Here is a 144179-nt window from a genome sequence, read left to right on the forward strand (position 1 = left end):
TATATGCCAAAAGGGTATCCTGGTCAGTACGCACGGGTGTTAGAAAGCACAATTGACTTTGCTTACCAATACAAGGACATTCACCAATTTTAAAATGAATGTATGGAAATGACCACCAGAGAAGTCCACCTACTATCTCATACACATGGCCATACTTCAGATGTTGTACAGACCCATAATACAGTTCTCACAGCATAACCACAATCATAATTGCCAACCTGGCATCCTAGGTAGAATCCTGTTAGGCTGGCAACATAGTGAGTTGCCTGGCCTGCCTCTATTAAAAAGTGGTTTTACTGCAATTTGTGTAAAACCTTAAAGGGGTTGTCCGACTTCAGCAAGTAACATTTATTATGTAGAGAAAGTTAATACAAGGCACTTACTAATGTATTGTGATTGTCCATTTTGCTCACATTATACACTTCTTTTTCCATGGTTACGACCACCCTGCAATCCAGCAGCAGTGGCTGTGCTTGCGCACTTGTAATGGTTGAGACTCCATGTTGTGCCTTGTACAGCCATTTTATGTTATAAGCCTTAAACCTGTAGAATCTATGATATAAACTTTGAATTTCTGTGTGTAAGATTACTGTGACTTCAAGGTCGCTCCTAGCCCCTCCAACTTTGTCCCTTTGAGGAATTCGTACAATTATTAGCAGGACGAGTCCGTGACGAACACCCACGTTTCAGGCGTATAGCCAAGAAATGCTTATTTCAGATTGTGATTTAATGATTTATGATGTAAATGCTTGTCTCCCACTTTGGAAATGATCCAGAAAAACGGTATATAATCTCTGCTTACTTTCAATAAAGTTGGAACACTTGATACACAGCATTGCGCCTGTTATCAATTTCTCTGAGTACTCATAACTTCTAATTTGGAGTCCACCGCCCATCCGGCATTGCGGTTTTTGCCCCGACAGAAACTTGCCGCCCAATACGTGGGTCATGACTAAGTCCTTCCTGCTGAGACCCTGGACCTAGACGTGCCACACCGGGACAAGCAGACGAAAATCAGCGCTGAGGTAAGACCTTTTTCTTACAAGTAGTCTGTACTTCCCTGTCTGGCATTTGTCTTGTTCGAGGGTCTAGCAGACTATAAGGTAACTTTACAGTCGTACCTAGTTTATGTTTAAGAATCTGCGACCCTGGTAAAGGGCTATCAGACGAACACATGAGTGGTGGATAGATTCAAACTAGGATTTTAGCTGGGAATTGCTTGGGATTGTTCTAGGAGTAACTGTCTACGTATTTGTCATTGTTTATTGTGTGTGTAGAATCTGGCAGAAAGCTAGGGGAAGGGTCCAGAAGCTTAGAGAGGCTTTGGCTTTAAAGTAGCACAGAAGTACACCTGAGGATAGGGTGGGGAAGCTTTTGTGGAGAAAATAGACATCTAGGTTCCCCCTAGTAAGCACAGATTCAGGAATAGACAATGTGTAACCAGAACAACATTCCCAAAGCTTATGAGACCGCTAAACAACTGGTAGAAAAGAGAGGTGGCAAAGATGGGTTAAAGAAAGTTGACAAAGTGTTGGAAAAAGCAGGTATGAAGCATGGAAACCTCGATTTAGAGGTTTGGGAAAGGTTAAAGCACACCCACAATGGGTGGATTAAGGATCATGCATGTGAAGATGTAGTTAGCATCTGGATTAAGGTAGCGAGAGATAGAAACTGAAGATTGGAAGCCACAAGTTTTCAGGGGAAAGTTGTACTACAAACCCCCTGAAGAGAAAACTGAAAAGGTTAAATCTGGAGGTCCACCACCAAATAATCCTCCAAGGGCACATGCCTCTCCCACGGCACATGCACAGGGACTGGAGGGATAAGTATGCAGAACCTGCGGGAATCAGAATCTAGATTGGACTGAAACCTGCAGAGCACGTGGTGCCCCTAGATAATGTACTGGATTATATCCAATACTATTGAGAAGAGGGATGATACCACAGGTGCCTCAGGTGCCTGCCGCCGCCGATGGAGCTGGTGGTGGAGATGGCTAAGATGGCCAACAAGCAGCAAAACCTCCTCAGGCTCCCCATTACCTCCAACAACACCTCATACAGTATGTTCCATGGAGTCCTAAGGACCAACTGGGACTATTGTTGAGGATACCCGACTCACTGACGTGACCCATGCCCACATCCAGAATGTTACAACAGATACAGGCCACTTAAAGAGCAACATGGGCAAACTTAAATGACCTGGTAGCCCTGAAGTTAGGGGAAGCACAGTATAACCCGGTTAGGAAATGCCTAGAGGGCAAGAGAGTGAAAAATGGGAGAAGACAGAACAGTCAGGGACAGAGTACTGCAGGACTTTTGACAGATGGGCCAGGACAAAGGAAGATGAGAGTTCACGGAGCCTGAAGGACGGAGTGCAAGAGGCTAAAGAAGATGTAATCTCCTTTGAGTCAAGACTAAGAACTGTCTGGACTGAAATGGGGTGGGATGCCGCGGGGCAGATGGGAGAAAAACGTCTCACGTCTGCCTTCATGGAAGAATTGAGACCAGCTTTACAGGCTAAATTCAAAGCCTGTAAACCTGAATGGAGGGTGACACCACTACCTCAACTTGTTGCTGCTACCAAGAGTCTGGAATTGGACATGTCTAGCTCCAAACCTGCCAAAGTAAACATGGTCCAAAGCCAACAGAGACCATGGTCAGGCCCGCAGGGACAAGGAAGGCAGGGGAGAAATGACTTTAAACGTTACAACTGTGAAAAGCCAGGACACATTAGGAGAAACTTCGGTGCCCCTCCCCAGAAACAGGAATATCTCCTATAATTTGTTGGGCACTGATATGTTGCAAGCCCTAGAGACACATATACATTTCAATAAGGACGGTACCATACGGGTAGATATAGGAGCCTCGGATGAGGTTCTGTGTCAAGTCATGGCTTTGTACCTAGAGCCCGAGACAGGATGCCAGCTACATTACAAGGATTGTGAGGAGTTACAGGTAGTCCCGAACAAGTTGTGGGCATCCTCAAAGTTGGACGTTGGGAAACTTAATGTTACCCCTTTCATAGTTCATCTCAAACCAGGTTTCCAACCACCCCTTGTTAAGCAGTACCCCTTGAGCCATGCCCAGGAGCAGTCAGTAGCCTTACAGGTGAAGCAATATGAGAGAATGGGGGTCTTCGTAAGGACCAGTTCACCAGCGAACACACCCCTGTTCCCAGTTAAGAAGAAGCCAGTAAAAGGACAACCAGTAACATATGGGATGGTTCATGATCTTAGGGAGGTCAATAAGGTCACGATGCTGCAGAATCCCATTGTGCCAAACCCGCACACTTTGTTGTCCCAGGTGCCACCAACTGCCACACATTTCACTGTGATAGACCTAACAAATGCATTTTTTTTTTCAGTGTTCCCCTACATGTTGATTGTCAATATTTGTTTGCGTTTACATTTAAAGGTAATCAATATGCCTGGACAGTTTTACCCCAGGGAGCACAGAATTCGCCTACTATGTATACGCAAGCCCTTCAGTCAGTTTTATCTGGTTGGTCAATCCCCGATGATGTTTTATTACTTCAATATGTTCATGATCTACTCCTATGTGCAGAAAACCGGAAAAGCTGTAGGGAAGCCACGCTGTCATTGTTGATATTTCTTGCAGAAAGTGGTTGCAAAGCCCCCCGAGACAAACTGCAATACTGCCAGTCAAGGGTGACATTTCTGGAACATTGTATCTCAGAGGGTGCAAGGCACCTTACTGAGGAGAGAAAACAAGCGGTGAAAGACATAAAACTCCCTCAGAGGCCAAAACCCCTCAGGATGTTTTGGGGTCTGGTCTCGTACTGCAGACACTGGATAAGACATGCATACATGCTTATGCAGCCTTTGTACCATTGCCTGTCATCAGAACCTTTATGTCTGACGAAGCATGCAATTGAGTCCTTTTTCACTCTGAAACTGGCAATATTGTCTGCTCCGGGATTAGGAATCCCAGACTATGATCAACCGTTTAGTCTGTTTTGTTCAGAACTCCAGGGACACAGCACAGCAGTATTAACCCAGAAACATGGAGATAGGCAGAGACCAGTAGCATACTTCCAGACTAGATCCTGTGTCCCGAGGAGCTCCTTCATGTGTAAGAGCTGTGGCGGCTGCCCAGCTCATGGTGGAAAAAGCATCTGAGATAGTCCTTGACCACCTAAGGGTCCATTCACACGTCCGTGTGTGTCCGCAATTGCGGACAAGAATAGGGCATGTTCTATTTTTTGGGGGAACGGAAATGTGGATCATAGAAGTGAACAGAATTGCGGATGTGTGAATGGAGCCTAAGGATGAGGATTCTTGTACTGCTAACCCTGGCCCTGAACATTCACGCTCTGTATGCTGTATGGTAACCTGAAAAGTGACTGGGACAATTCCCTTATTAGGCATCATCAGTTCATGCTAAGGAATATGACAAATGCGGACAATTACAAGAACTGTTGGATCTGCACTCACGGTCCTGTGAGTTCAAAGACTATGCCTTATCTGGGCCATTCCAGTACCATGGTCAAAATTGACTAACATGAACTGCAAAGACTTCTTATCGATCAGGAGGCCAGGAGATGATAGCCTTAACTTCAATTCTACAGCAGTCCCCTCCCTATTGCAGGGTGGGTTGAGGCCCCCTGGTGGCAAGCCAATATCACTGCCCAGGAAAATAAGACTTTTCGAGTATGGGACTTTGATGGGCAAAAGTGGTACAGAAAGAGAGTGTTGAGGTTTCATTTGGGAAACTTTGACTTTCCAGTGTTAGTCTCCTTTGCCCTAGCTAAAGGATATGAACAATGTCCCCATGATAACAGGAGTACAGAGGACCCTTCATAATACATCATGGGAACATAATAATAAGTTTAAACATGCCATAAAGGATAATGAAGATTGTAAGAACAACACTGGGGCTGTAATCATCGCCGAGACCAATGATAGTTACTCTTGTGGTTTGGGAGGATAGATAGGTAGTGTCACAACCAGACAGCTGAGAAGCTCTGACAGAAGCCTTTCAGAACCTCCTCCTTGAGTTTTCTTTGTTCTGGTTTTCAGTTCCTCATCTCGTTAGCCTCTCTCAGCTGTCATGTAGTTGGACTGATTGCATCCCTTTAAATTCCTCCCCATAATGCATTAGTGTGCGGCTTATACTACTTCCTGGACTGTGTGTGCATGCTGATCCTGTTTTCCAGTCTTCTACAAGTTAGTGCTGTATATTTATTTGTGATTTTCTGTTTGCTGGATCCCAGGTGACCCTGACTCCCTCCGTGTCTAGTGTAGGGAGCCGGTGGTCGTGTCCCCTCACTATTATAGGGTGTTCAGGTGTTATACAGTCGAGGTACGAGGATATGCGATCATCTACCATTTGGATTTTCGCATAGGCTGAGCAGTAAGGGTGAGTGCCAGGTCTTATGCAGGGGTCTCCCTTTTGTTCCTTAGTTTTGGATCCAGTGAGTCATATATTCATTTTGCACTGTCTTGTTTCCTGTACACCTTCCGTGACAGGTAGCAGCAATAACAAAGGTCAAATATGGTGTTTGAACAATGAAAGTGTAGCAGTCACTGCGGCTGACTATATTCTCCTCTATCATTTAACTTATAACCATACTCTTCCTGGTAATCTTTATTTTGCCTTCGGAGTGGCAGCATATAAGTGGATTCCACCTGGAGCTTCTGGAACCTGTACTCTTGTCCGGCTGACTCCAGCCACATTTATTATGTCACATAAATGCTGTGCCTAAACATACATTATATAGAAGAGCTGCAGACAACAATCCCAGACCTAATGGAAAACCTCATGTAGTGGAGATGAGTATTTCAAACAAGATTTTTAGTGTTCTCTTTATTTGCCCAATGTTAATGCAGATGTGGAATAAGTTAGTGGTAGCCACTGACTACCTAGATAACCCAATATGGGATGTGTTAGGCCTTGTAATCTAAACTAATGATGTACAATCTCAGTTAATCATAGTTACTAACCAGCATACTCTAGTTCTGGATTATCTCACTGCCCGGGAGGGAGGGAGGACTGTGTCAAGTGATAGGATCAACCTGCTGTCATTACATAGATCCACAGGGTAACCTACAAATAAGGGCAGGTATTGGAAAAATGAAAGAGATGAGAGATGAGTGGCTGAATGAGCATAGTGCGGATAAAGATTCTTGGTGGTCAGATACTTCTTCTTTCTTGAACCCAGCGAGCTGGTTTAAAAATGTCGGTGGGTGGCTCATGGGCATAATGCTGGGAATAATACAGATTTTGTTGACTATTGCACTCATCTACATTGTAGTTAAGCTCGCATTGATGTGCTTAAACAGAGTGTGTAACAAGAACAGAAGTAGAAAAGACTGAGACATGTTGAGATGATTTCTCACACATATACAGATATGCAGAATCTGGGAAAACCAGCAGCAATGGGAATGTCCAGCTGAAGTATGTGTATCTGTCACCCGCGATGAGTGAATATCTCAAAATGGGGGAATGGTGAGGATCGAGACTCAATGTTGTGCCTTGTACAGCCATTTTATGTTATAAGCCTTAAACCTTTGTTTGTAAAATCTATGATATAAATAGTGAATTTCTCCTGTGTAAGATTACTATGACTTCAAGGTCACTCATGGCCCCTCCAACTTTGTCCCTTTGAGGAATTTGTACAAATATTAGCAGGGCGAGTCTGGGACGAACACCCACATTTAAGATACAGGCGTATAGCCAAGAAATGCTAATTTCAGATTGTGATTTAATGAGTTATGATGTAAATGCTTAATTATGTCTCTCACTTTAGAAATGATCCAGAGTACTCTGGTTTTTACCCCAACACACTATAGAAAAAAGCACTGGCCTCTCTGGTGGCCAGGACCATAGAAAGCACATAGACCAGCACTTTTTGGATTTCAGGGTGGTTATAACCATGGAAATGATCACTGTATAAAGTGACGAAAAAATTTGTGTAGCCAGCAAAGGAAACAATATTGACAATTATAATACATTAATAATTGGCTTATATTAACTTTCTCTACATGATATATGGCGTTTGCTGAAGTGTGACTTTTAGTCTCAAATATCATTTATTTTAGGTAGGAAAAATTACAGTACAAAGGTACATTACAGAATAATACTGCATCATAGATCATTATCCATATGTATTATCAGAGTAAATCAAATAATAATAAAATAAAAAAAAGGGAGAAATAAACAATTCGGATCAATCAGTATCAGAGGTAAGTAGGTACAATGAGGTGTCATACAATTGTAAATAGAAGCATTACAGTGTGAAGGTATATCTGAGGTCCACAGAAAAAGTGGATGACAACCATGGGTCCCAGACCTTTTCAAAGACAGCGACCGTATCTGTCCTGATTGCAATGAGTCTTTCACAGAGGAGCAGTTTGTTGACCCTGTCTATAACTGCTTGTTTGCTAAGTAGAGGTGTGCGCCACTTAAAAGCGACATGGATTCTTGCTGCTAATAAAATGAGTTGTGATAGCTTGAAATTAGCCATGGATAATCCGGAAGGCCTGTCGCCCAATAAACACTGAGAAATCGTAGCCAGATATCTACAATTAAGGGTGGTAGCGATCAGTACGCAGATCTGATCCCAAAAGCGCCTCACCACTGGGCAGGTCCACCAAATGTGTAGCATCGTGCCGTCCGCATCACATCCCCTAAAACATTTCTGGGATACCTCTGGATACATAAGGTGTAACCTGGCTGGAACCATGTATGTTCTATGCAAGATTTTAATTGAGGTTTCAGCTAAGGTAACTTGCCAGGAGCCCTTTGTAAGTGTTTGTGAGCGCTGGAACCACGTGGAGACAGAGGATTCCATTCCCATGTCGCTTTCCCACGCCAGCATGTAAGGAAGTTTCATCCTCCCCGGGTAGGCATCAAGGTATCCATAAATTCTGGACAAAAGACCTTGTTTATACAGAGAGTAAGCAGCCATTCTCTCAAAAGGGGTAAAGTCTATGTTCTGGGTTGACCCTACCAGGGACCTCAAGAAGGAGAAAATTCTATTAACATTAAAATGTTCTCCACTAGATGGAGAGTGCTTTTCCAAAAAATCGCTTTTAGATTCTAGGGTGCCCCTACAGAGGAATTTATGCAATGTGGTAAGGTTGTTGCTGAACCACCAATGAAATGGCATGGGACGTAAACCCGGACGAAACATCGGGTTGCCAAAAATCGGGGTCAGCGGGGACGGAGTGGACTGCAATTTATATTTGAACCTTACTGATCTCCAAAGTATCAACGAATAATGAGATAGGAGGGATGCGGCGCGGACGGACGACGGCAAAGATGATGCCGTCCATATCAAGGCTGTCCATGTATATGGTGCCAGATTAGACATTTCTAGGGGAACCCATAATGGCTGTTTTTTCTTGTCCAGATGTGTTAGGAAGAGTTGAGCCAATCTAGCTGCTCTATAGTATTTCAGGAAGTCTGGCACAGACACCCCCCCCCTGGGATTTATGTTTGCACATTGTAGATTTAGAGATGCGAGGTCTTTTGTTAGCCCAAACAAACTTCATGACATCCCTCTGCAGAGACTTTAGGTCGGCTGAGGGGACTGGGACGGGCAGCGTTCTAAACAGGTACAGTAGCCTTGGAAGTACTACCATTTTAATTATATGGATCCTACCAACCCATGATACCGGTAAGGAGGCCCAAGACTTCAAATCCTGTCTAATTCTTTTGTACATTGGGGGAAAGTTAAATTTGTAAACCAAATCGGTTTTGGTCGGCAATGATGTCCCTAAATATGAAATATATTGCGTCATAAGCTGGAAAGGGAAGTTACCTACTAGCTGGTCTTTCAGCTGGGGAGGGACATTGCAGGTGAGGAATTCAGACTTGTTATGGTTAATTTTAAGGCCTGAGGCTTCTGAGAAGGACTTCAATAGACGCAGCAGATTAGGGATGGACACTGTGGGATTTGTAATGGATAGTAACAAATCATCGGCAAATAGGCTCAGTTTGTATTCCGTCCCACCTATAGTCACTCCGCTTATGTCAGGGTTGCTTCTAATATGAATGGCCAGGGGCTCCATTGCTAGAGCAAAGAGGGCCGGAGATAAGGGGCAGCCCTGTCGCGTACCTCTGTAAATCTTTATAGGGGAAGGACTAGAGGCGGGAATTTTAAGGTTCGCTTCAGGACTAGAATACAATGAGCCTATCGCCTTAAGGAAGGGACCACTGATTCCCATCATGGACAGAACTCTGTTTAAATAATCCCAGGTGACCGAGTCGAACGCCTTTTCTATTTCTAAAGCCAATAATACTAGGGGTAATTTACGCTGGTTAGCTTCTTGCACTAGATTCAATACTTTTCTAATATTGTCTGGGGCTTCCCTCCCAGGGATGAACCCCACCTGGTCCTTATGTATTAAATCGGGTAGAATGGCGTTCAACCGTCGGGCTAATATAGAAGTGAAGATTTTGTTATCTAAATTAAGGAGTGAAATTGGCCTATAGTTCGAGGGGTTCAGAGGGTCTTTGTTGGGCTTGGGAATGACTGTAATGTTGGCCTGTAGGAATTCAGTTGGAGGGACGCGTCCTTGCAGAAGGAGGTTGCAATACTTTGCAATGTGGGTGGAAAGCAGTGGGGCAAATTTCTTGTAGTATAGGGCTGAAAACCCATCTGGGCCAGGGGCTTTACCCAATTTGAGATCTTTTATAATTACCTCAACCTCCTCCTCAGATACCGGTCTACCCAGCGACGAGGAAATCTCAGTCGTCACTCGGGGGACAGGGACCGAGGAGAGAAAGCTATGTAGGTGGGATTCTGGGGGGGGGGGGGGGTTAGGAGCTGAATAAAGCTTTTGGTAAAAGCAATGAAATGCCTGATGGATCATGTCAGGGTTAGAAGTTAGTTGTCCTGTGGCCGTGCGCAATTGAAATACCTGATTTAACCTCTGTTTGGCCTTAAGCTGTGAGGCCAGCATTTTATCAGGCTTGTTGGCATAGCGATAATAATACGAGGCTGTCCAGCGTAGGGCCCTTTCTGTGTTATTTGAGAGAATGGTATTTAACTGTAATTTAGTATCTTTCACCGCTTTTAGCAAATACAAGGAAGGGGAACGTTGGTGAGCCCTAACCAATCTCTCCAGTTTAGCTTCTAAAGATCTCTGGGCCTTAGTTCGTTTGCGTTTCATACGTGAAGCTACTTGGATAAGTTTCCCCCTCATAAATGCCTTATGGGCTAGCCATACATTCAACGGGTCGGAGTCGTCCGTGGTGTTGTCCCTGAAAAATTCGCGGATGTTCCCCTGTAACTGGTCTACCAAGCCCGGTCTGGACAACAGAGACTCACTCAGTCTCCAGTGAAAAGGCCTGGCTGTCTGGCCTGGGCAGTCTATCTCGACCAGTACCATGTCGTGATCCGACCAGGAGGAAGGGATATGCCTTGAATAGGACAAAAATGGGAGAAGACACACAGAGGACAGGATCATATCAATGCGGGTATATACATGATGTATGGGCGAGTAATAAGTGTAGCTCCTTTGTGATCCGTTGTGTTCCCTCCACGTATCTGCTACGTTCATGGTCTCAAGGACCTTGCGGATTCTGATGTCATGTATATGCGGGCGTGGTTGGGCAGGAGGGGAAGATCGATCCAATACAGGGTTAACAGTAAAGTTAAAGTCCCCGCACCAAATCACCTTGTGAAATGTAAATGCGTCAATGATGGAACCCATCTCACTAAAAAATGAAATGGGGTCCTCATTTGGTGCATACACATTCACCAAGCAAAGCGTTTCCTCCTGATATGTACCTAGCAAAATGACAACTCTTCCGTTGGGATCCAGGATTGATTGTGTGACTGTCATTGGGAAGGAGTTTCTTAGTAGCGTTATCACACCCCTACTCATAGACTGAAACGTAGATGAATAGAACCTGGTATACTGCGGGTGAAAATATTTCGGGTGGGACCCTGGAGTGTAATGAGATTCCTGGAGGCAGAGAACGTCTGGTTTGTGCTTCAGATAGACTGAGAATGCTGCCTTCCGTTTCCTAGGGGAGTTTAGACCCCTTACATTATGTGACATGACTTTAAACATGATCCGTGATAACTAAGGGAATCTTATGTATGCTAAAGATGGCGACGTTCTCTGGCTCAGTTACCCCATTAGCCAACTCTACACTTGTTGTCAGACACTCATTAGTACCGCGTAACACTGGATCCAAAAAAGAAAAATGAAACAAAAAAACAAGAAAAGTTATAACTTTTGCTTGAAAAGCAACGATTAACATTGGCTGACTCGGGTCAGCTAACTGACAGGTTGGATGAGGGGGGATTTCGACCAGTAATGGCGCGAAACCCTGTCTCCATCAACCCTCTTAGGTGAGGCAACATGAAAGTCCACTAGGCTACTTCCCTGCTGCAGGACTCCAGATCAAGGTGAGAAGTAGACATAGTCGAAGAATCCTTGGTACAAGGTGAGTCGACACGGGAATGGATATTAGCGTCTAAGAGAACAAAGTACAGCAGAACAGGAGCGGGAGTGATCCTCAGAAACATAAGAACAATAAGTTCAAATCTGTAGAATATCGGGTCACCTTAGTCAGCATAGTTCAGGTCTTCGGCGACCGACTCACGGAACCCGATGACGGGGCCACTGTGGTCCAGACTCTAGCTGGTCTTTGAGGCTTGGGGGCCGGGTCCGGTCCGTCTCTTTGGTCGTGAGGTATGCCCGCTTTTTGTAAGACCTCCAGGCCTTCCGATAGTGAGCGAACCACATGGGTCCGTGAGTTGAGCTGGAAGGACAGCGCGAAGGGGAAGCCCCATCTGTATTTAACTTGAGCCCTCTGTAATGCTTGAGTGACTGGCCGCAGTTCGCGGCGGCGGCGGAGGGTAGACGGCGCCAAGTCTGCATAAAGATGCACCGATGGCGGGAGGCCTGGTAGTTCAGAGATGTTTCTGGCTGCCGCCAAAATCAGATCCCTGGTTTCAGGGTGGTGAAATTTCAATATAACATCTCTGGGTAGATCACTAGTGCGCGGTTTGCCCAAGGCCCTGTGGACTCTGTCCATTTTCAGGCGGCTTTGATCCTCTTGTGGGAGAAGGGCGCTGTCATGGTGGCAGGCAGATCAGTGTACGTCTCCGGCAGACCTCTCACCCGTAGGTTACCTCTGCGGGACCTGTTTTCGAGATCCTCGATCTTGGATTCGAGTGCCTCTAGTTGCGCTGTATGCGCATCAATGTCCGCTCTATCTGTCCCCAGACGTCTGCAATATCGTCGGTCCGGGACTCTAAGTCAGAGACCCGTTGCCCCAGGTCCTGGATTTGTCGGGTGAATTCTGCCACTGCTTGCGAAAGCTCTGTGCGGAACAGCGACGCTATGTTGGTAAAGAGCTCCATCTGCCCTGGTTGCTGTTCCCGGGGCTCCAACATGGAACCACTAGCTGTGGAGGAGGCGGGGCTTGGTGGCGCCGGAGAGGGATCCGCCATTGTTGATCGCCCGGCACTTCTAAAGAGTTCGGGCAAAGTCTGTGAAGGGGTCGGCGTGTTCTCCGTTCTCGCCTTTCCTCTGTGACGGGACATCTTCGTGAGACTTGTCACGTAATCTGGAGGCTTGTGGAGCCGGTATAGCGGCGCTTAATGAGGGATTTCTGTAGCCCGCGGCACGGAGCTCAGAGAAGCATGTCCTTTTCCTCCGGCTTCGCGCATGCGCCCCCCCCTGAAGTGTGACTTTTAAGGGGTTTCCCCATCACAGACAATGGGGGGATCTTGCTAGGATATGCCCCCATTGTCTGATAGGTGCGGGTCCCACTGGGAACGGAGGTCCAAAAGTTGTGGAGGGCGCAGCCACCTTCCATTCATTTCTATGGGGCCGCTGAAAATAGTCGGCTATTTCCATCAGCCCCTTAGAATTATATATTTTTTTAAACTCGTTTTATTGAGAATAGCAACTAAAATTGGTACATTTATACATATGTCAGTATCTTGAATCATACATATTATCATACATACACCGTCATGAATTTCTACAATACAAGCCCCTTAGAAATTAATGGGAGTGGTGGCTGGTCATGCGCTGTGTGCTCCCATTCAGTACTATGGGGAGAGCGCTTGGTGGTGTGTGGTCGGACCCAGCGAAACCCGGGGTCCTCCTGCCACCACCTTCCACGCTTCGTTCTCGGTGTAGGTGCGGGTCCCAGCGGTGGGACCTGCACCTATCAAACAATGGGGGCATATCCTAGCGATATGACCCCTTTGTCTCAGATAGTAATAACCCTTTAACTATTTTTTTCGTTATTTGCACAAAACCACATTAAAAAAAGTTTTCATCAAAGTGTGGGAAAACGCAACAAGTTCCCTGCCTGTTTGTCAAGCTGACCATCTGTGCCAGTGTTGATCGCTGCAGTGCTGTTCTCCTCTATTTCCCCAATACTTCCATGGTTAGATAGTAAGCACTGGACAAATAGACAAACACAGTGCTGCGGCAATCAGAACTGACATAGATATACTGAGTATGCTTACTATCTACTATCTGCCAGTCGCTCAATAATTAAGAAGGAGCAGAAAGAGGAAAATGGCATAGTAGTCATCAGCGCTGAGAGCATGATAGATAGGCAGGGAACTTATTAAACAAGCTTCTTGTAATATATTGAATATACAGTACGTATACAGAGGCAGGGAGACCAGAGGTAGGCTAAGAAGCCTGTATGTTACACATAGCTACCTTCAGCATTCAGTACTAGAACGCTGAAGATGGATTCTTCTTTTTTATGGACAGTTTTCTATGAAAAGTACAACTATTTCCCTAATAAAGTGCATTACAGAAACATTTCACGCAGTGGCGTACATAGAGAAGTAAGGGCCCCAAGGATCAAACCAGGCCCCCCACATAGGACAGAAGGGTTTCCATCTGAACCCCTATAAATGATCCTTGGGCCATTTCTTCCACTGCCTCATTTGTTCCTTAAGAGGGTAGAGTACTGACCAAGTTTTCATCCCCAGTAAAAGGGGGGATGATTCCAACTGGGCCCCCTCTTGCCTTGGGCCCCATAGCAGTCGCATAGTCTGCCGCTATGGTAGTTACGCCCCTGACTTCACGTGACTGTCCCTATACAATAAAAAAACTTGAAAAGATAGGGTGGCCCTCTCCTTCTTGATAGACAGGTCCAGGGAAGATGACTATGCAGAAACCTGGTCCTGTCAATCAGGAAGGAGAGGGATGGGCTGGTAGAGGAGCAAGAGTGCACAGAGTGGCTTTGGCCCGCCCACGGTGCACTTAACTGTTCATTTGCATATACATTAAAAGTACTTTTTCTTCAGAATGAAGCAGATCACTAAATAAAAGGTATGATTACATTTAGCTGAGCTAGCCCTGGTTTTAGGGCAGGTTTACCTGTTGCTTTGGTGCTGCTTTAAAAAAAAAAAAAAAAAACGCATCAAAAACACGTTGCAGGAAAACGCAGGGCCGCCATCAGGGGGATAAAGCCGATACCCCAGTAAGGGGCCCGGACCCCAGGGGAACCCGACCGGTCCTAAGCAATATATTTTTTTTTTTGTGTCAGTGTGTTAACTTTAAAATCAGTGCTCATCTCTTTACTATCGTACACTGACTCCGGTAACAGGCAGTGTGGGCGGCAGTCTCTCACTGACGTTGCGCGCCTGCTCCTCCCACTAGGCGGCACAGGCGCGTGACGTCAGTGAGTGAGCGCTGCCGCCCGTACTGCCTGTTACTGGAGGGAGCTGAATGTAAGGTAGACTAGCGTCTAGTTTTCTGCCAGTATTGATAGGTGCATCATTTATGTGGTTTTTGCCACTGTCCGGTTGTTGTATAATTCAGCCCTACAGTAAGTCCTGGGGTATCTGAGTAACACGAACCACAGTTAGGACTTAGATTAGAAAGGAGACCGCTATAAGCGAAGTCCAGTTCTGCAATGTTGTGCACAACAAGTGTCATTACAGATTAGAGGCAATGGGCTTGGTAAGCATATCGTCTCTATTCATGGCAAAAGACTCAATCGCGCAACTAGAGCATCTGATGTTGCATCCAAACCCCACTAGTAAAGAGATGAGCGCTGATTTAAAGTTACTGTCTGCAGCCTGCAGGATACCGATTACAGTTTATAAATGTATACTACTGTGAGCGGCGGGGAGGGGGATCTATGGATACCGGCACTGTTATAGGGAGGGGGATCCGTGGATGACACTGTTATGGGAGGGGGGGGGGGGGTCTGTGGATGACACTTATGGGGGGATCTGTGGATGACTCTGTTATGGAGGTGGATCTGTGGATGACACATAGCATAAGATGCTATATACGGTATGTGTCATCCACAGCTCCCCCTCCCCATAACAGTGACATCCACAGATCCCCCATAACAGTGCCATTCACAGATCCCCTCTATAACAGTGCCATCCACAGATCCCCTCCATAAGTGTCATCCACAGACCCCCCATAAGTGTCATCCACAGATCTCCCCCATAATAGTGTCATCCACAGATCCCCCCATAATAGTGTCATCCACAGATCCCCTATAATAGTCATCCACAGATCCCCCCATAATAGTGTCATCCACAGATCCCGCATAATAGTGTCATCCACAGATCTCCCCCATAAGTGTCATCCACAGATCTCCCCCATAAGTGTCATCCACAGATCTCCCCCATAATAGTTTCATCCACAGATCCCCCATAATAGTGTCATCCACAGATCCCCCCCATAACAGTGACTGGAGCAGACCTGCCGATAAACACACCTAGGCCACCACCAGTCAAGGTAACTAATAATGTAATGTCAATAATGTAATGTAGTGTAGGGGGTCATGTAATGTTTTGAGGCCAAAATGGCACAGATGACCACCAAGAATATCTAAAATTAGCTGGTCAAGTAAAATGTTGCATGAAACAATCATTAAATAGGTGGCCGACAAAAATGGGCGGGTTAAAGGGTGTGGTCAATGGGCTGAGTCAAGGGTGGCCGCAAAATTAGCTTTCGCCTGAGGGGGGAGGGGGTTTGGGGGCCCAGGCCTTGAGCTGTGTAAGGGGCCCCAAAATTTATGATGGCAGCCCTGAGAAAACGCATCAAAAATGCATCTAATTTCACCATGATTATGTTTTTTTACTGGTGAAAAAAACAGTAAAAACTGCACCCAAAAAAAATGCAGTTGCAGTAAAAACTCATGCTTTTCCTTAGGGTACAGTAACATGGTTAGTTTTCCTGATGCAGCTCTGGAAGCCAAAATCAGGAGTGGATGATAAAAGTAGAGAAAGTATAAAGGACGGATATGAATTCTCTTTTTTTAACTCACTTCTTACAAAACTGCAGCAGAAAACCTGAACATGGGGCCGTACCCTTATGCGTTTTTCATTTTTTAAAAGAAACTCAAAAGCAACACGTAATCCTGGCCTAACGCTGAATTTCTTGGTGACAGACTCCCTTGAGTCCGTATGGAAAGTTGAACCTAAAAATGTTAAAAAGCTGATATTCAAAGGTATCCTATTTACTTAAAAAGAAAAAAAAATTTTTTAAAGGGGTTGTCTCATCATAGATAATGGGGGCATATTGCTAGGATATGCCCCCATTGTCTAATAGGTGCGGATCCCACCGCTGGAACCAGCACCTATATCGAGAATGGAGCCTTGCAAGGTGGTGGGTGGCTGGAGGACTCCGGTCTGGCCACCACCAAGACGGCTCCCCATAGAAGTGAATGGCAGCTTACCGCGCATGCACGGCCCCCGCTCCTATTCATTTCTATGGGGCCAACGGAAATAGCCGAGCCAGCGCTCGGCTATTTTCGCCTGCCCCATAGAAAATGAATAGAGGGCGGCTGCGCATGCACAGTGTGCCCTCCTTAACTTGCGGGACATATCCTATAAGACAGTGATGGCTAACCTTGGCACTCCAGCTGTGGTAAAACTACAACTCCCAAGATGCCCCCCTTCCTTGGCTGCTCTCAGAACTCTGTAGAAATAAATGGAGCATGCTGGGAGTCGTAGTTTCACCACAGCTGGAGTGCCAAGGTTAGCCACCACTGCTATAAGACAATGGGGGCATATCCTAGCGATATGCCCCCATTGTCTGAGATGAGACAATCCCTTTAAATCTGATTAAAATTGTGCTTAAATTCTCACCTTCTTGTCTTCTTGTCGTTTTCACACACAAGGTCAATGTGTTCTACAAGACCTTCTTGATGCCCGCATTCTGTAAATGATTCTGGGAGATAAAAAGACTTTTGTGGTCATGAAGGATATGCTCATCATTATCATTTCCCATGCGTAAGTGAATACAATATGAACTACAGCTCTGAACAGATGATTACGGGATGATCTGGCATCTGTGTTTTTTCGTAGAAGGTAGCTGTGCCCAAGGGACGCAGTTGTATCAGATGTATAATACCTTTGGGGGCGCTGCTTTCTTCATAACAAGGTGTTCTCACGTTGATGCCTCATAATTACCATGTTTATATCGTTACAAAAAAAGCATGGTAATATCTTTCACTATGACATGTGCAGTGCCCCAGTCCAGGGGATATCTGCAAATGGTTTGCAATGTAAAGTTATGTACTGTTATCTGTACGCCCAGCATGACCTGGTATGGTTGGAAGGGACAGGGTTAACGTTCTTCCCCCTCTTGGCAGGAGTGGGCTGGTCCAACTTCCTGGTTAGAGGAGGAGTTCTAGTGTAGTGAGTGAAGAGGGAGGAAGAAAGTCCTTGTGCTCCTTCTCTTTGGGCCTCAGGATACAAAGACTAACAGATCTATGTGAAAGTTACTGCTTCTGCTACAGCAAGAAAGAGAGAAAGAACGTAGAATCTGCATGGCCAAGCATAAGAGTCAGCAAGGTAACCTGTGACTACCAGACCTTGCTGCTTGTGAGGGATTACAGTTAAGACACCCATTACACTTTACCACGTCCTGGCCAGACGTGCCTCTAAAAAAACCTGTGACCCGCAGTGGACACTACAGCCATGATTGCCAGATTACAGTTGCTAGCCAGAGATTCTAGAGAGAGAGATACTTTAGCAAATTAGCGTACCCGGGACAACACAAATTTGCCGGGACTGTCTGTGAAAATTAGGGACAGCCCTTGAAAATTTGGTACTGTTGGCAACTGTGCTATAGGCAATAAGTCTTCTAGTATTCTAGCCAGTGGCCTAGGGCAGAGGTGGCACTTACAACCAGGTCCAAGGTGCTGCAGAAGAGGACAGGAGCACTTTCTGCAGGCACTGTGGTTGCATTGTCTAGTGGGCGCAACTCCGCTATAATTTGCACTTGGTGGCGCTAGATGTGGCTTCAGATAGGGTGGTCCGAAACAACCATGCAATGTGAAAACAGTGTTTCGGTGCACCCCCATGCAAAATCTGCAAGCAACAGAAGGGGATGCAGCGTCAGACAGAGAAGTCCAATGGCCAAGGAAGCTGTGCATTGCCCAAAGCAGTTTTCATGTGGACTCTGCATAGATTTTTCCAGCAGTGTGTCAAAATCTCGTCCACTTTGTTGGTACCACTGTAAATTTTCCACCCCCAAAAACCAGGACATGACACTCGTCTTCCCTCGTGTGAACGTACCCTAAATGCGTCAAGTAATCATTATTATTAGGAAGGTGATCTGGATTGTGTGAGTTCGTCTGCAGGTGCAGTTGTAGAAGCCGAGCAGTAAATGAGATCTCTCATCTTGGGGACTCAGACGGAACGAAAAACTCGTTTAGGGTAGAAATCTGAGAACCAGTGAGGCTGGGTTGTTGCTAGGTGCATGAAGATCTCGCAGGATATGCATCCGGCAGACGAGGGATTTAAGGCGAACAGGTGATTTAAAGAGCAAGTCACAAAAACTGGAATTTCAAGTCACTTCTTGAAGTGTGGAACCTACAATTACTAATCACTCCAGGGATCTTGGAAGACGGTTGTGTCGCCTTCCTAAAAGCAAACATAGTGAAAGTCTGTTACTTACAGCAAGTAATCACCCCTTCCGATGGAAGCAGGAGATAGGCAGAAAATCCACATCAAATCTGCAGCAAAAACTGCACAAAAAATATACCAAAACCACAATAAGTAGTGTAGATGTTTTTTGGGCTCTTTTGGTGCAGATTTCCTGTGGATTTTCGGCACACCACCCACGCGTGGTTTAAAACGCCAGTGACCCCCATTAGTATTTATTCACATATTGTGGTCATTTTGTGTTTTTTGATGCATTTTTCCTGTCAAAACCATTACATCAGTAAAATAAATAAATAAAATAATAAATACATTTTTTGAAACATTGTGGCAAATAAAGAAATGCAAGGACTGCATGGTCTTCCATCTATACAGTTGCTAGTCCGTGAGATTTTGGTGGTTCCTACTAGTGGTTATCTTGAATTAGCGCACACATACTAATCAGGCCTCTTGCACGCGAACGCTGTGTGCCCCTGGCCGTATTGCGTCCCGCATACGGCGGGTCCGCAATACACGGGCACCGGCCCGTGTGCACTCCGCATCACGGATGTGGACCAATTCACTTGAATGGGTCCTCAATCACTGAGATGCGGAACGGAAGCACGGATCGGAACCCCACGGAAGCACTTGTTCTATTATTATTTTTTGCGGTGCGGATGGATCACGGACCTATTCAAGTTGAATGGTTCTCGATCCGTCCTGGCTGCTGCACGGACGTTGCCTATGCATTGGGGACCGCAAATTGGGGAACGGATGCACAACGTTCGTGTGCAAGAGGCCTGAATCTGAGCATTGAGATTTGGGCAGCGCGGATGGGGCGTTCCGGACTGGCTCCAGTGTGTGTAATCTGGTGTTTGCAGTACGGCCTCACCCAGAGACTATTCCATGTCAGCTAAATCAACATTGTGACTGTAAAGTTCTTAAGGACACATCATCTTAATAACGCTTACATAGGAGTAAATGACCAGCCATGTGGAATGGGTGGCGTCTAAGCAAGTGACTACCCATTCATTACAGACTTACCTGAGTCATCACACCTAGTCTGCGGAGATGCTGGTCTTTACGATAGGAATATAGGAGGACCATGTAATGTCTACAAGTTCAGCTTCTCAACCATGGACTAACAGATAGGGATACACCGCTCTACAGGCTGGTGGGGGCCTCCTTGGCTATGGCTTCTTGCTTACCTTAAAGGGGTATTCCTAATCCAGCCTGCTTACTTGTGAAGCATGAATATGGAGTCTCTGATCATTTGGAATCTGATAAAATGAAACTGACCTTTGATAGATTGTATATTTGTCTTAGGGCTCATGCACACGTCCGTTGCCGTATTGCGTGACCGCATACAGCGGATCCGCGATACATGGGCACCGGTGCACTGGTAATTGTATCTCAAAAGATCATTGTTTCCGAGTGGCAGATCTTGCTGCCGGGAAACAATGAGAGAGTATAGGGAAGAGCAATGGCATGGAAGGAACATAGGGAGAATAAGCTGTTGGTCCTTACGTTATAGGAAAGAATATAGGGAGAATAAGGAACATGAGAAACATTATTCTGTATGCAGGTAAAATTGGATAGGTGTTATATAAGAAGGGTTAATAAGGTTACCTGAATGTAAGTTATAGGTAAGATAATGTTGAAAGGGTTAAGAAGAGAAGGGGGAGGGGGTGTTTAAACAGATAAGGATGGATAATTATCTTAATATAGCCTAACCAATGCTATTACAAGACGTTTGAGCAGTGATTATTTGGTTAATTGAGGTCATTGTTACAAAGTATCTCTTTCCTGTTGTTTTAGTAAACAGAGGTGCGTCTTATAGGTAGGAAAATACGGTTACGTGTGACCCCCACCCTAATGGCATTTTTTCTATAAGTCTCTCCATAGGATGTCATTAAATTACTCTAAAAATTTGCCAAAAAAGGTCCTTTTTGCTATTGCTTATAATAAATATTAAAGGGGATCTGCACTTTGTTTAAACTGATGATCTATCCTCTGGATAGATCATCAGCATCTGACCGGCGGGAGTCCTACACCCGGGACCCTCGCCGATCAGCTGTTTACCGGCCTTCTCGCTGTTTACCGCAGGCCCAGTGACGTAACGACTTGTCATCAACTGGCCTGTGCGGGGCTAAGCTCTATTCAAGGGAACAGAGCTTAGCCGCGCCCGGGCCAGTGATACTAGTCGTGACGTCACTGGGCCTGCGGTAAACAGCGAGAAGGCCGCGGCGCTGCTGGAGCGCCGCTGCCTTCTCAAACAGCTGATCGGCGGGGGTCCTGGGTGTCGGACCCCCGCCGGTCAGATGCTGATGATCTATCCAGAGGACACATCATCAGTTTAAACAAACTGCGGAACGCCTTTAATAGTACTACAAAAAAAAAAATATCAAAACACATGCCATTTTTTTTCATGCATTTTAAAAATGCCAAAAAAAAAAGTGTGTGTAAGAAGGATCATTTACACCCACAGCGTAGTTTTATGCCTGATGGTATAATATTTTATGGAATTGCATTATAAGCATTTCCCTAATGTAATGCAATCATTTCAATAGCTTCCCTTACAAGTGGGAGTCATTCCAATAATATACCCACAAGGCTGCCAAGAGATCAAAGTCCCCTCCGCTTCCCTGCAGGCAGTGTCAGCAGTCTCCGGCAGGCAGCAAACCATCCTCTATCAGGAGGGCATTGACAAACGCTGGCCGTAAGACACCGAATGTCGCGAATGCAACGCAATAATGTGGAACCTGAATCACATCCACCCCTGCAGTGTTATATCAGATCACTCCTGACTGTGAAAGGAACATTTCTGCTGAAAGCATCAGGCTTGAGAAATCTCGATTATGCAATCCCCGACTGTAATAATTAAAGTGACAGCCCTCTCCTGAACGGATCTCACAAGCGGAAAGCCAAAACGCCTGTGTGAAAGTAGCCTAACAGGTCAGCCAGTTTCATAGGAACAAATCTGCTGCCCTTTAAGACATACATAATGTATAGACTAGATGATAGGCTAGACAACATCCCATCGATACATTGTAACTAGTGTTGAGTGAAGTTCTGCGTCTAAAGTTCGGGTTTTCGAATAATCCCGTTATGGATTCCGCTACCACGGACCATAAACAAATTTAGAATCCATAACGGGCTTCTTCGATAACCCGAACCCGAACTTTAGACGCCGAACTTAAAAAACAAGTTCACTCAATACTTATTGTAACTAACAAAATTGTAATACAGGAAAGTGCAAAAAAAAAAACGGTGTCTACAAGTCTTTCTGAACATTTACATACTGGATGTACATTAAAAAAGACATCAGTACGTTTGACATGTGGTCAGTCATCCATAGATTTCATCAATGTAACACAACATAAACTACACCCTGCTCATTCGTAACTCTTATTTCCTTCCCTGTACATTATTTTGCTATTTTTCTCTCCTTCTGATTATAGTGTAATTGGCAGTTACCATGACAACTCCTTTTATCGTGTTATGAGTGAATGTCGTTGCCGTTCTGCCAATTAAATGAAGATTTTCATTTTTATTTTCTTTGCATATACAATTAATAGCACATAAAATGTCAGTTCAGATGTTTGTGGGAGAGGGTGTTACGAAAAACTACTCAACAAAAGCACAAAAAGGCAGACAAATAATATGCTATGCACAAACGTATCATTTCTACAGAGGTTACTAGTAGCGTGCGCGCTGCGCAGCGATGTATGAATTACAGCGCAGCATAGAAAATTTATAGTCAAGCTGTAAATCGTCACAATTATAAGAGGTCTGCTTTCTGGACAGTGCTATGATCAGGACAACATCTATCAATACGTCCTATAAACTTCATAGAGTGGGGCCTCCCACAATTGTAGTCAGGAAACAAGCCCAGGTCAGGGCAGCAGTGAGCAAGCAATCCAGTAAACAGTCCAAAGGTCAGGAGTCTCCTCTGAAGTAATCACTGGAGTGAGGCAGGAATGACATGCATTTTTTTTCATAAAGGGTATGGACAACTTTAGGAGCAAATTTTTTCCATTAGTGTTTTTAGTTGGTCTTTATGGAATGTTTTCAACAGCTTTCACTTTCAGCGCATCCGCAAACTATTGTTTCCCCTTCATAGTGAATCCACCAGGGAGCTGCTTAGATCACTGTGTAGCAGTGGCATACCATCATTGGAGGCAAACCGTGCAACTTGTATGGTGCCCTGGCTGACCCAGGTCTATAACCTTTACAACGGCAGATTTTAGGGAACAAGTATTTTTTGTACTAGTGCACATTGTAAAGGGGGTATTTTTGCACTGGCACACATTATAAGGGGGTATTTTTTGCACTGACGCACATTACAAGGGGTATTTTTTGTACTGGCATGCATTATAAGAGGGTATTTTTGTACTGGCACACATTATAAGGAGGATTATTATAAGGACAATGCGAAACATGATTACTAGTATGGGCACTGTGGGGGCATTAGTACTTCTGGGACAAAACGCGGGCGTTATTGGGACACTGTTAATACCAAATGCACCCTAAGAGATAATTGTTTCTATTGATGAGACTTTGGGGAGCACTATTATTGTGGGGGGCGCCCTGGCACAGTATCCGCTTAGAACAATTTTTTCTGGGGGACATTATGTTTACACTATTAGTGTCAGGGACACTATCTCGGGGGCGCAGTTATTTTTTAGGGCACTGTGTGCCAATAACTATTAAAGGGGGCACTATCTCCGTGGTATTAGTATTTTGAGGGGGCCTGTTTCTGTAGTATAGTATTGGGTAGCACAGCTGGCACATTATTGGGAGTGGCAGGATAGGGTGATCAGAATATGGGGAGGAGGATGGAAAAATAGGAAACTAAGACGTCTGTCTGTCAAACTCTGCAGAGACAAGAGATGGCTGAAAGAAATCATCATGGCGGTCTTGTCCGAATAGAGAACATGAGGAAAGAGAACGTCTGCATCAGAGGAGATGTCGTTGGATGTAAAAGGTATGTGGTGCTGTATTACCCTGTATGTTTTGTAGCGCTGCATATCATGTTTTCCAAGTATGTCTTTAATAGTAGATCTGGAGGGAAGGGATTAGCATGAAAATTTCAATTTTGCCAAAAAGCACTGAGGATAAGAGGGCGAAGCTGAACTCTTGCACCAGGGCCCATGAGCCTTTAGCTACGCCTATGTTAATAGACTAGGTCTTACGGTGACGTGGACATTGTTCACTTCTACATTGTACTGAATGCACTGAAAAAATGGAAAATGTTCCTGGTAAATATGGGGGTAAATGGCTGGTCTTGAATTGGTTAAATAGCACTACAGTTTTTGGTGTTTTTTTTTTGGGCACCTTAACAGCTGGTGTGTCTGCGACAAATAAGTGTACTAGTTTTCGTGACGCTGGTTGCAGTGAAGCAACAAGGGCACAGGGCCCCTTTTTAGTAATACTGTAGATGGTACCCAGGTGTAGGAATGCCAGTGGTATAGGCAGTGGCGTATCTATCACGAGGCAAACAAAGCATTTGCCTAGGGCGGCACTTGCCAATGGGGCGGCAAAATGCCTTGTTTGCCCCTTGTCCCATATGTCTTATATGCCGGTATACTCAGAAGATCCGATGGTATATTCTAACCCCCAGGCGTTCCCATGGTGACGGTTTAGAATATACCATCGGATCTGAGTTTTCACGATCTAAGTGAGATCGTGAAAACTCAAATCCGATTGTATATTCTAACCCCCAGGCGTTCCCATGGTGACAGGGACGCTTGCCTGGGGGTTAGAATACACAGGGCCACGCCGCTCACAGGAGAACATTTATAAACTAATCAGTAACTTTAATCATTGGTGATCTCTTTACTGGATACCTTACTCTGTCTTAGCTCCGGTAACAGCAGGCAGTGCGGGCGGGCGGCGCTCACTCACTGACGTCACGCGCCTGCTCCTCCCACTAGGCGGCGCAGGCGCGTGACGTCAGTGAGTGAGCGCCGCCCACCCGCACTGCCTGCTGTTACCGGAGCTAAGACAGAGTAAGATATACAGTAAAGAGATCACCAATGATTAAAGTTAAAGTTACTGATTAGTTTATAAATGTATAAATGTACTCCTGTGAGCGTGGGGGGGGGGGGGGAATGTGTGGATGTCAGTGTTTAGGGGGGATCTGTGGATGTCACTGTTTAGGGGAGGGAGATCTGTGGATGGCACTGTTATGGGGAGGGGGATCTGTGGATGGCACTATTTAGGGGAGGGGGATCTGTGTATGGCACTGTTTAGGGGAGGGGGATCTGTGGATGGCACTGTTTAGGGGAGGGGATCTTTGGATGGCACTGTTTAGGGGAGGGGGACCTGTGGATGGCACTGTTTAGGGGAGGGGGATCTGTGGATGGCACTGTTTAGGGGAGGGGGATCTGTGGATGGCACTGTTTAGGGGAGGGGGATTTGTGGATGGCACTGTTTAGGGGAGGGGATCTGTGGATGGCACATAGGAAGGGGTGGGGTTTAGAGAGAAAGTGGTTTGGCCTTGACAGAAAGGGGTGGGTCAATTTATATTAGGGGGGTGCCCGAGTTTAGTCTCGCCTAGGGCAGCACAAAACCAAGATACACCACTGGGTATAGGGTGGCCTATAATTTTACCTTAATGTTGGTGCACGTGTCACAGTGCTCCTACCTGGATACGCTGTCCAAAGTCCGAAGCAGAGCAAGGGGATGAAGAAATAAATCCAGACCTTGTGATGAAGTTGATAACAGCTTTACTTGAATACACGTTTCTCCTAACAGACTCAGGCTTTGTCTTGGTTCCAGCAGGCTTTGGCATTAACTGTGGCAGGCAAACTCCTCTCTGCTACGTCTGTTGCTCTCTGGCTCTGCTGTGCTGACAGGATAACTTAGCTTTAGCTGAAGTCTGCAACTTCTTTCTGTAGTCTGACTCTGAATTATGCTATACCAGGGAGTCTCTCTCTCCTGGCACCTGAGGCTCCAGCTTCTGCCTCCATGTCCAGCTGAGCTGAAGGTGCTCCAGCTGGCCTGGGCAAGGCACGTCCAACAGAGACGTGCACCTGCTGCAAACCCTTCCCCTGTCTAGGAAAGACCTAAACTGGAACTAACTCATCCCCACCCTTCCTGCAGCAAGTGGGACATGCCCACCACACCATGTGGGGGTGTTAGAATGGTAGAGAAGGTTCCACTCTATGTACCTGTAGCTCTGCCATGTATGCTGCCACCTGCTGTTGAACCAGACATATTACACTTAAACATAACAGTTGCAAAATAGAGAATGCAAATAGCGAAGAACCTGCAATAAATACGTATGATGACATGAGGTTAAACAGCTGGATGCAGAAGTGGTAATGCACCTCTGGAGCGTTACATGTCCATCTTGTCTGAAGCTACATAGAGGTGGTCCTGACACCATGCTAGGAGCACGCCATTTGTGCAGCTGCGTTTACCTATTACTCTGGGTCCTCATTGAATGGACCCCCACTGTTCTGTTAATAAGGGGGGGGGGGGAGATATTTTAGTGACTATTTGACAGGAACAAGTCCTGTGGATGCCACACAAATTGCTGACACATGTCTTATGCAATGGACATTGTTCAAACCAGTTACTCTTAATTCTTCCTTCGGGTGAACAGCCTGTCGGATCGTCGGATCTGTCCTGCCGCTAGTGACCGTGTGCCCCCGGACTGCCGCTCCATCCCCATTGACTAATAATAGGGGCGGAGTTCCGGCGGAGGCACGGCAGCGCATGTCGAGAGGCTGCCGGAATAAAACTACGCACGTCCGACATTTATTTTCTTTCATGATGGCCACTCATTTTTCTTTACTTAGCTGCTTTTTTCTTGCCATAATACAAATTCTAACAGTCTATTCAGTAGGACTATCAGCTGTGTATCCACCTGACTTCTCTACAACGCAACTGATGGTCCCAACCCCATTTATAAGGCAAGAAATCCCACTTATTAAACCTGACAGGGCACACCTGTGAAGTGAAAACCATTTCAGGTGACTAGCTCTTAAAGCTCATCAAGAGAATGCCAAGAGTGTGCAAAGCAGCAATCAAAGCAAAAGGTGGCTACTTTGAAGAACCTAGAATATGACATATTTTTAGTTGTTTCACACTTTTGTGTTATGTATATAATTCCACGTGTTAATTCATAGTTTTGATGCCTTCAGTGTGAATCTACAATTTTCATAGTCTTTTGGTCTGTACTGTATATATATATAACAGTATAATATATGGGTGTATGGGTGTATTTTTGTTATTGTTTTGTTTTTTTGGGGATAAAAGTACAAGTATAATTTTATAGTTTTAGTAATTGCAAAATATGTAAAGAAAAATTACAAATTTAACATAACTTCCTGATGGACAGCACTGACTATAATGGGATCTGGCTTTCACTCGAAAACCCAACATTTTACCAAGAAGACACATGTTGAGCTATTCCGTCCCATATTTTTGACTGAATCCTCCAATACAGATGTGGGCGAAAACTAATATGAAGTATTGTGCGTGTAATCATCCCCCCTCATTCACAGTATACATGCCCTCTGATGGTCTTGTAGATGGATGGCAACAACATCACTAAGGCAGGTGATGTAATCTGCAGTTCTTTACTGAATAACTGTATGATCCAACAAATAACGTGACGCAACCAGAAAACAACTTAGAAACATAGAATGTGTCGGCAGATAAGATCCATTTGGCCCATCTAGTCTGCCCAATATACTGAATACTATGGATAGCCCCTGGCCCTATCTTATATGAAGGATGGCCTTATGCCTATCCCATGCATGCTTAAACACCTTCACTGTATTTCCAGCTACCACTTCTGCAGGAAGGCTATTCCATGCATCCACTACTCTCTCAGTAAAGTAATACTTCCTGATATTACTTTTAAACCTTTGCCCCTCTAATTTAAAACTATGTCCTCTTGTAGCAGTTTTTCTTCTTTTAAATATTCTCTCCTCTTTTACCTTGTTGATTCCCTTTATGTATTTAAAAGTTTCTATCATATCCCCTCTGTCTCGTCTTTCTTCCAAGCTATACATGTTAGGGTCCTTTAATCTTTCCTGGTAAGTTTTATCCTGCAATCCATGTACCAGTTTAGTAGCTCTTCTCTGAACTCTCTCCAAAGTATCAATATCCTTCTGGAGATATGGTCTCCAGTACTGAGCACAATACTCCAAATGAGGTCTCACTATTGCTCTGTAGAGCGGCATGAGCACCTCCCTCTTCCTACTGGTAATTCCTCTCCCTATACACCCAAGCATTCTGCTAGCATTCCCTGCTGCTCTATGACATTGTCTGCCTACCTTTAAGTCTTCTGAAATAACGACCCCTACAGGTTAGGACTGTATCACTGATTTTATATTCTGCTCTTGGGTTTTTACACCCCAGGTGCATTATCTTGCATGTCTCTTAAACTTCTATGTGTGAACAGTCTCCAGAAATGATATTCAGTTGTCTGGACAAGCACAGCAATGCAAAGTAGTCAATATTATTTTTATAGGATATAGTTCTAAGGCCTCTTTCACACTTGCGTTGCCCGGATCCGGCGTGCACTCCACTTGCCGAAATTACACGCCGGATCCGGAAAAACGCAAGTGTACTGAAAGCATTTGAAGACAAATCCGTCTTCAAAATGCTTTCAGTGTTACTATGGCAGCCAGGACGCTATTAAAGTCCTGGTTGCCATAGTAGTAGTGGGGAGCGGGGGAGCAGTATACTTACCGTCCGTGCGGCTCCCGGGGCGCTCCAGAATGACGTCAGAGCGCCCCATGCGCATGGATGACGTGCCATGCGATCACGTGATCAATGCGCTTGGGGCGCCCTGACGTCACTCTGAAGCGCCCCGGGAGCCGCACGGACTGTAAGTATGCTGCTCCCCCGCTCCCCACTACACTTTACCATGGCTGCCAGGACTTTAGCGTCCCGGCAGCCATGGTAACCATTCAGAAAAAGCTAAACGTCGGATCCGGCAATGCGCCGAAACGACGTTTAGTTTAAGGCCGGATCCGGATCAATGCCTTTCAATGGGCATTAATTCCTGATCCGGCCTTGCGAGAAGTCTTCAGGATCTTTGGCCGGAGCAAAAAGCGCAGCATGCTGCGGTATTTTCTCCGGCCAAAAAACGTTCCGTTCCGGAACTGAAGACATCCTGATGCATCCTGAACGGATTTCACTCCATTCAGAATGCATTAGGATAAAACTGATCAGGATTCTTCCGGCATAGAGCCCCGACGACGGAACTCTATGCCGGAAGACAATAACGCAGGTGTGAAAGAGCCCTAAGGTCCTTACACCAGGTGCCCTCTTAAATACTTGGACCTACTTTGAGTTTTAACTCAGTGTTTGTACTCACATCACGCTGCTTCCCTCTTGCAGTCCACTTGTCTGTTTTGGGACTGGTACACGGCTTGTTGCCTGGCTCTGTAATGTAACCTCAGCTTGCAGTTTTCTGCTTGTTCTTCCTCTCTGGTTTAAGCAGGACACACTTGGTGGCTAGCTTTCCCCACCTAGGTCTGAAGGCACATCTGTTTCTGTTACTTCTCTGTCCTGTGTGCACACCAGACTCTCTGCTTACTGCAATGTAGGAACTGTTCAGGCTCACAAACCTTCCCCAGGTGTCTCCTAATCCTTGGTTCCAGCGCCAAGATCCAGACATTTATCAGGAGATTATACTTAACAAACAGACATCAGTAGAGTCTCCATGTCCATGTTACCCCAGTCCACCTGTCCATACTGGATCTTTTGCGTAAACCCTGCGGAGCGCTACCCGTTACATACTGCAGTAATGGCGACTATAACTAAAGAGGAATAGCTAGTAGATTACTTAGAGAAGGACAAAGTTTTCGTCAGAATAGACATTTTCGCTCACCGACTTTACCGTAAACTTCACCTTCAATTAGTTTCACAAAACAGACCAGTATGAGAAACCAGGCCAAACTGGGCTCCTGCAAAGGACCGCACGCTTCAGGGGCAGCAGTGGAATAGGTGGAGGGGATGGGATTGTATCTTGCTTTGTGGTTCTTTGCTTTTCTGTAAGAGCTCATTCATTACACTGTTCACACATGAGGCCAAGGCAGGAATTATGGCTACATTTTATTTTAAAAATGACTGAAAAACATCAGTTGCATAAAAAAAAAAAAAATGGCAACAAACTTAAAATATGATCAAATCACTGGTGACAATAACGCCTCATGTTAAGCCATGTCCCCAAAATGTGGGCGTTTTTTTTATTTGGAAAGGAGGCAATTCCCATGTGAAAATTTTTTGTACCATGAGATTCCAAAAATGTTGATGGCACTGTATTACACTGCAGACTTTCTGGACAAAAAATAAAGTGCATAAAAAACGTACATGAGGGTCCATTCACATGTCCGCAATTTTGCGGAACAGGTGCGGACCCATTCATTTCAATGGGGCCACAAAAGATGCAGAGAGCATTGTGTCCGTGTTTTGCGGATCTGCAATTTGCGGACCGCAAAACACTTGCGGACATGTGAATGGACGCTAAAACACATTTTGTGTATATACAGTCAGGTCCATAAATATTGGGACATGGACACAATTCTAACATTTTTGGCTCTATAAACCACCTCAATGGAGTTGAAATAAAACAAACAAGATGTGCTTTACCTGCAGACTGTCAGCTTTAATTTGAGGGTATTTACATCCAAATCAGGTGAACGGTGTAGAAATTACAACAGTTTGCATATGTGCCTCCCACTTGTTAAGGAACCAAAAGTAATGGGACAATTGGCTTCTCAGCTGTTCCATGGCCAGGTGTGTGTTATTCCCTCATTATCCCAACTACAATGAGCAGATAAAAGGGCCAGAGTTCTGTGCTATTTGCATTTGGAATCTGTTGCTGTCAACTCTCAAGATGAGATCCAAAAAGCTGTCACTATCAGTGAAGCAAGCCATCATTAGGCTGAAAAGACAAAACAAAGCCATCAGAGAGATAGCAAAAACATTAGGCATGGCCAAAACAACTGTTTGGAACATTCTTAAAGAGAAGGAACGCCCCGGTGAACTCAGCAACACCAAAAGATGCGGAAGACCACGGAAAACAACTGTGGTGGATGACCGAAGAATTCTTTCCCTGGTAAAGAAAACACCCTTCACAACAGTTGGCCAGATCAAGAACACTCTCCAGGAGGTAGGTGCATGTGTGTCAAAGTCAACAATCAAGAGAAGACTTCACCAGAGTGAATAGAGGGTTCACCACAAGATGTAAACCATTGGTGAGCCTCAAAAACAGGAAGGCCAGATTAGAGTTTGCCAAACGACATCTAAAAAAGCCTTAACAGTTCTGGAACAACATCCTATGGACAGATGAGATCAAGATCAACTTGTACCAGAGTGATGGGAAGAGAAGAGTATGGAGAAGGAAAGGAACTGCTCATGATCCTAAGCAAACCACCTCATCAGTGAAGCATGGTGGTGGTAGTGTCATGGCGTGGGCATGTATGGCTGCCAATGGAAAAGGTTCTCTTGTATTTATTGATGATGTGACTGCTGACAAAAGCAGCAGGATGAATTCTGAAGTGTTTCGGGAAATATTATCTGCTCATATTCAGCCAAATGCTTCAGAACTCATTGGACGGCGGTTCACAGTGCAGATGGACAATGACCCAAAGCATACTGCAAAAGCAACCAAAGTGAAAGAAGTGGAATGTTATGCAATGGCCAAGTCAATCACCTGACCTGAATCCGATTGAGCATGCATTTCACTTGCTGAAGACAAAACTGAAGGGAAAATGCCCCAAGAACAAGCAGGAACTGAAGACAGTTGCAGTAGAGGCCTGGAAGAGCATCACCAGGGATGAAACCCGGCGTCTGGTGATGTCTATGCGTTCCACACTTCAGGCTGTAATTGACTGCAAAGGATTTGCAACCAAGTATTAAAAAGTGAAAGTTGGATTTATGATTAATATTCTGTCCCATTACTTTTGGTTCCTTAACAAGTGGGAGGCACATATGCAAACTGTTGTAATTTCTACACCGTTCACCTGATTTGGATGTAAATACCCTCAAATTAAAGCTGACAGTCTGCAGGTAAAGCACATCTTGTTCGTTTCATTTCAAATCCATTGTGGTGGTGTATAGAGCCAAAAATGTTAGAATTGTGTGTCGATGTCCCAATATTTATGGACCTGACTGTACCCTTAGGCTTCCTTCACAGACACTTTTTGGGGGGACTTTTAAAAAAATGTAATGTATTTCATACTTTTTTAAATCCAGCATCTGTGTTCTGTCAGTAGTTTTTCACGGACCATTGGTAGGAGACGCGTATGACGTCTGTGTTGCATCCATTTTTTTTTTTTTTCCAGAACCCATTGTAACAATACCTATTGGCTGCAAAACAGACAAGAATAGGACGTGTTGTATCTTTTTTGTGGGCCTGAGGAACAGACATGCGGATGCGGACAGAATGGGTCCGCATCCGATCTGCAAAAAAATGCAATAATACGGTTGCGTGAATGGGGCCTGAATGGAGGTGTCCTAAGAGACTGACAATTGTGCTCCCCATGCTGTAGCTTCATACTCTCGCTCTGTATTATTTGGAGCGAGGTGTTCTGGCTGTTCATTGGTTTTGGAAGGTATTTTTTCCAGTCTATTTACCCCCATAGTTGTATATCTGCTCTATAGGCGTATACTTTCCACATAAGTACATAAATATATATTGAAACTGATTTGGACAACAAGCAGGTAGGCGTGAGACATTCCAAGGACGCTTCTAGAAACCCTGAAGGGAGCAATGGTCTGTGAGGGGCTTATAAAAAAAATTGAAAAAAATGAAAAAAATCTATAAAAGAGAACATTCTAGGACAGTCTGCCTTTAAGGGGCGTGGCTTTGTCGTGGAACACCATAGGAGGGGTGTGTTGATGGGCGGAGTCTACCACGTCACCCTTGCCTGAGCGCTGTTTCCCAGCGTGCTTTGCGCTCGCTGCAGTTAGGCCACGTCCCCGGGCCACGTAGCTCGGCTCTCGCCATTTTAACGGATTGAAGTCAGCGGCTGCAGCGGCACAGCTCGTCTCCGCGGTCCCCGGGTCACCTCTCGCCCTCTCTTCTCCCCCGTCCCGGTCACCGGAGCTCCCTTGTCCCGCTTCTTCTGCAGCACAATGAACATCTTCAGGTTAACCGGGGACTTGTCCCATTTGGCAGCCATCATCATCCTGCTTCTGAAGATTTGGAAGACCCGGTCCTGTGCCGGTAAGTGATGCCAGGAGTTGGTGCTGGTGCCAGGCTGTGTGCCCCATCAGTGCCTTTGCAGCCCTGCCCCAGGCTGGAGGTGCAGACTAGGACTGTGCCAGGGCTGCAGGGTTTGGGGAGCACCTTTTTTGCTTTTATGCTTATTTTTATTTTATTGCAACTCGTTCCTTTTAACCTCCTTATTTGCTTTCCAGAAGTCAGGCTGCAGTCTTAGTATCTGTGTGCACAGTGCCCAGGGCAGTGCCAGCTGTGCCCTCCTCTACAGGGAAAGTTTATGAAGGGACAGTCTGTATTCTGCAACCTGGGCATAGCCAATCGCTGAGTCTGTGCATAGGCCAAGGGTACAGGGTGGCTTGTGCTCTGAGATGCCTGGTGCCAGCTGTGCCCTCCTCTACAGGGACAGTTTATGAAGAGATGGTCTGCAACCTTGGCATAGACAGTCACTGAGTCTGGGTGCCGTTTTTATGGAGTGACATCCCCTGGTGTGCTCTATGATGTCAGTGCCAGGGGTGCTCTCCTCTACAGGGAAAGTTTATGAAGGGACAGTCTGTAATATGCAACCTGGGCATAGCCAATCGCTCACTGAGTCTGGTTGCAGCTTTTATTATTTCTACCATATATATCGATTGGCACAACGGTAAGTTTGGAATGGCGGTGCGTGTATCCTAGGGCCAGCGTCCCGTGGAAATGGCAAGAAAGGAGGATCGGCCGAAAGCTTTTATTATAAGCATAAGCCAGGGTGACTTGTGCTGTTATGCCCAGTGCCAGTGGGTTGTGCTTTGTGGTGCCAGCTGTGCCCTCCTCTACATGGAAAGTTTATGAAGGGATAGTCATTAATCTGCAACCTGGGCGTAACCGATCACCGAGTCTGGGTGCAGCTTTTATAATAGGAGATGGTGAATTATGCCCGTTGCAAGCAGGTTGTGCTCTATGATGCCCAGCGCCAGCCTCTGCAGGAAAAGCTCATGAAAGGATAGTCAGTGACCTGGGCATAGCAGATCAGAGTCTGTGTGCAGCTTTTATTATAGGCCAAGGTTACAGGGTGACTTGCGCACTTTGATGCCCGGTGCCAACAGGTTTTGCTCTATTACGCTCAGTGCCAGCGGGTTGCACCACTCGATGCACTTTTCATCCCAATTTAATTATTTTTAGGTTAAAATAAATGTGTGATAGTTTCACAAGGTTTACTACTGTCGGCTTCTATTAGCTTGGCACCACTTGCCGTGGCTTTTGGCGACTGCAGTGGGTTCTGTGGCTGTAGGGTGCTGTGTAGCCCTAACGCCCATTCCTTTTACGGGGTAACCCTTAACTGCGGTTGAACCCCCTCATCGTGAAGACGTCTTCGCTTCCGGACGCCTTCACATGCACAGATCTGATAAGAACGTCAGATTCTTCATCTTGGGAATCCTAGCCCGGGGCTATTCCCAGTCCTGTAGGCACAGGAGATGCCCTTCAGCCCCTGGCGACAAAGTTGCAAATAAATTGGTGGGGGGGAAACCCTGAGCAGGATGAGAGTGGTTGTCTTTCTGTTCCTCGGTGCATGTGCTGGAAGGCAATGAATCAGTGCCTGCTGTAAATGATGGGCTGCCGCTCGGAGTGTGTGTGTGTGGATCTGACGTGGCAGCCGGCTTGTGAGGCGTGGTGAGAGCAGAAGCCGAGAGGTCCCGTTATTACATGTCAGCTCTTAACCCCTTCCCCCCCCCCCCCTGCAGCCCATTTTAATAGTAGAGGGAGTCCCATTACTGCCCAGGACTTGGAATCTTTCCAGATCAGGGCGAGATACAGAGCGACAATGTTAGTTTTGAGCCGTAGGGCAGACGGATGAGGATGCGGCCACATCATCGCCTCGGTTATTGGCTCCCGGATTGCCTACCTGCTGCAGTGTCAGACAGCGCCGGGTTACAGTTATCCAGTGCAACCACTGCTTTATGTGGCCATGGGATACGGACTGCCGCGGTTTATTGTACCAAAAAATATACCGTATATTTGTACAGTGTTAGCCAGTAAATAGAAGATAAAAATGTATGTAAATTCAATAGTAAGTGGAGATTTGGGGAAATTAAGTACCGTATAGAGGTGACTGAACATGCTGTAAATTGTTCCCCCTTCCTGGAAGTGGCTTTGCACGTGTTTTTTATTTGTTTTTTTATTTTTATACTTTTTGCAGGCTCAGGATTTCTTCTGCCTTGCAAGAATCCTTAAAGGGGTTTTCCAGCACATGTTCTTTATAAATCCTCCCCTCACCCCGTCAGACCTCTGAAGGGACGCGCACTTACCTGCTTAGTTTCGGCTTTGTGGGTCTACCTCTGTCTTCATTGTGCCCAGGTCACTTTGTGAATAGTTTTGGCATGAATGGGGGTCCTGTGGGCTGCCGCCAATGACTGGCCTCTGCGGTGAAGTATAACCAAGCGTTATATCATGTGCTTCTTGGCGACACGTCACTGCTGGGGCCAGTGATTTGCTGCAGCAGCGCACGTGACCTTGTCCGTGCCAGGAGTTCACCTGAATGGTCCAGAACACAGTGAAGATAGCAGTGGACAAGTGAGCAGGTAAGTACGCTTTCCTTCACAGGTCTGGCATGGCGGTAGTAGTATTTAAGAAAAACCCAAATTCGCCTTATTGGACAACCACCCTTTATAGGAGAATTTTCCCATTTTAGTAAAAATGTGAAATAAGTTACCAGTGAAAATGAGTCGTGACTTCTCCTCTTCTGACACATTTTTTTTTTTTTGTTATATCTGTTCCTGGGAAAGCTGGGTTGGCGACTAGTATTGCTGATGTTATAACTTCAAGCTGGTTCTCTCAACCTTAGGTCCCATTCATACCTCCATGTCCGTTTGATGTCTTTGCCCCCCTCTCGTCATCTGCTTTCAGAAATGGTGCCTGTGTTCCGTCTTTGGTTTTAACTGACCCATTGACTTCTATGGGCATTTTTAGTGTCAGACCACGGTAGTGCATGTCCCTGTATTTCTACTGACTCGTGGTCACAGGTTTGTCCATGGAGAACAAGTCCTTATTGTGTGACAAATTGTTCCTCACCCCCCTGTACCTGGGTAATTGGGAAGATTTCCCATTTAGCACCGAGAAACTGGAAGTTAGGAATGAATTGCTAAAAGTCTAGCTGGGTGTTACCAGTTGGGGGGGGGGGGGGGTGTCCTTGCACAGTCCGACACTGGCGGCATTGATTGATTAGATCGTGTTAGGCTGTGTAGGGACCCCCCTCAACTGGTGACATCCATCTGGACCTTCACTGCAACCTGCTAGTAATTCATTCATAACTTCTAGCAGGAATAATAAAGGAATGGCACATCATAGTCTGATGGTTCAGAATATTTTTTTTTTTACAATGGGAATTCAGGTTACTAAAACTGATGTCAGCAGAGGTGACAGGTCCTCTTTAAAGGGGCTGTCCGGGTTCATAGTATTGACGGACAATTCTTAGGATAGGTCACCAGCAGCAGTCCAACTCCCGTCACCCTTGCCAAGCAGCTATTTGATGGGGACCCAGCAAGTTTTCGGATGCTTTACACTGCCCATGGTCTACTTAGTAGTGGCTGTGTAGGGTGTCACAGCTTTGTTCCGGTCACACGTGTTAAAGGGGTTGTCCCTGGATGTAAAAATTAGGCTTAGCAGGGAATATGGTACAGTATTAAAAAAAAATATAATAATAATCCTGTTTTGTCCTGCTGGATTTTTTTTTTTTTACTCTGCCACAGCATTGAAGCACCCGTACACCCCATGTGACTGCTGCAGCCAGTCAGTGGCCTCAGTGGTGATGTGTCTATTGAAAGATGGCCGTACGTACTTGCCCACTATTAAGATGAATAAGCCACATGGGAAGTGCTGAGTGCCAGATTCCCTTGTGCACGTTTTGTATTTGCTCTGCATTGTATACCTACTGTCTGGCAGGGCAGCTTGCCACACTGCTGTTTTTTGTTGGCAGCAGTGACGCTACATATTTACAGAGAATCTGCAAGGTAATTGTACTCGTGTACTGCCAAAATAGGCTTTTGTATATCGGGGGGACGGGACACCTGCTGCGGAAGAAGCGGGTGACTTGCGGTTATTTTCCGCACACAATCTCGAGCACAATATCCCGGTCCCTAGTTTCAGTGGGACCGCAGAAGTTGGTATTGTAGTAAGGCCGGCCTCCTGCTCTCTCTTGACATACAGGAAATGCTGATTTTTTTTTTTTTTTTTTTTTTTCCTGGCCTGGGCGGAGCTAAACTCTGTTCATGTGAATGGAGCTTAGCCCCGCCCAGTGATACTAGTTGTGACGTCACTGGGCCTGCGGTAAACTGCGAGAAGGCTACTGCCAGCGCCACTGCCTTTTCAAACAGCTGGGTGTCCAGAGGATAGATCATCAGTTTAAAAGAACTGCAGAACCCCTTTAAGCTATATTATTGACTGTTTAAGCTGCACAGCTAGATGCATTTCTCTCAGAAGCAGTGGGTTTCTCCCTTCTGACAGTACTGTATGCAGTGGCCGCTACTTCCCTTACTTCACTAAAAATAGCCAAGCAAGCATGCGAATGGAGAGCAAGATGTGCACGCAGATGAGCACCCTTCTTGGGATAGGAGCGAGTCCTATGGGTGGGACCTGCGGCTATTGGACAACTATATTCGATTGATATGCTATAAATGTCCAGATGGGTAAAATAGACCTTTTTGTGTCTCTGCTGTAACATAGACAACACAGGATTGATGGGTTATGGGTTTCCACTTTTGGTGGACCCTAAGGTTCTTGTGGCAGGATCCTAATACAGAGTCAGAACCTGAGGATGCTCTGGGGGACCTGCCTGATGCTCACATCACCGTCTCGTGGCAGTATTGAAGCCAAACTTTTATTACTTTGAGCCAGTAGTTTTTTTTTTTTATGGACCTTTTTTAATGAAGGTGTCTTGTCATTTGCAGGTATTTCTGGGAAGAGTCAGCTCCTCTTTGCTTTGGTGTTCACTACGCGATACCTGGATCTTTTTTACATCATTCATTTCATTGTACAACACTTCTATGAAGGTAAGATGATGCCCTCAAAGAGGTCTCTGCTACAAGGTGCTGCAGCCGGTCGTTTGTTTACCTCGGTGGCCTCCAACCTGGTGATCTTTGGCTGTTGCAAAACTAGAACTCCCGGCTTGACTTCAGTTGCAGGTAGTCTAGATATACCGAGAGTGGTAGTCTGTGACCAGAGAGCACTGGTTTACCCTCAAACTTGTCCATGCCAGGTGCACTTGGCACTTCTACTCTTGTGGCATTTTGTGAGCTTTCAGTGTGCCCCTTAATGACCGCAGCTGTAGGGCAGCAACACCTGGCACAGTAGAAGTGGTGGCAACTGGCATTATATATATTTTTATTTAACTAGTACTGACATAGTGCAGCACTTTACAAACCTCATCATTTACTGCCTTCCAATGGAGCTCACAATCTAAGGCCTCATGCACACGACCGTTCAGGTTTTTTTGCGGTCCGCAAACCGCGGATCCGCAAAAAAACGGAAGCCGCTCGTGCGCCTTCCGCAATTTGCGGAACGGGCGGCCCATTGTAGAAATGCCTATTCTTGTCCAAAAAAACGGACAAGAATAGGACATGTAATATTTTTTTTGCCAGGCTACGTAACTGAGCAACGAATGCGGACAGCACACAGAGTGCTGTCTGCATCTTTTGCGGCAACAGTCGTGTGCATGAGGCCTAAGATCCCTATCAGTATGTCTTTGGAGCGTAGGAGGAAATCTGTGGACATGGTGGGGGAGAACATGCAAACTCCATGCATGCTGTCCATGGTCAGATTTGGATCTTGGACTCCGGCGCTGCAAGACACCAGTGCTAACCATAGGTATCCAGAAAAATAAAAAAAATGGAGACAGCACGTCCAAAGGGTGCAAAAAGTGGAATTTATTCCAGATGCAATAAATTTAATTATTCCAGATGCAATGAACAAATTCCACTTTTTGCACCCTTTGGACGTGCTGTCTCCATTTTCTTTTTCTGGATACCTACGAGTTGCTTTACTAGGGGCTTTTTACCACCCCTCCTGGAGACGAGCACCCGAAACATTATTACTAAGGAGTGCTGTCCACCCGTATTTTCACCAGTGCTAACCACTGAGCCACCTGCTGCTAGACCATGCTTATGGTTGTAGCCTTGGGCTACTGTACTCTACATCCCAGCATAGTGAATAGGGGCGTATTTCAACCCGCACGTCGCCATGACCTGACAGTTGCACGAAGTCCAGCAGATTTGGGCTTCTTATGATTGCCCGGTCGTAACGCAACCCCTTGTACTTTTTCGAGATGAAATGCTGCTTTGCTACACTGAGCTTTGGATGCGTGACTTGTCTTGGTCAAAGTCACCGTGTAGCCCTGGCCTAAGGGCAGCCATACACGTTCGTTCAGACGACATCTATTTCGCACAACTCCCCTGTACACAAGTGTACATATTCAATGGGGAGAACAGAGAAAGTCACTGTCTGACAGTTTTATCTCCCGGGAGAACAAAAGGATTAGGCGATGATATCCACTTCACCCGCTCCTCATCTCCACCGACATCATCAGTCGGGCACACATCAGACTAACTGATTCGGCCGACAATACACTGTGTATGGGGCCTTTACTGTAGAAGTGTTGTATCACGCCAGGGGATGACTTGCATAGATGGTAGCAGTGAAAGTTAGGACGGCACTTTGGCTGTTTGCTGTGGGGTTTTCCAGCTTAAGATAGAAATTTGTATATCGTACACGGTTCTCTAAGGTTTTGTCAGCTTCTGTATGATCGTTTGCTTTTTTGTTGTTGATGTTCTTTAAAATTTTCCCTACTGCACCACACCTCCCAGACTTGTAATGGTGTAGATGTGATCCCGGCATCAGACTTCAGTCTCGCCTAGACTCGCCGCTTGTGACAAATGTTGCAGCCATTACTCATTCCCTGCTCTCAATAGCTTTTCAATAAGCGCTTATGATATAAAGCCGGCTGAATGACAATAAAGGAGCGCACATTCACTTCAGGTTTTTCCTTAACCCCTTCCTGACCAGCAACTTAATAGTACGGCACTGCGGGAAGTGACTTCCCAACCAGCACTGTAGTATAAGGCGCGCTGATCAGGCGGACGCAAGAGCTGCGTCTGCCCGATCAGCTGCAGCAGCTGTTCCCATTAGCCAAACCCCTGCTGTATGCGCCGGCGTCGGTGAAAACACTGATGCCGGCGCATTGACCCTCACTATGCCGCGGTCATCGCATGTGCGGGCTGTATGCCATCGGGTCCCCGCGCTGCTGTGACGGGAACCCGATGGCAGGGAAGGCAGCCGGATGCCTTCCACAGGCATCTGAGCTGCCTTCCATGTAAGCCTGTGAGATCCAGCCCCCTGGATCTCACCGGCAAGAAGGCTGTAAGTGTATTACTCAGTGTAATACACTTACAGCCAGTGCATTAAAATACAGTATAATAAGTATTGTAATGCATTGTACAGGGGATCAGGCTCCCAAAAGTTGTGGGGGAAAAAAGTTACAATAAAGTTGTGCATAATAAAAAAATATATATATATGTGTGTGTGTATGTATTTATTGCCACGTATGTATCGACCGGCTCTATAAAAATATCACATGATCCACCCTGTCAGGTGAATGCAGTAAAAAAAACAAAAAAAAAAAGTGCTAAAACCTTCCCTCACACTGAATACAGAATGCATAGTACAATAGGGCTGGAGGGGTTACATATTTTTGTTTTATATTTGTTTTCGCAGCTGGCATCTCTTCTGTCTTGTTCTGTGAGGAATAGGACCTTTTGATGACGTCACTGCGCTCATCACATAGTCCGTCACATGATCCTTCACATGGTAAAGGATCATGTGGCGGACCATGTGATGAGCGCAGTGATGTCATCAAAGGTCCTATTCCTCACAGAACAAGACAGAAGAGATGCTGGCTGCGCGAACAAGTGGATTAAGGAGAGTTAAATATATCTTTTTTTTTTTTTTTTTTTTTTTAACCCCTCCAGCCCTATTGTACTAAGCATTCTGTAATTAGAAACCATGTTATAAGGGGAAATAATACAATCTACAAACGCATTGCACCCACGCGGTAAAAACTGAACAACGGAACGCAATCGCAGTCAAAACTGACTGCAATTGCGTACCTACTCGCACGGTTTGCCGCAACGCATCCGGACCTTATCCAGACACGCTCGTGTGAAAGAGGCCTAAGTCTTCTGATGTCCTAAAAAAATAAAATGACATTTACAAAATAAAGCAGACATATGGGAAATGATGACTGGTAACTATTTTATGAGGCATTGCTTTCTGTCTTAAAAGTTGAGAAATTCAAATTTAGAAAATTGTGAATTTTTAAAAATTTGGGGTAAATTTGGGATTTTTTATTTATTATATTTTTTTTTATATAAAGGAAAATTATATTGACTCAAAATTTGTACTTCACGACACTGCTAAAATGTGTCACGAGAAAACAATCTCAGAATGGCCTGGATAAGTAAAAGCGTTCCAAAGTTATTACCACATAAAGTGACACTGGTCAGATTTGCAAAAAAGGGCTTGTTTTTCCGGGCACAAACGAGCAGTGTATAATGTGATGGAAAAATGAATCCAGCCAACAAAGGAGACAATATGGCTAATAATATATTAGTAAGTGCCTTGTATTAACTTTCTCTACATGATAAATGCCACTTGCTGAAGTGACACAACCCTTGTCGTGGAGCGGACGATGACGGCCAAGTACTGTGCTCGTCTATCTCCATCAGTCCCATAGTAAATCGAGCTCTATTACATCTGGGTGACCACTGGTTCGATCCAGTGGGCTCTGATCCCGGTCATTTAACCCTGTTTTAGAAATACCAGTTGTTATTCTCCGGTCTTTTTCATGGATGTTCACCTTTTTGTGTACCATTTTACAGTTCAAAAAATCTTGCAGTTTTGCAAATACTTTGATTTACACAGTGATCCTCAATAACAGCCTGAATTATAGTCTAGAGCTGCATTCATAGTTCTGCTGGTTGCTACTGGGAACCTTTAAAGGAAACCTGTCACCATGATTTTGCGCATAGAGCTGGGGACATGGGCTGCTAGATGGCCGCTAGCACATCTGCAATACCCAGTCCCCATAGCTCTCTGCGCTTTTATTGTGTTAAAAAAAACGTTTTGATTGATATGCAAATGACCTGATATGAGTCCTGTATCCGGAGATGAGTCAAGCGGAAAGGAGCCCAGCACCGCCCCGCGTCCTCCGAATCTCCTCCTTGCTGGCTGACGTCACAGAGCTGGAGCGCCGAAATCTCGCGTTGAGCGAGCTAGCGCATGCGCAGTGTCGGCATCATGTTCATTCCCTGTGCTGGCATCAGCACAGGGAACGAACTACGCGTGCGCTAGCTCGAGCATCGCGAGATTTCAGCGCTCCAGCTCTGTGACGTCAGCCAGCAAGGAGGAGATTCGGAGGACGCGGGGCGGTTCTTTGTGCTGCCCTACATTCTTGGAGACTTTGTTACCTCCCTATCAGATTATTGGGCCTCTGGGACGTTAAAGCTGTCGGTGATTGATGGCAGTGGATTTAAATGCTATAATCATGTGGCGGATTATAGGGGCATTCAGGTGACTGTTTCCGTTTTGCGGTCCGTACTTTTCGCAAACCCCATTGATGAAAATGCCTATTCTTGTTCAATAATTTTCTGCCCGGCCGCATGGCTTTTAGCGCCTCATGCAAATGAATGGGTCCACGTGTGATCCGCAAAAAAATGTGGATTGGACACAGACTGAATTATGGTTGTGGGAATGTACCCTAGAAAAAAAAGCTAGAACCAGCCCTATATCTCATATGGGTACAGAGCTTCCCTCATTCATTGCTCTATCTAGATGCTCTTCAGGCTGGAAGCTCAGGGGGCGTGTCCTTTCTGGTAGTGCGCTCTCTCTAGCACAGCTCAGGGGCGTGTCCTTTCTGGTAGTGCGTGCTCTCTGGCACAGTTCAGGGGCGTGTCCTTTCTGGTAGTGCGTGCTCTCTGGCACAGCTCAGTCCTTTATATTCTAGCACAGCTCTCTCCCAGTAATGGTCCCAGCTTCTAAAATTTAGGTATGGCTGGTAACCGTAGGAGGATAGAACTGAGCATCTGCGGCCACCTCAGTAGGTGAATGGAACGTGCCCATTACTATACAGATTAAAGAGGACCTGTCCCCCACATCTCTATTTTAGTAACTACTTACATGGGGAATGCAATAACAATTCTGGAGCATCTATTCTTATGGCTCTATGTTGTGACATTCCTGTATTATTCCTGCTAGAAGTTTACAAATTGCCAGTAGTCTGTAGGTAAGGTACTGCTGGGTGTTACTAGTAGCTGCCCGATCAGTGCTGCTAATGTCGGATTGTGCAGGGATCCCCCCACACCCCCCGGTCTGGTAACGCCCATCTGTAGCTTTACTGTAAGTTGCTGAAAATTCATTCATAACTTTTAGCAGGAATAATAAAGGACTGGCACAACATAGAGCCATAAGACTAGATGCTCCAGAATTGTTGTTACATGGGGAATGCAATTAGTTACTAAACCAGACATGTCTGGAGAGGGGAGAGGTCCTCTTTAAACACCGGGAGGCGCCATTATAATGAAGTAAAGAGAATATCTTGCAACTGGAGCATCTTTTTAACAGCAAGTAAATTACAAAAGTAACTCATTTTTCATGTTGTATTCTATTAAATGACTTCGGTATTGATGGCCTGTTCTCGGGATAGGTCATCAATATCAGATCGCTGGGGTCTGATTACTGGTACCCCCACCGATCAGCTGTTGAAGAGGCTGTGGAGCTTCAGTGCAGCACCTAAAACACAGCGCCATATGTTTTTATACTGGCTGTGCTTGGTATTGCACCCAGGTCGATTCACTTAAAGGGGGTTTTCTCATCATTCAATGGGGGCATATCCTATAGAAGTGCCCCCATTGTCTGTGATGAGACAACCCCTTTAAGGAAGAGGTTGCTGCCCGCATGAGGTGCCCCACGGACCCCCACCGATCCGATATTTCTTATGGACAGGCCATCCATATTGAACATAAGTTAATGACTGCCTCCTAATTATTGGCTGTCCCTTGGTAAATGTAGTAGAACTACGCCATCAAATCCTCCAGTCATCTATATTCGGCTCAGGAGAGCTGCAGATCTCGGTCTTCCGAGTGTATTCTACAGGCAGCAGGGGTATTATATAGAGGTCTGATGTAACTCTGCATTGTATATTGTCTTATGTCGTATTTTGCTCTCTTTCAGCTCATCTATATTGCCTGCGCGTATGCAACAGTCTATCTGGTATACATGAAATTCAAGGCTACATATGACGGGAACCACGACACCTTCCGAGTGGAGTTCCTTGTTGTTCCCGTTGGTGGATTGTCGGTCCTTGTGAATCACGATTTCTCGCCGCTGGAGGTACTGTCCGTTTTTACTTTTGCAGTCATATCTTAATTTAAACAGGGTGAAAAATCCACGAGCGCCAAACTAGCAACGGCCCGATCATCAACCAGTGTGTAGTAGAATGGTCCAGTGAGTGAAGTGTATGGTTTTGTACCATCACTATAGGTTTACGGTTGTTTTCGCTGCATTCGCCAAAATTAATCCTAACCTCCTGTGATGGGTAAAGGATTCTTGTATCTTTTTGAAAATGCTTTATATCACAATGATCTGTTCTTTTGCAGTTACTCGTTCTAATAATAACTTTTGTAGTCTCTTCAAAATCCTGCTTTTTTTGCTTGAAATCTGCGAGTGCTTCGGTGCATGCTCTGTCCAGACACTGAACCAGCAGGGAGTGACATGTAAAATATAGAGCGGAGATATGAAAAATGCTGAAAAGAAACTCCAAGATACTGGAAGAGCAGCACTTTGGTAAATGGACAGTAGCACTTGCAGGATATTTTTTTATACTATACTCCCCCGACATATTACTAACTCCCTGCTCTTGGTACATCTTTGTTACCATTGTTAATTTATCTGTCCCTATGACACTGGCTGACCTGTTACATGTGCACTTGGCAGCTGAAGGAATCTGTGTTGGTCCCGTGTTCATATGTGCCCGCATTACTGAGAAACAATGTTTTATTATATGCAAATGAGCCTCTAGGAGCAACGGGGGCGTTACCATTACACCAAGAGGGTGCACTGCGCCATTGTTAACCAATGTTAATTAACGTCTAATACAGATACAGGAGGCGGGTGCGGCAGCAGAATCACATAGCCGACACCCAACCTCTATGACAGGGCGCTGCTATCTGCGACAGTTAACCCCCTCAGGTGCAGCACCCAGCTCCCTGTCACAGAGGTCGAGTGCAGGCTATTTGATTCTGCCACCGCACCTGCCTCCTGTATCTATATTAGATGTTAATTTTCATGGGTGGTGCAGTGCGCCCGCCCCTCTCTCCGCATTGGCAGCAGTGGCACGGGGGAGGGAGAGACTGACTCCTTCTCCCCTGTGCTGCTGAGGGAACATGGTGCACTCTGATAAAAGGCAAATCCCGGTGCCGAACCGATACTGGGACAAAAGTATGGATATTTCGATACCTGCAACAACCCTAAAGCTAAGTGAATTGCTGTATTTAAAGGGCCTTTTCCCACTGAAGCAATGGTTGGCATATTGCTGCATTGGAGGGCCAAATACTGGTACCCCTGTCAATTCCTAGAATGAAATGGCCCAGTACTGATTTAAAGGGGTCCTCTGTAAACAGAAAAAATAAACACCTATGGCAGCATAAGTAAGTCCTAAATGCCTTTAATTGGCAGTGAGTGTTCCTTTTATCTTGGGGTGGTGGATACTCACTGTTAATTATAACGGCCGTCGTCCTGGGGCAAAAATATGTTTTCAAAATATAAACAGGACAGGGTGGGGCAGTATAATATACAGTGCTCCATGGTTCCTGGTTTTGACCAGCAGCCTGCAGGCATTTTGGCGGCATGGACCGCAGTTGCATCGCCACTGACTGTCTAAACCGGAGAAATGTTTTATTCTCTGACCTGTTAGAAAGCGGATAACCCCCTTTAATAAACACTAATGATGAAAATTATGATCAGCATATTAAGTCTGTCCTTTAACTGCGCTGTGTTGTCTTGCAGATCCTGTGGACCTTCTCCATATATCTGGAGTCCGTGGCCATTTTGCCTCAGCTCTTCATGATCAGCAAGACGGGTGAAGCGGAGACAATCACGACTCATTACCTGTTCTTCTTGGGCTTGTACCGTGCCTTGTACCTCTTCAACTGGATCTGGCGCTACTCCTTTGAAGGCTTCTTTGACCTGATTGCCATAGTGGCCGGTGTGGTGCAAACCATCCTGTACTGCGACTTCTTCTACTTGTATGTTACAAAAGGTGAGAACAGTTCTCTTGAAAACCGGTCTGCTTCTGTTTTTAGCTACGGACAGCGCATCTGCCATCCAGAGTCTATTAATGGGGGGGGGGGGGTGTAAAGTTTTCTATGGCAGTGCATGCCAGCTCATGGCACTTTTTTTTACGATTTTAAAGGCGTTGTCTGAGATCATGATATTCATGACCTATGCTCAGGATAGCATAGGTGGGTGTCCGGCGCCCAGCACCCCCACGATCTGCTGTTTGAAGAAGCTGCGGTGAGTGCTATAGCCTCTTCCTAGGCACAGCTCATTTCCATTCAAGTGAATGGGCCTGGATTGCAATACCAAGCACAGCCGTCATGCAGTGGACTGCACTGTGCCTGGTTAGCGGTGAGGAGGATGGAGTGCCACTGTCTCTTCAAACCGCTGATTGGCTGGGGTGCCGAAAGTCAGGCCCCTACTGATCAGATATTGATGACTTATCCTGAGGATAGACCATTATCAAAATTTCAGAGGACCGCTTTAACACTATGCAGGCTCTGTAGCAGCTGCACTTGGCCTGCCCACCCTTTTGTTGCTAATAGCCAGTGTCTTGCGATAAAGGCTTGTTTAAAAGAGGGGAGGAAGGGTGTTACAAAAGCAGTGCTCCAAACATTCAGCTCCGCCCCCTGGTGCTCCAAGGTGCTAATAATATAAAACCCCACATAAATAATATATAAGCCCTAAAAAAAAAACTTGTCATAATAGGCCCCATTGAAGATGGTCATTGGTTCATCAGAGGACAAGAGGCAATATCAGATGAGATAGAGATACTGGCAACCAAGATGTTGTGGGGGCAATAAGAAGTCCAAAAACACCTCTATTTATACCTGGAATAATAGATGTGTTTGAAAATGGTGCTTCCGCTCTTAGGGGCGTAATTTTCTGGAAAGGGATATGGCTCCACCTTATTTCCGGTATTATGGAACGCGTTCCAAGGATATAAAATGTTGCCACTCAAGGAAATGCGTTAGTTAGATTTGGTTTTAAGTTAATATATTGCGCTAACATTATGACTATACAACAGCCTACCAGATTGGGGTGGAAGTATAGGTGAGCTATAGTTCCGGAGTGAGCGTTAATCGTCCGACTTTCGGCAAATGAAACGCGCCATCCGGACGCATAGGTGGAACGCAAGCTTACAGGCCAGATACTGGTATTGTGCCTCATGCGTTCCACATGCCTGCACCAACGACAATGAAATATATGATATACAGTACAGACCAAAAGTTTGGACACACCTTCTCATTCAAAGAGTTTTTCTTTATTTTCATGACTATGAAAATTGTAGATTCACACTGAAGGCATCAAAACTATGAATTAACACATGTGGAATTATATACATAGCAAAAAAGTGTGAAACAACTGAAAATGTCATATTCCAGGTTCTTCAAAGTAGCCACCTTTTGCTTTGATTACTGCTTTGCACACTCTTGGCATTCTCTTGATGAGCTTCAAGAGGTAGTCACCTGAAATGGTTTTCACTTCACAGGTGTGCCCTGTCAGGTTTAATAAGTGGGATTTCTTGCCTTATAAATGGGGTTGGGACCATCAGTTGCGTTGTGGAGAAGTCAGGTGGATACACAGCTGATAGTCCTACAGAATAGACTGTTAGAATTTGTATTATGGCAAGAAAAAAGCAGCTAAGTAAAGAAAAACTAGTGGCCATCATTACTTTAAGAATTGAAGGTCAGTCAGTGCAAAAAATTGGGAAAACTTTGAAAGTGTCCCGAAGTGCAGTCACAACAACCATCAAGCGCTACAAAGAAACTGGCTCACATTCGGACCGCCCCAGGAAAGGAAGACCAAGAGTCACCTCTGCTGCGGAGGATAAGTTCATCCGAGTCACCAGCCTCAGAAATCGCAGGTTAACAGCAGCTCAGATTAGAGACCAGGTCAATGCCACACAGAGTTCTAGCAGCAGATACATCTCTTGAACAACTGTTAAGAGGAGACTGTGTGAATCAGGCCTTCATGGTAGAATATCTGCTAGGAAACCACTGCTAAGGACAGGCAACAAACAGAAGAGACTTGTTTGGGCTAAAGAACACAAGGAATGGACATTAGACCAGTGGAAATCTGTGCTTTGGTCTGATGAGTCCAAATTTGAGATCTTTAGTTCCAACCACCGTGTCTTTGTGCGACGCAGAAAAGGTGAACGGATGGACTCCTCATGCCTGGTTCCCACCGTGAAGCATGGAGGAGGAGGTGTGATGGTGTGGGGGTGCTTTGCTGGTGACACTGTTGGGGATTTATTCAAAATTGAAGGCATACTGAACCAGCATGGCTACCACAGCATCTTGCAGCGGCATGCTATTCCATCCGGTTTGCGTTTAGTTGGACCATCATTTATTTTTCAACAGGACAATGACCCCAAACACACCTCCAGGCTGTGTAAGGGCTATTTGACCATGAAGGAGAGTGATGGGGTGCTGCGCCAGATGACCTGGCCTCCACAGTCACCGGACCTGAACCCAATCGAGATGGTTTGGGGTGAGCTGGACCGCAGAGTGAAGGCAAAAGGGCCAACAAGTGCTAAGCATCTCTGGGAACTCCTTCAAGACTGTTGGAAGACCATTTCAGGTGACTACCTCTTGAAGCTCATCAAGAGAATGCCATGAGTGTGCAAAGCAGTAATCAAAGCAAAAGGTGGCTACTTGGAAGAACCTAGAATATGACGTATTTTCCGTTGTTTCACACTTTTTTGTTATGTATATAATTCCACATGTGTTAATTCATAGTTTTGATGCCTTCAGTGTGAATCTACAATTTTCATAGTCATGAAAATAAAGAAAAGTCTTTGAATGAGAAGGTGTGTCCAAACTTTTGGTCTGTACGGTAGATGGGGAGAGAGGAACATAAATTGAATGCGCACCTATGTTAGAAAAGGTTGGCCATAATGAAAATAATATCTGAAGTGAGGAAAAAGGGGGGTGATGAACCCAGGAAAAGGAATAATTATACCATTAACCGCGGGTCCCCCTATAATTAGAAGTGTACACATACGACCATTCTTGGTCAAATAAAGAAACTCATATAACGTGCAGACAAAAGGAAGGTATCTTTTTAATCGGCATGTGCAGCCACCGCTCCCATTCACTTGGCTATTTTCGGGAGGGCAGCGGTGCGCCCTCCGGGACTTTGCTGGCTGTGTTTACGAGATGGGTGCGGGTCTAAGAGGTGGGACCAGCACCGATCAGACAATGGGGGCATATCCTAGCTATATTCCCCCCATTGTCTCAGATGGGAATACCCCTGTAATCCTCTTTCTATATTGCTTTCTGCCTTGTTGATGTGTTGCTTACATATTCTTTTTGTCCCTTTCTCCCCTGTGCAGTACTAAAAGGAAAGAAGTTGAGTTTGCCAGCATAAGATCCGGACCGGCTGCTGTCCTCCACCCGTCTGGACAGAACAATCCTTACTATGAGCAAAGGTGTAAGATGCCTGAAGCAGAGTCAGACACACTACTTTTTTATATGCAGAACTGCCCTATTTGCTGCCGGAGAGGCCCCCGGGACAGATCGCGATGCCAGCCCCTCCAACAGCAAAGCGGTTTCATTGACGACTCTCGGATACCAGCTGATTTGTTTTATGCATCTTGCCTTCCTTGTTTTTTATTCTGATGTATAAAGATTTTTTTTTTTTTTTACATAAAACATATACTAGATCCAGAGCGCAGTTTCCATTCAATAGTTATAAAAAATGAACAATTATATATTTTTTTTGCGCAGTTTACAACTAGGTTTAAGTGTAAATTTTTCTCCCCAGTTGCTGCCTCTTTCTAGAGAGCCAATGATTTGTAATTTTTTTTTTCTCTATGCTTTTGAATTTTTAAACCAACGCCAACATTTTCCAGTCATTCCACTATAATTTATTTTCTGTTGGGGAGGAATTTTTTTTTTTTTTTTTTTAAATGATTTGTTCTTTCAAGGAATTTTGATGTCTTGTGTAAGCCGTCTTCATGAAAGGGTTCTCAGAATAAAGCGTATGGATCACAGTGTGTTGATTCAGCATATTGCAGGGTACTTGGCAGCAAATGGGTTTAGTTCCCATTCAAAGGGGGGGGGGGGGGGAAGAGCCACAAATTCATATTTTATACTTGTCACTAAGTGTATACGTAGACTTCTTTGGATCGAGGATACTGAAAGATTTGCTAAAGAGAAGTGCCATTGGGAAAAATCCCTTGTACTTTTTTTATATATAAAAAAAGAATTTTGACACGTCCGCTTTTTAATTTTTCGTGTGACTGTCCCTAGAAAATGAGTAATAGGACATTGGTGCTGGCGTACAGCGGCTTCATTGGTGCAGGCACTGAGCTCTGAACCTGTCACGGATATACACAGGTCTGATTTTCAAGTCATTATCATACTCTCTCTAGAAAGCCAGTGGCTTATTTGTGACCCCAGCTATTGGAACTACAACTCTCAGCATCCTTACAGGTGTCAGTGGGCGTGGCCTGTGATTACTGTGGCCATTCCTGATGTCTCGCTGTTTTTTCTGGAATCTAACCATGCAGTAAATTGTGTTAAAAAGGAAACTGATATGACATATCAATGGTTTGAAGTAAAAGTATATATGTTCAACATGGAGTTTCTCTGATTTCCTCACTTCTGTTTAGTGCACACTTTTGCAGAACACAATGCATTTTGCCACCTTCCAAATCTAAACAGCATTTAGGTTTAGGCCTCATGCACACAACCGTATGTATTTTGCGGTCTGCAAAAAAATACGGATGACATCTGTGTGCATTCCATATTATACGGAACAGATGGCCCCTAATAGAACTGCATTATACTTAGAACATGTCCTATTATTGTTATTTAATTTTTTTGTGGAACTTAAATACGGAAATCCCGGGTGTTGGACCTCCACCGATCAGATACTGATGACCTATCCAGAGTACAGATCACCAGTATCTGAAGTCTTGGAACCCTCTTTTAGGTTCAATGATGAACCTCATAACATAAAATTATAAGGTCAGAACATTTCTGCTAGAGAGCTGCAAAGCCTCACTGTACTTGGATGTATATTTTATTTCGATGGAAGCTGTATAAATTTGTATGCTGTGAGCTCCCCCAAGTGGTGGCTGTAGGCGGCCAGGATTATGTCATTCAAACGGAATGTGTTATCAGAAAATTACCTTTTCTTGAAATTTCTAAGTCCTTTTTTTTTTTTTTTTTGTGACCTCTTTCCATCTCAATATCTATATTTAAAAAAAAAAAAAAAAAAAATCCTTCCGTTTTTGCACTAGTCCTAAACCTAATGGGTTGTGACTTCCTGTTCTGTAGAGATCACTTTTTATCAGTCAGACAAATGAAGAAAAAATGGATCCTGTGCATCCATAATGCACATCGGTATGTGTTTGAGCCATATTGAATTACTCGGGTTGCGCAACCGACCCGCAAAAAAAGATGCAGACCAAAACTATTTTCATGTGCATCAGGCCTCAGGGAAAGATATAACCCAGCACCCAGGCAGTTCATGTGCCTAGAAAGGTCACTAAGGGCCTATTCACGTCCGTGTTCTCCAAGGTACAGCACATGAATCCTATTTTTCGGCAGACTGTTGGTCCATGGAGAAACCCTAAGGGACATTAAAACCTTAGATTGCAAACGGATTCTTAGGAAACTACGTTTTTTGTTTTTTAAGTTGCTGGGGTTTTTTTTTTTACAGACAAAACGATCAAAACTTTCTGAGCTCGGAGGTTGCCAAAGGACTGGGCAAATTAATATTTGGCATGTCTTACCCCTCTTTCCTCCCACAGCTGCCATCGGGGCAGTAGAGAGTTCCCCATAGGCAAGATTGTCTGTAAATTCTGACGACTTTGAGCAGACCTTGTACTTTAGATAAAAGGGGCTTTCTGGGATTAGGATGTTGATGGCCATAAGTATCAGATTGGTGAGTGTCTGACACTAGACACCCCCTGATGGTCAGCTGCTTGAAGGGGCTGCGGAGCTCGTGTGATTGCTGCAGCCTCCTCATTGTTTACATGGCTCAGTTTACCTATTAGGGCTGGTCCCGAATATTGGAACATCATCCCATTCACTTGAACTGGACGAAGCTTTGATGCACTGCTGCTACAAAGTAGACCGATGCAAACAACGATGAGGCCACAGATGTTCATAGCCAACCGTCAGCCCCCTGCCTTACCAAAAGGCCAATATCAGTGCCTGTAGAAATTGCTCCTCTCAGGAAGATTTCTATAGAGAAGCTAGTACATTACGGTCCAGGTTTCATGTAAGGGATTATCCTGCTTCCGTATTACATAACGCTTTTTATTACGTGGACTGCAACGGACTCCTAGCCCCCGAACAGAAACCTGTGTCATATCCTCTGATCAGATTGATTGCCACATTACATAAAATATTGGCCAATATTGAGAATGGACACAGACCTTTCTGCCGGTTCTGCACTACCCCAGTATAACATATCGTAGGGGTAGGAGCCTAAAAGATAGGCTCGTTCATAGTCCTAGTACTCCTCCCAAACCAAAGGGCACCTGGTTAGACAGAAGACCCCCGGGCACTGTAAGGTGTGGGGGGTGTACAGCGTGTAGGCATATCCTTACCACAATAATAGCTGTTCCATCGGTTAATAATTCCAGTTTCACCATCTGCTAATTGCAAAACACTAGGAGTCATTTATCTGAATGTTCTTGTCCTTTGGACTGTGCAGGAAAAAAGCATTGGTGTTCTAATATCCTGAACCCAGAGAACACGAAGAAGTGGCAGGTCAGGAAGCGGATTTTTCTATAATACCCTCCACATACGCTTGTTTTCTGCCTGGTATGTATTCCGCAGCCGTTTACACTGCTGAGAGAAGAATAAGATGTAAGATCTCATATACTAATACACCGTATATAATAAACCATAAGATACCCACCAATTTACCATATATAACATACCATAAGATACCCACCAATATACTAATACACCGTATATAATAAACCATAAGATCCCAACCAATATACTAATACACTGTATATAATATACCATAAGATCCCAACCAATATACTAATACACTGTATATAATATACCATAAGATCCCAACCAATATACTAATACACTGTATATAATATACCATAAGATACCCACCAATATACTAATACACCGTATATAATATACCATAAGATACCCACCAATATACTAATACACCGTATATAATATACCATAAGATACCCACCAATATACTAATACACCGTATATAATAAACCATAAGATACCCACCAATATACTAATACACTGTATATAATATACCATAAGATCCCAACCAATATACTAATACACCGTATATAATAAACCATAAGATCCCAACCAATATACTAATACACTGTATATAATATACCATAAGATCCCAACCAATATACTAATACACCGTATATAATATACCGTAAGATACCAACCAATATACTAATACACCGTATATAATATACCATAAGATCCCAACCAATATACTAATACACCGTATATAATAAACCATAAGATCCCAACCAATATACTAATACACTGTATATAATATACCATAAGATCCCAACCAATATACTAATACACCGTATATAATATACCGTAAGATACCAACCAATATACTAATACACCGTATATAACATACCATAAGATCCCAACCAATCTATTAATACGACGACCACTGATGGATTGCAGGGTGGTCGTAACCATGGAAACGAGCAGTGTATAATGTGATGGAAAAATTAATCCAGCTACCAAAAGAAGCAATATGGACAATCACAATACATTAGTAAGGCCCCTTTCACACGAGCGAGTATTCCGCGAGGGTGCAATGCGTGATGCGAACGCATTGTGCCCGCACGGAATCCGGACCCATTAATTTCAATGGATCTGTGTACATGAGCGTTGTTTTTCACACATCACTTGTGCTTTGCGTGGAAATCACAGCATGTTCTATATTCAGTGATTTTTTTTTTTTAACGCAACTCTGGCCCCATAGAAGTGAATGGGGCTACGTGAAAATCGTATCCGCAAGCAAGTGCGGAAACAACGCGCTTTTCACTGTTGGTTGCTAAGAGAGGTTTGTAAACATTCAGTTTTTTTATCACGCGCGTGAAAAACGCATTAAATTGCATTGCACCCACGCGGGAAAAACTGATCGCAGACAAAACTGAATGAAGTTGCTTGTGAAATCGCGCATTTTTCACTGAACGCATCCGGACCTATTCCGCTCACGCTCGTCTGCAAGGGGCCCTAGTGTCTTGTATTCACTTTCTCTACATGATAAACGCCATTTGCTGAAGTGAGACAGCCCCTATAATACACTTATGTATGCCGTGAATAAATGAGCTTTAATTAGTGTTAATTAGACACAGCACCTCATTCCAAAATCTGTATTCATGAATATTCATTGCCAACATTTTTTGCTCACGTGCAGAACACCATTACTGGCATTCTGTCACCGCGCGGCGCTCGGCTCTGCTGTGTCCAGGAGGTCAGACGTTGCTCTGCTGGTTCAAAATCACAATTGATTTGAATAGAAATGGAGGGCGGCTGAGGAATACAGAATGTACAGTAAGGTCGTGTTCACACATAGCGGGAAGAATCTGAACAGAAATCATCGGATGCTCATTCTTATTTGGGAAAATATGGGTTTGGTCCTATGTAATGCATAGGGTTAAAATTGTGATAAATCCACAATACTGAAAAAAAGGCACTATACGTGGGATTCCCCTTAGCACCCCAACAATCAGCTGTTCCTGAGTACTGTGGCCTTCTCACAGCTTACCAAGCACAGCGCCATACATTGTATAGTGGTTGTGCATGGTATTGCAGCTCATGCTAATTCACTTCAATGGGACTGAGCTGCTCCTAGGCCATGTGACAGGAAGGTGACATCACTGGCCTAGGGTAAGCCGCGAGGGGCCCCGGCACTGTAGCAGCTGATCAGCAGGGGTGCAGGTAGTCAGACTCCCACCGATCCTGATAGATCATTAGTATGAGACACTTGGATAACCCCTTTGAAGGGTTATACCCATCTAATACGCTGGTGGCATATCTCTAGGACAGGGATCAGCAACCTCCGCCACTCCAGCTGTTCAGAAACTACAACTCCCAGAATGCTTCATTCACTTCCATGGGAGATACAAGAACAGCCAAGCATGTTTTCATGTTGGGAGTTGTAGTTTCACAGCAGCTGGTGCGCCGAAAGTTGCTGATCCAAGAATGCCAGATAGGTGAGCGCACTGAACATGCCTGGCATTTACTTCTATGGGAGTTCTGAAAAGAGGATGGCTGCGCTTGCGCAGGGTCTTCTTCACTTTGGGGGCTTGTTCTGGAGATAGGAGCAGGTCCCAGAGGTGGGACCCGCACCTATCTGACACTGGTGGTGTATCCTAGCTATATGCCACCCATGTCTGAGAAAAGAATACCATTTTAAAGTATCTGAGCGGAGGGGGACCAACTGCTGGGGACTCCACCGATTCTGATAAAGGGGGTCCTGTTCCTCCTTATGGATGGGGTGGCCGGTTGGTCTTGCGCGCTGTCGCTTCTGCGCTGTCCTCCACTGTCTCCGGCAATCCTATGGAGAGTGAATGGAGCAGAAGTGTCCAAGCTCAACCTGCTGATCCATTCATGTGGGGGAATGGGACCCTATTGGGATCGGTGGGGGTCCCAGCAGTGGGATCAGATACCTATCCTCTAGAAAGAAGATAAGTCATAAACGTGTTACATCCCCTTTAAATTCATAAAGTTTATTAAAGGGGTTCCGCAGGCGTACGGTTAGTCCGATCTGATACATCTGTGCCAGTCGCATTACCTTGAGATCAATGTATGATGTGTATGGGGGCAGTCCCTGGTGTGCCGCAGGGTACGGCCTCATGGGCGGACTGAGAACTTAAAATGGCTTAAATTAGGGCTTAAAGGCATATCCCGGTTATAACAAGTTACCCCTATCCTTACCTCTGGGAGCCCCAGCAGAACCGAATACCACAGTGCAGCACAATATACTGCCCCAGCAGAACCGAATACCACAGTGCAGCACAATATGCTGCCCCAGCAGAACCAGATACTACAGTGCAGCACAATATACTGCCCCAGCAGAACCAAATACCACAGAGCAGCACAATATACTGCCTCAGCAGAACCAAATACCACAATGCAGCACAATATACTGCCCCAGCAGAACCAGATACCACAGTGCGGCACAATATACTGCCCCAGCAGAACCAAATACCACAGAGCAGCACAATATACTGCCCCAGCAGAACCAGATACCACAGTGCGGCACAATATACTGCCTCAGCAGAACCAAATACCACAGAGCAGCACAATATACTGCCCCAGCAGAACCAGATACCACAGTGCGGCACAATATACTGCCCCAACAGAACCGAATACAACAGTGTAGCACAATATACTGCCCCAGCAGAACCAAATACCACAGTGCAGCACAATATACCGCCCCAGAAGAACCAGATACCACAGTGCAGCACAATATACTGCCCCAGCAGAACCAAATACCACAGTGCAGCACAATATACTGCCCCAGCAGAACCAAATACCACAGTGCAGCACAATATACCGCCCCAGCAGAACCAAATACCACAGTGCAGCACAATATACCGCCCCAGCAGAGCCAGATACCACAGTGCAGCACAATATACTGCCCCAGCAGAACCAAATACCACAGTGCAGCACAATATACTGCCCCAGCAGAACCAAATACCACAGTGCAGCACAATATACCGCCCCAGCAGAACCAAATACCACAGTGCAGCACAATATACCGCCCCAGCAGAACCAAATACCACAGTGCAGCACAATATACCGCCACCACAGTATTCAATTGTATCACTGTCCTGTGGCCGCTGACCAGGTGTATAAAGTACCTGATGCTCCTACATCGGATCGTTATATACCAGACTAGTAGCTGCGAGGACGGCATCGGACCAGCGGGAAATTTCCCTGTAGGGTCTATGGCCAGTCCAGCCTTGATGTCAGACATTTTTTTTGTGTCTGATGGGTGTATCGAACTCCACATCGCACGCAACTCACAGTCGAATTGCGTCGTAGAAAAATCGCGTGACTGCTATGAAAAATCGTATGTGACTTCATGTCGTAGCATAATTACCCAAGGCAGCACATGGCAACCTAGGAATACCGTCACCATAGTGAACTATCATATAGATAGTATTGGGAACCCCCTTTTTATGAAAATGTGTGGGGGATGAGCTGGATAAATAGGGCACTGACTATTCAATGACTGAATACAGATGTACTGTATATAATATATGACATAAGTTCACAATCTGAAAAATGAAGCAACACAACCGGTTAATAAAAAAATAAATAAAAAAAATTCCACAGCGGTGACAGGACGGTCACGTGACATGGCTGCGCGCTTCTCGGCGGTCGGCTGCTTTGGGCTCCGCTGTTTCCGGTCGGAGGGCATTGAGCGCTGCGCACTCGCGGACGGGGCTATGTGAGACGGGCGGCGGGCTGTCGCTGTACGTCACCCGGTGGCGGACTAGGAGCCGTCAGGATGCCGGGCCTGCAGATGTTCGGCCGGCGCTGGGCCATCGCCAGTGATGACCTGGTGTTCCCCGGAGCCTTCGAGCTGCTGGTGAGGTGTATCTGGTGAGTGATCTGCGGCTGTCACCGGGGGAGACCCCCTCGGCGTGCTGGGACTTGTAGTGGCTGTGGTCACGTGACTGATGGGAAACATCACGTGACTTACTGATGTTTTTGACACATTGCTCTCAAGTAACATTTGGGGCCCCCACCTAATAGGGGTTTCTGGCTGATCTTCTCCTCCATTGAAGTGTATAGGAGATCAGGATGCAGCCGGATTACAGAGCACTGCAGAGGGGTCGCACAGGATGGGCTTGGACGCCCCCGTTCTCAGGAGCAGTAAGACCCCCCCATATTTAAAGAGCATCTCTCAGCAGGATCCTTATTAAACCAGCCATATGTCTGGTAGGGTTGACCCTGCTGATTAAAAGCATACCTTCCTTCCCCCAATCCGTTACTGGATTTAGGAGCAGTAAGGGTTTATAAAGTAATATGCAAATTAGGGCTTAAAGGGGTATCCCGGTTATAACAAGTTACCCCTATCCTTACCTCTGGGACCCCCACCGATCACGAGATAGCTGATCGCTATGTCCGGCGCTTCCATAGAAATGAATGGCGCAGCAGCCCACTTTTCTGAGATCTACAGGGTAGATTGGGGGTACAAGCACAGGGACCCCCACAGATATGATTGTTATCCCATATCCTGTGGACTAACCTCTGTCACCCCAGCTTTTCCCCTCTGCACCCCTTGACACCCCCATCTCCACTTGGGTGAGAGGGCCAGACATCCAGGTGAAGGGGTTAGTGTCAAGGGAAGCGGAGCGGAGGAGCCAGGACCCACCCTCGGTGCACTTAAGCTCTAATTTGCATATTTTTAAAAACGCGTATTTGTCCTAAACAGTGCAACAGATTAGAAGAAGAAAGGCATGTTTTTTTATTCAGCAGGGTTGGCCCTACCAGGCTTTATGGCTGGTTTAATAGGGTTGATCATGATGACAGATGCTCTCTTAAAGGGGTTTTCCCATTGCAGACAATGTGTGCATATCTCTAGGATATGTCCCCATTGTCTGATAGGTGTGGGTCCCACCTCTGGGACCCGCATCTACAACAAGAACGGAGATGGTAGAGTTGTGGCTGGAGGACCCTGGTTTTCCCGGGGTCCGGCCACCACCAAGCGCTGCTCCCATACAAGTGAATGGGAGCGCACCGCTCATGTGCGGCCCCCGCTCCTATTCATTTCTATGGGGTCGACGGAAATAGCCGAGCCAGCGCTCAGCTATTTTCAGAGGCCCCATAGAAAATAATGGACGGCGGCTGCGCATGCGCAGTGCGCCCTCCACTACTTTTCCTGCTCTGTTCTCCGGGTAGGTGTGAGTCCCACTCCTAGTGATAAGCCCCCATTGTCTGTGATGGCAAAACCCCTTTAAGGTAATTTGTTGGAATACCCCTTTAAATAGCTCCTAAACTACATTTAAGGGAAAATAATAGCATTCTTATTACAGAATGCTTAGTAAAATGTCCATTGAGGGGTTAAAAATAATAAACAAATTTAACTTAACCAATCCACTTGATCGCGTAGCGTATCTCCTCTTCTTTCTACTTTCTTCAGGACCTGGCTAAAGGACCTTTGATGACATCACTGCGCTCATCACATGGCCCATCACCATGGTGATGGACCATGTGATGAGCACAGTGATGTCATTAAAGGTCCTTTACCTAGGTCCTGAAGAAAGTAGAAAGAAAAGGAAATCCGCTACGCGATCAAGTGGATGGGGTGAGTTAAATTTGTTTATTATTTTTAACCCCTCAATGGACATTTTACTAAGCATTCTTTAATAAGAATGCTATTATTTTCCCTTATAACCATGTTATAAGGAAAAATAATAAAATCTACACAACACCGATCCCAAACCCGAACTTCTGTGAAGAAGTCTGAGTTCGGGTCTGGGTACCAAACATGCCGCTTTTTCTCACGCACGTGCAAAACACATTAGAACGCTTTGCACTCGCGCAGAAAAATGCAAATTTTCCCGCAACGCCCTTGTGAAAGAGGCCTTAGAGGTCTGGAATGTATTGGATAACACTGACATAATCCCGTCAGTGTTAGGCCTCATTTACACATATGTGGATTTTTGTAGTTTTGCAACAGCTGGAGGGCTGCAGGTTGGGCATCCCTGCTCTAAAGGCATTCCGTTATACATTCTGTCATAGAATTGCGTTATGGTCCGCGGTAACTCAATTCTGCTTTTACCAGTAAACGCATCGCAAACGAATTTCAAAATATGAAATTCGCTCATCTCTAGTTACAACATTCAGGTTTTCATGAAATGTACTTCTCATTTTTTGATTACACAATGACTATTACAAAATGTAAAAGTCAGCAAAAAAGAGCGGCTATCCTGTCACCGGCAGACGCCTGCACCCAAAAGACTTCATTTTATTTTTCAGGTTTTGACCACACTAAACTGCTGGCAGCACTCGGTAGGGGCTGAAGAAAGCAGTACAGACATACCTTCTGTAAAGCTTTTACAAATCAGGGGCAGTAAGAATATGAAGTTTTATTCTGCCAGATTTTGCTCCTGCAAGTGCCCTGGAGGCAGAGCTTCAATGTGTTATAAGGGAAAATAATAAAGATCGGGTCCCCATCCCGATCGTCTCCTAGCAACCATGCATGAAAATAGCACCGCATCCGCACTTGCTTGCAGATGCTTGCGAATTTCACGCAGCCCCATTCACTTCTATATAGAACATGCTGCGATTTTCATGCAACGCACAAGTGATGCATGAAAATCACCGCTCATGTGCACAGCCCCATTGGAGTGAATGGTTCCGGATTCAGTTCGGGTGCAATGCGTTCACCTCATGCATTGCACCAGCGTGGCATTCTCGCCCGTGTGAAAAAGGCCTAAGGGTTACATAGCGTCATAAATCAATATAATGCTGTGCGACCCCAGCAGTGCTGGGAGGTCAGGACGGGAGCTGCTGCGCTAAGTCGGGAGCGTGACGCCCGCTTGTGTGAAACCAGCCTTTGACTATCTCTGAGCATCTTACTGTCACTTTATCTGCCAGCTTTGTCTATACCTTATTTTTATTAACAGCTCATAAACACTTATTTAAAAGGGTTTTACGAGATTTTAATACTTATTACCTATCCTCAGGATAGATCATCAGTATCTGATAGGTGAGGGTCCGACACCCGGGACCCCCGCCGATCAGCAGTTTGAGATGGCACCGACACTCCCGTGAGCGCCGTGGCCTTCTCACAGCTCACCAAGCACAGCGCCGTACATTGTATAGCGGTTTTGCTTGGCATAACACTCAGCCTCGGGGGGGGGGGACCCCCACTGATCAGATACTGATGACCTATTAAGAGGAAAGGTCATCAGTATTAAAAACTCGTTTAACCCCTTTAAGCCATAGTCTTATCGCTAGGATAAGTTATGAGGTCAGGAGCTCAGAGATAAGGAGACGTCAGCAGTATAAGCACAGAGTCTGGTACTAGAGAATCTCAAAACTATACAGAGATTTTTTATTTTTATAGAGAACAATTGAAAAAATGATTTTTAGCTAAAAAAAAAAAAAAGTACAATTAAATAATGATGATAAATTAACCCCTAAGGTGTCCATGGCCTTTAAGTTCAGTATGCCTATAGCAAAAATAGCAGATTTGCAACATGTACAGATGGATCAGTCATTCACGTACGTCTGTATGTTCTCTTCTTTTCCAGGTGGATTGGGATGTTGGCCCTCTACTTCGTCCATAAAGGGCACTTTGATTGCCCCGGGGGACCCCTCCTGCAGAGCTACTTCATTGTACTGATTGCCATGCTGGGTGCCATTATCTGCTCAGTGTCAGCAATCGTCTATGTCAGTATGCAAGGTGGGAACAGCTCCTTATAACCTCGTCCTACGTTTGTGAGCAGTTTATACTCTATGAACTACCCCAAGTGTGAACAGAGCCATACATTTCACCTCCTGCTTTCTCTCCCTGACTTTCTATCTATGTACAACATGTTAGGCTACTTTCACACTGGCGTTTTGGCTTTCCGTTTGTGAGATCCGTATTGGGGCTCTCACAGGCGGTCCAAAACGGATCAGTTTGCATTCTAATGCATTCTGAATGGAAAAGGATCCGCTCAGAATGCATCAGTTTGTCTCCGTTCCCTTTTGGTGTCCGTCTGACGAAACTGAGCCAAACGTATCCGTCCTGGCACACAATGTAAGTCAATGGGGACGGATCCGTTTTCTCTGGCGCAATCTGGCACAATAGAAAACTGATCCGTCCTCCATTGACTTTCAATGGTGTGAAGACGGATCCATTATGGCCGTGTTAAAGCTAATACAAACGGTTTCGTTCAGAACGGATGCAGACGGTTGTATTATCTAAATGGATCCGTCCATGACTGATCCGCACAAAACGCGAGTGTGAAAGTAGCCTAATCTGCATGGGCATGAACGGTCGCACTAACAATTGGTCTTCCCCCATGCAGTTTGCATAGGCCCCTGTGAGGGGCACTGATTCATGTGTTAGGCCTCATTCGCCCTTCAGTGATTCATGGACATTAGAGAACACGGACAGCACACGTAACCATTCATTTTAATGTTTTCACACATCAGTGTTTTAGCACGGAAGCTTGCCGTATTTGTGTCCGTGTCCACGGGTCCATCACGCCCATTATAGTCTAGGGGTCGTCATCCGTGTTTCATGGGGAGGAGATGCTCTGAAAGAGAATTTTAAAGCTGTGCAGTGTCCGTGGAACACGGATGACACACGGAGAGCAGACATACGGATTAATCGCTGACCATCTTATCACGGATTTCATCACAGACACAGATGTGTGAATCAGGCCTTACGGTTCTTCACGCGCACTTTTGTATATGACCTTTTTGAGCCATATTAGCACCTGACAGTTTTTTTTATTTTTTTATGGCATTTCTTTTTGCATGCCTGGCATTTTTTTGTACTACTATGTGTGATGTCACTTTCTCTGTAAACCTGTATGGGTTTACAGAGAATGTGATGTATGTTTAAAAAAAAAATACACAAAAAAAACACGTAAAAACGCCAAAACAAGTTGCACATGTTTTTTTTTAAGCTGCAAAATACCCAATTGAGGTCTATAAGAGAAAAATGCCAGGCAATGAGGGCAAACCGCCAGACCCGGAGCATGCTGCAATTCGAAAAAAGTTGTACCTCCAAAGGTGAAAAAACTCCACTACACTAAAACGCCTGCTAGTATGTCCTATAGACTTCCATGTCACATCTGGAGCTGGCGTTTTTTTTTTTTTTTTTAAATAACAGTGGTAAAGATGATGCACCAAACAATGCAGAATGCTACAAAACCGCCCCTATTCATTACGCCCCCGGTAAAGATACCCATAGACCCCCAACCGCTAATGGCTGAAAGCTTGTTCTGCTGGCGGTTATTCTTCCCGACTCCCCCGGACACGTGCATTTATGTGGACAGCAAGCCACCGCAGACACCTATGGTGGTGATTTATCTACCTTTGGGAATTAAAGGATTGGGCGTTATAATTCAACATGTCTAATCCGTTAGAGGACGGGGAGATTTGGATCGCCCGCATACACGTAAGCTGGTCGGCCACTCCTGCAGAAATCGGCGGGTTCGGCTGAATTTACTCTTGTGTGTATTGGGACTTCTGCATCTGTGGCCACAGTCTGATGGCTCCTGAAATCATCCATCTTTCTAGGCAGTCTGTAATTTTCTGCAAGTTCTGTCTCGTCTGCGGATCAGCTTTTCGCTGCTTTGGTTGATGCAGATGATGACACGTATGTATGAGGAGCTTCAGGCCGAATACTGATGGAATATCTAGCATGCCGATACTTGTGTCATTCTGCTGAAGGCTTTCACAACAACCAAGGAATGATTGTGGTATTGTCACATTGTAAAACCGTAGTATGGCGGTATCAGACACGCAGTACGTTTTGGCCAAATGTTGTTTACATTACAGTAGAGTGGATAAGCAGCGGCCAGACGCCTCTGATGCCGCTAATCTAGGGAAGAAACAATGTAATTGGAAAGGTTGGTTCCTTGTGTAGAAAGTGGAGTAATGTCTCAAGAGAGAGGCGTTACTTAAAGGGGTTGTCTGAGCTTTTTAATATTGATGACCTATCCTCAGGATAGGTCATCAATATCAGATCGGCGGGGGTCCGACACCCGATCAGCTGTATGAGGAGAGGGCGCGCGCAGTCTTTTCTCTCTTCCTGCTGCTGTCTATAACAAAGACCATAGACGGCAGCAGCGGGCAGGAAGAGAAAAAAAGAGACGGCACGTGCCCACTGTGCGCGCCCTCTCCTCATACAGCTGATCGGGTGTCGGACCCCCGCTGATCTGATATTGATGACCTATCCTGAGGATAGGTCATCCATATTAAAAAGCCCGGACAACCTCTTTATTGAAGTATTCCCACAAATTTTTTTATTCTCTGACCTATTAGAAAGGTCATTTTCTTACCAGTGACTGTATATGTGCGTTATAACCTCCCTTCTGATCCTCAGCTGTGTCATGTGACCAACACTCTGATCTCCAACCGACACAGCATCTTATGTATGGACAGAAAGACCATTTCTTTATGTATTCCTATGGGAGCCTCAATGTCAGTCTCATAGGAATGCATAGAGAAGTAACTGGCTTCCTGCCCTGTGTCAGTTGGAGATCAGAGAGTTGGTCACATGACACAGCTTAGGATCAGAACGGAGGGGATAACTAACGTATACAGTCACCGGTAAGAAGATTACCCTCACTACAGTTTATATTATGTACCCTTCTAATGGTCCAGGGAAGAAAGGTTTTTGTCGGAGTGCTTCTTTAAAGACACACTAAATTGATCAAACCTTGTGCGGCATTTAATAAATTTGCCACAAATCACGGCAACATAGACTCCTGCAAAATTGATAATTGTCCCCCTATACGTCTGACGTCTCCAGTGGACTTCAGCCTCTGCCTTTACAGCGGCAGAGAAATGACAGCTCCCAGCGTGTCCTGACAGCTGCAAGCATGCTGGGGGTTGTAGTTGGAGAGCACTGGGAGAGGTACAAACTGAAGAAGACTCGACACATTGAGGTGTTAGTTGTGTTTATATTATATTTGTATTTCTTAATCTTTTTCCTTTTGTTTTGCAGGTACAATCGCCAACCCGGGGCCCAGGAAGTGCATGCCCAAACTGGTGTACATCCGCCTGGCCCTCTATCTGCCAGAATTCGCATGGGCCATTATGGGGGCAATCTGGGTGTCGGATAATGGGGTTCACTGTGAGAAAACAGTGGTGAATGTCATTCTGCTTACTGTTATCGCTAGGTAAGAGCCTGACCCTGATCTTTCGAGAATATCTTTGGTTTTATGGCCTGTTGACCTGTTTAAAGCTGGATTCACATATAGTCGTTTTTGTGGTTTAGTAGCGCATATATATATATATATATATATATAAATCTTTTTTTTTTAACATGCGTTTTTTTGACGATATTAGCTAAAAGTCTGTGGGAATTTGACCTTTTTTTTTTTTTTTTTGGATACTATTTTGTGTTCAAAGCATTTTTATTTTTTTAAACACAGCGTGTTGGAGCCATTTTTCCGTACCCTTGTCTATAGCAGAAAAACTCAATTAACATGTGTTAAGAAAACATTTCTACAAAAAAAAAAGCACACATTTCTATCACAGTTTTTTAAGCCCAAGCAAGTGTGGAAACTCTAAAGGAGTATTCCCACCTCCAAACATGTTTGGCCTATCCACAGGAGGTGGGAATACCCCTTTTATTGGAGTTTTGATGCCAAAGGACTGGGGATGTGATAGCACCAATTAAATGCCCCCCAAACTTGCATCATGATAGAAATTGTTGCATGTAAAGTATGCCAACTGAGCAATTTTTTGAATTGCAAATTTAATTTGCAATGTCGCCAGTCACGTAATCCTTCGTAACCAATCATCCCCCAGGGTTGCCCTGTTTTGGAGACGTATTACTTTTAGACCTTTGACAACAAAAAAATTCGGGGTGCCCCTCTTTGGGTGGTTTGGCTCACATGCAGGTGCCATCATGTATAGATCTGTTTTAATATTAAAGGGGTTGTCGGGTTCAGACATATCCCTGTTTTTTACCCAGACAGCTCCTCTGACATAAGCATCGTAGCATATATGCTCCGATGCTATCCGTTGCCCTGCACTGAATCGCGCAGGACAAAGGCTTTTTTTTGGGGGATATCCAGTGACATACTGGGCTCTCCATGGGTAAAGCTAAACAGAGGCTTCTGCCTAGCAGTAAGCCCAGTGATGTCACTGGCACTAATGGGAGGGCTTTAGTGCTGCCCTAGCCTTTAAAACGGCTAGGAAAAAACAAATGCGTCCCACGGCGCAAATTACCATCGACCAGTCGCCAGGCTCAGGAAAAAAAATCTTTTATTGCAGCGATACAACGCGTTTTGGGGAATCACTCCCCTTCATCAGGTACAAAGAAGCTGCCCCTCCCCTCCCCGCCCACCAACCAATCAGAGCTGAGGCAATGCAAGCACTAGCAGCTCTAAGTCACTGACACAAGTACACGGAGTCTAAGAAAGAATTGAATGAGTCTCAGGTTAAAAGAATCTAAAGATCCGACTTAGTTAGTGACTCATTCGATTCTTTGAGTTAAAAGAACCGTGAGTCAGACTCTAGAATTCTCAGCAGCGCAGTGGAGAAGGAGTCTCTCCCTCCCCCCTGTGCTGCTTCCGCCCCCAATAAGGAGAGAGACGGGAGGAGGAGGGGGAGGCGGGTGCTGGAATCAAATAGCCGGCACCCAACCTCTATGACAGGGAGCTGCGATCAGCTGCAGTTGAGTTAACCCTTCAGGTGTGGTACCTGAGGGGTTAACTGCCGCTGATCGCAGCTCCCTGTCATAGAGGTCGGGTGCCAGCTATTTGATTCCGGCACCCGCCTCCTGTATTTGTATAAGAAACATTGGTGGCACAGTGCGCACCCCCCCCCCCCCCCCCCCCCCCAGTATAAGAAACATTGGTGGTTCAGAAGTGCCAATGAGGGTTAAAAAAATAATAAAAAAATTAACTCACCTCCTCCAGTTGATCGCATAGCTGCCAGTCTCTGTCTCTGCCTGTTCTTTCTTCAGGACCTGTGGTGACGTCACTGAGCTCATCACATGGTCCATTACCATGGTGATGGATCATGTGATGTGTCATGTGATGAGCACAGTGATGTCACCACAGGTCCTTTGACAGGTCCTGAAGAAAGAACAGGAGCCGATCAATTGGAGGAGGTGAGTTTAATTTTATTTTTTATATTTTAACCCTCATTAGCACTGCCCACTGCGCCACCAATGTTTATTATATTGGAGGGGGGCGCACTGCGCCGCCAATGTTTATTATATTGGGGGGGGGCGCACTGCGCCACCAATGTTTATTATATTGGGGGGGGGGGGGCGCACTGCGCCACCAATGTTTATTATATTGGGGGGGGGGGGGCGCACTGCGCCACCAATGTTTATTATATTGGGGGGGGGGCGCACTGCGCCACCAATGTTTATTATATTGGGGGGGGGGGCGCACTGCACCACCAATGTTTATTATATTGGGGGGGGCGCACTGCGCCACCAATGTTTATTATATTGGGGGGGGCAGTGCGCCACCAATGTTTATTATATTGGGGGGGGGCGCACTGCGCCACCAATGTTTATTATATTGGGGGGGGGCGCACTGCGCCACCAATGTTTATTATATTGGGGGGGGCGCACTGCGCCACCAATGTTTATTATATTTGGGGGGGGGCGCACTGCGCCACCAATGTTTATTATATTGGGGGGGGGGCGCACTGCGCCACCAATGTTTATTATACTGGGGTGTTGGGGGGGCACTGCGCCAGCAATGTTTATTATATTGACCTTCTACTAAGCATTCTGTATTAAAGAATGCTGTTATTTTCCCTTATAACCATGTTATAAGGGAAAATAATACAGTGAATAGACTTTCATCCTAGCAACCGTGCGTGAAACTCGCACCTCATCCGCACTTGCTTGCAATTTTTACGCAGGCCCATTAACTTCTATGGGGCCTGCATTGCGTGAAAAACGCACAATATAGAGCATGCTGCGATTTTCACGCAACGCACAAGTGATGTGTGAAAATCACCGCTCATGTGCACAGCCCCATAGAAGTGAATGGGTCCGGATTTAGTGCGGGTGCATTCCGGTATTTTGAATGCAGGATCCGGCGCTAATACATTCCTATGGGGAAAAATGCTGGATCCGGCATTCAGGCAAATCTTCAGTTTTTTTTCGCCGGATATAAAACCGTAGCATGCTGCGGTTTTATCTTTTGCCTGATCCGTCAAAATGACTGAACTGAAGACATCCTGATGCATCCTGAACGGATTGCTCTCCCTTCAGAATGCTTGGGGATATGCCTGATCAGTTCTTTTCTGGTATAGAGCCCCTAGGACAGAACGCTATGGCGGAAAAGAAAAACGCTAGTGTGAAAGTACCCTAAAATATTAAGTTTAAATCCCCCCCAATTTTACATATAAAATATATATAAACAATAAATAAATAAACATATTACACAGCGCTGTCCAAACTATTAAATTATTAAAAAAGATATCTCCTATGCAGTGAGCATTCGCCATTTTTTTGTCACCTTGTCACCCCAAAAACTAGGATAGGACTGTTCTATTATGGGCCAAATGTTTCATAAAATGCAAAATGCACGCAGCTTTTTTTTTTTTTTTTTTTTTCGCGGTATTGAGTATCACAATACTTTTTTATGGTGACGAAAGCGAATCAAAATTTTGGTATCAAAACAACCCTACGCCGATCTGATCGGCGTAGCGTTGTCACGATAACAAAATTTTTATTCGGTTTCGATTTGGCGACTAAAAATTTGATTTGGCTCCTAATTTTTTTCAGTTCAGGAGCCAATGGCTACTAGGTATTTTTTTTTGTCTGGAGCACTGAATGGGGGTATGTCCGGGTTCGGCTCTGAACCCGGACAACCCCTTTAAAGGGAAAGTAATATATAATATATCTTTGTGTGACTTGTCAGTTCGAGGCCTGGGCTAGCCTGTGATCTGTAAGTGATATGTAACATACATAATCAAGATGTTGATGCTATCCAGTAGTCAACCAGCAGAACTGCACGGCAATAAGACAGGGTTTGTAAGGCAAGTGCAGTATGGAAAATAAACAACAAACCACAGTAGAGACCAGGTGTGGTGAAAACACCTGAGTCAAAATGCCGTGCAGATGATAGAAGAGCAGAGACTCGCCTAGAAAGAACCGTGTGCTATGTCAACCAGGATGGCGCTACCCCAACGCGCGTTTTGGCGTGCCTTCGTCTGAGGAAGGGGCTTGATCCCCGAAACGCGTCCGGTTTGGTTCATGACAGCAAAGGACTTTTCAATGGAATCCTGAGGTGCCATTATCAAAAGACACCGCACCCCTCGGACCCCCAGTGAAAGATTTCCAGTGCGGCTACAAGCATACGGTCCGGACTCTAGGACCCAACGCACTCGCCAGTCTTCCAATAGCTGCGTGCATCACGCGGGACGCCGCGTCTAAGACCTGAGTCCAAGTGGCTGGAGCAGGATCACGGGGACGCAGGAGGGGTAATGTACTCTGCCCCATGGGGCTTATACATTTATATTCGATCTGCACGCCACATCGGGTGAATATATGCAGTCATAGACTTGACCTAAACGGCGTGCTGATATTGCAGCCCTATGCGGATTCGATCTGCACGCTACATCGGGCGTATATATGCGGTCATAGACCTGACCTAAAGTGTTTGCTGACATTGCAGCCCTATACGGATTTTGTCCAATATTAGATTGTGTGGACATTTGATTGTGCGGCCATTTTTTCAGCACTATGTTATTTTTTCAGCAGTATGTCATTTGATATATGTGTATGTTTTTAGATTTATGTGTGTAGGGTTTTAGCTTTTTAGGTCACCATTTTAAGTAATAAATTGGGATTACTGATATCCTGCCTTGGATGTTCTCTGGTATTTGAGTGCTCTCCAGTTACTGTATTTCTTTGCATTTTTTTTTAACCGGATTTGGGTGAATCCGTGGAGTGAGCACCGGGTCCTTGGGAAGAAGGAGGGTGAGCCGCTGTATACGATTATATTTGGAGTTTGCATATGTGCCTCCCACTTGTTAAGGAACCAAAAGTAATGGGACAGAATAATAATCATAAATCACCCTTTCACTTTTTAATACTTGGTTGCAAATCCTTTGCAGTCAATTACAGCCTGAAGTCTGGAACGCATAGACATCACCAGACGCTGGGTTTCATCCCTGATGATGCTCTGCCAGGCCTCTACTGCAACTGTCTTCAGTTCCTGCTTGTTCTTGGGGCATTTTCCCTTCAGTTTTGTCTTCAGCAAGTGAAATGCAGCTCAATCGGATTCAGGTCAGGTGATTGACTTGGCCATTGCATAACATTCCACTTCTTTTCCTTAAAAAACTCTTTGGTTGCTTTTGCAGTATGCTTTGGGTCATTGTCCATCTGCACTGTGAAGTTCCGCCAATGAGTTCTGAAGCATTTGGTTGAATATGAGCAGATAATATTGCCCAAAACACTTCAGAATTCATCCTGCTGCTTTTGTCAGCAGTCACATCATCAATAAATACAAGAGAACCAGTTCCATTGGCAGCCATACATGCCCACGCCATGACACTACCACCACCATGTTGATCTTGGTCTCATCTGTCCATAGGATGTTCCAGAACTTTGAAGGCTTTTTTAGATGTTGTTTGGCAAACTCTAATCTGGCCTTCCTGTTTTTGAGGCTCACCAATGGTTTACATCTTGTGGTAAACCCTCTGTATTCACACTGGTGAAGTCTTCTCTTGATTGTTAACTTTGACACACAGACACCTACCTCCTGGAGAGTGTTCTTGATCTGGCCAACTGTTGTGAAGGGTGTTTTCTTCACCAGGGAAAGAATTCTTCGGTCATCCACCGCAGTTGTTTTCCGTGGTCTTCTGGGTCTTTTGGTGTTGCTAAGCTCACCGATGCGTTCCTTCTTTTTAAGAATGTTCCAAACAGTTGTTTTGGCCACGCCTAATGTTTTTGCTATCTCTCTGATGGGTTTGTTTTCTCAGCCTAATGATGGCTTGCTTCACTGATAGTGACAGCTCTTTGGATCCCACCTTGAGAGTTGACAGCAACAGATTCCAAATGCAGATAGCAGACTGGAAATGAACTCTGGACCTTTTATCGGCTCATTGCAATTGGGATAATGAGGGAATAACACACACCTGGCCATGGAACAGCTAAGAAGCCAATTGTCCCATTACTTTTGGTTCCTTAACAAGTGGGAGGCACATATGCAAACTGTTGTAATTCCTACACCGTTCACCTGATTTGGATGTAAATACCATCAAATTAAAGCTGACAGTCTGCAGGTAAAGCACATCTTTGTTTGTTTAATTTCAAATCCATTGTGGTGGTGTAAAGAGCAAAAAATTTTAGAATTGTGTCGATGTCCCAATATTTATATACGGTCGTGTGCAAGAGCCCTTTGAAGCACCTTTGGCAGTGATTGCAGCCTTCTTTGGCAGTAATTGCAGCCTCCAGTTTTCTTGGGGATGATGCCACAAGGTTTCAACACCTGGATTTGGAGATTTTCTAACATTTTTCTCTGCAGATCCTCTCAAGCGCTTTCAGGTTGGTTGGGAACCATTGGTGGACAGCCATTTTAAAGTCTACTTGGGTTCAAGTTATTGCTCTGTCTGGGCCACTCAAGGCCTTTCAAACTTGGCCCTAAGCCAGTCCTGTGTTGTCCTGGCTGTGCGCTTAGGGTCATTGTCATCGTGGAAGTTGAACCTTCGGCCTAGTGTAAGCTCCAGGGCACTCTGGATAAGGTTTTCATTAAGAATATTTCCGTTACTGTACTTTGCTCCATTCAGCTTTCCCTCAACTCTGACCAGTCTCCGTGTCCCAGCCGCTGAAAAATATCCCCACAGCATGATGCTGCCACCACCATGTTTTACTCTAGGGATGGTATTGAGCAGGTACTGAGTGGTGCCTGGTTTCTAGGGATCGACCGATATAGATTTTTTAGGGCCGATACCGATACCGATAATTTGTGAACTTTCAGGCCGATAGCCGATAATTTATACCGATATTCTGGGAATTTTCATTTTTGAAAAAAAAATTAAAATTCCCACAAATCTGCTGAAAATTAATGTTTATTGTTAATGTGTATTTTTTTTTTTTGTAAATCTTTCTTTTTCATTTATATTTTGGTGTTTTTATTATAACTTTTTTTTTTTTTTTAACTAACTTTTAGCCCCCTTAGGGACTAGAACCCTTGTCCTATTCACCCTGATAGATCTCCATCAGGGTGAATAGGAGCTCACACTGTCCCTGCTGCTGTGTGCTCTGTGCACACAGCAGCATGGAGCTTATCATGGCAGCCAGGGCTTCAATAGCGTCCTGGCTGCCATGGTAACCGATCGGAGCCCCAGCATTACACTGTTGGGGCTCTGATCGGAGGAGCAAGGGAGAGGGGATCCTGTGGAGGGGCGCACTGCGACTGGGGTGGGGGCCCTATGCGCCACCACTGCTTAATACTGGGGGGGAGGGGGGCGCACTGCGCCACCAATGCTTAATACTGGGGGGCTTGGGGGGGCGCACTGCGCCACCAATGAAGCTTAATTTCATATACAGGAGGCGGGAGCTGCAGGATCACATTGCCGGCTCCCGACCTCTATGAGCAGTAGCTGTGATCCGCGGCACCTGAGGAGTTAACTACCGCAGATCGCAGCTACAGCTCATAGAGGTCGGGAGCCGGCTATGTGATCCTGCAGCTCCCGCCTCCTGTATATGAATGAATGATAGATTAATCTTCATTGGTGGAGCAGTGGCCATAGCTCCTCCCCTCCTCCTGTCCCCTGTCCTCTCATTGGCGGCAGCGGCAGCAGCAGCACAGGGGGAGGAGACACTGCTCCTTCTCCCCTGTGCTGCTAAGGGGAACACGGAGAGCGCTGTCAGCAGCGCGATCTGTGTTCCCATACACTATCGGAATATCGGCAAAATAGATGCCGATACCGATAGTGTTCAAAATCATGAATATCGGCCGATAATATCGGTAAATCCGATAATCGGTCGATCCCTACTGGTTTCCTCCAGACATGATGCTTAGAATTGAGGACAAAAAAAATCTTGGTTTCATCAGACCAAAGAATATTGTTTTTCACAGCCTTTAGGTGCTTTTTTTGCAAACTCCAGGTGATCCTTTAAAGAGTCTTTTACTGAGGAGAGGCTTCTTTCTGTCCCCTCTGCCATAAAGCCCAGATTGGTGGAGTGCTGCAGTAATGGTTGACCTTCTGGAGGTTTCTCCGATCTGCACAAAGTCTTTGGAGGTCAGCCAGAGTGGCCATTGAGTTCTTCATCATCTCTCTTTTACCAAGAACCTTCTCACCCAGAGTCCTGGTTGTTCCAAACGTTGTCCATAAGAATTATGGAGGCCACTGTGCTCTTGGGAACCAGTGCAGCAGAATTTTTTTTGTCCCCTTCTCCAGATCTGTCCCTCCACACAATTCCATCTCTGTGCTCTTCAGGCAGTTCTATCTTCTTGGTTATTGCTCTAATATGTATTGTCAGCTGTGAGACCTTAGGGCTCTTTCACACTTGCCTTGTTCTTTTCTGGCATAGAGTTCCGTCGCCGGGGCTCTATGCCAGAAGAATCCTGATCAGGATTATCCCCATGCATTCTGAATGGAGAGAAATCCGTTAAGGATGCATCAGGATGTCTTCAGTTCCGGACCGGAACGTTTTTTGGACTGAGAAAATACCACAGCATGCTGCGCTTTTTGCACTGGCCAAAAATCCTGAACACTTGCCGCAAGGCCGGATCCGGAATTAATGCCCATTGAAAGGCATTAATCCGGATCCGGTCTTAAGCTAAACGTCGTTTCGGCGCATTACCGGATCCGACGTTTAGCTTTTTCTGAATGGTTACCATGGCTAAAGTCCTGTTTGCCATGGTATAGTGTAGTGGGGAGCGGGGGAGCAGTATACTTACCGTCCGTGCGGCTCCCGGGGCGCTTCAGAGTAACGTCAGGGCGCCCCACGCGCATTGAATGACGTGATCGCTTGGCACGTCATCCATGCGCATGGGGCGCTCTGACGTCATTCTGGAGCGCCCCGGGAGCCGCACGGACGGTAAGTATACTGCTCCCCCGCTCCCCGCTCCTACTATGGCAACCAGGACTTTAATAGCGTCCTGGCTGCCATAGTAACACTGAACGCATTTTGAAGACGGATCCGTCTTCAAATTCTTTCAGTTCACTTGCGGTGTTACGGATCCGGCGGGCACTTCCGGCAAATGGAGTACACGCTGGATCCGGACAACGCAAGTGTGAAAGAGGCCTTATATAGACGGGGCTGTGTCTTTCCAAATCCTGTCCAATCAACTTAATTTACCACAAGTGACTCCAATCAAGGTGTAGAAACATCTCCTAAGATGTTTAACCCTGGGTTCACACCTGAGCGTTTCTGAGACACGCGTTTTACGCGCGTATTTGTCGCGCGTTTTTATGCCCGTTTTTTGCAATAGTAAACGCGTGTTTGACTGCAGTGTTGTCCAATGAGTCTATGGCCAAAACGCGTGACAAATGCCCCAAAAAAAGCTCAAGAACTTGTTTATGCGTCGGGCGTTTTACAGCGCGTTCAAACGCGCTGTAAAACGCTCAAGTGTGAACCAGGGCCATAGGGAAGCATTGGTTTCCACGTGTTGAGCTTTTTACAGTGCGTTTGAACGCGCTGTAAAACGCTCCCGACGCATAAACAAGTTCTTGAGCTTTTTTTGGGGCATTTGTCACGCGTTTTGGCCATAGACTCATTGGACAACACTGCAGTCAAACACGCGTTTACTATTGCAAAAAACGGGCATAAAAACGCGCTTTAAAACGCTCAGGTGTGAACTTGGGGTAAGAGAAATGAGGCCCCCAGAGCTAAATGTCAAGTGTCATAGCAAAGGGTCTAAATACTTATGTACATCCCAAATTTTTGTTTTTCCTTTTTAATAAACTTCTAGAATTCTGTTTTCACTTTCTCATTATTGGGTATTGAGTGAAGATTGATGGAGAAAACTTATTTTTTTGTTTATTTTAGCAGAAGGCTGCAAAATAACAAAATTTTAAAAATGTGTAACTAAAAACTTTCCGGATGCATTGTATGTGCATTCTTATATGAGGTTATTTTCTGAATATTTTTGTTTGAGGAGTAGTGGGAATGCCTAATATGTGTACCTGAAGCTGGTTGTCACCTGCTGTCCCTCCATGTATTCCAGTTGGATCATCATGCTGTTCACCACTATAGCCGTCTTCATCGTGTTTGATCCACTGGGACGCAAGAAAGCTTTATATTATGTGAGAGATGAAGATCACAACCTGCAGAGCAGCCAGTCCGAGCAGCTGATGTACAACCTGAAGAAGACGGCTACTAGGGTGTGGGAGACCCGCATCCGCCTGTTCTGCTGCTGCATAGGCAATGACAATGACAACAGGGTGGCTTTCTCCAGCATCGCACAGCTATTCAGCAGCTACTTTGCCGTAAGCCATTCTCTGCAAATATGGTTGTTGTACCGTCACGCAATGCTTTCTGGTGTAACTCAAGGCTAGTACACGATGACGAAAGCCAAGTATATGCAAATTTAAGAAATATATTACATTTAAATAGGTATTCCTGTCACATAGAGTAATAGTATGTCACTAGGATGTGCCATCACTTTATGATGGGTGAGGGTTCTGACCTCTGGGACTGTCACCGGACCAGAAAATGAAGTATTGACCAGCACGGCGGGTGTCCAGGAGCACTGCGGTCCAGGGAAATGCTAAAGGGGCCGCAATGCTTTGGCCTTTTTATTCTCGGGGTCAGTGGGGGTCCCACACGTCAAATCCCTACTGATCATAAAGCGGTGGTGTATTCTGGCAATATGCCATCACTTTGAGATGAAAATACCCTTGTTAAGTAGCAATCTTGTAACATTGGCATGCCCCTTTAAGATTGGATATTCTGTGGTTCTTGCCTTTACTTCTAGCTGCCAACCATGCTGGGGTGTTTAAAGGGGTTGTCTGTACTTTAGTGAAATCTCGCTTAGGTCACAAAAAAAAGAAATGGTCTGTACTCTCCCTTCAGTCCATCTCATGCGCCAGTCGTCCTGCAGTGATGACCTCAAGTACATCATTCACTGCTGCCAACCACTTGGCCTCAGCAGTCACTTGTTGGACATGTAAGCTTACTACAGGACCAGTATGGACCACCAGAGTGGGGGTGAAAATTAATCTTCAAATCTCTACTGACTCTAATGTGGTGTCTCCATGGCTAAATGTTTAAAGGTTTTGTCCCACGATAAATAATCTACATTTTTCACACCAGCACCTGGATCTGAATATTTGTAATTGCATGGAATAAAAAATGTAGTGTAGCCACTCGGCTATTCACTAAAATCTATCCGTATAGCGCCACCTGGTGTTTGCCCCTTTTTCTAAATCCTCTGTCCAGCTCACTGAGGTTGAAAGGGAAGCAAATGAGCTCTTAACAACCTCTCCCTCTGATGCCACCAGATGTAAGGCAGCTGTCCTATAAGTCAATATTCAGCCCTTTAAATAGGACTTGACAGATGACTTGGATATTAAATAAGCCAGCATCTCATCTGCAGACAGCTGTTTCAGGGTGACTGTCCCTCATCGGTGCAGAGCAGAGAGTACTGGCTTAACTGGGTGAGAAGCCTAGGGCAGGATTTGGGGGTACTATCTCTCCTTAGTCGGCGTGAGGAGACTTAGGCCTTGGGGCATGACTCAGATATTAACGAAGTCTCATCACGCCAACTAAGGAGAGGTAGTATCCCCCAAATACTGCCCTAGGCTTCTCACCTAGTTAAGCCAGTACTCTCTGCTCTGCACCGATGAGGGACAGTCACCCCGAAACAGCTGTCTGCAGATGAGATGCTGGCTTATTTAATATCCGAGTCATGCCCCAAGGCCTATTTAAATGGTTGAACATTGACTTATAGGAAAGCTGCCTTACATCTGGTGGTGTTAGAGGCAGAGCTTGTTAGGAGCTCATTTGTATATCTTCTTTCCAGAATTCCAGTGGAGCATGTATGGCCTATAAGACTCCTCACACCGATTTAAGGTGCTTTCTCCCCAAGGAGAGAGAGCACCCCCAAATGCTCACTGAGGTTGACACGCGTGCTTGGTTCCATTCTTCAGCTGCAACAGACCGGACATGCCCCCTGAACTCCCAGCTTGAAATAAATCTAGCACCAACAATTGCACCAATGACTGCACATGCACCAACAATTGCACCATGGATCTCTGGGTCCATGTGAGGTACACGGCTGGTTCTAGCTTTGTTAGAAATAGATTGCCATGGACTATATGATGTCTGATTTTCATAGTTTTACATTACTTTAACCACTTTTAAAGGAACACCCTGACCTGAACCATGTCATGCACTGCCGCCCTCTGCCCCCGCTCTACGTGTAACACAGGTTTACCCAGAGTGTTCCTTTAGTCTATGTGTTGAGAACTCCAGAACTTGGTCTTCAGCTCTACTTTGGTCTGGTCTTCTTGTTTCAGGACACAGACCTGGTTCCCAGTGATATAGCGGCAGGACTGACTCTCCTTCATCAGGAACAGGACAAAGTGGAACTCAGCCGGGATCCGGATGAAGTGTTGTCCCACTCGCCATCCCCACAATCTGAGGTAGTCCTGGTCATGGTTAATGAGTTATCCGCCTGGGACAATTCCTTTTAGAAGGACACCCCCTTCGGAAGATTAGCTGTTCTCCCCATAACGCTACCTTCTCTTTTTGTTTTAGAGAGATAATCTGGATGTGGAGTTGGCGAAGGCGGCTCACTACATACAGTTTGCAGCCGCTGCCTACGGGTGGCCCCTCTATGTGTACAGCAACCCCTTCACCGGACTTTGCAAATTGTGCGGAGAATGGTGAGCGTCTTGTGTCATCTATGTTGCTTTGCTTTTAGGATGATGAGAGTCATTCTTTGTGTATTTTGACGTGAACCATTCACATCTAATCAGAAATGAGGCAGCATAATATGGGGCGGGGGGTTATTTCATTTTCAATTATTTCATCCATTACACACATGTAACTGGACTGTGTAAATGCTGCCAGGACTCCTCGAAAAAGCTGAGGAGTCCTGCTTCCCCACTTACCTTTCGTGATTAACAGCTTGTCCATCTGCAACATGGTGGGCCTTCCAACCCCACAATAAGACTACATAGATCTGATCCGTTTTCTTTTCTAGTTGCCAGAACCGGAGGGCCCAGAGTGATATCGTGGGCGGTGATCACCTCAATTGCCATTTTGGCTCTATTCTGCAAACAACAGGACTACAGTATCGGGACTTCATCCACATCTCCTTTCATAACCGGGTGAGGCACTGACCATCATGCCCCCGCAGCGAGTAATATGTATTTCCACGGCTTCTCTAATCAGTTCTCATTTTGTGTTGTAGATCTATGAAATCCCATTTTTTGTTGCCCTCGATCACAAAACAGAAGCCATCTTGGTAGCTGTAAGAGGAACACTGTCCCTTGAGGTAACTGATGATTGAGGAACATTTTTTTTTGTTGGATACGTGGGTATAGGTTATCTATACCTATCTGGATATTCTGGATCCTTTGGCTCTGAGTCTTAAAGGGGTTTCCAGGAATTTACAAGCAATGGCTTATCCTCAGGAGAGGCCATCCCTTTCTGATTTGCAGGGGTCCAGCACCCAGTATCCCCACAATCGGCTGTTCAGGCGCCAGAAGAACAAGGCTGTGTAGCCAACGGTGCTGGTTACTGCAGCATTGCCCCTAGCATCCAGCTATGTCCACTGAACGGGATGTAGCGGGGCAGTTCTATCGCCAATTTCCTGTACCAGATCTCCTGCAGAACAGCTGATCGGTGGGGGTGCGGGGTGCTGCCAATCAGATAGTGATGGCTTGTCTTGAGTATAGGCCATCACTGGTAAAATCTTGAACAACCCCTTTAAGTGCATGTATTTGCCTCTCTAGTTTTCTATTGTGTTACCTTATGCTATTATGTTTTTTCTCTATAGTGTAGATGTTTTAAAAAAATAAATAAAAAAAATCACCATAGGCTGATCTCTTTCACACTTGTGGGGTTTTTTTCCGGCATAAAGTTCCGTCACAGGGGCTCTATACCGGAAAAGGACTGATCTGTTTTATCCCCATGCATTCTGAATGGAGAGTAATCCGTTCAGGATGCATCAGGATGTCTTCATTTCAGTCGTTTTGACTGATCAGGACGGAGATAATACCGCAGCATGCTACGGTTTTATCTCCGGCCAAAAAAACTGAAGACTTGCCCTAGGAATGTATTAGTGCCGGATCCGGCATTCAAAATACCGGAATGCCGGATCCGTCCTTCCGGTCTGCGCATGTGCAGCCCGCTTTAAAATGTGAAAAAAAAATTGAAAAAAGGATCCGTTTGTCCGTATGACAAACGGACAGACGGATCCGTTCTTGCAATGGATTTTTAAGACGGATCAGGATCCTGATCAGTCTTAAAATACAATCAGGTGGCATACGTTTTGCCGGATTCCTCTGCCGCAAGTGTGAAAGTAGCCTTAGGAGGTTGTTCACATTGTACAATCACAGATCATCCGCACAGAAAGTAAGGCTACTTTCACACTTGCGGCAGGACGGATCTGACAGGCTGTTCACCATGTCGGATCCGTCCTGCGGCTATTTCGCCAATGCCGCCGGACCGCCGCTCCGTCCCCATTGACTATAATGGGGACGGGGGCGGAGCTCCGGCGCAGCACGGCGAAAGGCCGTCGGACTAAAATTACTGCATGTCAGGCTTTTTAGTCCGGCGGCTTTCGCCGTGCTGCGCCGGAGCTCCGCCCCCGTCCCCATTATAGTCAATGGGGATGGAGCGGCAGCACGGCGAAATAGCCGCAGGACGGATCCGACATGGTGAACAGCCTGTCGGATCCGTCCTGCCGCAAGTGTGAAAGTACCCTAAAATGATCACATGGTGCTCTTTGCTGGGACCCCAGAATCCCCCCCCCCCCCCCAAGACTCGCAAAGCACCATCATGAATTGTGGATTACATGATACTCATTGATATCAACGGGCAGCGGCTTATGTGTGGCCGTGCCTAGTACTGCAGCCCCCCACTCGCTACACTACTGATTAGCGTGGATCCCAGAGATCAGACCCTCAGCAGTGAAGCGATTACTATATCTAGTTAGTGGAATATGGAAGCCCCCCATTACTATTTTTTACTGACCCCGACTTCTGCTCTTTGTAGGATGTTCTGACCGACCTGTCAGCGGACTGCGAGAATCTGCACACCGATTGCGTGGAAGGAGATAGCTTTTCACATAAGGTGAAGAACCCATTCATTCATTGTTGATCCATAACCTACTAGAAAAGGCTTGGGCTCTATGGCTGGACTTGCACTGCCCGGTTTTATGGCCCAAACTGATGATGGAGCAATGATCAAGCCGTATGGTCCTCTTCCTAGAATCACTCGGGTGCCTTCTGTCCCTTGTGTGTGTAGATTTACAGATGTGCTGGAAAATCTCCACAATGGTGGCAATTCTTCCTAGAAACATATATTTTGAGCCATGAAGTACAGTAGCGCTGTATTATGTGATTTTACGTAGGGTATTTGGTAAACCTCCCACATTAATTCACATCGCACAATGTATATCGTTTAATCAAAAGTTTTACCCTTCGAAGTCAAGGAAGCTCAGATCGAGGGCGCTGTTTGCAGGTTCACCTTTGCCTCTTGGTGACACGTTTAGGCTTTGAATGACGTTTATGGAAGATCATCTGTAAAATTCATATTTTTTTTAGGGCATAAGTCAGGCTGCTAGTTACATCTACAGAAGGCTTATAAATGATGGCATATTGAATCAAGCATTCACAGTTGCACCGGTAAGTCATTGTCTATAGACGTAACTTAATTTTTATTTTTTTATTTTTATCTGTGACGCTGCATTATACTTTCTGACTATTTTTCATTTTGTTTTCTTGCCAGGAATACAAGCTTGTCATTGTAGGACATAGCTTGGGGGCTGGAGCAGCTGCTGTGTTGGCAGTGCAACTTCGAAGTTCTTTTCCTACTCTGAAGTGCTATGCATTTTCACCACCAGGGGGCCTTTTCAGGTGAGAAAGCCAGGGAACCTGTCCTCAGGATTGAGGCCTCCAAACTGCCACCAACCTCATCTCCAGGAGGATGACGGCTTCAAGATAATGTATAGTTTGAGTGATCTGGCATGAGTCCAGAAAAGAAGTTCGAATGCTCTGTTCCATGGGGAAGGAACCCCACGAGCCACCTTCAGCAGCACTCCGCCAAGCCCAGTGCACCTAGCTCCACTGTGTATGTGTCGAATGTGCAGGAGGTGGCGTGTCATAGCGTACCCAACCTGCAGGATGTCGGTCAAGCCTCCAACCTGCAGGACTCTTCCAAATGGCATCTCCCACGCCATGACTCTTTATAGGCATTGAAATACAGCATTCATACTTCTTTTCCTGATTGATGACACATTGTTCAAAAATATACCAGACCATCACTGTGAAGATGTCACCGTCCTGGATAATAAGTGGTGGGCAGTTTGGGAGCCTAATGCCTGGTGACAAGTTCCCATTTACGGTAAATTCATGACCCCATTGCAACTTGTCAATTCGCAGAACCAGACACATGGATGTGGACAGCACATAGATGACATCCGTGTGCTGTCTGCATCTGTATGTCCATTCTGCAAACTGAAGTCAATGGGTCCTCAAAAAAAAAAAAAAAAAGTGAATGGCACAAGGACAGTATCGGTTTGCGGACCACAAAATACCTATGGTTGTTTGCATGAGGCCTTATGTTGGTGTGGAAGAAAGGTGTCACAAGGTCATAGGGGCACATTTATTAAGACTGGCGTTTTAGATGCCGATCTTAATAAAGGCCCTGTGCTGGTGGTGGATCTGCCAAAGTTATGAAGAGACGCCGGCCTCTCCATGACTTCGGCGCATCCAGCACCAGTTCTAAATGTAAGAAAGCTTCCCTACTGTCTTAAAGGGATTCTGTCACCTCGTTTTAGGTTATAGAGATGCGGACATGCACGGCTAGATCGCCGCTAGCATGTCCGCAATATACCGGTCCTATAGGGCTGTGTCCTTTTTTATTTTGTTTAAAAAATGATTTTAGAGATATGTAAATGAGCCTTGTGAGGTGCCCAAGGGGCTATACTAACCTTCCTGGTGCCCAGCCACCCCTCCTGTGAAGGAGCCCAGCATCGCCTGTGTCCTCTGAATCTCCTCCTTTCTTCACAGTTAGATTGCTGTAATCTCGCGATGCGCAGATTACGGCAATCTAACTGTGAAGAAAGGAGGAGATTCGGAGGACGCAGGCGGTGCTGGGCTCCTTCACAGACGGGCACGGCTGGGCACCAGGAAGGTTCGTACAGCCCCTTGGGCACCTTACAAGGCTCATTTACATATCTCTAAAATCATTTTTTACATACAATAAAAGCACACAACCCTATAGGACCGGTATATTGCGGACATGCTAGCGGCGATCTAGCCGTGCATGTCCTTATCTCTATAACCTAAAACGAGGTGACAGAATCCCTTTTAAATTTAGACCATTTTCTACGTCTAAAACAAGCATAGAAAATGGTGAATGAGACGGGCCTGCCGACTCGTCCTCTTCCTTACCCACGTCACACCCACAATTTTAGACCTGGCATGAGTGAGGTGAAGTCGCAGACTAACCGTTGTGCCGCCATCTGTGCCTGTAATACACCTAATTCAGGCATATTTCTGTATAGTAAATGACCCCCATCATTTTTATTTTTGTTAAAGAACTCTTATTGCGGCTTCTAAATCAGACCACAGTGGGGTCAGGATTTTATTTTGATATTTTGGGCCTATAGCAATGATGGGCACCTCTGCTGTGGCCCTTGACTACTGAGTGCCGCACATTACGTGCAGTGTCCCTTGTATAGCCATTGCTCTTGCTTGAGCGATCACTCCCCATTGTAGTACATAGGCAAAAAAGAAACAGTTGAATGCAAACCTGCAGAACGTTGGGGGCATTCCTTTTGAGGGTCTTTCTACAACTTCCTCAAGTCACAGGCACAGCACGTCGTACAGCAATTGATACCTGCCCTCATAACCACATCCCACCACCCAGAATTGGGCCAGCCACATAAACTGTGCTGCCTATTGCCCCATATTTAGACCCCCTTCTCTCGTATAATATATTTGCCTACCCCAGGCTGCAGTCTTCTTTCCCCAGCTCTCATGTCCTTCCTTATACTGCCACCTGCTGGCCAAAATTATTTACATCCTGTCTTAAACAATGTAAATATTTTAAAGGAATGTGTCTTCAGTCAATTAACTATTGTTTAAATGAACTTTTTTTTTTTTTTTTTTTTTTTTTTTTTTTCATATCGCTATATTTAAATGAAAATCCTGCAGTGTTTTCACACTGGCCACTAGGCCAAGACTTCCGGTTCTTTGAGAGCAGCCACGCAGTCCATAAATGCAGTGGACAGGAGGAGGCCCCATTGACTTCTATGGGAGAGTTTTCTGGGCATGCTCTGTGACGTGTGCAGAGGACAGGAGGGAGTAGAAAAGCTGTGATATCACCTATTGTGAATGGTGTTATCTATACAGAGGTGTTACTTGTCATTGTAATTCAGCCGGTGGCCATAATGGTAATGGCTACTAAAAAGTTACCTGTACAGAACAGGAAATCATGACAGATCATTAGAATTAGTGATCAGGGGGGGAATAGCCGGCGAGCGATGTAAGTAGAGTCGCTGTGAAGAGCTCCCGCCTCCATAATCCTGAAGACAACCTGTTAAAGATCCTGTCAGCCCGCAGAGAGCCCTGAAAGACGACAGAAAGGTCTACTATAGCCACAGAAGCTATATGGGGGAGTCTGGAGATGGCCAAGGGACGCAGCAAGCAGGGAGAAGGAAACGGTGAGCCTGATATCCAAGATGGCGCCGTAGCGGGAGTGCAGGGGGCCGACGGGGAGGAGCAATTTGCCCGCAATCCATCTGCTCCAGAACAGTCTGCAGCAATATCAGACCCAGAAGAGCCGGGCAGAGATGATAACCCAACTGATGAAAGTGAGGGAGAGGAAGAAAATCCTGCAACAGCCAACCGTATAAATGGCGAGATGGAGGCGCTAGAAGGTGCTGATGACGAAATGTCTGTAAAATCTCCCACTATATCAGATGTCTTTACTGCAGTCAAGCAATGCAATGCGGCTTTACTTATTTTAAACACCAAGCTGGGGGGAATAAAAGAAGATGTCTCCGTTATCAGGCATGATTTACAGAAAGTGGCGGAACGTGGAAGAGTAAGCAGTCTGGAAGATAATCACCCGCCATTACAAGCCTCAGCGCAGAAGCATGCTCAAGAGAGAACAGCCTTATTTTCCAAAACTGACGATCACGAAAATAGGCTGAGACGCAAATATATATACGCTTGGTTGGAGTTCCTGAAAAAGTAGAGGGTAACAATCCAGATGTATACTTAGAAACATGGCTCAGTCAAACCTTTGGGACTGAAATATATTATCTAAGGCTACTTTCACACTAGCGTTCGATCGGATCCGTTCTGAACGGATCCGATCGTAATAATGCAGACGGAGGCTCCGTTCAGAACGGATCCGTCTGCATTATATTAGCAAAAAAAAGCTAAGTGTGAAAATAGCCTCGGACGGATCCGTCCAGACTTTCAATGTAAAGTCAATGGGGGACGGATCCGCTTGAAGATTGAGCCATATTGTGGCATCTTCAAACGGATCCGTCCCCATTGACTTACATTGTAAGTCTGGACGGATCCGCACGCCTCCGCACGGCCAGGCGGACACCCGAACGCTGCAAGCAGCGTTCAGCTGTCCGCCTGTCCGTGCGGAGGCGAGCGGAGCGGAGGCTGAACGCCGCCAGACTGATGCAGTCTGAGCGGATCCGCTCCATTCAGACTGCATCAGGGCTGGACGGCTGCGTTCGGGTCCGCTCGTGAGCCCCTTCAAACGGAGCTCACGAGCGGACACCCGAACGCTAGTGTGAAAGCAGCCTAAGCTGTTTGCGGTGGAAAGGGCGCATAGAGTTCCCACCAGGCCGACCGCCCAGACCAGTATTAATCAAAGTCCTGCATTACAAGGATCGAGATGCAGTTCTTCGTAAAGCTATAGAGAGATCGGATCAGGAGATCAACGGAGTCGAGGTGTCGTTATTTCCGGACTATTCGGTAGAGGTCCAGAAGAGACAGGCGTCATTTATTGATGTCAAAAGAAGGCTGCGTCAGTTGTAAGTCCCGAACTCCATAATATAACCAGCCAAACTCTGGGTCGGGGCTCTTGGATCTACTACCTTCTTAGAATCGCCTAAAGATGCGCTGCGATGGCTGGACGTCCATGAAAAACAGATGCGTCAAGCAGTTCCAGATTGATCTGAAAGGGACTGGTGACTATATACGTCATAAATGTCTAGTCTATGTGCAGGGGGTTGATTACAGGGAATGCAATAGTTGATAATGCGAAATGTTCCCCTAATGTCCTCTGCAGGGGTTCAGGTGCCCCTCTACTAGCTCAGGGTCCTGAGAGCTACCTCAGTTACATTTTGGTTGAAAAAGGGCAAAATGTATGTTCAATATCGGGCTGTTTTTATATTACCTTCATTAATGAGTGATTGTGGGGTGGATTCCTATATGTGGCGGGCCTGGTTTAGTATGTTAATGACCACAACCTGCTCTACCAAAAAGATGTACGGTTTGTGGATACAATCTTTTCTTATTCTTACATCAGTTTGTTGGGTGCAAAATTTTTGCCCCACAGAGTTGGATTGCATTGAGTATTTTTGGTACGGGGGGCTTTAAATATCCAGGGGCGGAGAGAAAACTGGCATTATACGCAGATGACACTTCTATTTTTAGACGATGGGACTACTTCAGTAGGTAGGGTAATGGAGATCATAGATCAGTTTGGAAAATATTCAGGGTTGACCATCAATTGGACCAAATCGGCATTAATGTTGATGTCCCCCCAAGAGGATAAGAGATGGGTAACGAATGTTCTGATTCCGTGTGTAGATACCTTTAAATACCTAGGCATATGGATTACGTGTAATATACAGGACTATAGTGTTTCTAATATATATCCACTGTTGAAAATGAAAGGAGAAGGTAAACACATGGATGAAAATACCTCTCTCGGTTGGGACGTGCCAACTCAGCCAAAATGATCTTAATGGCACAACAGCTATATGTCCTGCATAATGCACCAGTATGGCTCCCAAGGTATCTACTCCGTAGGATGGATGATATATTCCGAGATTTAGTATGGAAAAAGAGCTCCAGAATAGCATTGTCTAAGTTGCAGCTGCCTAAAACAGAGGGAGGAATAGCCTTGCCTAATCCGTGGGTAGGTTTCCTTTCTGCACAATTACAGCGTATGCAGGGATGAGGGATAGAGGATGGGGACAATGCCTTGGATTCCAGAAGACTAATTGTACAATCCCTGGTATCTGAAAAATCTCGAATAGGGGCATTAGAGGCACATAGATTTAGGTTATGCTCTCCTGGACTACCTACTTTACTCTTTATGCATAAAGTATGGTGGAAGGTACGAGAAGTACTGGGGGTAATTGGATGTACGAAATATACCCCTATTTGGAGGAATCCACAGTTGGGGGAGATTTACAAGCTGGAAGGATTTGATAGCTGGGAAAGGGCTGGGGGTCACTAGGATATCGCAACTCTGTTTAGAGGGGAACCTCCAAATCCTTTCAGCAACTGCAAACAGAGTTTCAATTATCAGTGTTTTATCCGTACTTATCCGTAGTTAAGGCACGCCGAGTCCAGAACGAGGAAACCCATTAACTGTGAATTCCATGGCAGTGATAGTGCGAGATAGTCTGGCCTGTACTACTGGATCTATGTCGGAAGAAAGATGGAGGGATGTTTTGGGGGCAGTACCCACGATATCTATGAGTGTGGCACGTAGACGCTCACAATTGTTTCTAAGACATCGTGTATATAAGACGGGTCTGCGAGCGGACTCTAAATGCCCAAGGTGTGCTGCCCCGGAAGCAGACCTGATCCACATGTTCTGGTCTTGTACGGAACTGGAGCTTTTTTGGAGTGCGGTGTATAAACAAATAGAAGAAAGCTATGAAGTTGTGGTACCGAGGGTTCCTCTTGTCGGGTACCTTGGATACGTAGAAGATCTGCCAGTTTCCACAGATCACAAACAAGCTATTGCTAAGTTATTATACACCGCAAACAAATCTATAGCTAAACATTGGATACAACCAACCCTTCCAACTGAGCCGGAGTGGATAATGGCTAATTGTATGATATCCATGGAAAGTGGTATTCATATTAGAAGGGGCACTATAAAGAAATTCCAAAAAAACCGTGGAGGGTGTGGTTGGCTGGTCCTGGTATGTTGTCCCAGAGATTGACGCATATATGGAATGACATTTGGAACATACAAGTTGGTGAAATATCTAAAGTGATATCAGGTGATGTCTATGTTGGAGTACCATTCTCTTGGTGGAGAAGTATGGCCACACGGAGAGAGGGAGGGGGTTATAGGGTAATACTTATTGTTTAAAGAATAACCGTACACGATTGTTGTAAATGATACTTTTGTTCTGTAAAAGACGGGTACCTATACATACAAAAGTATGGTCTGTGTGTAATGCTATGTTATATGTGAAACGCAAATAAATAAGATCTGATTAAAAATAAAACTAATTAGTGACCAGTCTGAATATTGCAGGATTATATACATTTTTTAAGGATAGTGACATGAAAAAAAAAAATATTAAATACCAAAAGAAAAAGTTTAATATAAAAACGTTTAAACAATAGGTCTTCCCTTTAGAGTTGTGTTCCAGGTATTTCTTACTAATAACCTATCCTCAGTTGGGGGCCCGACACCAACGATCAGCTGTTTGAGCAGGCCGTAGCACTTGGGTGAGCACAGCGGCCTCCTTGCCACTTACCAAGCACATAGGCCATGTTATCAATGAATGTGTTGGATATATTAGTGATCTCTAGTCCAGTGTTTCCCAACCAGTGTGCCTCCAGCTGTTGCAAAACTACAACTCCCAGCATGCCTGGACAGCCTTTGGCTGTGCGGGCATGCTGGGAGTTGTAGTTTTGCAACAGCTGGAGGCACACTGGTTGGGAAACACTGCTCTAGTTATCCCTCCCTCCCCAAATCCCTTTGTCCTTACCTCCTCCTTGTTCTGACCTGAAGGGAACAGTTGTCTTGCGTCCAGTGGGGGTCTGACTCCTGGCACCCCCACCGATCAGCTGTTTGACCGCGCTGCTGTGCACCAAATCAGCTCCGTACACTGGGTGGTGGTGGCCATGAACGATAATGCAGTGCTGGCCTGATACAGTATTCTTATCTAAGCTAATGGGAAACCATTTTCTGATACTTCAGTGTTGTCATCCATTACCTTGTGCAGAATGTGGCCTAGTTAGTGGCGGGTTTAACCTTCTTTTTTTTTCTTTCTTCTTTTCCTAGCAAAGCTCTTGCTGATTATTCAAAGAATTTTATCATCTCGATAATAGTCGGGAAGGATCTTGTGCCAAGGTGAGGACTGCTTGGAATACAGGTGATATAAAATTTCATGACCGCAAATGAGACATTTTATCTTCCCTTTTACAGACTGAGTTTACCAAACATGGAAGATCTAAAGAACCGAATACTAAGGATGGTGGTGAACTGTAACCGACCCAAGGTATGTGAATCTATGACCCTAAGGGTCCATTCAGATGAACGTAAGTGCTCTGTGCCGCTCCGTTTTCAGATGTGGACCCATTGACTTGAATGGGTCAACCATCTGCAAGATACAGCAAAAGATAGGACATGTCCTATCTTTTGCGGTGCGGAGGCATGGACCCGAAAGCCCACGGAAGAGCTTCCGATCCGTGCCTCCGTTCCTCAAAAGATAGGACATATCCTATCTGTTTCCGTTACTTGCGGATCGTGGACCCATTCAAATCAACGGAGTGCACACAGCCGGTGCCTGTATTTTGTGGACCCATTGTTTGCAGCCCACTGACCCCTTACGGTCATCTGAATGGACCCTTAGGGTCTCCCTAGATGCCAACCATAGGTGTCCTGGAATGCCAGATCATTAGGTGCCACTTTAAAGGAGGTGCTTATTTAGATCTGTTAATGTTTTATATCTTCTCCCTGACTCTCCTCAGTACCGGATCCTGCTGCACGGATGTTGGTACGAAATATTCGGTGGCAGTCCAGATGACTTCCCGACAGAACTGGATGGCCGAAACATGGCATCTCTGACACAGCCGCTGTTGGCTGAGCAGGCTCTACTGATTCAGAAATCCTCCTCATACAGCACACTAACAGAGGGCTCCCCCGCCGATTCTCCTCGATATCCTCGTCTGTATCTACCAGGGAAGATCATCCATATTACAGAAGACAGCAGATCAGGATGGTAAGTACCTCCCATTCATTGTGTGGAATTCTGTAAGGGTAAGGGCTCTTTCTCGTGCTTTTTTCCATTGGGGGACACAGACCATGGGTATAGCTTAGAGGTATTAGTAGGAGGGACACTATGCAAATGAAAGAGCTCCTCCTCCTCGGGCTATACCCCCAGACTCCACCAGGAGGAACTCAGTCTTTGCTTAGTGTCTGGTGAAGGAGGTTGACACTCTCTGATTCTACTCCTTTTTGTTATTTTTATTCTAGATGGGGACACAGGTCGGCATGGCGCCTTCCTGGTCCCCCGTGGAGTGCCCGCCGCCGTCTTTGGGACGTTGCCTGGCTGCCTCCATTTCCCCCCAAGAAGATAAGTGGATCCGGGCTCGACCTGTTAGCTCCGGCATCCCACCAGCTGCTGGGACGCCTGCTGCCTACCCTCCTCCAGAGCACTGTTCTCCTGGATTGGAGTCAGAAGTCTGAAGAGGCGCATCCCTGCTGGTCTGGACATCGAGGGAGCATGCTGAGCAGATAAGTGTTGCACAATCCCTCCCCCTCCCTCTGTGTCTATTTGTCTGTGGCTGCCTGGGTGAGCTTGAAGAAGGATCCTGATGGGGCACTTTCTTCATTTTGGCACTGGAGTACTGGCATCTCTTCCCCTTAAACTGTGGGCTTCAGCGCTTCTCTCGTCGGGCCTTGGCTGCTGCGCTCCCTCAGCGCCCGCCGGCAGGCCGCTCCTCCACGTGGTGCGCTTATTTTCGCGCATATTTTCGCGCTCGCGCATATTTTCGCGCGCGCGCTTATTTTTCGTGCGCGCGCTTATTTTCGCGCGCTTTTTTCGCGCCATAATGACGCGTTAGGGGAGGCGGAGCCTCGGCATGCCGCTCTGACTCTCCTTACACCGGAGACTCTGTTTGCTCATGGCCGTGCAGCTCCTCATCACTCTACTCCGTTTTGTGCCAGGCAAGCTGGTAGCTCAGTGGTACTGCTGCTGTTGCCCCATGTCCAGGCTTTCTGAGTTCAAAGCCCCTTTCAGCCTTCAAAAATTGTTTATATTATTCTAGATGGGGACACAGGTCGGCATGGCGCCTTCCTGGTCCCCCGTGGAATGCCCGCTGCCGTCCTTGGACGCTGCCTGGCTGCCTCCATTGCCCCCCAAAGAAGACAAGTGGATCCGGGCTCGACCTGCAGCTCCGGTATCCCACCAGCTACTGGGTCTCCTGCTGCCACCCTCCACCAGAACACTGCACTCCTGGACAAGGAGTCAGAAGCCTGATGAGGTGCATCCCTGCTGGTCCTGGAGTCGAGGGAGAAGTTCTGCAGGAGCAGATAAGTATTACCTGCATCCCTGCCTTACCCCCCTCCTCCACCCCTCCTCCACGTCCCTGGGGGCCTGCGGTCCCCGCTTGGGCATCTGCCATGTCCAGCGCGGCCGCTAAATTGGTCTTAGTCACCAAGGCAACCATGTCCTTTAATCCTGTGGCGCTAACGACTCCATCTCTCTCAGTGGTCCCCACAGTGGGTGACTGACTACGAAGAGGCAGCGTGAGCGGCAGCATCCCACCTCGGATGTCTCTGTCTCTCCACCCCCCTCACCTCGCCGGTGGCGCTTGCGGACTGCTCTTCCCCCTCCCTAGGGAGAGTACTCCGAAGGAGAATTATCCGGCTCGGACGAGCCACGTCCTTTTTGGACTATAGGGCATTTTCAAATCCTGTGACGCCAACCACCTCTCTAAGTGGTTTTCCACAGAAGACGCCCGAATACTAACAGGGAGCGTGAGCAGCAGCATCCCTCCTCGGATGGCTCTGGCTCTCCCCCCCCCCCCCCCTCGTCTAGAGGCGCGTTCGGGCGACTCTCCCCTCCCTTAGGGAGCGCAAGTCTGAAGGAGAATTTCCGGCTCTGATTAGGTCATGGAGCGGGACCCCTCGCCTAAGCTCTCCACCAGGGTGGCTGACTTAGTGGTGACTGTCCGAGACACCTTTATTCTCCAAGGGGATTCTCCTCCTTCCACTGGTCAGGAGTTCCCCCTTTTTCCGTCCAGGCAGTCGGAGACTACCATGTTCCCGGTCCATGAGGGATTTTTCCGCGGTCATGTCCAGGGCCTGGGGTGGTCTTAATAAGGTTCTCGACCACCCAGCGCATGAATATACTTTCCTTTCCCTGCTGACGGCGAGGAGAGGTGTCTCCTCCCCCTAAGGTGGATCCTCCGGTGGCCGGATTAGCCAATTATGTGGCCCTTCCTGTCTTAGTCAGTTCCTCTTTCCAGGATGCTGTAGACAGACGCATAGACTCTCTTCCAGGTCCTTTTTTCGCTGGCAGCGCGTCCCTGTGACCTACCTTTCACTCAGCAGGGGTAGCCAGTGCTCTCTCGGTGTGGTTACAACACCACCACCAGGAACTGGCGGTACGAGATGCGGCTACTAACACACTGGAGTTGGTTCTCCAGATGTCTCAGGCTTCTAACATTCTTTGCGAAGCTTCTAGGGACATTGTTTCCCTCTTTGCCCGCAGGTTGGCCATCTCTGTCACTCAGCGCGAAGAGATCTGATTGAAGGTGTGGGACGCTGACGCCTCCACCAAGCGTTCCCTTGCTAATCTCCCCTTTGGGGTTTCCAGGCCTTGTGGGGATCAGCTGGACGAGTTCGTCTCTGCATGCCTTTTGCCGTTTCTCATCTGGTAGGCCGTCGCCTGCTTCCTCCGCCGGGGGTCTCAGGTCGCCCGCAAAGAGGCCTTCCTTTGCACCAGCCTTCCCGGCACTAGAGGGCCCAGTCAGCCCGCCCTGCTGCTCCTAGGCCTATCACATGTCCCGATTGCGGAATCCCACCATCGATTCCTGCGCTTCGCCATTATGGGTCGACACTGTCAGTTTGTCGCCCTTCCTTCGGGTTGGCGACCACCCCGCGGGTCCTTGCCACGGTCCTGGACCGCTCATGGCGCTTCTTCGTACCAGGGGCATTCCTTTGCTGCCCTGTCGGGACGATATCCGGATAGAGGCCCCCCTCTCTACCGCAGACCACGGACAGCGTCCGGATCACTGTTCAGACCCTGGAACGGTTCGGCTGCCTGGTAACTTTCCCAAACTCCTGCCTCTTCCCGTCCCAGAGGCTCTCCTTCCGGAGGGTGATTTTGGACACCTCGGCTGCCAAAGTATTCTACCAGCCTTCAAGTCCTCCCAGGTCCAGGGGGCAGTGTCGCATCTGCTGCGCTCCCCGTGCCTCTCCATTCGGGAATACTTGCAGGTCCTGGGTCTTATGGTAGCCTCTTTCGAGGCCTTTCCATATGCCCAGTTTCACACTCGCCTGGCGCAACAGGAGATCCTTTACCTTTCAGCGGGTTCGGGCAGTTCTCCCTTGGTGGCTGTTCCCAAAGAACCTGAGGTCGGGGAGTTCCTTTCTCGCATTCTCCTGGACGATCGCCGCCACCGATGCCAGCATCCTGGGTTGGGGGGGCGTTTTCCAGTCTCGCACGGTTCAAGGAATTTGGCCGGCGGCAGAGTCTCGCCTTCCAATCAACTTTCTGGAATTGAGGGCGATTTTTTCCGCTCTCTCTCTCCTATTGGACCTCTCTCCTTGCGGGCCTCCCAGTGCGGGTTCAAACGGGCAATGCCGCGGCCGTGGCCTATATCGACCATCAGGACGGGACCCGCAGCCGGATGGTGATGCAGGAGGTGAAGTGAATTCTGACGTGGGCGGAGACTCACGTTCCGGTGTTGTCAGCAGTTTGCATTCCAGGAATGGACAACTGGACAGCGGACTTTCTAAGCCACAACACGGTGGATCCAAGCGAGTGGTCTCTGCATCCAGAAGGGTTCGAAGAAATCTGCCACAGATGGGACCGTCCGGATGTGGACTTAATGGCGTCCGGGTTCAACAACAAGATCCCAGTGGTCCTGGCTCGCGCCCGAGATCCGGAGGCGTACGGATGGATGCGCAGGTGTCTCCGTGGCAGGACTTCAGCCTCCTCTGTTTTCCTCTCCTGCCAAAGGGTCTACGCCAGTTCGAGGCGGAAGGGACTCCGACCGTTCTCATCACCCCAGAGTGGCCTCGCCGCGCGTGGTTTTTCGGACGTGGCTCGGTTGCTGGCGGACGCCCCATGGCCTCTTCCCGACGGACAGGACTTACTGTCTCAGGGCCCGTTCTTCCACCGGAATTTGCGGTCTCTTCGTTTACCGGCGTGACTGTTGAAACCGCCATCCTGATAAAGATGGGGTTCTCGGATTCAGTGGTTAGGACCATGATCAGTCCGGGGAAGTCTTCTTCCTCCCGGATTTACTATCGTACCTGGATGGCCTTCCTATCCTTTTTTGAGGGTTCGGGGTTCCCTCCCCTTCGGTTTTCCATCTTGATGGTACTGTCTTTTCTTCAGTCTGGGCTTGTGCAGGGACTGTCGCTTAGTTCCCTGTAAGGTCAGGTTTCGGCGCGGGCCGTCAGAGGTCCCTTGCTCTTAAGGGTCCGGTGGTGACCTTTCTTCGGGGGTGGCGCATTCGGTTCCCCGTATGTTCCCCCTTTGTCTCCTTGGGATCTCAATTTGGTTCTGCGCGCTCTGCAGTCGGCTCCCTTCGAGCCTTTGAGGAGGGTCTCTCTGACTGTTCTCATCTGGACTTCCTTGTGACCATAGCTTCTGATACAGCTACATAGCGTAGTGATTAAAGTTCTGGGCTATTATGCAGTGGCTGTGAGTTCACGTCCCATCACGAGCTTTTAGGTCAGACTGGTGTCGAAGCTGGCCGCTCTTTCCTGTCAGGAGCCTTAATGGTTTTCCTCCAGGATTAAGTTGTGCTCCGTCCAGTCCCCTTCTTTTTGCCCAGGGTGGTCTCTCCCTTCCGCCTTGATGAGGATCTTGTCCTGCCTTCCTTTTGTCCTTCTCCGGCTAACCCCAAGGAACGCACTCTGCATTCCCTGGATGTTGTACGGGTCCTGAAGGTGTGTCTCGCGGCTACTGCTTCCGTCCGCCGTTCTTGGCGCTCTGGATCTGCTTGGCTATTTCCGCGGCTTGTCACGCTTGTGGTGGAGTTCCCCCGGCTAGAATTGCCGCTCACTCCATTGGGGCGGAGGGGGCTTCCTGGGCAAGACGCAGTCGTGCCTCTGCGTCTCAGCTGTGTACGGCGGCCACCTGGTCGTCCTTGCATACCTTTGCAAATTTTTGTCAGTTGCATTCACTGGCTTCGGCTGATGCGGCTTTGGCCGCAGGGTTTTGCAGGCTGTGGTTCCTGTTTGACCGTTGGGGCGTTCCTCCTGGCGGTGCTGATATTTTTTCCCACCCCATGGACTGCTTTTGGACGTCCCATGGTCTGTGTCCCCCAATGGAAAAAAGCACGAGAAAAGGAGATTTTTGTGAAACTCACCTGTAAAATCTTTTTCTCGTCTTTTCCATTGGGGGACACAGCTCCCACCCATTATTCCTGTTGCAGGAGGGGTCTTTAGTTCAGTTTTTCTGTTTCTGGTTGGACCTTATGGCTTGGTCCGATGGTTTCCATGATTTTTTTCTTGCTCCTTCTCCTACTGCTTGTGCAACGCCTGAGTTCCTCCTGGTGGAGTCTGGGGGTATAGCCCGAGGAGGAGGAGCTCTTTCATTTGCATAGTGTCCCTCCTACTAATACCTCTAAGCTATACCCATGGTCTGTGTCCCCCAATGGAAAAGACGAGAAAAAGATTTTACAGGTGAGTTTCACAAAAATCTCCTTTTCACATCTGCGTTATAGTCTTCCGGCATAGAGTTCCGTCGTCGGGGCTCTATGCCGGAAGAATACTGATCAGGATTTTCCTAATGCATTCTGAATGGACAGTCCGTCCTTCAGGATGCATCAGGATGTCTTCCGTTCCGGAACGGAACGTTTTTTGGCCGCAGCAAATAGCGCAGCATGCTGCGCTTTTTGCTCCGGCCAAAAATCCGGAACACTTGCCGCAAGGCCGGATCCGGAATGAATGCCCATTGAAAGGCATTGATCCGGATCCGGCCTTAAGCTAAACGTCGTTTCGGCGCATTGCCGGATGCGACGTTTAGCTTTTTCTCAATGGTTACCATGGCTGCCGGGACGCTAAAGTCCTGGCAGCCATGGTAAAGTGCAGTGGGGAGCGGGGAGCAGCATACTTACCGTCCGTGCGGCTCCCGGGGCGCTCCAGAGTGACGTCAGGGCGCCCCAAGCGCATGGATCACGTGATCGCATGGACACGTCATCCATGCGCATGGGGCGCTCTGACGTCATTCTGGAGCGCCCCGGGAGCCGCACGGACTGTAAGTATACCGCTCCCCCGCTCCCCGCTCCTACTATGGCAACCAGGACTTTAATAGCGTCCTGGGTGCCATAGTAACACTGAAAGCATTTTGAAGACTGATCCGTCTTCAAATGCTTTCAGTACACTTGCGTTTTTCCGGATCCGGCGTGTAATTCCGGCAAGTGGAGTACACGCCGGATCCGGACAACGCAAGTGTGAAAGAGGCCTTAGTTCACACAGAATTGTTAAGGATTTGCAATGCGAATTCAGCCAAAATATGAACAGTTTCCAGTACAATACAAAACCTCATTCACATGTAGTGGCAAAAAATTGGCGCAGAATTTTCACCCACATCTACCCTTACCCTAAGGGGTTGTTCAAATGGCTTTTATTTTTTGTCAGTCGAATTTTGGAGCAGACCGCAGCCCCTAAATTCCGCCGATGGCTGCTTCCTTTCTGTCTCCCATTCACTTCAGTGGGAGGCAGCGCTGAAGATCGTACCTGTCCTGCATTCCTCATCTAATACCAATTCTGGAGCACCTATTCTTATGACTGTATGATGTGCCATTCCTTTATTATTCCTTCTAGAAATGTATAAATGAATTGTCAGTGGTCTGCAATGAAGGTCCAGATGGATGTTACCAGCAGAGGGAGTATGTCCCTGCACAGTCTGACACTATCCAATCAGTGCTGCCAGTGCCAGACTATGCAGGGACACCCCCCCCAACTGCTAACCCCTATCTGGAACTTTATTCCAAACTGCTAGTAATTAATTCATAACTTCTAGCAGGAATAATAAAGAAATGGCACAACATATAGTGATAAGAATAGATTCCCCAGTATTGTTAGTACATGCAGGATGCAATAGTTACCGTATTGTTCGACCTATAAGATGCACCTGCCCATAAGACACACCTGGGTTTTAGAGGAGGAAAACAAGAAAAAAATATTGTTCATCAGACCTCAGCTCCGAGCCACAGTCAGACCCCCAATGTTAATCAGACCTCAGCATAGACACCTAATGGTAAGAAGACCCCCAATCAGACATCAGTGTGAAGGTGAATGAATCCCAAGCAGACCTCAGATCAGACCTCCAATGTGAGTCTGACACCCCCCCCCCCCCCAAGCAGACCTCAGATCAGACCTCCAATGTTAGTATGACCCCCCCCCCCCCCCAGCAGACCTCAGATCAGACCTCCAATGTGAGTCTGACCCCCCCCCCCAGCAGACCTCAGATCAGACCTCCAATGTGAGTCTGACCCCCCCCCCCCCCCCAGCAGACCTCAGATCAGACCTCCAATGTGAGTCTGACCCCCCCCCCCTCCCCCAAGCAGACCTCAGATCAGACCTCCAATGTGAGTATGACGCAGACCTCAGATCAGACCTCCAATGTGAGTCTGACCCCCCCCTCCCCCAAGCAGACCTCAGATCAGACCTCCAATGTGAGTATGACCCCCACCCCAAGCAGAACTCTGACCAGACCCCCAATGTGAATATGACCCACAAGCAGACCTCAGATCAGAGGCCCAATGTGAATATGACTCCCACTCCCCCAAGCAGACCTCATATTAGAGCCCCAATGTGAATGACCTCTCAAGCAGACCTGAGATCAGAGCCCGATGTGAATGACCCCCAAAGCAGACCTCAGATCAGACCCCCGGCCGTTGCTCCTGACATGCGCTCTCTCCTCGTTCTTCCTGCCATGTGCTTTGTTGTGACCTGATGTGCACAGCATAAGGTCACAGAGCACCGACGTCCTCATGCTGTGAGCCGAGGAAGACCAGGAAGCGGTGAGTACAGAGCCAGGGGAGCACTCATTCGTATTCACCCCATAAGACGCACTGACATTTTCATACCACATTGAGGGGGAGCGCGTCTTATAGGGGGAAAAAATACAGTCCTAAACCAGACATGTCAGGAAAGGGCACAGGTCCTTTTTTTTTAGTAAAATTCCTAATAGTAATCTCAGTGAAGGACATGATGGGGGCAGCCTCTCCTTAGCCCAGGGTGGCTGATGACGGAGAACAGTAGAATCCCTTGCACAGCAAATGTAGAGAAATCTTTCTTCAGCATGCACAGCACTTGATAATTAATTCCACTATTCATGAAAAGTTGTGATTCTCTACCAAACCATTCTCAAGATCTCTGCTTGCAGTCAGTGAATGGAAACATTTATTGTTTACACCCAGAGGCTGAAAACCTTTTCCTGACCTAGTACTGCTCACATAGCTGCAATGTATAGGAATGAGCTTTGTTATAGCAGCTGTGTGAGACAGGTTTTCCGCCTCTGAATTCTTTGACTGCAAGCAGAGATCTTGAAAATGGTGAGAAATGGATGAGCAAAGTATATTAAAAAGTTGCATAACTTTCAGAGAATCTTCAGCTCTATTAATCCTGAAACCTCCTATTCAGGCTATACGGTGTATATAGGACCGCAGAGCGCCGCTAGGACTGGTCAGTCATATCTAATTATTATGTAATTTTTTTTTTCCAGTCTCTGTTTTTCGGATGTGAAATACAGCGCACGGTGGTCGAAAGAGACTTCTTTCAACAGCATTTACATCAGCCCCAGAATGATCACCGACCACATGCCGGACATTGTACAGAACGCTCTGAGGAGCCTGTGTCAGGAGCGCGCCGGCTGTATGCCCTGTCAGACTCCACCGCACGACTTGCCTACCACTTAGGTCTAAGCCATTGCAAGCAGTGCACCGTCTCACCCCAGTGGCTATGGGAGGACAAGCGAAGCAGTCTTACTAATAACACAGTAACCCTCCCTCTACTACAGGACGATGACGCCGCGGCTGAGAAACGATCCTGGTGACAAGAAACGCACACATGTCTGGTTGCCTTTTGCACTAGCCTTTTTTGTTTCTTTGGACGAGTTTAATATTTTAAGTTAAAAGTTTTGTGAAAGGGATGGAACAAGCAAAGCAAACATTCTGCACTGCTTAAAGGGAGTCTGTCATCAGCATTTCACTTTTTTAACCCTTCCCACAGCTCCCTAGCATGCTTACAGTTAATAAAAACGTTACCTCTGGCATCAATCCTGCACTTATAGAACCATCAAAACCGATCTTTATAACATATGCAAATGAGGGCTCGCAAGTGCCCAGGGGCGGCATTACCCTCGTAGGTGCACTGCTTGCTCAGCCTTTTCATTGCGTCCTCCCGCCCCCTTCCTACCCTCCGCCCGCCCATCATTTCCCTCTGACCGCCTTTCTACTAGCTTGTTATTCCGCCGAGATCCTGCGCCTGCGCACTCATTCCTTTGGCCGGCGCATGCGCACTGCGATGCCCATTCCTTGTATGGCATCACAGTAACTATTGCGACGTGAAAACACAACAAAGGAGGCGGTGCATCGGCGCTTGCGCATTAATTACTGTGATGCCGTACAAGGAATGGGCATCGCAGTGCGCATGCGCCGGCCAAAGGAATGAGTGCGCAGGCTCGGGATCTCGGCGGAATAACAAGCTAGTAGAAAGGCGGTCAGAGGGAAAGGATGGGCAGGCGGAGGGTAGGAAGGGGTGGGGGGACGCAATGAAAAGGCTGAGCAAGCAGGGCACCTACGAGGGTAACGCCGCCCCTGGGCACTTGCGAGCCCTCATTTGCATATGTTATAAAGATCGTTTTTGATGGTTCTATAAGTCCAGGATTGATGCCAGAGGTAACGTTTTTATTAACTGTAAGCATGCTAGGGAGCTGTGGGAAGGGTTAAAAAAGTGAAATGCTGGTGATAGACTCCCTTTAAAGGGGTTGTCCGGGATTGACATATTAAGGACCTATTCTCAGGATAGGTCATCAAGATAGGATTAACGGGGGTCCAGCTCTTAGGCACCCCGCTGATCAGCTGTACGAAGAGATCCCAGCTGTCTATAAGCGCTTCTGCCTCCGCCTAGGCCATGTGATGTGTCGTTCATTGGTTACACGGCGTAGTCGCAGTTCAGCCCCATTCAAGTAATTACCTTCCATTTTCAAGATCTCTGCTTGCTGTCAGTGAGAAGATTGTTGTTTACATACATACCTAGTCCTGCTGTTGCATCCATGTATCAGTTTGGTGTTCGGGCTGTTTAGCTTATTGTCTAGACTGTATCAGGGGAAAGAAGGACTAGCGGTTTATGGGTTTGAAGCCACTAAATGTAAGCAAGAATACCTTAAAGGGGTTATTCACCCCTGGGGACCCCCCTCCCCCTAATGTCGCCAGACCCCCATTGAGAATCATGCTTATCTGGTTCCTGCTGCTGGGTTCCGGCTTCTTTGCTCCACCGATGCTCCTAGGTCTCCTCGTGTCAAGATCCGGTTTTGCGTAGGTCACGTGGCCGCTGCACGTCCATTACGGCAACATGTCACCCATTACATGACCCAGTGACATGACGCATGGGTAAACACTTCACGGTAGTGGCCACACAACCGGTGTCAACATCTGGTTTGACCCAGGAGCTGCGGCAGGGATCAGGTAAGTATGATTCCCATAACAGGTCCGGCCACGCTGAGGATAGGGGGTCTGCATAAAAGCTCTCAAGGGGTGAACAGCCCCTTTAACTTGTTTGACAGCAAGCAGTGATTGTGAAATTGGTAAGGAAACACAATGTTTGTTAGACGGTAGATAAAAAAAAAGAAGAAGCCAGACCCTTTGTGCAGACAGTCGGGTGGGCTGTCCATGTCCGCCATGCAGATTATTGCGTGTTCTTGTGTTATGCCTTTGTGTGTGTATGTGTAATATTATATGTGAATGCGCCGACGTGTGTAATGAAATAATGAGCCTTGCAGTTCTGAACGCAGGTGCACGTTTGCAAGGTGTTGTGTCCTGTAGCAACCAGTTTACCATTTTCATGTCGGTGCTTGGAAAATGTCAGCACAATTCTTCCAGAACCGTATTACTTTTGCAGCCGTTTTTTAAATTGTCTCATGAATGCTGTTTTAAAGGAATTCTTCAGGACACTAGAAGGTTTATTGTGGCGTCTTTGCAATCCACCAGTCTCTACTATCATACGTAATCCTCAAGATCTCCTCCTCCAAAGAACCAAGCTATAGAGAATGTATAACGAAGCATGGGCACCTCCAATGTCCAGTCCACTAGGACCATGACTCCGGTAGGGAAGCCCTTGCTTAGATTGTGGGTTCCCTACTGATCTTATGAGGTCCTGCTTCTGGGGACCCCTGTGATCCCTTCTGAGGAAACAATCTGTTTTGAAGTATTGTGAGGAATCTATTGATGTCTGCGGACCCTCGTGGTCCTGAAGAGCAGAGACCCTGACTCCGCTCTCACCTCAGCCTAGTGGGGTGGACAACTGCTTTTCATGTTATATAGACTTCAAGTTGTCTGATGGGTTGAGTAGTCCCTTGCACCCCCATACACAGTAGCAATGATGAGAGGAACCTGACTTCAATGGCCGTTTGTCTTCCTTTTAATCTTGCTCTAACAGATTGGAGAATTGGGAATTCACAGTCAAGTGCTGGTTCCCTCCCACCATATTCCACCTCCAAGGTGGCCAGGGCTGGAAGTGCTGGTAGATGGCATGAATATATGCTACTGGCACTTGTGGAGATCCAGTGCTGTCAACCTCATAGAACACAGTGGTCTACCTTGTACCGCACCAGCAGTGGCCTGAACCGAGTGAGTTATCCTTCTAGATGTTTCTACATTGTTCTATACTTTCTCCACCTGTAGTGCCCCATCTACAAGACATTCTAAAGAAAAATACGTCTAAGGGCTCGTTCACACGACTGTGTGAAGCCCGTCGCCGTATTGTGGACCGCATTTGCGGATCCGCAATATACAGGCACCGTTCTGTGGTCATTCCGCATTACGGATGCAGACCCATTCATTTCAATGGGTCCACAAATCCGCAGATGCGGAACGGATCACTACGGAGTGCTTTCTGGGGTTCCATTCCGTGCTTCCGCACTGCAAAAAGATAGAGCAAGTTCTATCTTTTTGCGGAACGGAAGGATCGCAGACTCATTTAAGTGAGTGCGTCTGCCATCCCCATGCGCCTGCCCCACGGACAATGCTCGTGCATTGCGGACCACAATTTGCGGTCCACAGCACGGGCTTCACACGTTTATGTGAACGAGCCCTAAGGCCTCTTGCACACGACCGTATGTATTTTGCGGTCTGCAAAAAAACGGATCTGCAAAAAATATGGATGACATCCGTGTGCATTCCGTATTTTGGGGAAACGGAACTGCTGTCCCCTAATAGTACACTACTATCCTTGTCCGTAACGTGGACAATAATAGGACGTGTTCTATTTTTTGCGGAATAGAAACGGAATGCACATGGAGTACCTTCTGTTTTGTTTTTTGTGGACCCATTGAAATGAATGGTTCCGTATAAGGTCCGCCCCAAAAAATACGAAACGGAATTAAAGTACGTTCGTGTGCAAGAGGCCTAAGTGATTCCATATTCTTGTGTCCTCTGTTTTAGTTGGAAATCGGACAACACCAGGGATCTGTCGGCAATAAAGAAGTGATGAATTACCTGGCAGATCCCACACTAAGGCGCTTTTGGGCAGAACCTGTTTAAAAGCCATGTCAACAACACGTGACCGCTGCAGCCAGTCACTGGCCTCAGTGGTGCACAAAAGAGGCCATTGATTGACTGCAGTGGTGATGTAATGTGTTGTCAGCATGACGTCACCACTGCAGAGATCTAGAGCAGTGGTGTGGGATCTGCCAGGTTACTAATGATCACTACTTGCAGGTGGATCCCTTGTGGTGTCCGCTGTCCTCCTGAAACAAGACAGACCCTTTAAATTTGCCACCTGCTCATGTTTCGCACGCGTTGGGCTATGCAGCTTGTGCACAGACATTGGTGGTCATTTACGATGCCCCTCTATGTGAGAAACTTTTTAAACATCATGGCGCCTTAATTTAGGGGTCCTCGCCACTTTTTGAAAAGCGGGGGCATGGTGGGGGTGACCCGGCACATTCACGATCACTTACACCAGTTTACTGCCAGTCTACTACCAGCTGGAGTAGATTTTAATCTAAGCACATGGACTGCCGGACGGTGCACTTAAGTTATGACGAGTCTGGCGCTTGGTAATTCCAAAAATATTCTCTACGTTATAGATCTGTATTTATTGGCAGATGAAGTGAACTGAATGTCTAATGGTTTGAACATTCACTTTATAATACTGTCCTCGCCACCCGGGCCATTCACTTACATAGTAACATAGTACATAAGGCCGAAAAAAGACATCTGTCCATCCAGTTCGGCCTGTCATCCTGCAAGTTGATCCAGAGGAAGGCAAAAAATAAATAAAAAATGAGGTAGAAGCCAATTTTCCTCACTTTAGGAGAATAAAAAATTCCTTCCCGACTCCAATCAGGCAATCAGAATAACTCCCTGGATCAACGACCCCTCTCTAGAAGCTATAGCCTGTAATATTATTACACTCCAGAAATACATCCAGCAGCAGCTATGGCTGCACTACTGAGGCTCACACTGGTCGGCAGCAGCTATGGCTGCACTACTGAGGCTCCCACTGGTTAGCAGCAAATATGTGTGCACCACTTAGGAGGCCACTAGATACCTCTGGTTAGCAGCAGCCATGTCTGCACTACTGAGGCTCCCGCTAGAAACATGTGGTGGGCAGCAGCTATGTCTGCACTACTGAGGCCACCACTACACACCTCTCAGCAGCAGTTGTCTGCACTACTGAGGATCCTGCTATAAACCTGTGGTCTGCAACCGCTACATCTGCACCACTGAGGCTCCTGTCTGATTTTGCCAAAATAATGTAGGTCTGCCTGTGACTATAGCTATATTCATGAAAGGTGCCTGATCTGTACCAAAACCACCACTAATAATAATAATCTTTATTTATATAGCGCCAACATATTCCGCAGCGCTTTGCTTCAGGGGTTCATGTACATAAATAACATACAGACAAGTCAATAATTACAACAAGAAGAATGAGGACCCTGCTCCCCAGAGCTTACAATCTATGAGGGGAAAGGGGTGACACAACGGGTCACAATGAATGTATGAGGGACTGCTTCACACAAAATAAGTCGCGCCTCCCCCATAGCCCTCTGATTGTAAGCTCCTTGCTGTGTCCATTTCTTTGCACACTTTTTACTTTGTGAATTGAGATTGATGGATCTGAGATACTCTGAAATAATGAGGTCTTCTGTACATACAGTGTGAATGCCCTGCTCCTGTGGAAACCCTTCATACAGCGCTGACGTCTGGAATAAAACATTTCTAAGAAGTCTGTGGTCTTTCTTCTCTTCTTCAAGGTTATACATGTGCCCCATGACAACGCATCCCCCTGGACTTACCTGTGGTCCTGGCGAGCAGTGGTGCAGTAGTATGCACACCGCCTGTTCACCAATCCGCCAATGAAACGGTGGGACTGCTGTCCTGCTTTGGGGTATATACAGCCTGGGGGAATCCTTGTAACGCCCCCTTCTACTAGGAGCATTCTAGAGCATACATTTTTTATTTATTTTTTACATTTCCCCATTGACTTACAGCAAGCGTCTGGACAAATTGTGGAACGGGTGCGGACCCATTCATTCTCTATGGGGCAGTAATGGATGCGGACAGCGCACAGTGTGCTATCTGCATTTCTGGAGCGCGCTCCTGAAAAAACATAGAACATGTCCTTTTCTTGTCCGCAATTGCGGACAAGAATAGCCAGTTCTATGGAGGTGCCGGCCCGGTGTATTGCGGATTTGCAATTTGCGAAACCGCAATACACTACAGACATGTGAATAGACCCTTTGGGGCCAAATAGTACAGCCATTACTGTACTGCCATCTAGTGGTAACTACTGCATATTGCTCCCAGTATCTTTTATCTTCGATATATATATAAAGGACGTATATATGTCTGTATGTATGTTCCATGATCACTCAAAAACGCAACCATCGATTTCAACGAAACTTGGTATACACATCCCTAGCTACCTGGAAAGAAATTGTGTGGGGGTCACAGCTCTCTAGGAAGTACCGTTCCAGAGATATTCCCCAAAAATGACCTGCATTAGCCAATACAAGCCTGTAACTCTTTCTCTTCATATCCCAACTGCCATACACACGGTCACATGACCCTTCTCAGCCAATAGAAGCTCACAGGCCCTTAGTTTCCACATACACACAGTTTTACTCCAGGTTTCCATAACAACCCAGCCATTTTTCTTCACTGCTGTAGGTCAGCTTTAGGCTAGGGCTACACGACGACATGTGTCGCGCAAAAATAAGTGGCACAACTACACTGCTACATGTGTCGCAGTACATGTGACATGCTGCGACTGCGACACGACAGTCGCAGAAAAATCCATCTTGCATGCATTTTTCTCGCCCAATTTCCTTGGGGGACACAGAAGACCTTGGGTATAGCTCATCTCCCTAGGAGGCGTGACACTAAGTGAGAACTGTTAAGCCCCTCCTCCACAGCTATACCCTCAGCCTGGAGAGAGAGACTGCCAGTTTTTGCTTAGTGTCCAAGGAGGCAAGACACTCCCTGCTACTGCAGGGCTGTTTTTCTCCTGTTTGGTTTTTTGCTTTTGTCTTTTTCTTCAGATCATCAGGGACAACAGAGTCGCACTAGACCTCTCTGTTTCTCCCGGGGTCGAGCTGCGCCAGTGCCGGTCATCCGCACTGCTGCCTCCCCCACAGAAGGCAAGGTGGACCAGGGCAGCCCAGCTCCCCTGCATCCCGCCAGCGCAAGGGTCGCCCGCACGCCAAGTCCCTCTTCCAGCGTCCTGCCACTACGGTGCCAGTAGCTGAAGGGGCGACCCTGCTGGAACGGACCGAGGGTGAAGACGGCTGTGGTAAGAGAGAGGCTTCTCCAGCCCTACGTTCCCCTCATTCCCTCCCCGGTCCCCTGCGTGCTGGACCCCCATACTGGTCCCTGCTGGACCCTGAGGTGTCGTTGGGAACAGCCATTTTCTGGCTCCAGGGCTGTCTCTCATATCCAGCTGTTGCCCAATAATCATATAGCCCCACACCACCACCATACTGGTGACCGCGGGGCGACTATACACTGCCCCTTCATAGGGCATTGCACAGGGGTGAGCAATGGATGGCTGTGGAGGAATTCTGCTTTAGGACCGGAGACCCGCTCCTAGCTGCCTCTGACACAGGGGTTATGCCGGCCCTCCCCCTTACCGGTCGCAGATTCAGTACAGGGGGCCCTCGCTGACTGCCCTGTCCCTCCTCCACGGGCGCCGTTAGGGCAGGGGGTGCAGTGCTGGACTTCAGGGTCCCCCCCCCCCCGCCCTCCTTACCGGTGTCTAGGGCCAAGGGCCCGCTCCAGAAGCTGCCGGCTCCAGAAGCTGCCGGACGCAAGGCCCTCACTGCCTGCATGTACTGAGCGCGATGCTCCAGCAGGCCCCGGCTGACTGTTGAGGCTTTTGGTCGGCCAGGAGCCGCAAACTTTTGACCCAGGCTTCGGCCTGCTCGGCCGCAATCCGGCCCTTTGTCTCGGCCGGCCCGCGGGGTGGGCACCCGCGGCCGTTAGTGCATGCGTCTGCCGGCTCCCGGCCGGGTGCCGCAAACCTTTGACCCAGGCTTCGGCCTGCACGGCCGCAATCCGGCCCTTTGTCTCTGCCGGCCCGCGGGGTGGGCACCCGCGGGCCGTTAGTGCATGCGTCAGCCGGCTCCCTCCCGGTCCCGGCCGACCGCCGGTACTCCCGGTCGGCCGGGCGCCGCGAAAATCTAGGCCCCGGCTTCTCGGCCTACTAGGCCACAAACTTCCAGCCTCAGTTGGAGGGGGCGGGAACTTCTCGCGGCGCGAATTCTTCCCGCCTGGAGGTCCCCCGCCCCCAGGGGATCGCAGCGCCGCCCCCTAGGCCGGATGTTTTGTTAACCTGTTGGGTACCGGCCACCAGGGGCCGGCTCCCATCTAGAGGACACCCTCTATGTTCTGGGCTTCCTGGTGGGCCTGTGTGAGATTGTGCCCCTGTATGGTGGCCCCTTTTTTGCCTCAGAGTGGCTGTGTTTTTAAAAAAAAAAAAAAAAAAAAAAAAAGTTAATAAATAACGGAATGGTTGCGCAGGACGCTGCAGCCTGATGCAGTAGTGCTGGCCGCACGCTATGCCCCCCTTCCGTAGGCGGCATGTTGCGCTCCTCTGCTGCGGTTCTGGCCAGCTACATGTTCCCCTTCTAGGCGGACCCTTGCCATCTCCCGGGATGCGGCGCTGACCAAAGGCAGGCGCCCCGTCTATAGGCAGAACGTCGCCTCTCCAGTTACAGGTTGGCCATGTGCATCACTCTCACTGGATTTAATGCCGGACAGGTGCATGACCCCCTTCTGGGGCAGAAGAATTGCACTCTCACCAGATACGGTGCTGGCCATGTACATGACCCCTCAAGGAGCACGGCACTCTCACTGGATTCCTGCCGGCCATGTGTGTATCCCCCTTCTATGGCGGTACGCTGCACTCTCACTGGGTTCGCTGTCGGCCATGGGTATAAAACATGTGCACGTCCCCCTTCCATATGCGGAACACTGCACTCATTGGGTTCACTGCCGGCCATGTGCACGTCCCCCTTCCATAAGCGGAACGCTGCACTCTCAATGGATTCGCTGCCGGCCTTGTGCATGACTCCCTTCCATAAGCGGTAGGCTGCACTCTCATTGGTTTCGCTGCCAGCCTTGAGCATGCCTCCTTCTCTCGGGCGGCATACATACTCTTCCTGGCTGGGGTTGTTCTCTCGCGGTAGGTTGCTGGCCACGTGCTTGACCCCCTTCCATGGCGGGGTGCTTGCACTCTCACCGGATCCGCTGCCAGTCATAGGCATGGCCCCCCCCCCCCTTCCTTGGGCGGTGTACCGCACTCTCGCTGGCTTTGCTGCCGGCATGGGCATGCCTCCTCTCCTCAGGCGACATACATGCACCTTCACTGACAGTGTTTGTTCTTGCGCCAGTACGTTGCTGGCCATGTGCATGGCCCCGTCCGTGGCGGGGTGCTCGCGCTCTCCTGGGATGCGATGCTGCCGTGTGCGGTTCATTGCACCCTCACCGAATACGTTGCTGGCCAGGAGCATGGCCCTCTAAACATGGGTGCGCTGCTTGCACTCCCTTTAGAAACGGTGCTGGCCTTGTGCATGACCACTTCTCGTTCCGTGGGCGGTAATTTGCGTGCTCATGAGATTCACGGCTGTCCTTCTATATGCTGTACTGGACGTTCCCCTTTCATTGGCGAACTACTCGTTGCACTCTCACAAAATTCGGTGTTGGGTGGATTATTGCACAATAATTTAATGCCCGGATAATCCTGTGCATGCCCTTCCCCCTTCACTAGGTCCTTTGGTGCGGGCCTTTGCACTCTTGCCGTCTGCAGAGTTTGCCAGGTGGTTTTCTCCCCCCTTTTCTGGGCGGACTGCTTGCGTTCCATAGCATGCCCCCTGTACTAGCCTTGTGCATTACTCCCGTTCGGGTTGCACTTGTACTTCCATGGATACTGTGGGATGCTTGGCTGTGCGCTCTGTGCGTTGTTTGGGCCGTGTTTGCCTTCTCCTCCCGTGGGTGTGTTGGCCTTCTCGCTGCCTGCGGTTTGCTAGTACGTATGCCTCCCTTCCTCCTGCGTCATACTTTTTTCTCTTGGGGTGAGGCTGCTTGTCGCTAGCTTTGCACTCTTTTCTGAAGAGGTCATTCTGTCCACCTGTATGAGCCTAAGGTGTTGTCCAACACACAACAAATGAATGCCCAATGTATTCACCGCTGTATAACTTGTATATATGTAGACGGGCTCTGCTGGCTCGCTACTGCACCGAGCTGGGTGGCACTCATTCTCTGGTGTGGTCCCGTTGTGACTGCACCAGCCATGTTCATTGGCCCTTCCACCTGGGGGGTGTTCGGGGTACCTTGATGCGTACCCGTTCGTCCTCCCGTGACATTGCTTCCCCGCGCAAGCCGTCGGGTCAAGAGCGTTGTCTTGGCGCCTTCTGCACTTCAGTCTGATCTGCTACCAGGAACAGACCGCTCCTCTCGGGTAGGGTCACCCAACTTCTCTTGGGTGCTCGTCTATCCAGGTCTGAGGGACCTCCACTTTTGGGTTCTTCAGGGTTTTCGCCTTCTGCGAGGCGATCTGCAGGTCGTCTCACAGAGTAGCAGGTATTCGGCTTTTGAACTGTCCTGTGGCTTCCCTGTTTGCCATTCCTCCTTTCGGTTTGGAGGGTGTTATGCCGGCCTCTGTCTCGACTGCTTTTCCTCGCTGGCTCGGTTGTTTTGGCTTCCTCTCTGAGTTTGTCACTCCGAGGTGGCTTCTGCACCGGCCAGGCCTCAGAGGCTGTTTTCGTCATTGCCCCCTCCCCTTCGGGGGTGAGCATGGTTGTTCATTTGGATGGTTCCGGGGGTTACTTGTGGTCTCGTACCGTCTCCCTCGTTTTCGCTGGCAGTACTAGCTGTGTGCCTGTTTGCCAGGCCTATTGCGTTCTGTCCTCCCGCTGGGTGCAGATTGCCTTTCCATTCTGGGCATATGGTCCTGCTGGACTTACCTTTTCGGTAACTTGGGAGGACTACCCTTCGGTCACGGTTGTCCTTGACTTTCCCTCACCAGGACTGTAGAACTCCTTCCTGTGGTGGCTACGTCGACTTGGACTTTGGCCTGTCTTGTCCTGGCATCTGTCGGCTGCTGGGCGGACCCTTCCGGTTTCTTCCGTCTGTCCTTCTGCTCACCCACTCCGGTTGGATACGGGACTATGTTGTTCGGGGGCCGACGGGAGTTTTCTTCCGACCCTTGGGCCGTGTTACTGGTCTGCGCCTGATCACATTGGGTTTTTTTCCCGCTTGCCAGGCGATTCCTGCGAGCGCGCTGGTGTTCGCTCCCGACTGTGCTTCGTCCGGGTTCGGTTGTCGGACTTAGGGTTCTTGACTAGGTTTTGTGGTAAGTGGGGCATTCCCCCACTCTGCTTTCTCTCCCTTGGTTCTGTCTTTCTCTAGTCCGGCCTGACCCTGGGACTGGGACTCTGTTACTGAAGTGTCAAGTGTCGGCGCTGTCCTTTCCCTTGCAGCGTTTTCTGGCCCTCCTGGGCCTGTCATGACCTTCTTCCACAGAGTGGCTCTTGGTTCCTCTGTACCGTTCCCTGGTACCGCCCTGGGAACTACACACTGAGCTCTTGGCGCTCCACTCTTTCCCTTGGTGCCGTTGTAGAAGTTCTCCCTACTCCTGCTGTCCTGTACAGTTGTGTTTTCTGTTGCCATCATGTCTGATGGGTGGCCCTTCGTGTTCTGTGCCCTCTGTCCTTTTTCCAGGACGGGGCTGTTTCTCCATCCCGTCCCTTCCTTCTGAGGGTGGTATCTGCCTTCTTATCTACGAGGCTTTGGTCATCCCCTTCCCGTCTCCGGGAACGGGCGCTTCACCGCTTGGAGATTGTTTGGTTTTGCAGTTGTTACTTGGAGATCTCCGGCTCTTGTCTGCGTTCGGTCTCTTGTGTTTCCAGGATGTCCGCGCAAAGAGTTGACGGCCTCCAGGGTGGCTTTCCTTCGCTCTCTGTGTCTATTGCTGTGGTTACCGCACCAAGGGCAGGGTTCTGCTTTTGGTGTCACCGTTCATTTCAGCCGGAGCGGTCGGTGCCTCCTGGGCCGGAGGCATAAGGCTTCGGCCATGCTTTTGTGCAAGGCGGTCGCTGGTCTTCCTTGCACACCTTACTGGGTTCTACAGGGTGCGCACTGGGGCTTCGGCGTCTGCTGCCTTGGGCCGCCTGGTCTGCAGGCGGCGGTTTCTTGATGCCTTCGGGTGCTTTGCCCTGGTGCTGTGGTCCCTCCCCTCTTGGACTGCTATTGAACGTCCCAAGGTCTTCTGTGTCCCCCAAGGAAATTGGGCGAGAAAACGAGATTTTTGTATAACTTACCAGTAAAATCTCTTTCTCGCTCTTTCCTTGGGGGACACAGCACCCACCCATTCTTTGTTTCCGAGTTTGTTTTACCCGTTGGGTAGTTGGCTTGTTGGCTCCACTTTTGGACTTTGCCTTTTCTCACTACTTGGACACGCAACTGGCAGTCTCTCTCTCCAGGCTGAGGGTATAGCTGTGGAGGAGGGGCTTAACAGTTCTTACTTAGTGTCACGCCTCCTAGGGAGATGAGCTATACCCAAGGTCTTCTGTGTCCCCCAAGGAAAGAGCGAGAAAGAGATTTTACTGGTAAGTTATACAAAAATCTCGTTTTTGTGACTCGTGTCGCAGTCATGTCACATGTCGCGGTGCGACACCATAGACTATCATTATGAAAATTGTTCAGACAAAATGTCGCGCAACACATGTCATTGTGTAGCTGTAGCATTAACCCCTTCAGGACACAGCCTTATTTCACCTTAGGCCTCATGCACACGACCGTTGTGTGCATCCGTGGCCGTTGTGCCGTTTTCCGTTTTTTTTTCGCGGACCCATTGACTTTCAATGGGTCAGTGGAAAAATCGGAAAATGCACCGTTTTGCAGCCGAGACCGTGATCCGTGTATCCTGTCCGTCAAAAAAATATGACCTGTCCTATTTTTTTGACGGACAACGGTTCACGGACCCATTCAAGTCAATGGGTCCGTGAAAGAACACGGATGCACACAAGATTGGCATCCGTGTCCGTGATCCGTGGCCGTAGGTTACTTTCATACAGACGGATCCGAAGATCCGACAGTATATTCTAACACAGAGGCGTTCCCATGGTGATGGGGACGCTTCTAGTTAGAATATACAACAAACTGTGTACATGACTGCCCCCTGCTGCCTGGCAGCACCCGATCTCTTACAGGGGGCCGTGATCAGCACAATTAACCCCTCAGGTGCTGCACCTGAAGGGGTTAATTGTGCTATCATAGCCCCCTGTAAGAGATCCGGGGCTGCCAGGCAGCAGGGGGCAGACCCCCCTCCCTCCCCAGTTTAAATTTCATTGGTGGCCAGTGCGCCCCCCCCTCCCTCCCTCTATTGTAATGATAACATTGGTGGCACAGTGTGCGGCTCCCTCCCTCCCTCTATTGCATTAACATTGGTAGCAGTGTGCGCCCCCCCCCCCCTCCTCCCTCTATTGTTTTAATACATTGGTGGCAGTGTGCCCCCCCCCCTTCCTCCCTCTATTGTTTTAATACATTGGTGGCAGTGTGCGCCCCCCCTTCCTCCCTCTATTCTATAAATACATTGGTGGCAGCGGAGTTCCGATCGGAGTCCCAGTTTAATCGCTGGGGCTCCGATCGGTAACCATGGCAATCAGGACGCTACTCCAGTCCTGGTTGCCATGGTTACTTAGCCTTAGCAATAGTAGAAGATTCATACTTACCTGCTGGCTGCTGCGATGTCTGTCTCCGGCCCGGAGCTCCTCCTACTGGTAAGTGACAGTTCATTTAGCAATGCGCCGCACAGACCTGTCACTTACCAGTAGGAGGAGCTCCCGGCCGGACACAGAGATCGCAGCAGCCAGGTAAGTATGATGCTTCTACTCCGCTGCCACCAATGATCGGAGGGGGGAGGGGGGGGGGGAGGGGAGGCCTCACACTGCCACCAATGCTATTATTACAATAGAGGGAGGGAGGGGGGGGGGGCGCACACTGCCACCAATGCTATTATTACAATAGAGGGAGGGGGGGGTGCACACTGCCACCAATGCTATTATTACAATAGAGGGAGGGGGGGGGCGCACACTGCCACCAATGCTATTATTACAATAGATAAAAATGGTGGTTTGTTGAACCCTTTTTCTGCGGCGCTGAAACAGGAGGCAAGATCTTGTAGAATATTTTAAAAAAATATTAGATAATAAAAATAAAATAAAAAGATTTATTTATTCTTTCTGTCAACGTGTTTCAAGGGCTCACAGCCCTCTTCGTCAGGACAATAAAAGCATATGTTGTGTCATAGTAGAACATCGACTTTTTAAAAGCAGGATTTTGGCGCGCAGGCCAGTGGTTTGTTGGGCGGGGAGCTGATGTGCGTGACGTCATTTGTGGCGTCATCGGAAGGAACGCCCTTTGTTATCTGACTGTCACTAAGGATGAGAACGGTCGCTATTCTTTTACTGCAGTTATTGATTGTATGGTATGTATAACTCCTAGTATGTGCTGGTCGGCCCATCAATGTTGTAATGGTGTGTGGCATGTTACCGCATCCTGATCTGTTGTTTGGTTTAAACTTTGAGCTGCTGCCGGCACTGTAAAGTAGGGGGGATATCTGTGCTTGGCAGCGCTTAAGGAGCCCGCGGATGTCAGGGCTGTAGTTTGCTGATGGCTCTCGGAGTTCCTATGGGTGAGGGGGGGTATATTAGGCTGGGAAGCGTTACAGGGAGCGCATCGCAGATGGCCATGTTTTCGTCTATATACAGACGGCTGGATGTTCTTAGCGCATCGTAGGTGGCCGTGTTTACGTTCATGTGCAGGCGGCTATATGTTCCTAATGATAGGGGTGGTATTCTGTTGGGGAGCGGTGGAGGGGGCACATCACAGAAGGCCGTATTTTTGTTCATGTATAGGCGGCAGGGTCGTTTTTCTTAGTCTCTTGTGGTGGGAGGGTGTATTCATTGGAGCTGTTTTCTGCCAGTTTCTGACCAGGTAAAAAGGAAGAAGAGAGGGGTGCAGTGATTCTTCCTAGTTGGGGATTGTATTTTTATTTTTATTTTTATTTTTATTTTGATAGAATATTTTGTGTATGTCCCCGGGTTCTGTCTTATCATATTGTGTGTGGTCAGGATACTATCATTAAGATTTTATGTTTGTGTTTAATGGTATTAATATTTGATTATTTTTCTGTTACTGTTTTTTGTGGATTGTATTGTTTCTTTAAGGTTCTGGATTGAAGATGGTCATATAGTCCACAGGTAGTGTCACTGTCTTTGTCATTTGTTTTGTAGCAAAAAAGTGCTCTCACATGGAGGACAAAGTGTTATATTTTTGTGTTGACTTATTGCAACATTTTCTCAAATGTGTTTCTATATTTATAGCTTGGAGCTGGGGTTGGATACCTTATTGGTTGTGTTATGAACATGGGATGGGGGGGGGGGGGAAAGGTGATGGGAAAGGGGAGAGTTAGAAGGGATTCTAGTATGTTTAAACCGGAAAATATATTCTATTGGGAGATGGATTGAAGGGTATATGTTTACAGTATTGTTTCTGAAATTGCATTGAGGCCGTGTGGGGCAAGTGTGTCTAGCTGGTATATCCAGTATACTTCCCTCTTTTGTAGAGTATTGAATCTATTGAAGGGATTCTCAGGTATAAAATCGATTGGGGTGATGGTTAGGGGGTGTTTTTCTTTTTCAGTTGTTGATGCACAGTGTCTGGAAAGGCTGTGTTTGAGGTATTGTCTGCGTATATTGTATCTGTGTTGGTTTAGACGGTTGTGTAGAGCCTGGGTTGTGCGTCCCACGTATTGGAGGCCACATTTACATTCGATCAGGTATATTACGTAGCAGGTTTGGCATGTCATATGGTGTTTGATCATAAAGTGGATCCATTTTTGTTTGAAGAGAAATGAGTGCGGTTATGTGCAATGTCTTTACAGCATAGGCAGGTTTTTATTCCGCATTTAAAACTGCCTTTCAGGTCTTGCTCATCTATTTCCGCAGTTTTTTCATGTTGTCTTGGTTTACTGGGGGCTAACATGTTTTTCATAGTGGGGGCTCTTCTAGTGATGATTCTTGGTTGTAATGGAAGATATTTGTCTAGATAGGGATCTTGTTGTAAGATATGCCAGTGCTTGGCTAATATTGAACGGATGGTTTTGTTTGATGTATTATATTGGGTGATTAGGCTTAGATGCATCCCTGATTTTTGTTCATTCTTAGTGCTTTTTTCTAGGCATGTTTTTTGTGATATTTGTGCGGTTTTCTCGTATGCATCCTTTATTAGTTTTTTAGGATATCCTTTTTCCTTAATCTTTTTTGTATTATTTTTGCTTGCAGGGTAAAGTCTTCCTCTTTTGTGCAGTTCCAGTCTGATTTCGTTTGTATTGGCTGTAGGGTATGTTTTTGAGCCATTTTTTATGGTGAAAGCTTGTGAAGTGTATATAGCTGTTTCGTGTCTACTGTTTTGAAGTAAGTTTTGGTTGTCAGTTGGTTGTTTGTATTGGTGATTGTAATGTCAAGGAAGTCAATTGTTGTTTTATTGAAACTTGGGGTAAAGGAGATTCCCCAGTCTGTTGTGTTTAGCTGGGTGCAGAAATTTTGCGCTTGCTGATCGCTACCGTCCCAGATGATGAACAGATCATCTATGTATCTCTTATAATAGATGATGTGTTTGTTAGGTTTGGCTGTGTTCAGGATGTGTTCCTTCTCGAATTCGCCCATAAAGAGATTTGCGAACGACGGTGCCACTTTCGTCCCCATCGCGGTCCCCCTGCGCTGGTGGTATGTGGTGTGGTTATAGATGAAATAGTTGTTTCTAAAATGAATTTTAGGCTTTCTAGGAGGAAGGTTATCTGTTCTGGTTTTAATGTTTTATCGTTTGATAGTACTCTATCAAATATAACCTTCCTCCTAAAAAGCCTAAAATTCATTTTAGAAAACAACTATTTCATCTATAACCACACCACATACCACCAGCGCAGGGGGACCGCGATGGGGACGAAAGTGGCACCGTCGTTCGCAAATCTCTTATGGGCGAATTCGAGAAGGAACACATCCTGAACACCGCCAAACCTAACAAACACATCATCTATTATAAGAGATATATAGATGACCTGTTCATCACCTGGGACGGTAGTGATAAGCAAGCGCAACATTTTTGCACCCAGCTAAACGCAACAGACTGGGGAATCTCCTTTACCCCAAGTTTCAATAAAACAACAATTGACTTCCTTGACATTACAATCACCAATACAAACAACCAACTGACAACCAAAACTTACTTCAAAACAGTAGACACAAACAGCTATATACACTTCACAAGCTTTCACCATAAAAAATGGCTCAAAAACATTCCCTACAGCCAATACAAACGAATCAGACGGAACTGCACAAAAGAGGAAGACTTTACCCTGCAAGCAAAAATAATACAAAAAAGATTTAAGGAAAAAGGATACCCTAAAAAACTAATAAAGGATGCATACGAGAAAACCGCACAAATATCACAAAAAACATGCCTAGAAAAAAGCACTAAGAATGAACAAAAATCAGGGATGCATCTAAGCCTAATCACCCAATATAATACATCAAACAAAACCATCCGTTCAATATTAGCCAAGCACTGGCATATCTTACAACAAGATCCCTATCTAGACAAATATCTTCCATTACAACCAAGAATCATCCATAGAAGAGCCCCCACTATGAAAAACATGTTAGCCCCCAGTAAACCAAGACAACATGAAAAAACTGCGGAAATAGATGAGCAAGACCTGAAAGGCAGTTTTAAATGCGGAATAAAAACCTGCCTATGCTGTAAAGACATTGCACATAACCGCACTCATTTCTCTTCAAACAAAAATGGATCCACTTTTATGATCAAACACCATATGACATGCCAAACCTGCTACGTAATATACCTGATCGAATGTAAATGTGGCCTCCAATACGTGGGACGCACAACCCAGGCTCTACACAACCGTCTAAATCCAACACAGATACAATATACGCAGACAATACCTCAAACACAGCCTTTCCAGACACTGTGCATCAACAACTGAAAAAGAAAAACACCCCCTAACCATCACCCCAATCGATTTTATACCTGAGAATCCCTTCAATAGATTCAATACTCTACAAAAGAGGGAAGTATACTGGATATACCAGCTAGACACACTTGCCCCACACGGCCTCAATGCAATTTCAGAAACAATACTGTAAACATATACCCTTCAATCCATCTCCCAATAGAATATATTTTCCGGTTTAAACATACTAGAATCCCTTCTAACTCTCCCCTTTCCCATCACCTTTCCCCCCCCCCCCCCCCATCCCATGTTCATAACACAACCAATAAGGTATCCAACCCCAGCTCCAAGCTATAAATATAGAAACACATTTGAGAAAATGTTGCAATAAGTCAACACAAAAATATAACACTTTGTCCTCCATGTGAGAGCACTTTTTGCTACAAAACAAATGACAAAGACAGTGACACTACCTGTGGACTATATGACCATCTTCAATCCAGAACCTTAAAGAAACAATATAATCCACAAAAAACAGTAACAGAAAAATAATCAATATTAATACCATTAAACACAAACATAAAATCTTAATGATAGTATCCTGACCACACACAATATGATAAGACAGAACCCGGGGACATACACAAAATATTCTATCAAAATAAAAATAAAATAAAAATAAAAATACAATCCCCAACTAGGAAGAATCACTGCACCCCTCTCTTCTTCCTTTTTACCTGGTCAGAAACTGGCAGAAAACAGCTCCAATGAATACACCCTCCCACCACAAGAGACTAAGAAAAACGACCCTGCCGCCTATACATGAACAAAAATACGGCCTTCTGTGATGTGCCCCCTCCACCGCTCCCCAACAGAATACCACCCCTATCATTAGGAACATATAGCCGCCTGCACATGAACGTAAACACGGCCACCTACGATGCGCTAAGAACATCCAGCCGTCTGTATATAGACGAAAACATGGCCATCTGCGATGCGCTCCCTGTAACGCTTCCCAGCCTAATATACCCCCCCTCACCCATAGGAACTCCGAGAGCCATCAGCAAACTTCAGCCCTGACATCCGCGGGCTCCTTAAGCGCTGCCAAGCACAGATATCCCCCCTACTTTACAGTGCCGGCAGCAGCTCAAAAGTTTAAACCAAACAACAGATCAGGATGCGGTAACATGCCACACACCATTACAACATTGATGGGCCGACCAGCACATACTAGGAGTTATACATACCATACAATCAATAACTGCAGTAAAAGAATAGCGACCGTTCTCATCCTTAGTGACAGTCAGATAACAAAGGGCGTTCCTTCCGATGACGCCACAAATGACGTCACGCACATCAGCTCCCCGCCCAACAAACCACTGGCCTGCGCGCCAAAATCCTGCTTTTAAAAAGTCGATGTTCTACTATGACACAACATATGCTTTTATTGTCCTGACGAAGAGGGCTGTGAGCCCTTGAAACACGTTGACAGAAAGAATAAATAAATCTTTTTATTTTATTTTTATTATCTAATATTTTTTTAAAATATTCTACAAGATCTTGCCTCCTGTTTCAGCGCCGCAGAAAAAGGGTTCAACAAACCACCATTTTTATCTCTTTACTTATTTCTCGTGCCACCTCTGGGGCAGAGAAAAAGGAACCTTTGGCAGCAGTACAGGACCCCGCTTGCTGGACGGGAAAATACCAGCAAAAGCTTTTTACAGTTGTTGTGGCTCCACACAACGACATACGGTAAGCGCTTCTTGTATAGAGTGCAATAAGATCATATATACAGCCACACACACGAGGCGCGGCCTCCTGTCTCTCTTTCTCTCCCCCTTTTTTTCTATTATTACAATAGAGGGAGGGAGGGGGGGCGCACACTGCCACCAATGCTATTATTACAATAGAGGGAGGGGGGGCGCACACTGCCACCAATGCTATTATTACAATAGAGGGAGGGAGGGGGGGGGCGCACACTGCCACCAATGCTATTATTACAATAGAGGGAGGGGGGGGCGCACACTGCCACCAATGCTATTATTACAATAGAGGGAGGGAGGGGGGGGGCGCACACTGCCACCAATGCTATTATTACAATAGAGGGAGGGAGGGGGGGGGGCGCACACTGCCACCAATGCTATTATTACAATAGAGGGAGGGAGGGGGGGGCGCACACTGCCACCAATGCTATTATTACAATAGAGGGAGGGAGGGGGGGGCGCACACTGCCACCAATGCTATTATTACAATAGAGGGAGGGAGGGGGGGGGGCGCACACTGGCCACCAACAAGTTAACTACAGGGGAGGGAGGGGGGGGGCCCACTGGCCACCAATGAGTTGAAAACAGGGGGGGGGGGGATCTGCCCCCTGCTGCCTGGCAGCACCTGCCAGGCAGCAGGGGGCAGTCATGTACACAGTTTTTTTGGTATATTCTAACCTGAAGCGTCCCCATCACCATGGGAACGCCTCTGTGTTAGAATATACTGTCGGATCTGAGTTTCACGATGTAGCTCATATCCGACAGTATATTCTAACATAGAGGCGTTCCCATGGTGATGGGGACGCTTCAAGTTAAAATATACCATCGGATTGGAGAAAACTCCAATCCGATGGTATAAAAGAACTCCAGACTTTACATTGAAAGTCAATGGGGACGGATCCGTTTGAAATGGCACCATATTGTGTCAACGTCAAACGGATCCGTCCCCATTGACTTGCATTGTAATTCAGGACGGATCCGTTTGGCTCCGCACGGCCAGGCGGACACCAAAACTTTTTTTTCATGTCCGTGGATCCTCCAAAAATCGAGGAAGACCCACGGACGAAAAAACGGTCACGGATCACGGACCTACAGACCCCGTTTTTGCGGACCGTGAAAAAATACTGTCGTGTGCATGAGGCCTTAAGGACCAGTCTATTTTTTGCAAATCTGACCAGTGTCACTTTATGTGGTGATAACTTTAAAACGCTTTTACTTATGCAGGCCATTCTGAGATAGTTTTTTCGCCACATATTGTACTTCATGACACTGGTAAAATTGAGTTAAAAACAATCATTTTTATAAAAAAAAAACAAATTTACCTATATTTTGGAAAAATTTGCAAATTTCTAACTTTCAATTTCTCTACTTCTACAATACATAGTAATACCTCCAAAAATAGTTATTAATTTACATTCCCCATATGTCTACTTCATGTTTGGATCATTTTGGGAATAATATTTTATTTTTTGGGGATGTTACAAGGCTTAGAAGTTTAGAAGCAAATCTTCTAGACATTTTCAAAAACCCAATTTTTAGGGACCAGTTCAGGTCTGAAGTCACTTTGCGAGGCTTACATAATAGAAACCACCCAAAAATGACCCCATTCTATAAACTACACCCCTCAAGGTATTCAAAACAGATTTTACAAACTTTGTTAACCCTTTAGGTGTTCCACAAGAATTAATGGAAAATAGAGATACAATTTCAAAATTTCACTTTTTTGGCAGATTTTTCATTTTAATAATTTTTTTTCGAGTTAGAAAGCAAGGGTTAACAGCCAAACAAAACTCTATATTTATGGCCCTGATTCTGTAGTTTACAGAAACACCCCATATGTGGTCGTAAACCGCTGTACGGGCACACGGCAGGGTGCAGAAGGAAAGGAATGCCATACGGTTTTTGGAAGGCAGGTTTTGCTGGACTGGTTTTTTTTGACACCATGTCCCATTTGAAGCCCCCCTGATGCACCCCTAGAGTAGAAACTCCATAAAAGTGACCCCATCTAAGAAACTACACCCCTCCAGGTATTCAAAACAGATTTTACCAGCGTCGTTAGCCCTTTAGGTGTTCCACAAGAGTTATTGGCAAATGGAGATGAAATTTAAATTTTTGGGCAAATTTTCCATTTTAATCCATTTTTCCCAGTAACAAAGCAAGGGTTAACAGCCAAACTCAATATTTATGGCCCTGATTCTGTAGTTTACAGAAACACCCCATATGTGGTCGTAAACTGCTGTACGGGCACACGGCAGGGCGCAGAAGGAAAGGAATGCCATACGGTTTTTGGAAGGCAGATTTTGCTGGACTGTTTTTTTTTACACCATGTCCCATTTGAAGCCCCCCTGATGCACCCCTAGAGTAGAAACTCCAAAAAAGTGACCCCATTTTAGAAACTACGGGATAGGGAGGCAGTATTGTTGGTACTAGTTTAGGGTACATATGATTTTTGGTTGCTCTATATTACACTTTTTGTGAGGCAAGGTAACAAGAAATAGCTGTTTTGGCACTGTTTTTATTTTTTGTTATTTACAACATTCATCTGACAGGTTAGATCATGTGGTAAATTTATAGACCAGGCTGTCACGGATGTGGCGATACCTAATATGTATACTTTTTTTTTATGTGTTTTCCACAATAATTTCTTTTTTGAAACAAAAATAATCATGTTTTAGTGTTTCCATAGTCTGAGAGACATAATTTTTTCAGTTTTTCAGCGATTATCTTAGGTAGGGTATGATTTTTGCAGGATGAGATGACTGTTTTATTGGCACTATTTTGGGGTGCGTGTGACTTTTTGATCACTTTCTATTACACTTTTTGTGATGTAAGGTGACAAAAAATTGTTTATTTAGCACAGTTTTTATTTTTTACGGTGTTCATCTGAGGGGTTAGGTCATGTGATATTTTTATAGAGCCGGTCGATACGGACCCGGCGATACCTAATATGTATACATTTTTTTTAATTTCTGTAAGTTTTACACAATAATATTTTTTAAACAAAAAAAAATCATGTTTTAGTGTCTCCATATTCTGAGAGCCATAGTTTTTTCAGTTTTTGGGCGATTATCTTAGGTAGGGTCTTTATTTTTTGCGGGATGAGATAACTGTTTGATTGGCACTATTTTGGGGGTGCATATGACTTCTTGATCGCTTGCTATTATACTTTTTGTAATGTAAGGTGACAAAAAATGGTTTATTTAGCACAGTTTTTATTTTTTATGGTGTTCATCTGAGGGGTTAGGTCATGTGATATTTTTATAGAGCCGGTCCATACGGACGCGGCGATACCTAATATGTATACTTTTTTTTTTTTTGTAAGTTTTACACAATAACAGCTTTTTTAGAACCAAAAAATGATGTTTTAGTGTCTCCATATTCTGAGCCATAGTTTTTTTATTGTTTTGGCGATTTGTCTCAGGTAGGGGCTAATTTTTTGCGGGATGAGGTGAATGTTAGATTGGTACTATTTTGGTGGGCAAACGCCTTTTTGATCGCTTGCTGTTGTACTTTTTGTGATGTAAGGTGACAAAAAAATGGTTTACTTAGCACAGTTTTTATATATTATTTTTTTACGGTGTTCATCTAAGGGGTTATGTCCTGTGATATGTTTATAGAGCCGGTCGATACGGACGCGGCGATGCCTAATATGTATACTTTTTTTCCAATTTTTCTTTACTTTATTTGGGGAAAATGACATTTTTGTTTATTTTTACTTGAAACTTTTAATTTTTTGGGGGGGGGGAAACTTTATATATTTCTATTCTACTTTTTTTTTGTCCCACTTTGGGACTTGAACTTTTGGGGGTCTAATCCTTTACAATGCATTCCAATACTTCTGTATTGGAATGCATTGGCTGTATGAGTAAGGCGATGACATTTGTCGCGCGACATTTTGTTGCACTAATGCTGCGCAACAATTTTTATAATGGCAGTCTATGGTGTCGCACTGCAACATGTGCAACTGCGATGTAACAGTCGCAGAAAATCTATTCAAGATGTATTTTTCTGCGACTGTTGCGTCGCAGTTGTTGCATGTTGCAGTGCGACACCATAGACTGCCATTATAAAAATTGTTGCGCGGCATTAGTGCAACAAAATGTTGCTATAGACAACGAAGGACATTCTTAGTATAAGACGGCTGATGTGTGAGTTAATATCATTTTGATTGCGACGCTTAGCCAATGTTGTTGTAGAGGCGGATGTAACTCACATGACCTTAAATGTATAATAATTCTGTGGGGGTTTTATAGTCAATTAAAGACAATAATGCCCCGTAAGAAAAGGAATTTGATTGGACGATGGTCCCTAAGAAAAGGGCGTTCGCTGTGGATGTTACTGTTAAGGGGACAGGGGACTGTGGAGGCCACTGTTAAAGGGGCAGCTGCTGTTGAGATCACTGTTAAGGGAGCAGGGTGCTGGGGCAGTCACTGCGGAGGTCTCTGTTAAGGGGGCAGGGAACGGTGGAGGTCACAGTTAAGGGGGCAGTCTGCTATGAAGGTCAGTGTTAAGGGATGGGGTGCTGTAGAGGTCACTGTTAACCCCTTAAGGACCAGGCTCATTTTCACCTTAAGGACCAGGCCATTTTTTGCAAATCTGACCAGTGTCACTTTAAGTGCTGATAACTTTAAAACGCTTTTACTTATACAGGCCATTCTGAGATTGTTTTTTCGTCACATATTGTACTTCATGACACTGGTAAAATAGAGTCAAAAAAATTAATTTTTTGGCATAATAAAATACCTAATTTACCAAAAATTAGCAAATTTCAAAGTTTCAGTTTCTCTACTTCTGTAATACATAGTAATACCCCCAAAAATTGTGATGACTTAACATTCCCCATATGTCTACTTCATGTTTGAATTATTTTGGGAATGATATTTTATTTTTTGGGGATGTTACAAGGCTTAGAAGTTTAGAAGCAAATCTTGAAATTTTTCAGAAATTTACAAAAACCCAATTTTTAGGGACCACTACAGCTCTGAAGTCACTTTGCGAGGCTTACATAATAGAAACCGCCCAAAAATGACCCCATTCTATAAACTACACCCCTCAAGGTATTCAAAACTGATTTTACAAACTTCGTTAACCCTTTAGGTGTTGCACAAGAGTTATTGGCAAATGGGGATGAAATTTGAGAATTTCATTTTTTTGCCTAATTTTCCATTTTAACCCATTTTTTCCACTAACAAAGCAAGGGTTAACAGCCAAACAAGACTGTATCTTTATTGCCCTGACTCTGCCATTTACAGAAACACCCAATATGTGGCCGTAAACTACTGTACGGCCACACAGCGGGGCGTAGAGTGAAAGGTGCGCCGTATGGTTTTTGGAAGCCAGATTTTGCTGGACAGTTTTTTTGACACCATGTCCCATTTGAAGCCCCCTGATGCACCCCTAGAGTAGAAACTCCATAAAAGTGACCCCATCTAAGAAACTACACCCCTCAAGGTATTCAAAACTGATTTTACAAACTTTGTTAACCCTTTAGGTGTTGCACAAGAGTTATTGGCAAATGGGGATGAAATTTGAGAATTTCATTTTTTTGCCTAATTTTCCATTTTAACCCATTTTTTCCACTAACAAAGCAAGGGTTAACAGCCAAACAAGACTGTATCTTTATTGCCCTGACTCTGCCGTTTACAGAAACACCCCATATGTGGCCGTAAACTACTGTACGGCCACACAGCGGGGCGTAGAGTGAAAGGTGCGCCGTATGGTTTTTGGAAGTCAGATTTTGCTGGACAGTTTTTTTGACACCATGTCCCATTTGAAGCCCCCCTGATGCACCCCTAGAGTAGAAACTCCATAAAAGTGACCCCATCTAAGAAACTACACCTCTCAAGGTATTCAAAACTGATTTTACAAACTTTGTTAACCCTTTAGGTGTTGCACAAGATTTAATGGAAAATAGAGATACAATTTCAAAATTTCACTTTTTTGGCAGATTTTCCATTTTAATATTTTTTTTCCAGTTACAAAGCAAGGGTTAACAGCCAAACAAAACTCATTATTTATGGCCCTGATTCTGTAGTTTACAGAAACACCCCATATGTGGTCGTAAACCACTGTACGGGCACACGGCAGGGTGCAGAAGGAAAGGAATGCCATACGGTTTTTGGAAGGCAGATTTTGCTGGACTGGTTTTTTGACACCATGTCCCATTTGAAGCCCCCCTGATGCACCCCTAGAGTAGAAACTCCAAAAAAGTGACCCCATTTTAGAAAGTACGGAATAGGGTGGCAGTATTGTTGGTACTAGTTCAGGGTAGATATGATTTTTGGTTGCTCTATATTACACTTTTTGTGCGGCAAGGTAACAAGAAATGGCTTTTTTGGCACGTTTTTTTTTTTGTTATTTACAACATTCATCTGACAGGTTAGATCATGTGGTAATTTTATAGAGCAGGTTGTCACGGACGCAGCGATACCTAATATGTATACAATTTTTTTTATTTATGTAAGTTTTATACGATAACTTCATTTTTAAAACCAAAAAATTGTTTAGTGTCTCCATAGTCTGAGAGCCATAGTTTTTTCAGTTTTTGGGCGATTATCTTGAGTAGGGTCTAATTTTTTGCGGGATGAGATGACAGTTTGATTGGCACTATTTTGGGGTGCATATGACTTTTTGATCGCTTGCTATTACATTTTTGTGACGTAAGATGGCAAAAAATAGCTTTTTTTACACCGTTTTTTTTTTTTTTTTTACGGTGGTCACCTGAGGGGTTAGGTCATGTGATATTTATATAGAGCCAGTCGATACGGACGCGGCAATACCTAATATGTATACTTTATTTTTATTTATGTAGGTTTTACACAATGATTTTATTTTTGAAACAAAAAAAATTATGTTTTAGTGTTTCCATAGTCTAAGAGCCATAGTTTTTTCAGTTTTTGGGCGATTATCTTGAGTAGGGTCTCATTTTTTGCGGGATGAGATGACGGTTTGATTGGTACTATTTTGGCGTACATGCGACTTTTTTGATCACTTTTATTACCTTTTTTGGGAAGTAAGGTGGGCAAAATTTCAATTTTCACATAGTTTTTATTTTTTTATTTTTATGGCGTTCACTGTGCGGGGAAAGTAACATGGCCGTTTTATAGATCAGGTCGTTACGGACGCGGCGATACCTAATATGTGTAGTTTATTTTATTTTTTTAATTTTTATTCAGTGATAAATGGTTTTTTTTTTTATCTTAACTTTTTTCACTTATTCTTTTTATTTTTTGACCCAGACCCACTTGGTTCTTGAAGATCCAGTGGGTCTGATGTCTGTAAAATACAGTACAGAAACTATATAGGTTTCTGTACTGTATTTTACTTACACTGAACAGATCTATGCTTTCAGCACAGATCTGTTCAGCACCATGGACAGCAGGACGCCTGAGCAGGCGTCCTGTTGCCATGGGAACCTTCCCCGTCTGCTCAGTTATGGTCAGAACTTCGCAGACGGGGAAGGGTGAGGACGGGGCTTCGGGGGGCTCTCTGGGGGCTCTCTCCCTCTCCATCGGGGGGCTGCAAAGGCACAGCAGCCCCCCGATCGGAGAGGGAGGGAGCTCCCTCTTACTGTTAACCTTTTCCATACAGCGGTCCGTACGGACCGCTGTATGGAAAGGGTTAAACGGCTGACATCGCATCAACGATGTCAGCCGTTTATACCAGGGTGCCAGCAATGTGCTGGCACCCTGGTATACCCACTGTACACCAACGATTACGCAATAGGAGGCGGGCGGGGGATCGCGATCCCGCCTGCCGCACCGCCCGCCTCCCGCAACGCCCCCACCGCCTGCGACACCCCCCCTGCACCACCCGCCGCCATCAAATCATGCAGGGGTGCAGGGGGGGGGTGTACTATATTGATTTTAGGCACTCTAAAGTTTCTGATCCCCGCGGCGATTTCAGCCGGCATCCCATTCCGATTAACCCCCGCGGCGCCGGCATCGCTATTTAAAGCCATGACGTACCGGTACGTCATGTGTCCTTAAGGGGTTAAAGGGGCGGGTTCCTGTGGAGGTCACTGTCAAGGGGGTGGGGTGCTGTGAAGGTCAAAGCTAAGGCAGTGGGCTGCTGTGGAGGTCCCATTTTAGGGAGGCAGGAAACTTTGGGGGGGTCAGTGTTAAGAGGTGGGGGGGGGCTGTGGAGTTCACTGTTAAAGGGGCGGGGTGCTATAGAGGTCACTTTTATGGGAGATACTGTCAATATCTTTTAACAACACACAGAAACATTATATGAAATAGATGAAATATACCCGTGCGGTCGGGTCCATCTGCTAATTGCAGATAAAACTGAAAATCCATGAAGTCCCTGGCAATGTGTTGTAAATCTAGAACAGTTCTCCCCACAGGCCCCCACTGACTTATGTCTATCCAGAGAATATGAACTCCTGTAACAAACATACAGAGTCAACCCCTATAAAGTTATACACTGTTATGAAGTTAAATAGCAGAGTTTTAGACCTTTGTCTATGCATTCTGTCAGCACTGTATATCTGGGGCACTTCACTGACAGTAAAGGTCCATTCACACGTCCGCAATTTCGTTTTCATCAGACCTTAGATCAGACTCCTAAATCAGATCCCCAAACCTCATCTGACCTAAAATAAGATCCCCAAACCTCATCAGACCCCCAAAATAAGACCCCCAATGCTCGGATCAGACAACACAAATCAGACTCCCAGTGTCAGACCCTCAGTGCTCAGCTTTCCCCTCTCCCCCCCCCCCCACCTCCCCATGCTCAGATCTCTACTCTTCTCAGATCTAACCCCCCATGCTCAGGCCTGACCAACACATGCTCAGATCTGCCCCCATTCTCATATCTAAACGCCCGTGCTCAGATCCCCCCCATGCTCAGATCTGACCCTCCCATTGCTCAGATCAGACACTCCCATTGCTCAGATCAGACACTCCCATTGCTCAGATCAGACACTCCCATTGCTCAGATCAGACACTCCCATTGCTCAGATCAGAGACTCCCATTGCTCAGATCAGAGACTCCCATTGCTCAGAGCAGAGACTCCCATTGCACAGTTCTATAATTTAAAAAAATCTCTTCCCTCTCCTGATCAGGCACTGGGCTCCTGCTCGGACACCTGCTACTCTGCAGGTCTTACACGCTCTCCACTGTGACCTGATGAGCACAACGTCAGGTCATAGTGCGTGTCTCCACGTACTACGTTCTCACTGTGTGCATCAGGACGTAGTGGAGAGTGAGCTGGAGCTGCAAAGTAGCAACAGTGGCCGATCAGGAATAGAGATCTGAGCATGGGGTGGAGAGTGAGCCGACCTGACTGCTTCCCGGGTCCACAGCTAGAGCCGCACTTGAAGAAGTAAAGAGCCGCATGCGGCTCAAGAGCCACAGGTTGGCCACCCCCTGTTTTAGAGGGTCAGATCACCTGCAGACCCTCGCATATAATGTTTTAGAGGGTCACCTCACCAGCAGGCCCTCATCTACAATCTTTTAGAGGGTCAGCTTACCTGCAGGCCCTCACATATAATGTTTTAGAGGGCCAGCTCACCTACAGGCCCTCATCTACATGTTTTTTAGAGGGTCAGCTCAACTGCAGGCCCTTGCATGTAATGTTTTATAGGGTCATCTCACCAGCAGGCCCTCACCTACAATCTTTTAGAGGGTCATCTCACCTGCAGGCCCTTTCATATAATGTTTTAGAGGGTCAGCTCACCAGCAGGCCCTCACCTACAATCTTTCAGAGGGTCAGCTCACCAGCAGGCCCTTTCATATAATGTTTTAGAGGGTCAGCTCACCTGCAGGCCCTCGCATGTAATGTTTTAGAGGGTCAGCTCACCAGCAGGCCCTCACCTACAATCTTTTAGAGGGTCAGCTCACCAGAAGGCCCTCATCTACAATCTTTTAGAGGGTCAGCTCACCTGCAGGCCCTCGCATATAATGTTTTAGAGGGTCAGCTCACCGGCAGGCCCTCACCTACAATCTTTTAGAGGTTCAGATCACCTGCAGGCCCTCGCATGTAATGTTTTAAAGGGTCAGCTCACCAGTAGGCCCTCACCTACAATTTTTTAGAGGGTCATTTCACCTGCAGGCCCTCGCATATAATGTTTTATAGGGTCAGCTCACCAGCAGGTCCTCAACCATAATGTTTTACATTGTCAGCTCACCTACAGGCCCTCACATGTAATGTTTTATAGGGTCAGCTCAGCAGCAGACACTCGCCCATAATTTTTTCGATGCTCATATCAGCAGCAGGCACTCACCCCTAATGTTTTAGAGAGTCAGCTCTGCAGCAGACCCTCACCCCTAATGTTTTAGATGGTCACCTCAGCAGCAGTCCCTTGCCCGCCAGAGCCGCACTTGAAGAAGTAAAGAGCCGCATGCGGCTCAAGAGCCACAGGTTGGCCACCCCCTGTTTTAGAGGGTCAGATCACCTGCAGGCCCTCGCATATAATGTTTTAGAGGGTCACCTCACCAGCAGGCCCTCACCTACAATCTTTTAGAGGGTCAGCTTACCTGCAGGCCCTCACATATAATGTTTTAGAGGGCCAGCTCACCTACAGGCCCTCATATACAATGTTTTAGAGGGTCAGCTCAACTGCAGGCCCTTGCATGAAATGTTTTATAGAGTCAGCTCACCAGCAGGCCCTCACCTACAATCTTTTAGAGGGTCATCTCACCTGCAGGCCCTTTCATATAATGTTTTAGAGGGTCAGCTCACCAGCAGGCCTTCACCTACAATCTTTTAGAGGGTCAGCTCACCTGCAGGCCCTTTCATATAATGTTTTAGAGGGTCAGCTCACTTGCAGGCCCTCGCATGTAATGTTTTAGAGGGTCAGCTCACCAGCAGGCCCTCACATATAATGTTTTAAAGGGTCAGCTCACCAGCAGGCTCTCACCTACAATTTTTTAGAGGGTCATTTCACCTGCAGGCCCTCGCATATAATGTTTTATAGGGTCAGCTCACCAGCAGGTCCTCAACCATAATGTTTTACAGGGTCAGCTCACCTGCAGGCCCTCACATGTAATGTTTTATAGGGTCAGCTCAGCAGCAGACATTCGCCCATAATTTTTTCGATGCTCATATCAGCAGCAGGCACTCACCCCTAATGTTTTAGAGAGTCAGCTCTGCAGCAGACCCTCACCCCTAATGTTTTAGATGGTCACCTCAGCAGCAGTCCCTTGCCCGCCAGAGCCGCACTTGAAGAAGTAAAGAGCCGCATGCGGCTCAAGAGCCACAGGTTGGCCACCCCCTGTTTTAGAGGGTCAGCTTACCTGCAGGCCCTCACATATAATGTTTTAGAGGGCCAGCTCACCTACAGGCCCTCATCTACAATGTTTTAGAGGGTCAGCTCAACTGCAGGCCCTTGCATGTAATGTTTTATAGAGTCAGCTCACCAGCAGGCCCTCACCTACAATCTTTTAGAGGGTCATCTCACCTGCAGGCCCTTTCATATAATGTTTTAGAGGGTCAGCTCTCCAGCAGGCCCTCACCTACAATCTTTTAGAGGGTCATCTCACCTGCAGGCCCTTTCATATAATGTTTTACAGGGTCAGCTCACCTGCAGGCCCTTTCATATAATGTTTTAGAGGGTCAGCTCACCTGCAGGCCCTCGCATGTAATGTTTTAGAGGGTCAGCTCACCAGCAGGCCCTCACATATAATGTTTTAGAGGGTCATCTCACCAGAAGGCCCTCACCTACAATCTTTTAGAGGGTCAGCTCACCTGCAGGCCCTCGCATATAATGTTTTAGAGGGTCAGCTCACCAGCAGGCCCTCACCTACAATCTTTTAGAGGTTCAGATCACCTGCAGGCCCTCGCATGTAATGTTTTAAAGGGTCAGCTCACCAGCAGGCCCTCACCTACAATTTTTTAGAGGGTAATTTCACCTGCAGGCCCTCGCATATAATGTTTTATAGGGTCAGCTCACCAGCAGGTCCTCAACCATAATGTTTTACAGGGTCAGCTCACCTGCAGGCCCTCACATGTAATGTTTTATAGGGTCAGCTCAGCAGCAGGCACTCGCCCATAATTTTTTCGATGCTCAGATCAGCAGCAGGCACTCGCCACTAATGTTTTAGAGAGTCAGCTCTGCAGCAGACCCTCACCCCTAATGTTTTAGATGGTCACCTCAGCAGCAGTCCCTTGCCCGTAATGTTTTTGAGGATCATAATTTTTCAAGGGTGTGTGTGATGCCCTCCTTTATGTGTAATAAAGGGTATATTGGAGCGCCGGTTCCTTGTAATTTTTGGAAGCCCTTTCACTTAGTGCATAAGCTTTATGAGTGTAGGAGTCCCACTACCTGAAGAATTGTACCACAATGTGAATGGGGCCCTCCATTATGTGATATACAGGTTGCATCGGAGTGCCTCTTCCTTGTAATTTTTGGCAGCACTTGCTCTTTATATACAATTAAATATACAGGAAAGAATGTTTCCTAACAATTTTTCCTCTAAAATTTGTTTTATCTTCGGTTTTGTGCGTATTAGTGTCAGTCTGTAAAAGTGGCGTACTACTCGGACAACATTGTTCCCAGCAGCGACCTGGGAGTCCAAGATGCATCCAGACATTCTCCCCATGCTGTTCCCGAACCATTTCGGTGGTGTTTCCATCAATTTCTGACCTTTTCCTATGAACCAGACACCCTCCACTGTTCAGAGCAGGGGGTGCCTGGTTTAATGCTCAGGTTCTCCCATTGACTTCCATTGTGCTTGGGTGCTCCGTAGAGCACCTGAGCATCCCGAGGTGTTCGACCCGAACAACTGAGTACTTTGGTGCTCGATCAACACTACTAAGGACACTATACCTTTGTGGGGGACTATGAGGACATCTTTACTGTGTAAGGGTCACTACTGTGAGCAGAGGCTTAGCAGTAATCTTTATTGTGAGGGGTCACTAAGGGGACTAGGTGGGATTGGGCGTCTATGGACAGGGATTAGAGCCATGGTTTAATGTAAATAGTTCTTCCTCTCTACATTCTTTCACAGGTGGAAGTTATGGTCATTATTACTGTTTAGATCACAGTATGATTGTCACTGTTGTACTATGGAGTCATGTCTGGAAGAAGTCATTATGGTGGTCTGGGCCAGATAGAGAAGAAATGGGAGAATGATAATAAGAGATTACATCACACTTGAGTCCTAACCCTTTCCATTAATGTGTCTGACAATTGTATCTTAATACTGTAAATATTGAATAGAATTGTTCTTATGATGTGGCAAATAGTATTTCTTTTGGCAGACTGTCCATACAATAGGACCTGTACAGTAGTATCACTTAATTTCACTATATTCCCAATTGTAGTACCCATGCAGTAATGGACACATACATTACCAGTAGTATGTTGGTTGAACTTCCCCTTTAAGACATATTTTCCTCTTGCAGTAATCACATTGAAAGTAAAGATTATGTTTATCTGTGTCCGTGTGATGTCACCAAGTGCGGTCTTATCTGGTAGCGGTACCTTTGTTGCCCCATGACAATGACTGGACAAGCCAAAAATAACATATATGGTGAATAAACCAGCATGAATTGAAGACCGGCGAGTGATGCAGTTTTATTTTTGATTTATTCAGGATTATTTGGGGATACTACAGACTGGTATCCAACACTGCGGGCACCACCACCATAGAGACTTTTTGCTATAGATTTGTAAGTGCTGCTAATTTTTTTCTTTTTTGAGCAATGACTGAGAAGGTGACCGAGTAACTTAGAGGAGAATATCCAATATCTGGTAGTTCTCTGCGGTTTGAAAAAGGGGAAAACTAAAAGGGCATTAGTTCTGCGCAGGCGCTCGGAGAAGACCAGGGAACGGTGAGTAATACCAGTGCTAGGTCTAGGAGCACCATACTCATCGCTCCCTGGGCCCTGAAAATAAATCCATTTGTTCTCCTCCTGTGCCCCGTAGCAGCCGCTTCGATGGGAGCTACGCTCCTGGTAAGGGATGTGACTATTGTGAACACTAAGGGAGCATCCTTACTGTGTGGGGGGTACTAAGGGGATTGGGCAGGATTAGAGGCGTAGATTTTTGTGAGGAAAAAAAAACTGCGACTGGTGTTGTCCCTCCTTACCAATTTTTCAGTTCGGACCTTTCCCCAATGGCAAACCCAGGTGTGTAGATCTTTGCAAAAAGTACTTGAATACCCCTGCTGTAAAGGAAACCTGTCACACATTTTATGGTGCCCTCACTAAGGGACACTTTCTTCAACTGATCCAGCCGTTTTGGTAAAATCTTGTACAGTCGTGGCCAAAAGTTTTGAGAATGACACAAATATTAGTTTTCACAAAGTTTGATGCTAAACTGCTTTTAGATCTTTGTTTCAGTTGTTTCTGTGATGTAGTGAAATATAATTACACTACAATTACTGTACTTCCCCTTTAAGAGCAGGGATGTGGTGTGTTAATCAACACTGTCTACTACTAATGTCCTTTTGGACTCAATTACACCACTTTTCCTGCACCTACCTACTTAACTAAGACTTAACTTTTATTTCTTATTATTTAATACTTATGGTGTAAATAACTAGTTTTGTTAAAATTCTCAGTAGTCACTGGCCATTTATATATCCCCAATATATATATATAAATGGCCAGTGACTACTGAGAATTTTAACAAAACTAGTTATTTACACCATAAGTATTAAATAATAAGAAATAAAAGTTAAGTCTTAGTTGGTGTAATTGAGTCCAAAAGGACATTAGTAGTAAATATAATTACACGCACTTCATACTTTTCAAAGGGTTTTATCGACAATTACATGACATTTAGGCCTCATGCACACGACCGTTGTGTGCACCCGTGGCCGTTGTTCCGTTTTCCGTGATTTTCTGCGGACCCATTGACTTTCAATGGGTCCGTTGAAAACTCGGAAAATGCACCGTTTGTCATCCGCCTCCATGATCCGTGTATCCTGTCCGTCAAAAAAATATGACCTGTCCTATTTTTTTGACGGACAACGGTTCACGGACCCATTCAAGTCAATGGGTCCGTGAAAGAACACGGATGCACACAAGATTGGCATCCGTGTCCGTGATCCGTGGCCGTAGGTTACTTTCATACAGACGGATCCGAAGATCCGTCTGCATAAAAGCTTTTTCAGAGCGGAGTTTTCACTTTGTGAAAACTCAGATCCGACAGTATATTCTAACACAGAGGCGTTCCCATAGTGATGGGGACGCTTCTAGTTAGAATATACAACGAACTGTGTACATGACTGCCCCCTGCTGCCTGGCAGCACCCGATCTCTTACAGGGGGCTGTGATCCGTACAATTAACCCCTCAGGTGCCGCACCTGAAGGGGTTAATTGTGCGTATCATAGCCCCCTGTAAGAGATCCGGGGCTGCCAGGCAGCAGGGGGCAGACCCCCTCCCTCCCCAGTTTAAATTTCATTGGTGGCCAGTGCGGCCCCCCCTCCCTCCCTCTATTGTAATAATAACATTGGTGGCACAGTGTGCGCCCCCCCCCTTCCTCCCTCTATTGTAATAATAACATTGGTGGCAGTGTGCGGCCTCCCCCGGCCCCCCTCCCTCCCTCTATTGTAATTAGAACATTGGTGGCAGTGTGCGGCCTCCCCCGGCCCCCCTCCCTCCCTCTATTGTAATTAGAACATTGGTGGCAGTGTGCGGCCTCCCCCGGCCCCCCTCCCTCCCTCTATTGTAATTAGAACATTGGTGGCAGTGTGCGGCCTCCCCCGGCCCCCCTCCCTCCCACTATTGTAATTAGAACATTGGTGGCAGTGTGCGGCCTCCCCCGGCCCCCCTCTCTCTATTGTAATTAGAACATTGGTGGCAGTGTGCGGCCTCCCCCGGCCCCCCCCCCTTCCCGATTATTGGTGGCAGCGGAGTTCCGATCAGAGTCCCAGTTTAATCGCTGGGGCTCCGATCGGTAACCATGGCAATCAGGACGCTACTGCAGTCCTGGTTGCCATGGTTACTTAGCAATAGTAGAAGCATCATACTTACCTGCTGGCTGCTGCGATGTCTGTGTCCGGCCGGGAGCTCCTCCTACTGGTAAGTGACAGTTCATTTAGCAATGCGCCGCACAGACCTGTCACTTACCAGTAGGAGGAGCTCCCGGCCGGACACAGACATCGCAGCAGCCAGCAGGTAAGTATGATGCTTCTACTATTGCTAAGTAACCATGGCAACCAGGACTGCAGTAGCGTCCTGGTTGCCATGGTTACCGATCGGAGCCCCAGCGATTAAAATGGGACTCCAATCGGAACTCCGCTGCCACCAATAATCGGGGGGAGAGGGGAGGCCGCACACTGCCACCAATGTTCTAATTACAATAGAGGGAGGGAGGGGGGCCGGGGGAGGCTGCACACTGCCACCAATGTTCTAATTACAATAGAGGGAGGGAGGGGGGCGGGGGGAGGCCGCACACTGCCACCAATGTTCTAATTACAATAGAGGGAGGGAGGAGAGGCCGCACACTGGCCACCAATGTTATTATTACAATAGAGGGAGGGAGGGGGGGCCCGGGGGGGGGGGGGGCGCACACTGTGCCACCAATGTTATCAATACAGTAGAGGGAGGCCGCACTGGCCACCAATGATATTCAAACTGGGGAGGGGGGGGGTCTGCCCCCTGCTGCCTGGCAGCCCTGATCTCTTACAGGGGGCTATGATACACACAATTAACCCCTTCAGGTGCGGCACCTGAGGGGTTAATTGTGCTGATCACGGCCCCCTGTAAGAGATCGGTGCTGCCAGGCAGGGGGCAGTCATGTACACAGTTTGTAGTATATTCTAACTAGAAGCGTCCCCATCACCATGGGAACGCCTCTGTGTTAGAATATACTGTCGGATATGAGTTTTCACGATGTAACTCATATCCGACAGTATATTCTAACATAGAGGCGTTCCCATGGTGATGGGGACGCTTCAAGTTAAAATATACCATCGGATTGGAGAAAACTCCGATCCGATGGTATAAAAGGGACTCCAGACTTTACATTGAAAGTCAATGGGGACGGATCCGTTTGCAATTGCACCATATTGTGTCAACGTCAAACGGATCCGTCCCCATTGACTTGCATTGTAATTCAGGACGGATCCGTTTGGCTCCGCACGGCCAGGCGGACACCAAAACGACTTTTTTTTCATGTCCGTGGATCCTCCAAAAATCAAGGAAGACCCACGGATGAAAAAACGGTCACGGATCACGGACCAACGGAACCCCGTTTTGCGGACAGTGAAAAAATACTGTCGTGTGCATGAGGCCTTATGCAAAGAGTCAGTATTTGCTGTGTTGGCCCTTCTTTTTCAGGACCTCTGCAATTCGACTGGGCATGCTCTCAATCAACTTCTGGGCCAATTCCTGACTGATAGCAACCCATTCTTTCATAATCACTTCTTGGAGTTTGTCAGAATTAGTGGGTTTTTGTTTGTCCACCCGCCTCTTGAGGATTGACCACAAGTTCTCAATGGGATTAAGATCTGGGGAGTTTCCAGGCCATTGACCCAAAATGTCAACGTTTTGGTCCCCGAGCCACTTAGTTATCACTTTTGCCTTATGGCACGGTGCTCCATCGTGCTGGAAAATGCATTGTTCTTCACCAAACTGTTGTTAGATTGTTGGAAGAAGTTGCTGTTGGAGGGCGTTTTGGTACCATTCTTTATTCATGGCTGTGTTTTTGGGCAAAATTGTGAGTGAGCCCACTCCCTTGGATGAGAAGCAACCCCACACACGAATGGTCTCAGGATGCTTTACTGTTGGCATGACACAGGACTGATGGTAGCGCTCACCTTTTCTTCTCCGGACAAGCCTTTTTCCTGATGCCCCAAACAATCGGAAAGAGGCTTCATCGGAGAATATGACTTTGCCCCAGTCCTCAGCAGTCCATTCACCATATTTTCTGCAGAAGATCAATCTGTCCCTGATGGTTTTTTTTGGAGCGAAGTGGCTTCTTTGCTGCCCTTCTTGACACCAGACCATCTTCCAAAAGTCTTCGCCTCACTGTGCGTGCAGATGCGCTCACACCTGCCTGCTGCCATTCCTGAACAAGCTCTGCACTGGTGGCACTCTGATCCCGCAGCTGAATCCTCTTTAGGAGACGATCCTGGCGCTTGCTGGACTTTCTTGGACGCCCTGAAGCCTTCTTAACAAGAATTGAACCTCTTTCCTTGAAGTTCTTGATGATCCTATAAATTATTGATTGAGGTGCAATCTTATTAGCCACAATATCCTTGCCTGTGAAGCCATTTTTATGCAACGCAATAATGGCTGCACGCGTTTCTTTGCAGGTCACCATGGTTAACAATGGAAGAACAATGATTTCAAGCATCACCCTCCTTTTGACAGGTCAAGTCTGCCATTTTAACCCAATCAGCCTGACATAATGATCTCCAGCCTTGTGCTCGTCAACATTCTCACCTGAGTTAACAAGACGATTAATGAAATTATCTCAGCAGGTCCTTTAATGACAGCAATGAAATGCAGTGGAAAGGGATTTTGGGATTAAGTTAATTTTCATGGCAAAGAAGGATTATGCAATTCATCTGATCACTCTTCATAACATTCTGGAGTATATGCAAATTGCTATTATAAAAACTTAAGCAGCAACTTTTCCAATTTCCAATATTTATGTAATTCTCAAAACTTTTGGCCACGACTGTACTGTACAGCACCTGCGCTGAAGGTGTTCAATACGCAACACAAGCCAATGTTTCTTGATATTCATGAGGGCTCGGCAGTTAATGGGGGGGGGGGGGGGGGGCACGGAGAGTTGGTCCTCATGAGTATCATGACTAGCACACTGTGTATTGTACCGATCCAGTGCTGGAACTGTTCCATATAGATTTTCGGAAGATGGCTGGGCCAATTCAAGAGGGTGATCCAACATTTTGCTAAGGGGATCTGTCAATAGTTTATGCTGCCCTTAGTTGGGACATCGGAAATCTGGTAACGGATTCCCATTAATAATGTGAACGCCTCTGGAAAGGTCATCAGTATCTGATCGTGGGGGGAGAACACGTGGGACACCCGCCGATCAGCTGTTTGAGAAGGTGCTTGCAGTAGCACCACGGCCCTCTCTCAGCCCATCAAGCCCAGCGCCGTACATAGCATAGTGGCAGTGCTTGGTATCGCAGCTCAGCCCCATTCACTTCAATAGGGCTGAGTTGTGCCTAGGCCATGTGACTGATGAACGTGACACCACACAACATAGGGAAAGCTGGAGAAGGTGCAGCACTACTGCGGGCACCCGTACCTTCTCAAACAGCTGATCAGTGGACCCCCACTAGAGGATAAGTCATCAGTAAATATATATATATATCGGACAACCCCTTTAAATTGACTCTGCTGCAAGATCAGAAATGATGGGGACATCAGACTCCATCCCGGGGTCATCAAGAGACCCCAGTCTACATTATTATTGTAAACAGCTGCCTATAGCTTTCTGATGGTCTCCAGTGGCAGTCACAGGGAATATGTCATCATGACAGTTTCCCTCTTGGCTTCAGATCTTGACTCCTTGGAGACAAGATGTGTGTCTCTACAGAAGCCTTACAGCTGTATGAATATGAACCTCCACAACCTCTACTGTGTTAGGAATAATCTCCCCTGCCAATCTGCAGTCAGGGAGTGGCGTGCCTTTCTTTGGCACTTGATGGGATGTGTAGGAGTAGCTTTCAGTGGATGCAGCTGTGCTATAGTTTTTCTGCCTTCTGGATTACTGTACCGCTATTGCCTGAAATTAGGTCTTTATTATTCTGCATTCTGTCCCCAGAAATAGCACCACACATGTCCATGAGCTGTGCCTAATATTGCAGCTCTTTATTGCTGGGCTGCATCACGCGTCGGTACAGGGTATGCACAAGAATTCCACTCTTACTGGGAAAAGACCATTTATGTCATCTCAGACAATCCCTTAAAGGGGTTGTCCGGGTTCAGAGCTGAACCCGGACATACCCTTATTTTCACCCCGGCAGCATCCCTGAGCCTAGCATCGGAGCATCTCATGCTCCGATGCGCTCCCGTGCCCTGCGCTAAATCGCGCAGGGCACGGGCTCTTTTGTTTTCAATAACACACTGCCGGGCGGTAACTTCCGCCCAGCAGTGTGTTCGGTGACGTCACCGGCTCTGAGGGGCGGGCTTTAGCTCTGCCCTAGCCGTTTTATTGGCTAGGGCAGAGCTAAATCCCGCCCATCAGTGCCGGTGACGTCACCGGGGTTCCTGTCAGCTCCATGGAGAGCCCCGGTACGTCACCGGAACTCCTAAAATGCCTTTGCCCTGCGCGATTTAGCGCAGGGCAAAGGAGAGCATCGGAGCATGAACTGCTCCGATGCTCATGTCAGGGGGGCTGCCGGGGTGAAAATGGAGGGATGTCCGGGTTCAGCTCTGAACCCGGACAACCCATTTAAAGAGGTATTCCCATCTCAGACAATGGGGGCATATCGCTAGGATATGTCCCTATTGTCTGATAGAACGGAGCGGTGAGCGCTGTGGCTGGAGGACCCCGGATTTTCCAGGGTCCATTCACCAGCAAGCGCTGCTCCCAAAGAAGTGAATGGGAGTGCACCGTGCACGTGCACCCCCTGCTCCCATTCATTTCTATGGGGCAGACGGAAAATAGCCAACTATTTTCGGCAGCCCCATAGAAATGAATGAAGGGCGGCTGCGCATGCGCAGTGCGCCCTCTGTTCAATTCCCCGTTCCGTTCTCATTGTAGGTGCAGGTACCAGCGATGGGACGTGCACTTATCAGACAATGGGGGCATATCCTAGCGATATGCCCCCATTGTCGGAGATTGGAAAACCACTTTAAGGAAGGGGAGTTTCCACTTTTTTATCACATGAAGGCCTGTCCTCTGGATCGGCCGTCGATAGCTGATCGGCAGTAGCTCCGTCAACTTTGTATTGGACGAAGCTCATCACTCACCCCTAATGGGTTTTCGGGGATTACTATGGTGTTTTAGGCTACTTTCACATTAGCGTTTTCAATTCCGCTATTGAGATAGATAAGATCTCAATAGCGGAAGAAAATGCTTCAGTTTTGTCCCCATTCATTGTCAATGGGAACAAAACTGAACTGAATGTAACTGAATGCACCAAAATGCATTCCGTTCCGTTTGGTTGTGCTCCCATCGTAGACAGAATAACGCTGCAAGCAGTGTTTTTCTGTCCGCGATGTGGTGCGGAGCAAGACGGATCCGTCCTGACACACAATGTAAGTCAATGGGGACGAATCAGTTTTCTCTGACTCAATAGAAAACTGATCCGTCCCCCATTGACTTTCAATGGTGCTCATGACGGATCCGTCATGGCTATATAAGACATAATACAACCGGATCCGTTCATGACGGATCCGCCAAAAAACGCTAATGTGAAAGTAGCCTAACAGATCTGCTCAAGTACAAACCGGATTCCCAAAAAGTTGGGACACTATACAAATCGTGAATAAAAACTGAATGCAATGATGTGGAGGTGCCAACTTCTAATATTTTATTCAGAATAGAACATAAATCACGGAACAAAAGTTTAAACTGAGAAAATGTACAATTTTAAGGGAAAAATATGTTGAATCAGAATTTCATGGTGTCAACAAATCCCCAAAAAGTTGGGACAAGGCCATTTTCACCACTGTGTGGCATCTCCCCTTCTTCTTACAACACTCAACAGACGTCTGGGGACCGAGGAGACCAGTTTCTCAAGTTTAGAAATAGGAACGCTCTCCCATTCTTGTCTAATACAGGCCTCTAACTGTTCAATCGTCTTGGGCCTTCTTTGTTGCACCTTCCTCTTTATGATGCGCCAAATGTTCTCTATAGGTGAAAGATCTGGACTGCAGACTGGCCATTTCAGTCCCCGGATCCTTCTCCTACGCAGCCATGATGTTGTGATTGATGCAGAATGTGGTCTGGCATTATCTTGTTGAAAAATGCAGGGTCTTCCCTGAAAGAGATGGCGTCTGGATGGGAGCATATGTTGTTCTAGAACCTGAATATATTTTTCTGCATTGATGGTGCCTTTCCAGACATGCAAGCTGCCCATGCCACACGCGCTCATGCAACCCCATACCATCAGAGATGCAGGTTTCTGAACTGAGCGTTGATAATAACTTGGGTTGTCCTTGTCCTCTTTGGTCCGGATGACATGGCGTCCCAGATTTCCAAAAAGAACTTCAAATCGTGACTCGTCTGACCACAGAACAGTCTTCCATTTTGCCACACTCCATTTTAAATGATCCCTGGCCCAGTGAAAACGCCTGAGCTTGTGGATCTTGCTTAGAAATGGCTTCTTCTTTGCACTGTAGAGTTTCAGCTGGCAGCGGCGGATGGCACGGTGGATTGTGTTCACTGACAATGGTTTCTGGAAGTATTCCTGAGCCCATTCTGTGATTTCCTTTACAGTAGCATTCCTGTTTGTGGTGCAGTGTAGTTTAAGGGCCCGGAGATCACGGGCATCCAGTATGGTTTTACGGCCTTGACCCTTACGCACAGAGATTGTTCCAGATTCTCTGAATCTTCGGATGATGTTATGCACAGTTGATGATGATAGATGCAAAGTCTTTGAAATTTTTCGCTGGGTAACACCTTTCTGATATTGCTCCACTATCTTTCTGCGCAACATTGTGGGAATTGGTGATCCTCTACCCATCTTGGCTTCTGAGAGACACTGCCACTCTGAGAAGCTCTTTTTATACCCAATCATGTTGCCAATTGACCAAATTAGTGTTAATTGGTCTTCCAGCTCTTCCTTATGCTCAAATGTACTTTTTCCAGCCTCTTATTGCTACTTGTCCCAACTTTTTGGGGATTTGTTGACACCGTGAAAATTTGAATCAACGTATTTTTCCTTCAAAATGATACATTTACTCGGATTAAACGTTTGATCTGTCATCTACGTTCTATTACAAATAAAATATTGACATTTGCCATCTCCACATCATTGCATTCAGTTTTTATTTACAATTTTTTTAGTGTCCCAACTTTTCTGGAATCCGGTTTGTAGTTGCTTACCTCATGTACATCTTCTACAAGCTTTTCTTTTTTTCTTCTTCAATTTGGACTCTTCTGAACCGTTTTCACCATATAAACCAATCACTCTGGTTTGTTTCCATCTTGTAGGTAGCCCTGCCTGTTGCTGTATCCAACCAAACCCATGATGCACTTCTCCTTTCTCTGCCACACCTCGAGCACCGCCCCTAACACCCAGCTAGTTTATAGCTCCTCCCACCCAGCTAGTTACATAGACACCCCCCTATCACTGCCCCGCCCATGGACGTCAAATCACAGGAAATCGGAAAGAGCTGCATGGACATGGTCATGTGACCACAGCCCAGAACGGGAGGTAAAGGGAAAGGAAATACATTACAAAATGACAGCGACCTTCATAAATGATTATTTTCAAGGAAGTTGATATGAATTAGTTACTACAAAGGCCCCTTTACACAGGCTGACAGAGCAGGCAGTGATTGGGAATAAGGAAGTAAATTCCCGATCACTGCCGCTTGTGAATTGCATTTCATTGCCGTACGGGGATGACCGATCCTTATTCCCCCTCCTTTGTCAGAAGCACACCCCACTTTACACAAGGGAATGCACTGCCGACAAAGTTTTGGTGTGTTTTTAGACGCACAACACAATGGTTATCTGTCAGGTAATTGGCAGCACCTTTTTACAGGGCAATTCGTAAGACTGTTTGTTCCCAATAATTGCCCCAATGCTCTGCATGTGTAAAAAGCCCCAAAGCTGAAGTGTCTCAATTTAGCTGATGCTGGAACAGATTACTGTATTTTTATATTTGACTCACTTTTTCTTCTCCAAACAAATCTGAAATCTTCTGCTGCGTCTAATAATCTAAATTCCAGCAAGCAGTATAGCGGAGAAAGAGACTCTGAGCTCCGTAAGAATGGAAGGTCCTGGCAGAGCAGTTATGTGGCAGCAGCAGGTACCGTGCGGCTTGACATAATGTCTTTTATCTGCTGTGTCACACACAGACTTGTGTAAAGTGTGAATTTCAGTGAGCAAATAGCAGACATATTAGTACATACAGTACTGTAACTTAGTGCAGGGTGTGCTGCCTGGACCTTTCAGTCACTCCCCTCCCCTTTACTGTATAATGTCTTTCTCTTCACAGGGTGATGAACAGCCTCACCTATATACACAGTGCAGTTTTCTCATCACTTCCGCTCTGTAATATACAGATGGGGAGAATGAGGGTATACAGTATATACAGATTGGAGGTTATGGGGAGAATGAGGGTATACAGCATATACAGGGTGGAGACGATGGGGAAAATGAGGGTATACAACATATACAGAGGGGAGACGATGGGGAAAATGAGGGTATACAATATATACAGAGGGGAGACGATGGGGAGAATGAGGGTATACAGCATATACAGGGTGGAGACGATGGGGAAAATGAGGGTATACAACATATACAGAGGGGAGGCGATGGGGAGAATGAGGGTATACAACATATACAGGGTGGAGGCGATGGGGAGAATGAGGGTATACAGCATATACAGGGTGGAGACGATGGGGAGAATGAGGGTATACAACATATACAGAGGGGAGGCGATGGGGAGAATGAGGGTATACAACATATACAGAGTGGAGGCGATGGGGAGAATGAGGGTATACAGCATAAACAGAGCAGAGACAATGGGGAGAATGAGGGTATACAGCATATACAGGGTGGAGACGATGGGGAAAATGAGGGTATACAACATATACAGAGTGGAGGTCCTGGGTTACAGTAAAGATATGCAGCATGTACTGAACAGAGGTGATGGGTCACAGCATATACTGAGCGGAGGTGATGGGCCGTATGTATACCTTCACTGTCCTGTATCGCCTCCACTCAGTATATGCTGTATACCCTCATTCTCCCCTTCATCACCACTGCTCTGTATATCCTCTATCCCCATCACCTGCTGCAGCAGGTTAGGCATATAGTTAAAAGACAGTTTTTTTGCTTGTGACTAGTAAGCTCATGAAGGGCATGTTATAAACGGCTGTGGCTGGCATACTGATGTGGTATCAGAACGTATACAGTATAACATTTTCCCCTATTTTTATCCTTCTAATTAGTGGTGCGTCTTATGGTCTGAAAAATACGGTATTTGCTTGTGAGGTTTATTACTTTTTAGTCCTTATTGATGTCCTGCTTCTGCAATGATAACCAAACAGATTAGACTTCATTATAAAGGGTATATGCATCTGTTTTATAGGTTTAGTACTCAGATTCATGGTACTTCAGACATTACAAAGGCATGGAAACACATAACACAAGTCCCTTAAATGTGGAGCTCAATTACATTTGGAACATTATACATTACTAAATAAACTACGGGTCCCATATCTATATATGTCCTGATGTCCATTTCTATTCTTATTTATGTAACTGACATTTTATACGGTAGAACATAGGCCGGAGGGTGGTACGACGAGGAAGTGCTCAGGGGAATTACAGTCATTGCTATTGACATCATTTCTAAACATATCGTGTCTGAACTGACCGCATTCTTTTTCTCTCCTGATTTCCTGCTAGACCGAAAGACAAATAACAAAGATGAATCATGTGATAGATGAGGAAAGGAGAAAACGGGAGTGATCGCCTCTTCAAAAGCCTTATCAACAAGGTTATAAAAAAGTTACAGTGCCTTGGAAAAGTATTCATACCCCTCGAACTTTTCCACATTTTTCACGTTACACCCACAAACGTAAATGTATTTTATTGTGATTGACCAACACAAAGTAGCAAGTATGTGAAAAGTGAAAATCTTGATAAATTTCTCCCATAGCATTTTGCATTTAGGCCAAAACTTTGGTCTCATCTGACCAGAGCACCTTCTTCCACATACCTGTTTTGTTGTCCCCTACATGGCTTGTGGCAAACTGCAAATGGGACTTCTTACGGCTTTCTTCTTGCCACTCTTACATAAAGGCCAGATTGGTGGAGTACGCGACTAGGGATGAGCGAACCTGCCGTTTAGGTATTTAGTGAAATACGTTATGGATTCAGTTATCTCGGCACATAACGTAGTTCACTGACGGAGTGTGTAATGGAATGCCTTTAGAGGCATTCCGTCATAATAGAAGTTTATGGGAAGCATAACGGATCAGTTATGCAGGACAGGTGTCCTGCATAACAGAACCGGGACTGATCCGTTATGCTTCCCATACACTTCTATTATGACAGAATGTGCCGAGATAACGTTATGTGCTGCGATAATGGAATCCATAACGTAATTCACTAAATCCCTATACATGACTAATAGTTGTCCTGTGGACAAATTCTCATGGGCCTCTTGGCTGCTTCTCTAATTAGTGCTGTTCGTTTAGGTGGACAAC

General features: G+C 46.4%; 2 protein-coding genes across 2 annotated transcripts; both read left to right on the forward strand.

Moving 5' to 3' along the window:
- Positions 1-32780: 32780 nt before the first annotated feature.
- LOC122944702 (ER lumen protein-retaining receptor 2-like) lies at positions 32781-50988 on the forward strand. Its single transcript, XM_044303250.1, is given in 6 exon segments — positions 32781-33052; positions 37966-38027; positions 38029-38067; positions 44297-44455; positions 46130-46382; positions 49737-50988. Coding segments are annotated over 6 exon segments (639 nt in total). The 5' UTR covers positions 32781-32961; the 3' UTR covers positions 49772-50988.
- A 6768-nt stretch (positions 50989-57756) lies between these two features.
- DAGLB (diacylglycerol lipase beta) lies at positions 57757-98632 on the forward strand. The gene is made up of 15 exons (XM_044303599.1): positions 57757-57999; positions 61662-61813; positions 65078-65252; positions 75234-75495; positions 77527-77652; positions 77768-77895; positions 78216-78342; positions 78426-78509; positions 80234-80311; positions 80785-80865; positions 80969-81096; positions 88478-88546; positions 88622-88694; positions 89167-89417; positions 98112-98632. The coding sequence occupies exons 1-15, from the start codon at positions 57905-57907 to the stop codon at positions 98302-98304; spliced, it is 2022 nt and encodes a 673-aa protein (XP_044159534.1). The 5' UTR covers positions 57757-57904; the 3' UTR covers positions 98305-98632.
- The last annotated feature ends 45547 nt before the right edge of the window (positions 98633-144179 follow it).

This window comes from Bufo gargarizans, chromosome 8 (genome assembly GCF_014858855.1).
Source record: "Bufo gargarizans isolate SCDJY-AF-19 chromosome 8, ASM1485885v1, whole genome shotgun sequence".
Taxonomy (NCBI): Eukaryota; Metazoa; Chordata; class Amphibia; order Anura; family Bufonidae; genus Bufo; species Bufo gargarizans.

Bases quoted from the DNA above. Each gene is read 5' to 3' on its own strand.
- DAGLB (XM_044303599.1), top strand. From the start codon at position 57,905: ATGCCGGGCCTGCAGATGTTCGGCCGGCGCTGGGCCATCGCCAGTGAT. The intron at 88,547-88,621 runs GTGAGGACTGCT...TCCCTTTTACAG, and splicing joins GGGAAGGATCTTGTGCCAAG to ACTGAGTTTACCAAACATGG. The intron at 89,418-98,111 runs GTAAGTACCTCC...TTTTTTTTCCAG, and splicing joins GAAGACAGCAGATCAGGATG to TCTCTGTTTTTCGGATGTGA.